Source organism: Cynocephalus volans, chromosome 4 (genome assembly GCF_027409185.1).
Source record: "Cynocephalus volans isolate mCynVol1 chromosome 4, mCynVol1.pri, whole genome shotgun sequence".
NCBI lineage: Eukaryota > Metazoa > Chordata > Mammalia > Dermoptera > Cynocephalidae > Cynocephalus > Cynocephalus volans.
Genome location: NC_084463.1, coordinates 25,158,320 through 25,302,498, shown reverse-complemented (window position 1 = coordinate 25,302,498; position 144,179 = coordinate 25,158,320).

Below are 144,179 nucleotides of genomic sequence, written 5' to 3'. Positions count from 1 at the left end.
TACTTATGGTCCTACAATCCAATCACCTCTTCAAGGCCCCACCTTTCAATTACCATAATAGGATTTCCCACCCTCTTAACACTTGCACAGTGGGGACCAAGCCTCCCACACATTAAACTTGGGGGAGACACAATTCAATCCATAATATAGGATTTTGTTAGAAAGAGGGATGTGTGTCTGCTACAATGCTGCAGCAAATGAGGAATGAAACCAATAAAGACGACACAGGATCTTGATATAGGGGAAATGAACCAGGAAACCAGGACGAACTAGGCACAAGACTTAAAGGGCAAGCTCTAGATTGGAGCAGAAGGACAGGGGAGCCTAGGCAGGAGAATTCCATGTAAAAAAAAGAATGTGATGGATTTTTTGATACAAAAATTTTAATTATGATAAAGGCAAAAACTGGCATCTAGAAATTCCTAGGAATTCCAGGAAAAGCATAAGATGTTACAAGAAAGAATTATCATTGTAAAAACACTGCTTAATTCTTCTGTGTACAATACTGACGTAGTCACAATAGCAGAGATACTGTTGGCTGACTTTCAACTTCTAGAATCAACCCAGTGGTAAAAGTTGCTTATAGAAATAAATTTAACTGTCTTCAATTTTGAGAGTGTAAAATAAGTGTACATGGGAAAAATTAGGAGATAGAAGGAGAGGGGAGAAGAGCTGAGAGCTGAAGAACAGGGATGCTAATGTCCTTATCTTATACAGTGGCCAGATAGCATCAAAGATACTGTCTCTAGTTGGTAAAACAAGAAATAAAAGTATAATAATAAGTAATTATAAAAAGGTAAAGAGTGAAGAACACATTTTTTATGTACTAAGAGACTGGATGCAGAATGAGGAAGGGTCAGATTATGTGAACTAAATCCTAATCTATCCTAGTGGAAGTTCAGATGATAAAGTATAAAATGAAGACATAAAGAAGTAGAGGCAACCATATGTATCATCTAGAGAAAAAACAACCAAAAAAGTTAAAAGCGTTTGCTCTGGAGGAGATGAGGGTATGAGGGAAGGGGGCAGAGGCCTTTTATATATAATCCCTTTTTATTATTTCTTATTTTAACCATGTGCACACACATCATTTGCTAATTGAAAATGCACTGTAAAAAATGATTTATTTTTACTTTCTGTCATTATAACATAGATACATTTTGTCTTATGCATTTTCCACTCTCAGCTGCATCATAAACATTTGCCTTGATATAGTACATAGCCTTTATGGTGATTCACTTAAATGGCTATATAATATTTTGCAATGTTTCTCTGGCAGTCCCGATCCATTCATATTCCTTCTCCCATCTTCCCTGTGTCTATGAATAACCGAAAGAAGTGGTTAAATCTTGGGGAAGCAGTCTATGGCCAAAGAATAAAGTTTTTCTTTTTTTCCTCTGAAACGTAATAAATCTTGACCTGGACCTCATTAGCCTCATGCATTAAGCAAGTTCAAAGCGCCAGGCAGAGCTGTGTAGAGGTCCTTGCTTATTGTGGCAGCCCTTGGGTGGTGCACACACACCCTGAGACCTACAAGGCCACAGACTGCTCCATCCCAGCCTGGACAGCATCAAGCCAAGGCCGCCCTTCGCATTGAAACTGTCCTCAAGTTCTTTCAAAATGGGGGCTACCAGAAAGACGAGGCTTCATTTGCAAAGCAAGAACATGGTTTTAATTATCCTTTAGATCCATAAAAAAGCAAGGGGGAGTGGGGATAGATTTATGGCTTTAAATTCTCTTCTTTGCCGTTTATAAAACAGTATTTATCAGGTGTGGGGCACATGGCAGCTCTGAGGAGTGCCAGACAGGGATCAAAAGCAAAGTATAAAAACCTTCCCCTTTCAACATACCTAATCTCCTTCTTCTATCTATAAATGGCCACATTTACCTCCCAGCTCACAGGCGAGATTCATTTTGGCACTCTGCTGTCAGAGGTATCGGGAGTGAGTGAGAGGCTGGCTTCTGTGTGCCAGGTCCATCCTGCCTCCTCTTTGATGCTTCCTGCAGAAGAACAGAACTGTGGCCAGCAGCACTGAGCCGGGTGCTCTGCCCTGCCATTGTGTTGGAGAGTGTCACTTTCATAGCATCCCTTCCAGTAAAGCATCGGATGGGGACGTGGCTGGAGAAATAGCAATCGGCCATTCATTCATTCAGTGCTGTTTAGTTACCTCCCACATGCTCCACGCACTGCCAGGTTGTTGTCGATTCCGATGAAGTCCAAGATATGATTTCTTGCCTCAGAAAGTGTCAAAGTCATCAAGCAAATATTATACATAATAGATTAATAGATTATTAAAACAATTTTTGGTGTTATTGAGTTTTGGAAAAGAGTTTTTCATTACTGGGGCTTTGGATTGACTTGGGTTTTGCTAAGAACATGTGATGTGAGCTAAGCCTTGAAGGATGGGTTACAGACTAAACGTCTGCGCCCACCTCACCCCTCCCAATTTCTAAGTTGAAGTGGAACCTTCAGTGTGACTGAATTTGGAGATGGGCCTCTAATGATGTAGTTAAGATTAGATGAGGTCATAAAGGTGAGGAAAGACACCACAGATCTCTTTCTCTCTCTCTCTCTGTCTCTCTCTCTCTTCCTGCCAGGTGAGTGAGAAGGTGGCTGTCTACAAGCCAGGAGAAGAGCCCTCATCAGCAACTGAATTTGTGGCATCTTTATCTTGGTTTTCCTGTCTCCAGAATGGTGAGAAAATAAAATTCTGTTGTTTAAGCCCCCCAGTCTGTGGTATTTTGTTATGGCAGCCAGAGCTAGCTAACACAGGTGGTAGGATTTCAACAGGAAGAAAAGAGAAACTTGAAGATGGGGAAACACATGAGCAAAAGCCACATAAGCATGGCAGGCACGAGGAGCAGCAGAGTGGAGAGCGTTTTGTTGGAAATATCCATTTTTCCTGAATGATTAACATGACCCTAGAAGAGGCAGATTCGGGAAGCCTAAGTACATTTGCTTTTAGAAAACAAAGCAACCTTTTCTTGATTTTCCTGCTGTCATTTCTAAGAGACATTTTGCATTTCCTCTTTATGCAAATCAGGGATGCACCTTCCCTGAATTAGAATATCACATGGTAAAATCTTAGAGGTGAAGAAACCCTGAGGTTATCTAGAATGCAAGATCCATAAAAGTAGGAATTTTTGTTGGTTTTATTTGCTGCTGAATCCTCAGAGTCTAGCACAGTGCCTGGTACTCAGAGCTCAATGTGCACTTGTTGAATAAATAATTGAATGTAAGCCAGGCCTCCCATACAATTCAGGAACATCTGGCTTCTGCACTGAGACTCAGTTTCTAGTCTTGACTTTGACTCTTATTAGCTTGGAGGGCAGCATCACTTATAACTCAGTTTTCTCATCTTTAGGAGGAAGATATTAAAATGTATTTTACTTACCTTACAAAATTGTGAGGATCAGTTTCCACTCAGTGTATTTTAGTTTATTTAATTACTTTGTACCAGACTCTGAGATCATCAAGTGGATTGTCTTCAAGGGACTTAGGGTCTAGTAGAGAAGGAAGAAACAAACAAGCAAAAAATCAATTGCAGATCCATGTGATGGCTGCTGAGACAGTGGCATTTTTGCCCTGCTAGGAATGCTCTCTACACAGCAGACAGAGCGATCTTTTAAAAATCTAAATCTGATCATGTACTTCCACTGCTCAAAGTACTTCACTGATTCCCCTTTATCATTAGAATAAAATCCCAAATTCCCTCCTTGATTTTGTATGCTCTGCCTACTCAGATTATGTTTCCCACCATGGCCTGTTATACATGTGAAGACACTGAGCGTTCTTTTGCCTCGGGCCTTTTTGCTTGCTGTTAACACTACCTGACATTCTCTTCCTACAGGTATTTGTGATTCTAGAATAGCAACCCTTTTCTATTCCATCTCCTCACATATCACAGTGTAAGTTCCTCCATTCTAAAGTCTGCTTCATTCACTTCTGTATCCCCAGTACCCAGAATATGCCTGACACATAGTAGGTGTTTCATAAATATCTGTCAATGAATGATTGAAACTCCACTGTATTGGAGTTTCAGGTGGAAGTGTCAATAAATGCATGTAACTGGACCATAAGCATTTTTTAATACAGAAAATCAGTTAAATTAATAAAGAGCTATAATTTCAGCTTCTGTTAAGATGACTCAGGTCATGAGAATTCACTGTGTCAGAGGCAGTGAATTCCACCTTTAGGAAGAGCTCATGATTTTTGAAAATTGTCTTCAGCTTACCACTCAAGAACAAAAAAAAATAAACCACCTGAATACAAAATGGGCAAAGGACATGAATAGACATTTCTCTACAGAAGATCTACAGATGGCCAATGTGCACATGAAGAGTTGCTCAACATCACTGATCATTAGAGAGATGCAAAGCAAAACCACAGTGACATACCACTGCACATCGTTAGAATAACTACCATCAGAAAACCAGAAAATAACAAATGCTGGTGAGGATTTAGAGAAACTGAACACTTGCACTCTGTTAGTGGACATGTAAAATGGTGCAGCTGCTACGGAAAAGAGTCTGGTGATCCCTCAAAAAATTAAACATAGAATTAACACAGGATTCAGCAATTCCACTTCTGGGTATATATCCAAAAGAATGAAAAGCAGAGGCTCGAACAGATATGTGCATACCCTTGCTCACAGAAGCACTATTCATGACAGCAAAAGGTGGAAGCAACCCATGTGCTCCTCAAGGGATGAGTGGGTCAACAAAATGTGGTATAGATGAGGGGTCTTCAAAACGTTCATGGAAAGGTTAATGTTATCTTTTGATTCTATTTTTCTATGAACTTTTCAAAGTGCCCTCATACATTAACAGTAGAATATTATTCCTAAAAAGGAAGGAAATTCAGATACATGCTACAATGTGGAATTTATGCTAAGTGAAATAAGCCAGTCACAAAAGGACAAATATTGTATGATTCCAATTACATGAGGTACCTAGAGCAGTTGAATTCATAGAAACAGAAAGTAGAATGGCAGTTTGCAGAGGCCAGGAGAAATGGAGAGTTACTGTTTAACAGATTCAGAGTTTCAGTTTGAGAAGATAAGTACGTTCTGGACGTGGACAGTGATGATGGTTGCACTGCAATGTGAATGTACTTAATGCCACCAAATGGACTTTAAATTTTTTTTAAGTTGATAAATTTAATGTTATGTCTATTTTACCATAATTTAAAAAATTGCATTCATCCTAAATAAGCCAACCAGAAAAAATTTTACCTTAAAGACCTGTTTTACTCCTATCTACAGAAAGAAGCTCTTAAGATATTAACTGAAACATTTAAAGGCAGTCATCAATGATCAGATCAGAAGGTTCCAAGTCATCTTTTTTCCAGACTAATTTCTCACACTCAAGAGCCTATAATCTTTCCTATATGACCTGATTTTCTAGTTGCCCTTCTCTGTCTATAATGCAATTTGAGAATGTCAGAGAACCCAGAACTGCTAGCAATGTCCGATGGACAGCAAGTGACTTTCTCTGCGTTTGTTTCATGGAAATGTTAATGAACCTTGAGATGTTGTGAGATATTTTCCTCTGCAAACAACCATTCTACTTTCTGTTTCTATGAATTTGACTACTCTAGGTACCTCATATAATTAGAATCATACAATGTTTTGTAGTCAAAATGAGCTAAACAGTTTTTTGTGTGTTTATGTTATTGTTTTTGCAGGATTTTCCAGAGCATTAAGAGGCCCATGGCATTGTCAGTTTCCAAGAGCAGGCGAGAGTAAGTTCAGGGTTCTCAAATATTTTTGATCACAGCCTTCTTTTTCATCTCAACACAGTTTTCTGTAGAACATCACTTAGGAATTTTTCACTAGTGTAATTTTTACTCTGTTGTGTTTGCCAAGTTCCAAAAGTTCATGAGTTTTTATGTGTGTGCTCCAATCACAAGAATCGCTTCTGGATTTAGACTATGGGCCTTTTCAGTGCTTGGAAAGAATTTCCCTGAAATGTCCTCTGAGAAAGTCAATGTGATTTCTTTTGGTATTGTACAGAACATATGCTCTGCACACATAAGAGATGCTGCCACCAAAAATAAACTCTGTGCCTAGCTGCAAGACTCAAAATTGAGTTAGATCATCTCACTTGAGTGCCACAAATCATATTTTGAAATTTTCCAAGGCTCTGAAACATACAGCTTTTATATACAGCTCCACATTTCTTATTCAAAATCCCAAATTGCCAGATGTGTCTTATATTTTTGGATTTTGTGAATCTTAGAATTGTAATATAACACCTATATCATTACATTACACCCCAACAGGGTTTGGAGACACACCCTCTAAACAAATGCATCAGTATCTGTTTAATATTCATACTTAATAGGGTAAATAAAGACTACAAAACTTACATTAGTCTACATAGGTTTCGTTGCCAAAGGAGTTTTAGTGACTCACTAAAAGTAACTTTTGGTTTCAGAGTTTTTGGATTTTGGAATGGCAGATAAAAGATTACTGTCATTTAGTGAAAGCAAGGCTGGGTTAATGCGAATAGACTTTTACCAACACCAGGACTTCATATTTCTCAATATTCTGATGTTTAGAGGAAGAGTGGAAAAGTTCCCACAGAGAGAATCCTTAAGGGAAGAGGAAAAGGGTAATTTCTTTTAAATCTGCCCTCCCGGGCCCCTCCTGCTTCATATCTCTAATGTATTCTTGGAAAAAACTAAGTCATTTATTCTAATTCTCCACCTTCTGCTGAAGAAGGTGAAAACCTCTAAGTTAATGGAAAAATAAAACAGAGTGGTGAACACGGTACCTGAGACCACACAGCAAAGGTAGGATGGCAGACTCCTAGCAGAGCTTTCAAAAGTCGGTATGATTTCATCTGTGTAGTGGGATAGCCATGAATCAGAAGTTAGAAGGTGTGACTGTGTTACTAACTGTATTAGCCCATTTCTGTTGCTCATAACAAAATACACAGAACTGGGTGATTTATAAAGGAAATGAAATTAATTGCTGACAGTTTCTGAGGCTGGGAAATCCAAACTCCAGGGAACACAGGTGGTGAAGGCCTTGGTGGTGGCCACAGTGATGCAAGGTCTCAAGTTGCAAAGCGGTGGAGCAGAGAGAGACTAAGCTCCTCATTCACTTTCCTTTTCAAGCTCTCCAAACCATGCCCCTGACCACCATTTTTAATCCATTCACTACTGCACAGTTCTACAGTCTAATCACCTCTTCAAGGCCCCACCTTTCAATGACCGTAATAGGATCTCCTACCCTCAGCAGTTGCAGTGGGGACTAAGCCTGAATGAGGTTGGGGGGACATTCAATCCACAGCACTAACTTCCTATGTGACCTTTGGTAAATCCTGTACCCGTGATGTTTCAGTCTCCTTGTTTATAAAGGGAGAATTGGACAACCATTTTAGAGTCCTAATTTAGAATCTCTAATCAAAACAACCTTACCCACTAATGGGTTAACTGCAGGTAACGTAGGTGTGGGCTAAGAAACCAACAAACGCCTAACTGGCCGCCTCCAGCTCCTGGAGGACATTCTTTGAAAAAAGAATGCTACCCTGAAAGACACACATGGAAGTTAATTTCCTCCATCCTTCTGGATATTTTACTCTACTTATAACATATTGAACGATATATTAAATGTCTCCAATAAGGATTTCATTTAGATTTAATAAGTCAGAATTGCAAACGTTAATGAAATGCCGATAGAGTGATTAACAACATATGCTTTGAAGTTCCTCAAATATGTAACCCCCAGAAAAATTTTATAAGAAAAATGTCCAGACATGGAACTTTACCCTGCAGTTTGTTTATTTATTTATTTATTTCAGAGTCGAAATATCTCTCAGATACTCAGTTCTGAACAAACAGAAAAACAGCAAGAGAAGGAAAAGAAAAAAGGGCTGAATTTCAGTTACACAGATCCCAGCAAGAAGCCAAAATAAACTCTTTAAATAATGTCCCTTCTCCACAGCTCCCAGCGGCAGGTTTGGTAAGAAGTAGTTTGAAAACAGAGCCATGCGTCCCCCCTTTCCCCAATTCCTACTCTTTGCCCTTCCCTGCCTCTGTTGATTTTGTAACTTCTTCCACATTAATTTAAGATTCCTGTAATTTGCTCTCTTTTTCCCCTTCCCTGGGAGCCACCTAAGAACATAAACATTGGGACAGAAGCTGCCTGCTAACTTTGCAGCATCCTAATTTAAGGAAAATAGCACAGAACCATCACCTAGGCGTTAACTGGTCCAAGCTCCCCTTTATCAATAGAATCTACAGAAAAGCAGAGATCTGTTTGTTGTCACAGCTAGTTTGTAACAAAGCTCCGACCAATCACAGGTCCAAAACCAGTACCAGTTTTCCCCAGTCCCCCGTGCTGCCTCCATCCCAAATTGAAATAAGATAGTTTCCTTCATACTCACCATTGCAACAAATTCCACGTTATGGCATAAGGTTAGACAGCTCCAATCATTAGGTGAGCTTCATGGAGTTGGGTCCTTACTAGGTCAGCACCTGAGAAAAATTAAGAGGAGAATTGAAAATCGTATCCAGCTGGGCGTTAGCATGTGTTAAACAGGGTTTTGATGTTAAAGGGTTTTAAGTGCGTGACTGGTACACCTCAGGGCAAGGCCCAATCTTCCCTGAGAATCTGTTCTTGCTTTTCTTTTCTTTCCCGTTTAATCTATCCCAGTCTGTTTTCAGTTCTCTTTCTCACTTTGCAAAGTGCCAGACAAATGACTGGTATCCTCTAGGAACCTCTTTTTTCTTTGGTTTCTGAACTCATACTCTCTTGAGAATATCTCAGGGTAAATCTTGCTCAAAACACATTTAATAAAATTTTAGAAATATAATTAAAATGACAAACAGAAAGGACATTGTTGGGGGGGAGGGGGGGAGGGAGAAGGGAGGGAGGTTTTGGTGATGGGGAGCAATAATCAGCCACAATGTATATCGACAAAATAAAATTAAAAAAAAAAAAAAAGATATCTTTTATATAACTTTAACAGCTCTTGATCTTCCATGTTCTAATTCTCTTCTAGAATGCGTATATTAATAACCTCTTATTGTTCCTTTAAAATTCTTTTTACTCTTTAACAACATATCTTCTGAACTATGGACTGTCTCAAAGTATTAGAATTATTAATCCAAACTTGCTGATATTCAACTGTTTTTGAATTACAAAGAGGGTCATTTCATTTGATTCAACTTAATATATGATAAAACAATCTGGAATATACAAAGTCTCATGTTAGCAAAGATTATTTTTTCTTAAAATATAAAACCATGTAGTAAAATCATAATCTTTATTGAACACTGTAATGTAGAAATTTAAATATTTTTAAGAATAAATTTTGCTTAAATGATTTTTTTGTTTGCTTATAACAGGAGAATCATACATCTCAGTTTGCCCATGATAGTCTCCAGGTTTTGTCTGTTGCCCAGCATTCTCTCCAATTTAGCATTTGCTCTGGATTTTTCACTCTTTAACAAAATATTAATATTAATTATTGCATTAAAATAATAGTACCACTTTGTTAGGTTGGGTTTGGTAGATATCTACTTTGTTGTGATCTCTTCTAGTCTGTGTGGGATCCATGTGTAGTGGACAGAGGTCTCAGCTTAACATGTAGTTAAATTACTCTTTACAGACACAACTGATTAATGCTCTTTTTTCAAGGGAAGAAATGCCAGGTGTTCACTGATAAAATGAAATGTATTCAGACACAAGCAGTGTGGGATGTTCACTTCCTTCTGGTCTTGTGTGCTGCTGGGAGAGGCATTTGGAGTTGCTGCCCTAGTGGCCACTTGGCTTGACAGCAGGTTGTGTCATGGCCTTGCACGGCTCCTGCCATGGCCTGAGAGGTGTGCAAAGCTATCGGGCCTCCAGTAAGCAGGATGAATGGCAAAATGGGAAATTCTGCTAGCTGTACATGAACTAGAAGCTGAATAGTCCTGCATGAAGAATGGAGCGAGTAGTGTGAATGCTTTTGCTGCTGCGATTTTGTCACTTAGGGTATGATATGTGTGGAAAATAGGATAATTTAGCTAGGCTCCCTCTGCTCAGGTCTGGTTGGGGGGTCAAGCAGCACATTCTTAATTCTCTGTAAACAAGTTGTGTGTGGGTGGAGTTAGTGCCCATGTGCACCAATGTATCTTTTTAGTTAATTGCTTTTGTGTGTTCTTCAGTTTGTGAAGCAGAGCTGGCTGCAGAGCTCACATCTAAAAATAGAACAATTTACTCTGCTGGCAGCTGCTCAGTTTCAGTTTTTCTTTGGACTTTGCCTGTAGCAGTTGAGTTTTTGAGTTTCTCCTGTGGGCTGCTTGGCTCATAGTGTTGTGAGTGCTGAATAAAGACTGTTGTTTCTTCAACCAAGGCTCCAAGGACCTTTTTGCTGGTTACCTAGCTCATAGACCTGCATGTGAAGGTTTTGTGAACGGGCTCGAGGGGTCTGTGAGCTTCAGACCTTAGCCATAGCTCAACAAAAAGCATCAACATCTACTGCAAAATCAGTAGTTATTTTAAGAAGACTGTGCCTGAAGACAATGATTTAATATCTGTAGTTCTAGAAGGTGTGTTTACATATACTGTTGTGAAGCTTGACTTTTCATGTACATTTAAAAAATGGCTGTTGTCTGAATTAATTTCTTTATTTTTAAATTCCAAGTGTTCTTGTGGATATAATACAAAAACTTAAGTAATAACTGTTACTGGGTCTGCCCCATTTATAGAAAAAAGTATTGACTAGCAGTTAAGTGTTGCCAGTTTATGTCAGTGTATTCAGTCAAAGTTTTCATCCGAACAGCAGAAGACAGAAGAGTGATTTGAGAGATGATTTTCTCAATTCTCCCAAAGATGGCACATACCTGGCACATAACTAATACCATTCTTGGTACATGCAGAAGTTTATCCATTACATACAATGAATGCTTTAGAGCATTAGAGCGTAATTCTCTCAAAGAACCCTGGTTGAAAAACACTGAGTCACTTGTTTGAAATTGAAAGTTCGTAAAAGTAATCCCCCAAATCGTTTAGTTTTTCACCCATTTATAGAATCAAAGTAAAGTTTTGGAAGTTCATGTTTTCAAAGTGAAATTTCTGAAATTATTTTGAATGATATTGTAAGTTCAGTTAAAGGGTTCAACATTGAGACAAAATGATATGTTTTGTGATAACACAAATGTGAAATTTGAAGGAGCACGCTGTCGTACTATGATCAGTATCCTTACTACGTGAAGAAACCTATGGAATAGAAATGTATATGGAATTAGTGATGAATGCTTTATTTAAATTGTGGCCATCCAAACAAGCCATAATATCCTACAGTCAAAATAAAAGCTATCTCTGACAATATTTACAACAATTTTTACAAATATAGTTAATTAAAATTTTTTTGTTACGAAGCTGATTTTGAACATAAAAATCTATCAATAAAAAGAAGTATGTGCTTTTCTCCCTGTCATCAATTAAATTTTACAAATGTTTACCTTATATGTAAATCAACCTACCTGTCCTAGAAAGTTCTTAAACATTTTTTTTTTTGGAAATAAGTTCTTTAAATTTTAATTCCATTTTGGTTTAAATCTTTGAATCAATGATTGGCACACCACAAAACTAGCTTTTGAAACTCTCAGAAAAATGCAATTACTAAAAACAAAACTTGCAAGCAGAAAGATTTTGAAAATAAGTATAGGTACAGAAGAACTGACCTTGAATATAAGGCAGGGGCACAACTGATCAAACGAGACTGAGATCTCAAACAGAAGCTTTAATTCTGAAATTTAATAGGAACTTGAAACATACCAACATTTGGGAAGATTCTTTTAATGAAAATTTTATTTTTAATTAGATGCATGTATAGTTTCTACCATAATGAAGTTGAGATGACTTGTAACTGTGCAGCATCTATGTTTTGTGAAACACTTAAAAAATTGTAAATAGAGAGATCTCATTTGAAGAATTTGGTCCTATAAAATTATTTGTTGAAAAATGTTTATTGGATGGAAACCAAAAGGCAGAAACTTTGAAGATATTTGGGCTGAACTACTTTCACATTTCCTTACAAAGAATTAAAGTTAAGAATATCCCCTATGCAGCAGAATTTGCTCTGACCTCACTTGAGCATCTACAGTGTTATCTCAATAAAAAGTGATATGGTCTAAAAGAAGGATCAATAGACAATGACAGCAATTTCAAATATGTTGAACAAAAATTGAACTAAAATCCAAAAGACTATGAACGATAAATGCTGGCGAGGCTGCGGAGAAAAAGGAACTCTCATACATTGTTGGTGGGACTGCAAAATGGTGCAGCCTCTATGGAAAATGGTATGGCGGTTCCTCAAACAATTGCAGATAGATCTACCATACGACCCAGCTATCCCACTGTTGGGAATATACCCAGAGGAATGGAAATCATCAAGTCGAAGGTATACCAGTTTCCCAATGTTCATCGCAGCCCTCTTTACAATAGCCAAGAGTTGGAACCAGCCCAAATGCCCATCATCGGATGAGTGGATACGGAAAATGTGGTACATCTACACAATGGAATACTACTCAGCTATAAAAACGAATGAAATACTGCCATTTGCAACAACATGGATGGACCTAGAGAGAATTATATTAAGTGAAACAAGTCAGGCACAGAAAGAGAAATACCACATGTTCTCACTTATTGGTGGGAGCTAAAAATTAATATATAAATTCACACACACACATACACACACACACATACACACACACACACACACACAAACCGGGGGGGGGGAAGAAGATATAACAACCACAATTATTTGAAGTTGATACGACAAGCAAACAGAAAGGACATTGTTGGGGGGGAGGGGGGAGGGGGGGGAGGGAGAAGGGAGGGAGGTTTTGGTGATGGGGAGCAATAATCAGCCACAATGTATATCGACAAAATAAAATTAAAAAAAAAAATTAAAAATAGCAAAATATATATTCTTCAAAAATACCCATGACACAGTTTTAGAGCAGCTACAACTAAGAAACTAATTAAAGTATATAAATGTATGCCAGGTATAGTAATTACACTGCTTATGTTTTTTAGTGTTCAGAAAATTAATGTAAAGAACTCTAAAATTTTTGTTTTCATGGGCACAAATATATATTTTAATCTTTTTGAGAGATTTTAACTAAAATAAAAGTCCCCCCACCACCCAACTTTGTTGGCAAGAAAAAATGAAAGGTGAGCAAGGACAGAGACGTATAAGAATATAGGAATTTGAGAATAAATGTGTTCTAGAGTAGTCACATGGTTAAGATGGTATTTTAGAAGCACATTAGGAAAAGAAAATACAAAAATCAAGGACATTAAGAAAAAGGGAGAAAACCTTTATTGCAGTAGGAAAATAGGGAAGAAAGGGAATGAGGGTGGGTTTTGAAAAGCTATGTTTATTTTGAGAACATTTCACCCTACGAGAGCCAAAGTGTGATGTGTTAGCATTCATGAACTAAAACTAACTGAAAAGGAAATTTGTCAATACAGTGGTAATGCAGAAAGGAAAGAATGGATTGTTGTAAGAAATATTACATATAAATATTTTTAATAAGAACGATACAACATCCTGTGGATACAGCACCTCCAGCATCAGCTTTCAGCAGCAGCTGGAGCAACAACAGCCAAAGGCCCTTGTGTTTTTAAAATGAGGTTATTGGTATAAATGTGTGTTGGAAATCAGGGCACAATTACCATTCAAAGATTTATTATTATATTAAGAGCATTTGAATCGACTGTATTTATGTGCATATAAAATAATGTCTTAAAGGGAATGTAGTCTTCCATTTCCCGCATGTGGGGCACACCCCTTGTAGACATTAGTTTTCTGACATCTTTACATCCTAACTATCTACAGATATGTGGGAAAAATAAACAAAGATATAGGTACATAAGATTTTAAAAAAGAGTTTTAACCTCTTGTAGGCCTGGAGGACATGGAAAGGGTGGCACATGTCTCTTCTAAACCACACTTCCAGATTATGAAGATGCGTGAGAGAGGAGAAACAGTTTTGGCAAATAAATATGTTAAGAATCTCACAACTTTCTTGGCTTCTTTTATTTTTAAAATAATTGTTTCCAGGAAGTTGTGAAACTCCAATATGTTGCAGAGAAGACTTTCAGAATTAGACTTAGAAGACATGAATTTATTTTTATTTTTTTGCACTAGATAGTGACCTCGGACAAAGCAATTTACCCCTGGGTATCAGTTTCTTCACCTCTCAGAAAAAGAGTTTTTGCTAGGTGATAGGTGAGATTCTTTCTGGCACATGATTTTAAAACCTGTGTAGCCATAACGTGACCCATCTATCCCGATGGGAAGAGGCAAGCGGTAGAGCCGATGAGAGCAAAGGAACTGTCCAGGGTGCTTAGAAACACATGGGCCCATTTATTCTCTGGAGTTATGACCAGAAGCCACAATATGATTCCATCTGTTATTCATCCAGGATGTTTACTATGTTAAATACCTAGTAAGCTATTCTGTCAGTATCAAGTGGATGTAATTCAATTAGAGATCAATTTCTTTTTGCGTAGGGTAGAAATTACATATTTGGAATCATCTCTGTTTTGTCCCCAACTTGCTGTTGGTTTTTGAACCAGTCACTTCATTCATTCATTATTTGGAGCAGGATATCATACTAATTTTCATGGCATTGCTGCAACAGAGATTTTCCAGGAGTCATTGTAGGGGTTGTGAGGATGTGTACCTCATATCCTATTTCTTGTCAAAGAGGTAGGCTGGAGAGAAAGACTTTGAAAAACACACATTTGGCCACGGTATTAAAATAAAGGTAAAGGAAGAAGGGAGAGGAAAACACATAAGACAGATAATGGCAGTTCATTATAATTAAGCAATTGTAGTTGCTGGATCACCCTGCACTGAAAGGGGTTGTTGGGGTATGTGTGGGTTAGGTGAGCTTGTCATAAACTACCAGGCAGGGCTGGGGTGGGTGCAATGAGAATGTGATGCTGATGAATCTTAGTGACGATGCAGACCTACTGGGTGAAAAGTGAGCAGGTGCAAACTACTGAGGCTGAGATACTTCTTCCACATCTATGTCCTGAAAATACTCTTGTGTCTGTTGTTTCTACCTGGATCTTCTTTCATCTCATGTCATCCAGATGTTGCCTTCCTTTTTTGTTCTATGCTGAATTTGAAGCCACGGTTTGCATCCCATGGATTTTGGGCCATTGAATTGTTATGAGAATGAGTGGCTTCTTTCCCAGTCAACCCTCTCATGGACCCCAGGCCTGAGCTGCCTTTTCACTTCTGAACACACGAGATGGCAGCCACAGAGTCAGTCAGGTAACTGTCGCAGCACCAAAAGCCTTTAACTAATTCTTCTTCATGTCTGCCCTGTAACTGATACACCATTTACAGGATTCCATGGGGTGCTAGGCTTGGAGATATATCGAAGAAATTGATATTATATTAAACTCTGAGTTGCTGTTTCTTTTTAATGATCAAGGCTTCATTTATTGGCCAGTATTCTCTACCTGACTGTCTTCTCATGAAATGTGTTTTCTCCCAAGATGCTTGTACAAACAAATGTTGAGTAGGCATAGTCCCAATGCACCAGTGATATGCCTAGATGTATGCCCAGACATACCTGAATTCCAGTAGTTGGTATAACTTAAGTTCAGGTTCAGGGTGTCTCCCTATATGTAATAAGTGTTCTTTTTCAAAATAGAGTAAATTGTGTGTAGCCAGAAGTCTTTCAAGTTGTTAAATTTGCTGGTGTAAATTTCCAGGCTAAGGGCTGTGGACTAGGGATCTGAAATTGTAGGTTCAAAGTGACAGTAGGTATCTTAAGTGTGATGCCCAAAATGACATGTTAGCGTCATTGAGGTAATGCTGCAGCGGCACAAAAGACCCCATGGAGGGGTTAGGTAAGAACTAGACACTGTCAGGGTCCCTGCTTATCAGAGAAGAACTTTGGTGTGAGCAGAGGATTTGAAGAATGTGCAAGATAACGAGACAGAAGCCCAGCCACATGGACTTAGGAAATGGAGACAATTAATAGGAATTAGCACTATGGCCACATGGGTACAGGTACCAGGACTTTTCCCAGGTACACTGGATGCCAGGCTCCGGGAGGGCTGGGGAGAGGGCAGGTAAAGGAAGGCTTAGAGATTCTGGAAGTGACTGATGGGAGTATCCATGATTCTGTTTGCTTAGGCTGAGAACAAATGTGAGGGGACATTTTAAAGAAAGATACCTAGCTCTTTTTCAGCATATTGAGCTTAAGTTTTTTATAATACAGTCGGAGGAGGCCATATAGTAGGTGGTCAAAAACGTGGGTTTGGATTTTGCATGAGAAGACAGACTCAGGATTATATAACACTCTACACACATTTTGATTTTCCTTCTACCTTCATGTCTCTTGGTGTTTTTTCTCCCCTTATTTAAACTACTTCTATATTTATCCATTGTTTCTAGGGATTTGTAGCTGAAAAGTTTCAGATAATCAGTTTGCCATATTGTTGGCATTAAGGGACACTTAATAATACTATTAGATAAATAAATGAAGCAAAACTGTACATAATGACTACATGTGATGGGAAGATTAAGATAAAACCTTCAACAAAATGGTCAGATAGAAAAGTCAAAATAAATGGAAGGGCGGTAGGATGGGTTGGGCCAAAGGGTAAGGGAGGGTGTGGGACGGCAGAAGTGGTCATCTCTGCAGGGGCTCACGGAGGGTGAGCAAGAGGAGATCTGAGGAGGGGAGCAGTATTTGGAGATTGTTGAGTTACTTTTTTTTTTTAACTTCTCAATATACATTGTAGTTGATTTTTGTCACCCTTCACCTATTCCTCTTTCCCCCGCTCTCTCTCTCCCCTCCCCCCCCTACATCATAGCTGTTCACTTGTCTTAACAAGTTCAAGGAACGTTGGGTTACTTTTAAGAAAGCAGTTTCCATATGTGATAGGACCTTACAGGGAAAGCGTCGGAGAATGAGAAACGTGGCTGGGAAGGGAAGGTGGTAGGCAAAGCGGTGGCTGGAGTGGACAGTGAATTTGAAAAGTTTCTTTAAGCTACAGGAGAGCATCAATTTGAAGTGTTATTCATACCCCCCACTAGGTCTTCTCTAGAGTTTCAAAATAAACCCAACTTTGTTTCTTAACCAATTCCTCTAATTATACTATTGTTAAAAGTTTGGGGTGTTACATGTCAAAACCCCCCGACTTGTTAGGTCATAGACTAGAAAATGACAGTGGTCTGAAACCACTAAAGCTTTATACCACTTAAAAATACAATCACTTTCTATCCCCCCCGCGTAACTTAAAAATGATTATAATAACGTCAGAGACTGTGGTCAATGGAGCTATATAAATTTGAACAATCAAAATTTTAATGTTAAAACCCATAAAACATTGAAATGGCAAAGCCCTAACAAGATGACTGTGTGCAAGAGGGTTTGGAGGAACGCTCACACGCTCCTAGGAATCTTTGAAAGACCACGGACTATTTATTCTGGGAGATGTCATAGCTTGATTTTGTCCAGGAATATTTAGTTCTACTCTCTGAATGCATTAAACTCAGCTCTTTTTCTCAAAGAAGCAGTTGAAGGAAGTGGTAGAAATGATGACAGAGGAGCAGAAATAGAAGAGGAGAAAGGGTGAGAAGGTGAGTGTGGAGCAGGAGGGCGGTGGCTGTGTCACACTGTCGATGTCATTTGTCTACTCCTGGATTCTCAGAGTTGGTGGTTTATTAAATAAAGTCCTTTGTAATCACACTGCCAACCTCCTCACTAAAAATAGGACTGGGCTGCTTGGAACTTCTCGTAAACCTCGTCCGAATTGGCGTCAGAAGGCTCTGCTGTCCTTTGACAGTGTGAGGCGTGGGCCTCCCCGGCATTGACCTTTGTCCTCATGCATTTGGGCTGTGGGGCCAGTGCATTCACTCCCTGGCGCCCTCTTGTCCTTGTCGGCCTGGCACAGCCCGTCCCTGGTGGACTGGGGTGGCACCGCCCTGGTGAACGACGAGCAAGTGTCATGAGGGCTTCCCAGCCTCCCACATGGTTTCCAAATGTCCAGGGGCATAAAGCTGCTTGTGGGAGTCTGCTCCTTGCTAGGATGAAATTAATTAGGGAACAGGATAAACATGCACATTGCTTTGCGATAAGTGGAGGGCAGCCAATTTAGGACAGGCTTTTAGCCTGCCTCACAGAAATTGCTTCCCCCGAGGGCCCGTGTAAACACACTCATGCGCACGTGCTTGCGAAAACATCCCTCCAGCCCAAACGGAGCCAACCGAGGGCAAGGAAGGCATATAGACATATTCCTTTCTTCCAAGTCTCCAACTCTATCATACCCCTAAAAAACGTAGGTCTTACTATTACCTGTGCTTACAAGTTGACTAACAGTATTTTGACTTGGCAAACACATTTCTGCCAGGAATGTTGACTGGAGAAAATATTTAAATGATCTTCCATATGGAAAAATAGAGTCAGAGAGTGTGTGACTTGTTTCAAGATTACTCAGTACTGGTGCTAATGTTTTTAGGGGGCATGGACATTTTTGAGAGTCTGATGAAAGCTATGACAGCTTTCATGACTGATGAAGGCTCCCCAGTAAAAACAATGCACGCACACTCAGAGAAAGAGAGAGACAGAGATGATACAGAGCTACAGAGACACAGAGATACAGAGAAAGTGATGGAGAAAGAGAGAGAGAGAACTTTGGATGCTATCAGGGGGATTGCTTTTTCTCTGGAGCTCACTTATAGAACCCTGTGTGGATTCAGGATAAGAAATCCTGGTCTAGCATATCATGAAAACTACCATGTGGGTTAGTAAAATCTGAAAATTTGGTGAGGGTTCTCTAAGTACCAGGAATTTTGCTTGGTATTTGATGGACATTATCTCTAATTTTCATAACAATCCTACAAATTAGGTACCATTACCTCTCTTTTACAGATGATAATCTTGAGGCTGCCAGGTAAATTAACTTGGCAGGAAAACAGTGTTTCCTAGTGGTTAGGGGCCTGCATTTGGATGTCAGATTACTTGGATTCAAATCCTGTTTTTTCCATTCATCATTTAGAAGATTCCAGGCAACTTTCTCATCCCCTTGGGTTTCAGCTTCCTCAGCCATCAGTGGGGATAATGATGGAGCTTATTTCACAGGTTCTTATGAAGATTAAATAAGCCAAGTGGTTAGGACATTGACTGGCCTATGGCGAGCACTAGAGAAATTTGGTTGTAATGGCAGTTGTGGTTAAAGTTCACAAAGCTGGCAAGCAGAGGAACTAAGAATCAAACCAAGTTCTGTCTGGCTGGAGCCAGTATACTTCCCGCCACATCATGCATGTTTCCAAAACGTGTTTTACATTTGTCCTTTGGCAGATCATGTAATGTATCCACACGTCAGTTTCCACATCCATAAGACATAGACAATAATAGTAATAATAAAACACCTCCCTGCTTTGTTAGGAGAATTATATAAGCCAACAGTGAGTACATTTGGGTGAATGTAAGATGAGCTGTGCCAATATCTGTTATTAATGATGAATGGATAAATCTAACTCAAAGCAAAGGGTTTTGTGTATTTCACTTCTATATTTATTTTCACGGAATTAAATTTTTATCACGCGTGCTGAACTCCAAATTATCTTGGATAACACAAGTCATTGGCGGATGGTCACAATTCTGAAACAAGAATTCTGCCATTCTGGTGACGCTTAAAGTAGGATATAAGGTAGAATTTAACCACCCCCCTGGACTTTCAATAACATTTGGCTAAGGTAGGAAGAAAAGAAAACCACAAGATATTTTTATTAAAACAAATGTTTGGGAATCACACTTATGTTTATCCAAAAAATTGAGAGAACACAGTATTAGCCAACAAGTTCATTATGTTGGCACAGAAACTTATACTTTTTTAAACATCAAGTTCATTGTCCTTAGCTGGAATGCATGATTTCGGTTACTTTTCCAAAGGTCAGTTTATGCGAGGGAGTAATATTTCTGCAATGCTAAAAATCAGAGGCCAAAAGGGGAAAGAGGACAGGGCCTGTGGAATAGATTATATGCCTGTCTGGGATCCCTTAGGGAAAGCTGGAAACCAGAGCTTAGCCATCCTAAAGTGGAGACTTCCACGCCGGAATGGAACTATGATGTTGCAAGAGACCCATTTAATCAAACCTAGTTTCATCTTGTTCACAGAGTCTAATTCCCTAAATATCAATGCTGGTCTTCTCTCTGCCAGTGCATGTCCATCCACTCCTTCAAGCAGTAATTCATGGTATATTGTCAATTGACCTAGTGCCTAACATGAGCCAGGCAGAGGACTCACGTGTATACTACTCCAAGTTGAAAGACATGGTTTCTGCACTCAAGCTGTCCAGCCCGGTGGAACAGACAGGCCTACCAAAAACCCATCTCAGGACCTACAGTGTGGTAGGTGCTCAATAAATATCTGGTGAAGGAATGAATTCATGCCAATGAAAGAACACGGTGCTGTGGGAGACACACCACTAGGACGTTATCTGTTCTTGGGGCAGGTGGTGGTCAGGGAAGAATTCCCTAGGGAGGTGCCGTAAGAGCAATTTTGACAGAAATGTAGGCATATTCCAGGTGAGAAGTGTGTGGGGAGAACACAGAAGTGTGATACTGAAGGGTCCCACGGGCAGCCCCACTGTATTCAGGGTCATGTGTGAGCGAGCCAGGAAAGGTGGCTGGCAGGACACACAGAGGAGAAAGTGACTGCTTTCATATATCTGTGCTGCCATGGGGTCGCAGGTGGTTTCACCTAATTGACTCTCTCTTTCTTTTGTCCCTTGGCACTTCACATCCACAGAAAGTGATCGACGTTCTGCCCATATGAACAGAGCGTTGGTACAGAGCCCAGGTGATCTATGTGGACCACGGTCTCCTCTTGGGCATTAAAGTGGTCCCGCCCCAACCCACGTGGAGCTCACACCATCCTTCAGCATGTCTGCATCCTTCCTTGCGAAGCTGCCTTCTTCCATAAATGGCTAAGGGCAGGAAGGCCACGTGGGCAAGGCTGGTGTTGTCACAGCAGCTGGGGCTAGTCAAGGGGCAGGGCGAGGGGTCCTAACCTTCAATTCACCTGAACTGAAGAGAGGTGGCTGCTTGAACTGCCATCCTAAAGAAATGAATATCTGAACATGGCATGAATGATAAAAGGATCTGAGACACAGAGCTGAGCCATCAGGACCTACAGGAGGTCTGAAGTAGATGTAGGGAGAGGATGGCAAGCCAGGAGGAATTTCCTGGGCCGGTTTCAGATGCTTGTGATGCCTTTTGAACAACTGTCTGTGGCCTCCTACAGGGACATGCTGAGGTCAGTGAAAGGGAACATTGCATACTACATGGTTAGAACCCCTGTGGGCTTTCATGCTGTGGCATCCTGTGTATGCTTGTTAAGTTTATGATTGGTTTTTAATGCCTGTAATGCTAACCGGATTGCAAATTGCACAACAGCAGGCATCGTGGCTGCTGCTGCTCTGATGCCACCTTTTCAGTACTTAGCTTAGTAGGTGTTCAGTGAATATTATGAAATGAATCAGTGAATGGGTGTGTGGTTGGCCTCCCTCCCCTTTCTGGCCATGTAAGGTATATAATTAGTAGTTCTATTGAGATGGATAGGACGGGTGAAATCTTGATGAAAACTTGGGTCCATGGAGCTCTATCCCTGAAGGAAGGAATAGGACAGGCTCTTCTCTTGACAGGACCTGCTGCCTCTGAAGTTGTGCCTGAGGGGCCTGGAGAGAATCTTGCTTGCTCTTCTACCAGAGAACAGGATCCCCCCAGAGCTTCCTCTCTCCCACAGGCCAGGACTGGGTATTTTGTGTAGCAGACATTCAGGAAATGCTTATTGAATTGACTTTTTAACGTGCCATATAAGAAAACAAAAGGTAAGACATTTCAGATTTTTCTGAAATGAAGGAAGAAATCTGGATAAAGATCATAAGAATGAAGAAAGATTCTTTACAAGAACAAATTTAGATTTGGAAGTCAGTCCTACCTTCCTCTCACATATGGGGATCCCAAGACCTAGTGGGTGGAATGCCTTGCATGTCCATGGTCGTGGAGCGATTATGTGAATGCACAAGACTTGAACCGAGCTCTCTGAGCTCCTCTCCCACTCTCCTGTCCCTTTTTCAGGAGAGAGAAGGCAAGCATACATGATCTAAGCTGGAAAACAGGCCAAGGTGGGGAAGGCAGCTGAATAAGGAGCCCAGAGTGCACCTTATTAGCCGTGATTTCCTCTTCGCTTTGAAGTTCTCCCCAAGGCTTGGAGAGTTTTCCTTTATTCATATACATGCAGCTCTGTGACTCCAGACAGCTTTCCAGCTACACACACACATATCTGTAATTCCTACAGACAGCTTTGATGGATATCCATGAGACCACATGTTCCCCCATTCATGCTTTTTCTTTTTCTTAAATATTTATAAAGGTTCACAAGCAGAAATAAAAGTCTCTCAGATTCAGAGCCAACTAAAAATAGCACTTCTATTCCTTGCCAGGCAATCTGGCATCAATCAAGGCCATCGGAAAGATGCTAGGGAGGAAAGAAGAGGAACTGATAACCTTTTATCCAGTTTTTTTGGTCATCTCTCTCTGTTATTAATAAGTTAGCAAGATTGGCAGCTTGAGATGTAACCCAGATGTTTCTGGATTCCTGCTGCTGAAGATAGCTGCTTCTTCATGGGTTCTCTGATTAAACGTGTCCGTGAGGAAAGAGGGCTTTGAACTAGCTAATTGCCGGGGAGCTCTGGTTGTTGGGCAAAGGGAAGGATGGGTGGAATCTTGGGGATGTTGTGGGAACTTCTAGATAACTTCTAGATAACTTGTAGATGTTGTGAGCTCTCTAGATAACCACCATTTCTGTTGGTGGAAATTCGACTTAGCTTTAGGCTATGTGCATGTGGCTGTCATTGATGAATCCAAGTGACAATTCATGTCTCTGCTGGATCTGAAGTGAAGCTGCAGAGGGGCACAGATGCCAACAGACAAGGGAACCAGCAACGAGGACTTCTGAAACGTGAGGAATGCACCTGTGGATTTTTGAATAGGAACTTCATGTACATTTGGATAAATTAATATAATCTTATTTTATGAAACATTTCTAGGGTTGTTTAAGGACATGTAGAAAGGAAAAGGGAAACTGAACGACTTTGAATTTATTAGTGGTTAAAAGGCCTCGCATGGCCCAGGCAAGACAGCCACAGCGTGAAAAGCCCTAAGACCTTGCCAATTCCTGGTGCCAGGTTGCCCATGCCTCTCTGGTGGACTTGGGCCAAATTACTTTCTCTTGGACTTCCCTTTCTTAGGTTGTGATATAAACAGTCCCTATGGACAGGGCAAGAAACTCAATAAAACATAAAGCGAAATACATAAACTGAGACAGTTCCTGAAAATTACAAGCCCAAATAAGTCAACCGTAAAATAACTGTGGGCCCAGGAGATGAGAAGAAAATGAAGCTTGAGCAAATTATAGGTCATTTAAATGTGAGCTAGCAGGGACATGTGGCTGCAGAAAGAGTGTGGCACTCTCTGTCATGGTAGTGCAATTTAAAAGACAGTTGAAGAAAAGACTTATAGTCACAGTTCCCTTGTACTGGACAGCTTCCTTGTCCCTCCACTTTTATTTTATTTTATTTATTTTTAATTTTTAATTTTTATTTTTTTTAATTTTGTTTTGTCGATATACATTGTGGTTGATTATTGTTGCCCCTTACCAAAACCTCCCTCCCTCCTCCCTCTCCTCCCCACCCTCCAACAATGTCCTTTCTGTTTGCTTGTCGTATCAACTTCAAGTAATTGTGGTTGTTATATCTTCTTCCCCCCGCCCCCCCGTTTTTTTGTTTTTTTTTTTTTGTGTGTGTGTGTGTGTGTGAATTTATATATTAATTTTTAGCTCCCACCAATAAGTGAGAACCTGTGGTATTTCTCTTTCTGTGCCTGACTTGTTTCACTTAATATAATTCTCTCAAGGTCCATCCATGTTGTTGCAAATGGCAGTATTTCATTCGTTTTTATAGCTGAGTAGTATTCCATTGTGTAGATGTACCACATTTTCCGTATCCACTCATCTGATGATGGGCATTTGGGCTGGTTCCAACTCTTGGCTATTGTAAAGAGTGCTGCAATGAACATTGGGGAGCAGGTATACCTTCGACTTGATGATTTCCATTCCTCTGGGTATATTCTCAGCAGTGGGATAGCTGGGTCATATGATAGATTTATCTGCAATTGTTTGAGGAACCTCCATACCATTTTCCATAGAGGCTGCTCCATTTTGAATATTGTCAATTTTAGGAGAATCCGCTCATCATGGGGAACATCGGGGCATAGAAGAAAAAGTGGTGGGTTGGGAGTCAGAATGCCAAGGCTTCGGGGCCATTGATTTCAGACCAACCACCTGCGTGATTTGTCTTAATTATTTCACATCTTTGAATCTCAGTTTCTCATAGAGTGAGGGGGCTCATTCCAGGTGGTTTCTAAGGTTCTTTTCAGCTTAAGATTCTATGCATCTGAGCCCCACCCCAGACATTGTTGATAGTCTGGGGGGAGGAAGGGACTGTGGAATTTTTGCCTTGAATCTGAAAATAGATTTTTCCACTGTTTTGGCTAATGTTAAACATCTCTCTCAAATTGAGGTCCAGTGGTTGACCCATTGTAGGGGTCAGGGTGAGAGAGTGAGGTGGTAGGGTACCTTTTACCCCATCAGGAGTATTTTATCACTGACATTGTTTAGAATTGATCGTTCATGGTGATAATAAAAAGCAGACTAAGTTTTCATCAGTTTCTGTATTGTTTTTAAATTCCTGGAGACAATGCAATACCATATTGCCTGCAATGGGAGGGCAACTCTCATCTCCCAGGACATGAATGCCCCATTGGGGTTCTTTGGCTTGAAAGCCCCCAAATACTAATCCTGGAGTGAAGAATGCACAGATGTGCCTCCAGCCCTAGTGTCTCCCATGCCAGTTATCTATAAGAGGAAGAGTTTCAGATGGAACCTACAAGGCTTTTGAAACACTCTAAAATTTGGAATACTTTTCTTAGTTCAACTTCTTGATGTATGCTAAATTAAGTGAGGTATTAAGTAGCTCAGAGGGTGGTATAGTATGGGGAACAAGCTCCAGGTCAGAGAGAAGGAAATAGACTTCACCAGCCACTTTATTTTTCATATTCCATAACTGTAAATAACACTCAAAATAGCCTGTGCTTTTTGCAGGCTAGAGATGTTTCTGAGTAGTAATTAATCAAAGGTTAGCCATTGTTTTCTAAAATATTCTTTTAGGGTCCCAGAAATTTTAGCTGTACCCCCAGTTCAATCAGGGATTTTGGAGCTTAGAGGTATGGTAATGTGTGGGCCTTTAAGCCAAGCTTTGTCCGAGCTATCTGACTACAGCTATGACTCCTGTCAGGACTGCTCCTCAAACTTGTGGAATGGCCATCCTCAGTTACATTTAAGGGGGGCATTAATAAAGCCAATTGATGACACAATTTTCAGGCTTAGATATGACTTTGGACAACTCACTTTCCTCTATTGGCCTCAATTTCTTCATCTTCAAAGTGAAACATTGCATTCAAGAATAGTTTTATTTTTTCAACACTAACATTTAATGCTTCAATTCCCTAGGCTCTGGCTCTCTGGAGGCTGCCTGGTATCTATGAAAGTGGGCACTGGCTGCCCAGGACTGCAATGAGCCACCTTGCGGAAATGCCAGTGAGAGAGAGGTCAGGGTATGAGGGAGGCTTCACGCTTCCCAGCCCTTCATTCAGATTTTATATTAATACTTCTCACAATTCCTTAATGGTGATGCCAACCAGAATTATCTAGGAAAAGTTCAGTTTTCCACTGGGGGGGGCTTGTAATTGTCTGGAACAAACAAATTTGGCTCTGTAGGCCAAATCTAGTCTGCCCTCTCTTATAAAGATTTATTGGCATACAAACACACCAATTTGTTTATTTATGGTCTGTGTTTCTTTCTAGCCACAATGACAGAGGTGAGTTAGTTGACAGAGACCAAAAGACCCACAAAGTCCAAAATTTTGCTATCTGATGTTTTACAGAAAAAAATTGCCAATCTCTGGTCTAAAATCATAGTTAAGTAGGGATTATAGAAGTTCTCTAGTCAATCCTCCTCTCCCCTGCCTTACTCCCCTTGGGGTGGGGGCATTTAGGCCCTACTGAATGCCTTCTGGACATGGAGCTCACAGTTTCTCAAAGCAGGCAGTTATTTCTTTATTGCCTCATTCCAGTTTTAAGAATGTATTTTGTCTTTCATGTATAGTTGTCCCTTAGTATCTTTGGGGAATGGGTTCCAGGACCTCCTGTGAATACCAAAATCTGTGATGTTCAGGTCCCTGATATAGAATTGTGTAGTATTTGCATATAACCTATGCACATCTTCCCGTATACTTTAAATCATCTCTAGATTACTTTTAATACCTCACACAGTGTAAATGCCATATAAATAGTTGTTATTCTGTATTATTTTATTTGCATTATTTTTTATTGTTATTTTTTAATTGTTTTTATGATTTTGAATATTTTCAATCCCTGGTTGGTTGAGTCTGCACATGCAGAACTCACTGATAGGAAGGGTCAACTGAATTTGTAATTGACCTGACTTCTGGAGCCACAGAATATAAGTTTGATCCCTCGTCAAGCTTGCTGTATCATGATTGTTTGGATATTTGGGTCTTTCTGAATTAAAGCTTTGTGATTCATTAGCTATGCTGCCTAGTCTTGCCCCCGGCCTGCCTGGGCTTTGGTCACTAAAGCCGGCTGAGGCACCCTGAGTCTTCTTTAAGAACTGAAGGATAGCTGGAGCAGTTTGGGAAGGATAGGCAGGGGGCACCAGTGCTATTCTTTCCCACTAGAGTCAGAGAATTGAGACTGGGCACCTCCTGTAGGGAAGGGAGGCTGAGATTCTCACCATATGGTCATGAAGTCCAGGCATCAATTAAATGGTTTTGCTGGAAAAAGACCAAGGCTTAGAAGTTGGGAAAATCAGTTGAGACAAGAGAACACAAGCCAAAAACTATGGTATGACATCTAGGGACAGAAGGCAGAGATTCCTCTGTCCCTGGTATATATAGCTGATGGAAGCCCAGGAGTTGAGATTCAAAGGAAAGATGCGTAAGTGGAAGTTGAGTCAGCAGACTCTGGAGCCCTTGGCCTGGGATCTGATTTCACCTCTCACCCTGACCTGAGGTGATTCCTCACTATAAAGGTGAGAATGAAATTACCTATCCCTTAGGGATGTTGTGAGGGTTAAATGCTGGCCAGTATCATTTTTATGCCTGGAGCTGTCTGATGATGTGTCAGGTACCACTTGTCTCTTTCCACATTTACTAGGATCTATAAACAATTACAGATGGCACAGTCCTCAGAACCACACATTTAGGAGTGCAAGTGAAATTTTCTTTACTTCTGGGTAAGTGAATTGAACTTAGCTCTTTTACCACTTTGCCCAGTGGATTTAATCACTTTTCACATGTCTTGGGTTGAATGTCCCCCCAAAACTTAAATCTCTACTGTAACTTTTGAGGGGGATAAATCCTATTATGGTAATTGAAAGATGGAGCCTTGAAGAGGTGATTAGATTGTAGGACCATGCAGTAGTGAATGGATTAATGACGGTGGTCAGGGGCGTGGTTCTGAGGGCTTTAAAAGAGCACATGGAGGATTAGTCTCTCACCGCTCTGCTATCTTCTGCCATGTGAGACCCCTGGGTCACTGTCACCAGCATCAAGACCATCACCACATGTGTACCCTGGACTTTGGACTTCCCAGCCTCTGAAACTGTAAGCAATAAATTTTGTTTTCTTTATAAATTATCCATTTCCAGGTATTTGGTTATGAGCAACAGAAATTGACTAATACACCACATAAACTCAGTCATATTAGGATTTAGACACTCTCTGTTTGGGCTCTTTCCTGTCCTTCATTTCTCCTCTCTGGAGTAATCTAAGTTTGAGAGAGGGAACAAGTTGTTTCGACCTTGGGGATAAGTGTCTTGAAGGCTGGTTTCTGTTGAGAAGCACCAACTCTTTACTTGCTCCGGTCTCTGCTGAACCCTCCCTGCTACTATACCTTGTTGATTACCCCGCACTCATTTGCCTCTGCAGTGAGACTTCTCCAAAGCCACCAGTGACTCTAGAGCCACTTCTATTCCAGATGAAAGTGAATAGATACTCTCCACTCCTCGTTCTCCACTGAAGTGCATCGGATTATGGAAAATTGTCTTCGAACCCTTTTGTCCAACACTCAGTGATGGCTCCTTTACAGCTTCGGTGCCAATACTGGGCTAGTGTTTGAGTCTTGCGGGTCCCCAAGCCTATCACATTGGGAAAGCAGGTAATCATCCCTTCTCCCTCCACTATCTCTGGCAGGTGGATTTGGAGTTTCCCCCAGGGATTCTCTGGTGCCTAAATTTTTCCCTCGGCATTGTTGCAAAATGTGGGGATCCTTTTTGTAAATTGACAAGTATTAAAATGCTAGCCACATTCCTATAATTTTCTTCTTATTACCTGTGGCCAGACTTTTATTTTATTTTGGGTGGAAAAAATGTTTTTTTTTTCCACCCAATGCATTCTTTTCCATTTTTTTCTCCCTCTCTCTCAGAACCTTGGTTTATGTGTTTGAAAGCCTTGACTTTCCAGACTTTTATCGCTGATATGGGTTTTAAAGGCAGATTTTCAAATTCGATGTGTTTAATTTGACTCACGGTTAATAGCTGAGTCAACTGCTCTCGTAAGAGTAGAACACAAAGGAAGTTATTGCTACTGGTAGGACACTAAGAAAGACGATGAAATTGGAGAAGGGTAGTGTGCACAAAAGAAAGCAGTGAGGAACACCCCTACTGAATAGCTCAGAGTTTTACTTAGTTTTATAATCTATAGAATCCTTCTGTCATTGATTCATTTCTTTCACCCTGTATACAGTCATTGGGGAGCAGAGAGAGGAGAAAAAAAAAAAAACCTTCATAAATGGATTTGCAGTGGGTAAGATATGAAAGCTTGAAAATGAACTAAAGTCAGAACCAGGCAAGTGACTGTACTAATAATTTATCTCATCCCTATTGTGTGCATTTGTTTTGTCTGCAGAAGCATTTATTCCTTTAGCTTCCACTGAACTGGCTGGAAGGAAGAGGAAAAGATATCTACTTCTTTTTTTTTTTCAGCATTTAATTTGTCCAGAAATTCAGAAGATGAATGCCTTTCATTGCCATGAATGCTTTAAAAAGGGAATAGACAAGAGATTCCTAATTATGCCCACTTCTTATTTTCTTTTTCCTTTTTGTTTTGGATAGAAAGCACATGGTTGAGTGCTTATTTTCATGGTCTTTTCTATTTATTTCCCGATATTAAAATAGGACTATACTTAAACTATAAGATTATCCTGAGATTTAAAAGAAGAAATATGAGCAGAAAGTAAAAGAACATACAAGCATAAGATAGATGAACAATGTTAATGGAAGACAAATACTTCTGCTATTATTAATGGGGCTGATAATGAAAAGAACGTGGTATACACTAAAATATATCGGGAAATCCCACAATGCTACCTACTGTTACCTAATGGATTAATTCTAGCTCATACAACTTTTCCGTGTTTGGTGTTATCTATCAGCATTAACATAAATTATTTTTACTTCTGTGTAAAAATAGGTTTCTGTTGTCTTCTCCTTGCCGTAGATGGGAAGAGCTGGTTACCAGTCCTCACAGGAGCAAATGTTTTGTCTTGAAGAACGGTAAAATTTCTATCCCTTTTTCTTCCTCTCCCTTAGATTCCTAGGTAATCAAATAATGTCAGTTTCTTCATACATCTGAAGGACTCACGGTCATGGTCATTTCTGAATACAAAGCAGTTGATGCTTCCTAGTGCTGTGGACATTCATCCATTCAATATGCAGTTGTCCAGCACTTTAGCTGTGCCAGGCAGGTATCAAAGGAGATGTGAAGATGCATAAAAAGTAATTCTGATCTTCAAGGTTCTTTCATATCTGACAAAGAAAAACATAAAAACAACTTAACCTATTCTAGGACATGACATAGAAAATACTAAGCAGAGTTGCAAACAAGCACTGGGAAATATCTAGCTAGAAATATTGAGAATGTTTAATGAAGGGATAAGACAGGAGACTGTACCTGAGTATAACTTTTTATAGGTAGAGATGGTTCCAAAGGCAATCCTTATTCTAGGCCTGGAACAATGTGATATGTGAATATTTTATTGTGTGTGAGATAGGTTCAGTGAACTTTTCCTGTGAAGAGCCAGATAGTAAATATTTTAGGCTTGTAGGCTGCAGAGTATGTCTTAAGTATCATCCCTGCTCTTGTAGTGTGACAAAAGCAGTAGACAATATGTAAATAAATGTGTGGCTGTGTTGCAATACAATTTTTTTTTTTTTACAAAAGTACCAGATTTGGCCCATGGGCTATAATTTGCCAACCTGTGGTCTGGAGAATTGAGAGCAATATACCTGGGGTGAACTGAAAATCGGCTGATTCATGGAGAGTATTGAAATCTGGGTTAAGGACCTTGAATATTTTTCTATGGTAATGAGGGACCACTGGAGCATCCCCAAGACATGAACTATCAAAAACCAAAACTTTTCAGGTGATGTTGAGTATGAATGGAAATGGAGAGAGAACACCAATTGATGAGGTTATTATAAGTACATTCTATTACAGGTTAACACATTTTTAACTCAAGTAATAGAGTATAATAAAGGCTCTTCCCAGCAGTTTTGTCATAGCTCCCTTGTATCAGTTAGATCTCAGCAGGAAACAGAAGGAGCATTTAAATTGGGTAATGCGAGAAGAGTTTAGCAGACAGACTACTTACAACGACGTAGGCCTAGTGTGAGAAACCATAAGACATGGGGCAGGAATACCCTCAGCTTCCTAAGAGCTGGTTGTTGGAGTCCCTGAAGGGATGAGGGGTGGGAGCAGTTTCTAAAACCCAGAAAGAAAGACAGTTGAAGTGGAAAATGGTAGAACCCCAGTCACATTCCTGGGGATATCATAGGAATAAAAAGGATCATTATGTTGACTTCACTCCCCTCTCTTACAGGTGGTTCCTGCAGGAGCACGGCAAGAGGAAGTCAAGGGGCAGGTGTGCATTCGACGCAGTGTGTCTGGACCAGCCTCCTGGGGCACAGAGTAGGATGGAGAAAGAGAAAGAGTGATCATGGAAAAAAAAACCCCAAAATATACATTCCCACGATGTGCTGGTGCTGGGATTTACTGTTCTTGAAAAGCAGTGTGGCAGAGATATTTACAGCTTCTCAGATATTTATATGCTCCCAGCTCCCATGTGCCAGGTGACTAGTTCTGACAAATGGGCTGTAAGTGCAAGTGGCATATATCACTTCTGGGTTGAAGCATTTAAGGAACAGCACTTAACCCTGTAGCTTTCACTTGATTTGCTGTGGCAACCTGAAGGCCAGTTGTGTTGTAGAAGAATACTGGAGAAGTAGATTGCAGCCTGCGCTACCTCAGAGAAGAGAGTTTTCCTGGAGAGCTGCCACACCGGCCGCAGACTTTGCACAAGTGAAAAATAAAACTTTGTTGCAGTTGTGATGCCACTGGCATTTTGAGGGTTAATCTCTTCCTGAAGCAAAACCTAATCATCCTAACTAATACAGCTAGGAAACTTCCAGCCTCAAGCATCGAACTCTCAAAAATGTAATTGGCTGGTAGCATTTTGCTGAAGAAGAGTTTGCTGGCATAGGAGGCTGTGTGATGCAGTTAAGAAAGAACACCAATCCCTGCTTGCTAGCTGGACCTCCTCCTTCTGCAGGACTGGGGTAGAGTTTTATTGGTCCTGGCATCCTTATCACCCAACTTTTTGGATTATATTATTTCTAAATGTGCTCATTCCTCAAGTTTCACTCCCTCAGATGTGCCTTGCAAATGTTAATAGGATCACTATCTCTTGAAGGATAGAAGTCAGTTGAATTGCTTAATGTGACCTGGAGCTGAGGGTACCAATTGGGAATTATACAGTCTCCCTATGACCTGTGGGAAGAGGTTGGACTTTGCAGTCAGCTTGCCTGTGTTTGAGTTTCACTCCAGTCACTTATTAGCTATGTGACCTTATGCATATTACTTAACTGAGCCTTGCTTGTTTTTCATCTGTCAAATAACAATGCCTACTGAGAAGGGCTCTTGTAGGTATTTTTAAAAGATATGTGGTCCCAACACAGAGAGGTGACAAATGGTTGAGTTGATGGATATACTAAGCACCCTCATAAGATCATTGCACACAGTACAAACATACCCAGGTATCATATTGTACTCCATAAATTTATACAGTTATCATGGGTCAATTAATTTTTAAAAAATTAAAAAGAGAGAAAAAAAGAGAAATAGAGAATAGAATAGTGGTTACCAGAGGCAGAGAAAGGGGAGGGGGCTGGAAAAGGCTGGTGGACCGGTCCAAAGTAACGAAGTTACAGTGAGATAGGAGGAATAGGTTCTGGTGCTCTAGGGTGACAATAGCTAATGATATTGTATTGTCAATTTCAAGATAGCCAGAAAAGAGGCTCTCAAATGTTATAACCACAAAGAAATGATAAATGTTTAGGTGATAGGTATACTAACTATTCTGATTGGATCATTATACAATGTCTGCATGTATTGAAACAACAAACTCTACACCACAAACATGTACAATGAAAAAAATAAAACATAAAAAAAAAGATGTGCACTAAGAAAATAGTATGGTGGCTGCTTGATATATAGCAGGAACTAAATGGTTGAAAATTTTTCTTATATTTGGCCTGCAAGAATTCAGCTAAGTTGTGGCTGACAGTGCCTGAGTTAGCCAGAACATAGTCAACGGTCTTTACTCATCTGGTTATTTTGGCTGGGCTTAATTCTCACAGAACTTTGTAGGGTTTTTGTGAAGATCAAAATAGATATCTTTCCTCTATAAGACCCTTTATAGAGGATCTATGAAGAATAATGTTCAATTAAAAATGCAGAATATTGTTTTGGTGAGGCAGTTTGGAATAGTGGATTAGGGATTAGTCCAAGAGTCAAAAGATGTGGTTACTGGCCCTATCTCTTATCATTTTTAAACATGTAATCATTGTCGAATCAGTTATTTTCACCATTTCATAGTATCCTCATTATTAAAGTGGGACCTTAATACCTTGCCTACACTCACAGAATTATTGTGAGACTCAAAGAGAATAATACGTATGAAAGGACATGGAAGGCTATTCCTTAAGTACAAATCATTACAACTATTTCCATGTCTAGCAGTGTCTTGTGTTTGACTAAACGCTACTAAATGAATATGATGGATGAATAAATAAAAACCAAATCAAAAGGAAATGGGAAAGAGACTTAGATTACAGCCAGTTTCTCCTGCGGATGGAGAAGTGAACACTGGGGTTGACTAGCCTAGAATGTTGAAGTCCTACTAACATGGCTGGACAGTGACTTAGTGCTGCAAAAGTTCCACACTAGAAAGAACTTTGAAAGCCAACTAATTCAATTTGCCCTATCTATCCATAAGGAAATGGTATAAATGAGAAAAATGGCTTATAGATAGTGGCAAAGTTCAAGTCCCCTTTGTCTTCTAAATTTAAGATAAGTGTTATTTGCATTACCAGGCGGCATCCTTCTGGGCTTGACCAGGTCCCCTTTGGCCCTGGGATTGTGCAGATTCTGTGGAAATACTTGTTAGCACACACGTGAATAAGATCTTATTGATGACCTTTGCTTTAGATCTATAAACTCTACACTCATTAACTTACACCCATTCTTCTCCCAAATAAGTCCTGAGAGTATTTATAGTTGTGTTCTGAAAATTTAAGAGTGACAGGTACATTCTTCCAGCCTCTCAGGCTCCACACATACTTCCAAGGTCTCGAGGCTGCTCTTCCATTGAATAGAGGCTTTCGCAAGTTGAAGTAAGCCTCCTCCATGTGGTCTACGGTTTCCAGGCATAGGTAGAGATTTAAGTACATGGATGATTTCACATTCTGCCACAGCTCTGTCATAAATGCACTTTCCACAGTGAACTGGTCTCGCAGTAAGATCCTGAGATAACAACAACAGGGTTTGCCTCTGCCTGAGAACAACCTTTGGCCGATAAGGCTGAAACTTCCATGCTAATAAAAGTTGCTGAATTTCTAAGAGCATCACTCTTGTTGGCAGGTTGGCTGCAAAGCTATAGCCTTGTGACTCACTACTCTCAATTGTCTATTTATGAGAATATATGTGGGTGTAGGCATGTGATCATTTGGAGGTAGAACACGAATTGGTCAGGTAATGCTCTTTCATGCCACGGGTGCTTCCTTACCGTAAATTGGAAGCAATCCAACTTTGGATTTTGTCATAGCTCTGGGGTATTTGCTATGGAGAAAACAAATTATGTGGTGTGTGTTCCTTACATCCTCTAGTCCTGAAGAACAACAGCAAGATTCAAGATTCTCTTTACCTTGGGTGAGATAATTGGTTGCTAGCTCAAACAAGATTTTATGACTTGATTGTAAGGATCTTCACCCCAAAGTGTGGACTGAACCTGGATCTACAATACAAAATGCAAGTTGAAAGAATTTCAAACATCCTCATGGAAAAACAAATTCAGTTTCATTTACTCATAATTATGGGTCCCTTTAACGAAAACATATTTTAAGTTGAAAACATAGAAACAGTTATTTTTAATCATATAATTGTAATAGCATCCTAAATACATCCAAAACCCTTCTCAGGGTAAAAATTCCCCTTTGGTTTTATTAGTTTTGGTGTGATAGATGTGTATGTGTGTGTTTGTTTTCTAGAGCAGACTTAGAACTGAACGTGGGTCCACTGATGGATGAAATTGATCAGATATAAAGAAAGGAGAATGGGGCAAGGTATTTCAGGCTGACTCCATGCTTCTGGTTTGTGGTGTCCCTCACACCTAGTAGAGAGGTGGGGGAGCGGCTTTGCAGAAGTGTGGATATGGACATGCTGGTTAGCATTTTGGCTACTAAATGCACAGACTGGAGGTGGCTTATTAGGTGCCCCCTTGCCCATCTCAGGATCATTTTATGAAAACACAATAATCTTAATCCCACTTTCACCTTTTAACCTAACTACCAAATATTATTATTATTATCTCCACCCCTTTAATCTAGCTATTTATTGGAGCTGAGGATAATGAGGGGCAGGTCTTTCCCCCCCATATCCTGTGCTCTTAGGATGAGGTAGCTGTGGATTTTATTTCCCAATATAGCTCCTCAACGGCTGGGTCATCTTAGTTAAGGCTTTTAAACTCACTTTGGGTCTGAAAAATAAGACCCGTGAAACTAAACTCTACCTGAGTGTTAAGTTGTAAGAAATAGCAAGTTTCAACATTTCCCCTGACAGATAAGTCAGAGGCGAGGCAATTTCATCACATACCACCCAGGGAAATGGGAATGTGAAGACAATAACAGAAGAGGGAGAAAGTATTAAGAGAAATAGTGAATTAAATCCTTTTTTTCTTTTTTTTTAACTTTTAAATATTCAAAAGTTTAGTTAGAGTGTTAGGTGAGGGGGCAAGTCAATGTCTTTGACAGGGGCCAGCAAGCTATAAAGAACCAGAGTGCAGTAAATGTCTTTTGATGAGAAAAATCAAGTTCAGGTGTCTGTGGTGAGCCTGTCTGTCTCCTTGTGTATCTCCTTAGATATCTTTCAGTCTGTGCAGTGCCACCAGAGACAAACTACCACACAGTCATCATGTTGCCCAAACGTGTCTTAGAGGGCTGACCTGAAATCAAAATGGAAATTATTCCACTGCTCAGTGCATGCTCTTAGTCACTATTGAGTATTGATCCATTTCCAGTGTACACATAAAATTCCTTCCTGATCACCTATGATTTGGGCAGAGTTGGCTGGAGCCCTAACTGAGTATACACCCTCTTTCATCTGTCAACCAGGCAAAGCAATTCTTAGAAACAATTCCTGGAGTAAATGGGATTTTTAAAAAAAATATTAAACGTCATCTAATAGTTACTTTGCAGTTTAGAACAGCAGCTAAAATTCTTCTGCAGAGTCTGAAAAGATGTTTGCTTGAAGAGTTGAAGCTGGTGAAGATGGGAAGCACCGTATGTCCCATTTTGAAAGGCTTGATATTTTGGAGTTGAAAATTGCTGAGGGCTTAGAGAAGAACATACACGAAGTCCATCAACATTAAATTCTGTGGCTGTGTGGCCTAGAAGTTCCCACAACTCGGAAGCTTGAAGTCATCATCAGAAGGGAAAATTCTAATTCCATTTTGGATGCCCCGGATACCCTTGCTAACAAAAACATATTAGCTTCATTTATCCACCAGTATGTTGTACAGAGTAGAATTTAGAGCTCATGAAACTGTCCAAACCGACATTTTTCTAATTTTCTCTGAATCCACAAGGCTTTATTCCTTCCACAGGTGTATATCGTACACCTATTCTGTATGAGGCTGTGGCCTGAGGCATTGGATACACATCAGGGGTATGTGACACCTTCAGGGAACTTAGAGCCTGCATTATTTTCCTTTCTATAATAATAAAAAAAAATTTGCTACAATTTCTGTTTCATGTCAATTTCATCTCCACCAACGGCCACCATTGTGTGGATGACGTTTACATCACTTTTAGTACCTTTGAAATCGATCTTAATCTGCAGTCTAAGATGTTCAATTCTCTGCTTTACACACTTGTACGTATCTGAAGCTCATGCTCTCTGGGACTATCCACATAAACCGTCCCCTGTCTTCCCCCAACCAGATCCTCCTCATAACTTTTCTCTCTCTCTTAATGGCACAATTTGCCAGCTCCCTGGTTGGGCACCATCCCCCTCCATGTACAGTACGCCAACCAGTCCTTTGATTTAACTTTCCCTAGATGTCCCCATCGTTTCTCCTCCATGCTCATTGCCATCTCATTCTGTCTTAACCCATCATTATCTGTTGCTTGCTCTCTGATAATCACACAGCTGGGCCTCTGTGTCCCCTCTCCCTTCCATCTTAATCACGATGTGCACTGCAGAGTAATCTTTCTGCATCATTCTCTTACTCAAATACCTTCATTGACTCCCTTTTGTCCACAAGTAATCCCTAAACTAAATAATCTTCATTTTCTGGACCTAACCCACAGTTTTGTCTTTATCACCCTAAGTTCTACTCATGCATGTGTCACAATTATCAATCCAGAAAATCACTCTCTATAAAGGTGCTTCTTGCATCCCATTGGGTTATGTCTGGACGTGCTCCTGTCAGCAATGTTTTCTCTTTTGGCTTTATCTCCTTCATATTCCAGTTTCAGTGTGGGGTTCTTCATGAAAGCCCGTGATAGCCACCAATAGTAACCATGACTTAATGATGCGGGTCTCAGCTGTCCCCGCAGTATTCTTACGGGGGATGTCTTCCATGCATTTGGAGCTGGCAAGGACTTTGAGGCTACTTTCAGGCTGTTCTGTGTTTCTCCTCATTTCTCACACAGGGTCTAGCTCAGTAGCTTCCTAGGATAGTTGGTGAATTAACAGACAAAAGTAAGAAAGAATGAATGAATTAAAGGGCAATAATAAGTGGAGTGTTATAAGATAATAAGTGACTATGAAGTCAGAACGGCTGTGCCTCATGATAGCTGTGTGACTTTAGGCATGTTCCTTAACCTTTCTGTGCTTTGTATCATCACCCATGAAATGAGGATAGTACAAGGGCTGTCTCATGAGGCTGTTGTGAGTGGTAATTATCTTATTCATGTAAAATGCTGTGGAGTGGCCTCAGTGGGCGCTGGCCACCACTACCGCCACAGCTCTGAACAGTGTGCAGGCAGAGCTCTGTGGACGCTGGAGTGACTGAAAGGCGCTGCCCGAGCAACTAGGCAGGAGCCTGGGTCACGAACGCTGGCCCAGAGCAGAGGACATAGCGGGTCGAGGAGACCGTTGACTTCCTCAAGATCTCCTCAGAGTCGGTCATCAATATGGTGCTCTCCACTGTCAACAGTAAATATGCTACTTCTTTTCTTTAACTAACTAGAACAACAACAATTTTTCAGGATCGTTTGCTACAGGGCATTTTTCTCTTGTGCCTGGCCTACATTTTCGGGGAGGGACAAGAAGGCTGATGTCACGGCTGCCTTCTTTGCCTCCTGGCCTCCTGCTGCCAACATCTCCGCTTTCAGCCTTGCTCAGGCTCAGCCCAGGAAACACCTGCAAGGGCGTTTCACAGAGCCACGTTCTCGGCACCAGGCGGGCGCCTGCCCAGCCACCTCCTCCAGACTGCGTGGGGAGGCCAAGGGAAGAGACCTTGGGGCTGGGCTTGTCACCTGCGGCAGAGGGCTCAAATGACGTGATCCTATTGTCTAAACGACAGCCGTCTGTTGTTTTGTTCTCTTTAGTAAAATAAATAAAGCCTCCCATTTCTATGGTAATGCCTGAGCCGCCAGAGTGAGGCTTGATGGTCCCACCTGGACTCTGCACTGGGCTCTCCACCGAGTGGGGTTATGGAGCGAGGGGGAGACTAATTATTTGCACAGCTCCCACCTAATGAATAGCTTTGCACAGAGAACTTCCTGGAGTTGGCTGGGGGAATACTCCACCCATGTAGCTTGATTACAGAGGCTATTTTGAAATGCATTTCTGTGACTCCAAGAGGAGAAGGCCACTTGATGGATCAGGTTGTCCCTGTAAGGCCAAGCATGGCTCACTCACCTTACCCCTGAATGCTAGGAACATCCTTAGCGCAGAAGAGAGGGTGTCTGAGTGCTGCTCTCACAGTGCTGCGTTTCCTGCACTTACCCTTGTTTCCTGCTTCTCTTCCAACTTTTGTCATTCCTCGGTGAATAGCTTCAGCTCAGGTGGGAGGTGAAGAAAGATTTCAGAAGGTTTCTTGTTCAGGAAACAGATCCTCTTTCTGTTTCCACCTTCCTGTATGTATAAACCTCAGAGGGCAGGTGTTCTCCTGGTGGCCTTAGAAGCCACTGGTTTTCCTTTTGGGAACTGAAGGGTAAAACAAAGCTCTGTCTTCTGAGATGTTTTATTTTAGCTGTGCTCATGCACTATGCCAAGTACACTGAACCGTATTTCTTAAAGGGGGTAAATGGAAGTATGGATTGGTCAATAGATGATTTGTAATTGGGGATGAGAAAAATGAGGTCTGAGCTGCTAGAGCTAGAAGTTATTTATAAATGTGTGCCCAGGCACCTAACTTCACTTTCTTCTCAGTTTACATCTTCTCTCAGTCTGTGTCTTTGATATGGAAATGTGCACATTGATCCCTGCTGGAGGACCCTGGGGCCTCGGGGACCCCACAGCTCAGGGAGACAGTCTCAGGTTGAAAGTGGGAGAGCGGAATTCATCTGGTCTCTGTTTCCACTTCCTTCCTTCACACTTCTGTCTGAAGTTTTGTTTCTCTTCTGGTGTTCTCTTTCCTATCTCACATTCTTTCCAGTGCTTAGGGAAATCTCTTTCCATTTCCAAAAGCAAAATAAACAAAGCCACGATGCAGGCTGCCCTGCCCCTAAAAATACATAATGGGGGTAAAATGCAGAAATCCTAAAACTAAAGTGTGATTTGGGAGAGGGGTACTTGATGCCCTGCCCATGAATAATGATAGGTAGATTCTGTCTGCTCTCTGAATGGCTTTTAGATGAACCAAAAGAAGATACTGGACAGGATTTCAGGCAACAGAGCCAAGACCAGAAACATGACCACCACGATTACCAGGGACTCGCACTGCATTTCCTTAGAGTTTGAGATATCACATGTCTGAATTTTGAGGCTTTTAAATAATGAGACTAAAGGTTGTTTTTCAAAGTACAGTATTCATTTTGGGAGACCACATACTTAGTCCAACTGTGAGATTCTAAGTCTTTCTGTAATTCCTCCTTGGAAAAACTGCAGGCAAGTATAGCCATGGTGCCCCTGTGGTCTACATATGGTTTAAAGCCCTACGAAAATACTTGATTTTTTTTAAAAAATGACTGGCCCCAAAATTTAAAAATAAAGCTATAAATAAAAATTAATAAGTGTTTAATTTATCAGTTATTATGGCGAATATTCTATAGCAATTCAAAAGAAATTATCTTTTTTTCTTTTTTCTGGCTTTATGGAGGTATAATTGACAAGTAAAGGTTGAATATAATTACCATGTCCAGTGTAATGTTTTGATGTATGTATACATTGTGAAATGATTACTTCAAATCAGGTAATTAAACTATCCATCATATCACATAGTTATCTTTTTATTTATTTGTGTTTTTGTGGTGAGAACACTTAAGATCTACTCTCTTAAATTCAAGTATACAATGTCATTATAGTTGCCATGCTGTACATTAGATCCCAGAAATTATTCATCTTATAACTTAAAGTTTGTACCCTTTGGCCAGCATCTCCCGATTTCCTCTTCACCCCAGCCCCTGGCAACCACCATTTTAATTCTACTCTCTGTTTCTATGAATTTGACATTTTTAGATCCACATATAAGTGAGAATCTAAAAGTATAAGTGAGATCATAGTATCTGTCTTTGTGTGACTTATTTCACTTAGCATAATTCCCTCAAGTTTCATATACATTGTTGCAAATGGCAGGATTTCCTTCTTTTTTAATGGCTGAATAATATTCCATTGTATATACATAACATGATTTTTTTATTCATTCATCCATCAATGAACAGATAGGTTGATTCCATATCTTGGCTATTGTGAATAGCACTGCAGTGAACATGGAAGTGCAGATATCTCTTCAAGATACTGATTTTGTTTTCTTCAGATACATACCCAGAAGTAGGATTTCTGGGTCATATATTAGCTCTATATGTAATTTTTTGAGGAACCTCCATACTGTTTCCATAGTGGCTGTACTAATTTACATTCCCACCAACAGTGGACAAAGGTTCTCTTTTTTCCGCATCCTCTCCAACACTTATCTCTTGCCTTTTTGATGACAGCCATCCTAACAGGTGTGAGGTGATATCTCATTATGGTTTTAATTTATATTTCCCAGATGATTAGTGAAGTTGAGTACCTTTTCATATACTCAACTGTTGGCCATTTGTAGAGATTATCTATAAGCCGTCATTATGTAAGATACAGATACAATATCATATGCTTAATGTAATATGATGTTGGGCGTCCAAAAGTTAGAATGGTTAAGTTCTAGTCTAGGAGGGTTATAAATTGGCTGTGCTGCTGATCTAACTTATGAGCCACCATTACTTGTATTGTAGAGGGATAGAATGACAGAGTGGTTGAAGATGGTTCTGGATTCAGACCTGGGTTTTTTGTTTGTTTGTTTGTTTGTTTTGTCTTCTTCGTGACCGGTACTCAGCCAGTGAGCACACCGGCCATTCCTATATAGGATCCGAACCCGCGGCGGGAGTGTTGCTGCGCTCCCAGCGCCGCACTCTCCTGAGTACGCCACGGGGTCGGCTCAGACCTGAGTTTTAATTCAGAATCGTTACATGACCAGGAGGCAAGTTCTTTACATCTCAGAGCTTCTTTTTCTCACCAATGAAGTAGGACTAAAATAATTATAGTTACTTCACAGGATTTTTCTAAAAGGAGAAACCTGGCACATAGAAAGCACTCAGTAAATTTTTGATCACATTTATTGATCATCTATTGACCAAAAAATGTTTGTCCTACACAATTGTTCTTAGTATTCTTCATACTGGACTCTACATGAGATTTAGATGGTCTCCAGAAATCAAATTCACACCTGAAAGAATAGAAATGAACTACTAGTAAGGATTTTGGAACAGTATGCTTTAGGCGTGGAAGGAAATTCCAAGTTATTAGGTTTCGAACTATCCTGTGTAATGTGAATACCACTGAGTCAGATACAGAATCTCTCTTTAAGAGGAACCTTCTCACTTGGCTAATTTATTTGGGCATCTATAGTTTACAAAATGAAAGTCCATGTAGGAAATAAGCTACATTTCTCTCTGCATGGAAATGCTGTTTGGAATAACAGGTATTTCTGTAGAGTCTAAATACCTTCCTGAAGTCCCCCACCGACCATGCTTTCTCACACCTGCATCTTTACACCCAATTCATAGTCTTCCTGGACTCTTCCAGGACTGATCTCTATCATTCTTTGCCTGACTCAAAGATAGTGATAAAAAGCAGAGTGTCTTTTGATATTTAGTTCCATGTTACATGTAATGTATGCATATGACACATGGCAAGTAAGCAGCAAGTATTAGTTATTTTAAGGGTGCCTATCCTGCTTTTCTCAATTTTCTGTTTATTTGTCTGATTTCCCATCTTTCTGTGAACAAATTAAAGTCAGGGGTTATACATTTATCTTCATTCTTGGAGACCAAGCACAGTGTCTAGGACAGAATCAATGCTCATTAAATATGTGTTGAATGAATGAATGGATGGATGAATGAATCAGTTAACAAGCAGCTTAAATCTCAGAAAATTCTAAGACTTATACAAGATTCTTTCATTTTTCTAAACTTATACAACTAACTAATCAATAGCCAATAATAGATTATTAAACAGCAGGTTTTGCAGATTTTACTTTTAGGATCCTCTAATCTGAACTCCCCAGCTCCATTATGCCCTCTTCAATGCCACGTCTGAGTTGAAGCTCTGTTCTTCGATCATGAAGTGTGTTGGTTAGATCACGGAGTGAGGATTCAGTTCTGGGCTCAAATCTTGGCTCTTCCCCTTAGTTTCTGTATGACCTTGGGAAAGTAACATAATGAAATGGTCAGTTTACAGCATTTCTCAGTATCTTGAAATTATCCTATGTATTTATCAACTGTCTTCTCTTATCAGCTTGTAAGCTGCTCAAGGACAGGGACTCTGTCCCTCCTGCAGGTCACTGTGTCCACAGCGCCTGGAACAGTGCCTGGAAACTAGTAGCTGCTCATTAGCATCTGTTGTCAGAAGTGCTCACGCAGACTGTACAAAGTGATGAGTTCAATGTCTGATACCAATTGGGCATTCAACCAATGGAAGCACTTTTCCGGACTGTTCCACAGCCTCCTAACCAGCAGTCTCACCTCCCTCCAGCTCACTTTTCACTTGAGAACCAGAGTATTTCTTCACTGCAAGCATAATCCTGTCATTCCCTTTATTCATGTCTTTAATGGCTGTCCGGTACCTGCAGGATGGAAGAGCATGGCATGGCATTCAAGGCCTCTTGTGGTCTGGGCTCTACCCCAAGTGCCATGCTCACCTCCTGTCCAGTTATGCTACATTTCACATGGCTCTCTGAGCAGCCCAAGACCCCACTTTCCTCTGCTCTTTTGCACAGATTCTTGCCTCTGTCTGCTATGCCTGCCCATTTATTAGCCTACATCCCCAGAGTTTGTTATCGTTAAAAACTCAGCTCTCATATTATCTCCTCTGTGAAGACAATTTGGTATACTTCTCATCCATCCCTAGAAAGTTTAGTCTCTTTGTGCACATCTCTATTTTATGTGTGTGTCTTATGACCTTGAGAAAGTATTTTAATCACTCTGTACTATTTTCATTGTGTCTATTATCCCCACCAAACTGTAGGCTTTAATGTAATTATTTTTCAGATGAATATCCTGGCACTTAACATAGTGCCTGGCATAAAGTATATTATGAATAAGTGTAGACTGAACCTTGATATACCTCTTTGTTGACTGAAGGAATAAATGGATGAATGAATAAATGAATACTCTTATATGTCAGGAACTGCACCTGCCTAGTTTGAGCTAAATGGTGTTTGCTCAACTCACAAGTCTGTGCACATTTATGGGCTTAACGAGGGCTATTTGATCACAATGCTGTCTTTTTTCCATGTTCCTTTTCTCCTTTGTAGTATTTATTTCTGTGGCTCCATGACTCTAGCTTTATGTAGAATAGGTTATAGTGAAGGCCAGAGCTGGTCTACCCTCTCTCCCCCTGCCTGCAAGTAGGGATGCATCTGTTTGGGTGGGGAGCTCATTCCTGGCATTTTATTCTATTGAAGCTAATGTGGGAAAAGGGATGCCCTCATCGCTGTTGCTCATACATCCAACCTCCCGCTTCTAACCCAGGGTGTTCCCTCCCAGCCATGGTGACATATTATATTGAAGGGATCACTTGGATGGGGAGGAGAGTCAGGTGCAGGCTCCAGCCAGCCACTTGAGCCTTCTGGGGCTGTGTGTCCTTATTTACAAAAGGGGGGTTTGTCTGCCCCCTATAGCTTGACATTCTAGAGTTACATGATGAGGAAGACGCTGATAAGGATGATGGCGTAGGTGGTGGTAGCCTGAGGACAGGTCAGCGGTGAGTTCAGGTCCTCTGGGCAAGCTCTTGCCCCCTGCAGCATCAAATCAAAGAGGGCACATTTTGCTAATGTGCTTTATCTTGCCCATCAGCTCTGGGAACTAATTCCACCGGGTGATCACAGTTACTGGGTCTCCTCATCTAAGGAGACGCCACCCCAGGAGCAGCTGGCCCCTGACCTGCTGCTGGCCTGTGCATTACTCACCCTGTCACCAGCCCTGGGCTGGCCCACTGCCTGCTGGGAGCCCACAGTGTGGAACAGCAGCTGGGCCAGGAGTGAAACGGGATGCTCGCTGGGAGAGGGGCAGGGGTGGAGACTGTCGGACAGGGAGGACGGAGCAGCTCAGCCAGACACACATGCATGCTCAGTTTGTGCACATGGAGACGGGGTTGCATCAGGGACAGAGAGTGGCCAGAAGGACCCCAGGAGAAGAGGTTTTGGCTGTCGGTACCCTAACGCTAGGAAAAGATCATGGCTTTGCCAAAGCAAACAGTCAAGGCATGAGGGCAGCCTTGGCCGAGGTGGCAGTGGCTCCAGTCTCCTTTTGCCTGCATTTCCCATTCCAGGCAGAGCTCTGACTGCAATGATAAACAAGGGGCAGCCAAAATCCCTGTTCGCGACAGGCTGCATAGTGCGAGAGATCAAACATCACAAGCAGCCTGGGCTGGTGCCTGATTTAGCAGGGAGCCCATCCCAGTGGAGGGAGCCTGGAAAGTTCTTTAACAGCTGTGAGTCTCGAGGGCTAAACAATGAGACCTTTCCCACGGGGTTTGTGCTTTGGGGGGATATAACCCCTGTATCCCATCGTGTTCCCGGGAGAGTGAATGAATCACAGAAGGAGGAGATGGGAAACAGGGCAAACTAGAACACCGAGGGAAGAAAGGACGCAGGCAACTTCAAGACAGTGTATGACCAACGCTATAGACTCTAGTGTTTTAGGTAGAAACTGGGCTTTGCAACTGGCTTATGACCTTGAGAAAGTTTTTTAATCACTCTGATTGAGGCTTGGTTCTCTCATCTTGTGTGTGGAAAATGAAAGGTGCTTCCTATCAAATTAAGTTTGAAAACAAATAACTGAAAAATTGAAAGATGACAGTCACAAATGCACAAAGCCACTACTCTTTCCATCCACTAATGTGTATGATTTAATCATACACATTATCCTGCAAAAGGAGACAATCCTTCAGTGGAGAGCAAGGCAGGGTCAAGGAAAAAAAGAAAGTAAATCCTAGAAAACACAGAAATGCTGTATTTCTGTAAAGGACATGTCTGCCTTCCCTGGTGTTTGTCAACAAGGGCAGGACGTTTTTGTGTGAAGTTAGGACAGTCCTTGGGCTCCAAACTCCAGAGATCCCAGGGGCTAAAATGGAGACTGCAATGGTCAGCAATCCCACATACTGAGACCCATAGGGAGCGAGGCCGCATGTCTCCCCAAGTGCAACATCTTCGGCTTTGACTCAGAACTCCAGGAGTTGAGGTTCCAGCCCACCCGCTCTTTGGGCTGTTTTACTGTAGGCCATCTGCTAGACTGGAATTTAATTTCTCTCCCTGCAGCCCACACCGGGATAAATCAGAGCTGCTTGAGAAGTGGCCAGAGAGATGCTTGCAGAGTGCGGTAAACAGGACACAGAGGAAGTCAGGAGCTGGACTGGGTTGTTAACAAGTCCCCCTCCCATCGTCAGGAAACATGGGGAGCTGAGGGCCACACAGCACACAATGATGCTGCAGGAAGTGGCCTTTATAAATACGCAGGGGTCAGGGCCAGGCCCGGCAAACAATAGGGGAACAGTGTGGTGGCAGTGGGTGTGGAGCAGGGCAGCCGAGATGATTCCATCGGTGACAAGAACCGGCGGGTGCTGGGGGTGTTGGAGGGGGTCTGGGATTGTGAATCAAACAGTGCAGATGGCCGGTGATTCAGTAGCCACAGTGGGGCCACAGGGTCTGTAAATAGTCCTTAGTATGTCCCATTGTTCCTTCAAGAACCTCCCCCTGGCCTCTACGTGTCAAAAACCTCTCTTTGCTCCCCTTACTGGAAGCTGGGCAAGTGTTTAGAGGATGCCATTCCTGGCCACTGGTGGGAGTGGCTGCTGGCTGCTTTCTCTGCCTTGCCTTCCCCTGTGTAAGCAAACAAGCACTGAATGAAGTTCGAGGAGCCTGGCATGGAAGGGACGGAAGACCTGCAGGCAACAGGCAATGCTCACAGAGCTGAACTCCTATCCAGTCTCCCTGGTCCATTAGGGGTGCAGATAGGGAGGGATAAATTGGAGTATCACCCCTCATTTACCACTTTGGGAGATGCATCTTTGTATCCAGAATTCAACCTTGCAAATGAGATCCAACATTTGCAGTGCTATGGGAAAGCCAATAAACCAGAGCAGGATCCCTTGTCACTTGTCCAGCATGAATTATTACTTGCCGGTCAGGCAGGTGAGTGAGTAGCTATTTGTAAGGAGGCCAAAAGGACATAGATTATTTTTGTGTGTGTACAGAATAATTTCTAGTCCTTTCTATGATTAGCTGTGAATGGAACAGACCGCTTAACTTTTTTAGGCTTAATTTCCCCTCACCACATGGGGTTTGCCATTGAGGATCTATGAGTTGCTGAACTTATGGAAACAAAAAGATTTTAGATAAATTCTCTTTTTTTTTTCAACTTTTCTCAGCCATTATCTGTAGAGTATAGGAAGTTCATTGTTTATCCTCACATACAGACTGGTTAGGGAGCTAGTGCATGTTCCATTTGTTCTTGGAGCATGTGTGTTTGCATGAAAACCCAAGAAGGATAAAGGACAGACATTTTCACCAAAAGCCATTTTTAATCTTAACAATAGATTTATAAGTAAGAGTAATTTCTATGTACAAAGATATGTATGACATATGGATAGACCTCACACAGAAATTATGAACTCACCAGACGGGATGTTCTGAGTGTCAGTATTCTGTTTTACAGCACTTCATCATAAATATGATTAAATATTTAATTGATTAATCAATTACTTAGTGGTCATCCCTTTCTTTAAAATGTGAACTTTCTGAAGGCAGGTTCTGTGTCTTTCCTGCTGATGTGGTTTCCCCAGTACTCAGCATGTACCTCCCATGGAATTGGCCTTGGCATTCAGCATGCAGAGGAAAGCATGCTCTCTATAAACTCCTTTTCTATGTCCATCTCTGCAAGGAGCCAGCTGGATGCTGGGACCTGGGGTGCGTGTGTATTGCAGGAGCCTAAGCACAGTCTTCCACGTCTGGAAATGGCTTCACCATGCTGTGTCTTAGGGCTGCCTTCTAAGACTGTAGGGCTTGCTATATGCCATGCGCATCTCCCTGATGGCAAAAGAGCTATTCCTTATACAACTCATGGCATGTATAATAACTCATGTTCTCTAAATTGGAGTTCCTTTGAGTGAAATAAAAGATGTATAAAATCCAAGTGGAAATTAAGCCCCTTCATATCTATTTTAATACTTATTATTTAAGACACACATTTAAAAGACACAGGTTTTGACTTTTAATGAGAAAAGAGTAATCAAAACATACATTTGGAGCTTACTACTGGTACCCTAACACTAACCTTAACTTTGATATACTGCTGGTGAAATTATGAACAGGCGTATGCTTCCTAGCAAGCAATTTTATATTAAGGTAGATCAAAAGCCTTAAATATTCACATTCTTCAACTCACCAATTTTATTTTGGGACTCTTTCATGAAAATGTGAACAAAAATGAAAGAAGTCTGTCATAGCTTTATAGAAATAACTTAAGTAGAAGATAAGTTTTCTAATAACAAAGGTGTTTAACTAAATTACTGATAAAAACAAATGATAGAATATTATGATGGCGCAGATTAAGTTAATTAAACTAATGGCATCATTAAAATTACTTTTATGTATAATTTGTATCAGTGACTACTATTTGTCAAAAGGGAAAAATGCAGGATACAAAATTGCATATAGAATATATCCTCAACTATGAAAAATGCATATAAATCTAAAAATGACTGGAAACAATGTAAAATATTACTGGGTGATTTTTGGGGGGATGTTGGAATGGTAGCTTTCTATTTTTTTCTTGATAGATATATAATCCTAATAATATTCTGTAGAGCTGGGACTGGATCTGGAGCTCACAGACCTCTCGAGCCGGTTATCCAGACTGGGTCACAAACCCTTCACATGCAGGTCTATGAACTAGGTAACAGGAAAAAGGTCCTTGGAGCCTTGGTTGAAGAAGGAGTAGTCTTTATTCAGCACACACACCTCTAAGAGTTAGGCAGTCCAAAGACAAACTCAGAAACTCAACTGCTTCAGGCAATGTCCAAAGAAAAACTGAGCAGCTGCCAGCAAAGCAAACATGCTCTATTTTTAGACACAAGCTCTCTATCGGCCAGCGCCAGTGGCTGCTTCACAAACACTGAAGGACACACAATAGCTGCAAACTAAAAAGATACATTGGCCCATACGCACTAACTCCACCCACACACAACTTGTTTAGGAGAAATGTGCTGCACCACCCCCAACTGGATTGAGGCCAAGGGGCCTGACCAAACTATTCTATTTTCTTCACATATACCTATATTTTATAATCAGTAAAAGAAAAGCTATTTAAAAGTTTGCTACGTGTAAGTTTAGTTTTGAAATTTCAAATTATATTCCTATATCAATCTTTGGATGGAATAAAGACATAGGAGTAAGTCTTTTCAAGAAGAAAAGAAGGGAGAGAGAGAAGTGACATCACGTAGGAAGAAATATTCTTTAAGTGTTGGAAAAGAGTCAGAAATATAATATACAGACATTTTAAATACTCGTTTTTTTCCCCCTGGCTTCTGACAAACCATTAAAGGGAAAAGAAGACAGTGTCTATACAGCAACTTTTGGTGAAGTGCTCATGGTCACGAAGGCTAAGCATTGTAATGATTTTTGATGTTAGAAGGATATTGCGTAGAGGTCTGTTTTCAAGAAAGAGTGAGTTAAGGAAACTACAAAGGGACACCATGAGGATGATGCTGGTGAACTAAGGATGAGTTAAGAAATAAGAGCCAACTTTATTGGGTACACACTATATGCCAGGCATTGTTCTTAATGTTTGGTGTGTGTTAATTCATTTAATTCTTGCAGCAAACCCATCATTTAGATGATATTGCTATCATCATTTTATAAACTAGTAAACTGAGGTGTACAATGTTAAGTAAGTTGCCCAAGTTTGCAGGACTAATGGAGAAGTCAGGAATTGGGTCAGGAAATCTAGTTTAGGGCCTTTGCTTTCACATTACAATGTAATCCCTCATTGATAAGGGTTCTGCACTGTTAGAATGGCATTTTATTGTACTTAGGTGTTTGCATTCCTGTAGCCATGTAAGGTGGACTCATTTAGTAGGACAACAAATTGTACTATAATAGAAAATAATATCATAAAAGGAAATAACTATATTTACCTTAAGACCTAAAGTCTCACTTAATAAATATTTATTGAGGATGTCTTGGAAGTAGAGGCAGAAGATTTACTCTAAAAGACAGACAAGTGAATGATATGCTGAAGGACTTTAATGAACTTACACAGCACTGAGGTACTTGCATGGGCATTTAAGAAAAGACACTTTGACAGGCTGTACATGGCTAGGAGACTACAGGAAGAGATATACGTAAGTAACATAGTGTAGAGCTAGAGCTGGGTCTGGAGCTCACAGACCCCTCGAGCCCGTTCACAAACCCTTCACACGCAGGTCTATGAGCTAGGCAACTGGCAAAGAGGTCCTTGGAGCCTAGGTTGAAGTAGGAACAGTCTTTATTCAGTACACACACATTTAATACTTAGGCAGTCCACAGAGAATCAACTGCTACCGGCAAAGTCCAAAGAGAAACTGAGCAGCTGCCAGCAGAGTAAACATGCTCTTTTTTTTTTTTTTTTTTTGACCGGTAAGGGGATCACAACCCAGCACAGTGTGGTCCGCACCATGCTCAGCCAGTGAGCGCACTGGCCATCCCTATATAGGATCTGAACCCAGGGCCTCCGGTGCTACCAGCGCCACACTCTCCCGAGTGAGCCATGGGGCGGCCCTAAACATGCTCTATTTTTAAACGCGTGCTCTGCTGCCTTCTCTGCTTCACAAACTGAAGAACACACAATAGCAATTAACTAAAAAGATACATGAGTGCCCATGTGCACTAACTCCACCCACACACAACTTGTTTACAAAGAAATGAGGATGTGCTGCTTGACCCTCACCCTGACCTGAGTGGAGGGAGCCTGACCAAATTATCCTCTTCTCCCCACACATAGCAATCAAGGTCAGATGTATTAAGAGTTTAAAATATAATGTCACCTGGGCCGACTCCATGGCGCACTCAGGAGAGTGTGGTGCTGGTAGCACCGAGGCCCCGGGTTCAGATCCTATATAGGGATGGCCGGTGCGCTCACTGGCTGAGCGTGGTGCAGAAGACACCAAGCCAAGGGTTGCGATCCCCTTACCGGTCACAAAAAGACAAAAATAAATAAATATATATATATGTGTGTGTATGTGTATATATATATATATATATATATATATATATGTATGTATATAATGTCATCTGAATTGGATGAAAAAGATCAAAATTCATTACTATTTTAGTTTGGGTACCATTAATAGAGTGTGTAGGAATGTGGCAGGGACTGAGCAGTGCTCTGGGGTTGGTATTATCAGGATGCAGGATCCTTTACCACATCCAGACCTGATGGCCAGCAGGAAGGGACAGTCATTAGAACCCAGAGAAAAAGCTGTGTGGAAAGGGATACTTGACAGGACCCGGCCTTGTGTCCAGGTGGCAGCCAGTCCATGGTGACCACACGAGCAGGGTGTCGGAGAACAAATACAGCACCCTCACTCTCCTGCCTCCTCCAGGCTCCTGCCAGGGCTCGCCAAAGGCAAGACCGGCTGGCAGCGGAGGGCAAGGGAGCTCGGCTGTGTGCACCAGCCAGCCTCCTGGGGCATGTGTGCGGGAGGGAGGGGTGGTGGAGCTGGAGGGCGCCCTGGAAGACGTCTGCCGTGGTAACTGCTTGCCGGTGGTCCTGAGACGGGTGGAATCCACCACGAGTTCCATTATTTCTAGGTCCTGAGAGAGGGAATACGGGAAGATGTGCAAAATGAGGAAAGACAGGATGTGTTCTCTCTGGAACACATTTCTGAAGAGCATGCGACAAATTCAGGTACAACTTCTAATAGGTAGTTTTACGTATTTATGGCAAGAGGACGGAGATATGGAAAACTGGAAGCTACCATCAGTTTATAAAACCGCAGTGGTCGGTGAGTCAACGGGACGATGTGTAGAGCGACTGGCAGAGATGACCGAGGCAGGGCATCTCCACTTTGTAAAGATGTGATAAAAACCAAGCCACCCAGAAGTTGCCCAGGGGGCTCTGACTCCATTTAGACCGTGGTCTTATATTCCTACGTGCCAGGAGTCTTGGGTTTGTATGTGGTTTGTATGGACTCCCACAGGTCCATGGGGAGATGCAGAGTGAATAGAATTTTAAGCTGAGAACTTAAAGAGCTGGACTTGTCTGCTGGGCCTCAGAATAGAACCTCAACCAATGACCTTTCCTTCTAAAGCCTTCCTTACCTTTCTTTCTGGGGTAGCGTTATTTGACCACATCCTACCTCACAGGGTGTTTTTAAGGATAAATGAGATAACGTCTGTAAAGCCCCTGGAGAGGAAGCCCCGATGTAGATAAGCACACCCTCTAGTATTTTTAGCCGGGGAGTGCTGGACGTGCAGGATGTGCCATTTAGCAATTCCTGGAGCCTTGAAAAGGAAAGAGAAAGGGGTGGTGGGGGCAGGGAATCAGTGGCAGACAACAAATGCTGTTTTTCGAGAAATCCCTCCCACCCTAAGTGTAAGAATCCACGTCAAAGGAAACTAATACCATGTGTAGATAAAACAGGAAGGTGACAGGTTTGCTTTTGCAACCAAGCCAGGGTGATGCCAAGGGCTGGTCCCCGCTGCGTGTTCCTTGGCTCTAAGGGGCGGGGTCCAATTGCTGCCTACTCCACTGATAATGAAGCCAGGGTTAAGTGACTCTCTGTCCTGTACAGAATGGCAGGAAACATCTTCATCACCCGTGACTCCTCGAGAGCACAGTGGCAGGGAGTAGGGGGAGCATTTCCTGTCAAGATTCCAGAAAGGGTGCTCACCTCCGCAGAGCAGGGGTGCTGGCTGCTGACACGACACAAGCGAGGCTGCAGAAGGACGATAGGGCCCCGACCACCCTTCAGTCCATATCTGCTTCATAAGCACAAAGCCTTTCAGAAAGTCATAACAGGAACCTTGGAACGATAACATACTTGGACAAAGGTCTTACACGAGTTCATACAACTGATTCATCAATGTTCTTTCTCTCCCTTCCCATTCTGTAGTGAGAATGCTCCACTCTCATCCCCATGCTCCATGGTCTCCTTGTACTTGGGAAGGCAACGAAGTTTGAGTGCCTACTCTACTCCAGGCTCTGAGTTAAACATTTTGGGTCCATCATGTCATTTAACTCCCTCTACATAACAGCGATTTAGCTATTTTGGTGCACTTTTACACATAAGTAAATTGAGGCAAATATCTAAGGCTGAAAAGTGAGATCTGGGTTCAAATTCTGTCTCTCCCTTATACAAGCAGCATGGCATTTGAGGAGTAATACAAACTTCCCAAGATCAATTTCTTTATAAGTTGGAGGAAATAACCTTCATCACAGGATTACTATGAAAGTTAAATGAGGTAGAGCAGACAAAATTTGAACCAAGTTTTGTGTTAGTCTATTGTCTTTCAGCTCCTATTCTGTTAAACTCAGAAACCAAAAATAGTACAGAGTAAAATTAGGATGTTTTGTCCCAAGCATTCAAATTGATTCAGAGTAAAATTAATGAGAAAATGTACTTTTATTTTCATCTTGCTCATCTTGTCAGTTTTTATTTTCTTAAAGCAGATAGAGTATGCCCTCTGTAGACACCTACAGAGATATCTAGACCTGCCTTTTAGATTGTGTAAGATGAGTTCTTTGTAAAACAGTGACAGACAGAACATATTTTGGGGGAACTGTTGACAAAGTTCATATCACATCCCCCAGGTCTCTCATGGGGTGTGGTTTAGCATCATACCAGCAATCACTTGTAAAGATGAAGGATTGGGAAACACAATTTCTTTAGAAGATGGAAAAGTTTTAATCACACGAAGTCATAAAATATTAGCTTTACCAAGGCCCCAGTTCTCTTAATAAGGAATGAGGAAATTGGCCACCAGTTCAATCCAGCCCACATTCTCACAGCCACTGGGGGTAGAACTAGGATTAGAGCCCAACTCTCCTTGCCCAAGGCTTTTCCTACTTTATCACACTCTCCTGTTTGCATTTTATGTCTTCTATATCTTCCCTTAGCTGGTCCTCCCCCTTTTCAGGGTATTTTCCCCTAAAACAATGGAAAGGGTCTGTAATAGTGCATTCTCATGGAAAATGTACATAAAATATTTGCATCATGAATGAACAACTGCACACCTAGAAGCATTTTACTGAAATGCTCTCTCAAATCTCTGGCTAGCTCTCCCTGTTACAAAAATTCGGATTTGAATTAGTTCAGATAATGTAGACAGCAATTCACTTGGTGTTATAGGATGAAAAAAGAAATGCCCTCTCTCTCTTTTTTTTAATATTCCAGCTTTTCCTGTAGTCTCAGGTTGTCCCTCATTTAGGGAATATTAAATATTGCAGTTGCTCTCAAGTGCAAGTAATCACACCCCCAATGATAAGTCTCTGGCAGTGAAAGCTTCTTACCAATGGAGAATTAGACAAAGTGACAGGGTTAATTCCCAACAGGACAAAAAGGTGTTGGTGGTGTGAAGCTATTGCTGCTCTGGGAGACACATCAATTATTTCCCTGACAGTCTGACAGGCAGTGGAGAAAGGGCTTCATCTGTGCCTAGAATATTACCTCCTCTCATCATTTATCCAGGCCTTTGATGCTCTTCATGATGCGAATGTGGAGGAAGTCAGGTGTTTTCTTCAAACCCGAGTTTGGCAATTCCATTTATGTGATGTTTTGAAAATGGTTGGGCAGAATGAGCTCCTGACTGAAGAGGAAAGACTAACGCATTAGCATGCCCAGCGTAACTTGAGGAGCAGAGGGAATTATCAGTCTATGGAGTGAAGAGGTTAAATGAGTATTATCATCTTCTCACTAAAATGACAATTCTGGTGTCAGGTTTCATTTTGGTGACGGATGTCACTGTGGGAAGGGGCAGCAGCATGCCCACAGCCCCTCAGGCAGCTGCCTGTGAGGTAGCTGTGCAGAAGGACATGGAGGGGACAGGAATGAGCTAGAGAGAAAATTGTACTCTGTGTTCTCTAGGAATGGTCTCTGCTCACGCAAGGGTGTCTGAGAGTTCTGTGTTGCATTCCAGAACAACTTCTGCCATATAAATTTATGTCAATACAAATTTATGTCATCTCCCACTATGAAACCATTGAGCAAAGCCAACCTGAGGTTCAGAATGCTTACATTTTTTTGTTTTTATTTTTTTCAAATTTATTTATTTTTAATTGACATAGACAATTGTATCTGTTGTGTGCAACATGATATTTTGAAGTATATATACTTTCTGGAATGGCTAAATATAGCTAATTAACAAATGCATTACCTCACATAGTTATTGTTGTGATGAGAATGCTTAACATCCACTCTCTTAGCATTTTTCAATAATATGATGTATCATCAGAACTCCTCATGCCACCTTGGTTGATTCCTCCCACAGATTCTTTGAGTATTAATACTAGATGTAAAATTGTTACCCAAATTCCAAACAACTGTGGACTGCTAAATTTTTGTTGTTGTTATTAGAGAAGGGACAGTTAAGTCTTAACACAGCCAACTTTGTAATTGATACTCAATAAATTCATGTTGAATGAAAGAATGATAATTGAACATAATGTAGAATTTGATTCTTTCCTTAAGACCTTGCTATTCAAATGTGCCCCGCAGATCACCAGCGTTGATCGGCATTATCTGCAAAATTGTTACCAAAAAGTTTGGCCAAATCTCAGGCCCACCCAGACCAAAAGAATGAGAATCATTATTTTAGTAAAATCCTTAAGTGATTTGCATGTGTGTTAAAGTTTGAGAAGCTCTGCTCTAAGACACTGTGCCCATAGTTGGATGGTTTCCACCAGGTGAATGACAATGTCTTTTGTGTCTGCTAAGCTTAATTATAAAGAATCTCATAGATCTGGATAACTGAAAGAAGCAAATACATAGCGCAAAGCCTGTTGATATCCTCTTCTAGAAAAGAAAATGTAGCTTTTAAAATAACTTGGTGATACATCTCTTATTTCTCCTTTCAAATATTATTATTTACACATCAACATGTCTGAGTCCCTTACAAGGCTTGGAGCTCCTAGAAATTAAGGTCATATTTCAATCTCTGATATTTATCCCTACAATTTTACACATAATAACCACTTTTAAAATGCTTATTGAATAGACTCAAGCTTGTAGGTAAAAATAAATATTCTCTCACATAAAATTGCTCACTGTCTCTTGAGAACGCTGATTATAATTTGTAATTATGTATTTCAGTGCTTATTAATTTCATGTCTACTTCCCCTACTAGATAATACCATCTGAGAGCAAAGCAAAGTTTGTCTCATTCACTCTTGTATTTGCAAAATTGATGAAAAACGTACACATGGCAGCTGTGGTGCAAAGCTAGGTGTTTCAAATGCTTACTTTTTAAACTTTTATTTATTTATTTGCAGCTGGCGGGTACAGGGATGGAACCCTGAACCTTGGTGTTATCAGTACCGTACTCTAACCAACTGAGCTAACTGGCCAGCCCCTTCATGTGCTTACTTAACCAGGTCATGATTTGCTTTTCCACCTGAGAAAAATTTTCTTTATCTTATACAAGAATAATAATTGTAACAATTATAAACAATTGTCAGTTTCCACTTGCTCCACTGCTTAGCAGATGGAAAACATCTATTGCCTGCAAAAGGGCCTTAATGTGGATTTCTAACCTTCTGAAATTTCTGAAAGAAATTGTTTCAGTTCTGTGAAGCAGAAATTCTGTTTCAAGCCCCAAGAACTATCAGGGTTTTGTTTTGTTTTGTTTTGTTTTCTCTCTCTCAGAACTGTCGCCTTCCAAGCCAGGCATGCAGCGTCCACACAGCTGCAGGGGAGCCTTGGTCCTGCAACCCTCTCGCTGTCCCCAAATAATCCACCTCCACTTTTCGCTTCTTTGTTGGCACACGAGCACTTCCTCTGGCCCTGGGGGCTTTTGGTTTAAACCGTTTGGGGCGTGTGTGCATGTGTGCATGTTCTCTGCGTTTTGTGGTGTTTCTCTAGCAGCCTTTACCATTCTGTGGGTGTTTTCTCTATCTGAAATGGAACCACTGAGTCTACAACAGCGCGGCTGTTTGTGCAGGTCTCTGCAGAAATGGCTTCAAGTGTTACCTTGCCTGCTCCACTTCGGGGCAACCACAATGATGAACAGGCACGAACCCTCGACGCCTGCACAGCACCTCCCTTCCAGGCCCGATAACATCAAGGGCACCGCGCGGCCGCCACGCCGCGTGCTCACACAGAGGTGGCGCCTGTCGCCGGCTGCGGCGCCGCGGCGCCGGCCCGGTGCCCGCTCCCAGGAGGGTGACAGGCACGGCTGACTTTCCAGAGGGCTCTGTGGGTTGCATTTCGGACACAGAAATGGCCTAGAACAACTTCCTTTCTAGGGCCTAGGTTTCCTCCTCAGTCTTGTCACTGTGGTTGCTCATTTCAATCCCTGGTTATTTCTCCCCTCCTAGTGACGATCATAAGAAACAGTTTACGAGGAGTAAGCATTTACACCGAGCCAAGGCCTTTACACGTATTCCCTCCGAGCCACTTCTCTGCCCTGAAGTCGGTCCTGTCTCTGCTTCTGGCTCAGGAGGGAGTCAGGCAGCCCTGAGCATCTGCACCAACGGGAGGAGACCCCTGCCGACCCCAGCCCTGCCAGGCGGCGGTGCACAGGGTGGGATTTCTGATAGGCTTGTCAAATTCTTATTTTTCCTTGTGACTCAGAAGAGAAAAGCAACCCTTGATTGGGACAGGATTAGATAGTAACTGTGTTGTGGGTGGCAATTATCTGGGTCTAGTCTCTATTACACAAGTTGCACCCGGTCAGCTCTAACTGACATTGCCAGATAGTGTACACTCGACATTAGGGATCGGAGAAGCCCTAACACGAGGAGCCAGTGGAGATCATTTGCATTTAGGAGGTGAGATCTCGTGTTGGTCTGGTGTGGTAGGTGGTTCAGGGAACTTTGGTTCAGTTGAACGGAGGCGGTAGGAGGCCGGGATTGTTTTTTACAGATGAGGAAATTGAGGCAAGAAGCAAATTGACTGGATCAGAGATATACAGTGAGTCAGTGACACAACTAGTAACAAAAGAAAAGTGCCATGGCAAGAGAATTGTTTTTTGGGTTCTTTTTCCCTCATGGCTCTATAAAGGCAGATGTTCACAAGAAGAGCTACTGAATTCTTTGCAGAAAGATGCTGAAAGATAAAAATTATCAAGAAGCAAGCAGAGGAAAGTAAAATAGAGAAAAACCGTTATTGAATGTCTGCCATTTTTCAGATTCCTTAACTTTTAATGACATATCGCTAACTTTGTTTTATAGGTGGAGAATGTAAGGCTCTGAGAGGTTGAGGAACTTGCCCCCAGGTCTCTTAGGCACATAAGTAGTGGAGATGAAGTGAAAACACACCATGCGCGACTTTCTCATCCACACTGCCTCTATATGTCTGACATGCAAAAAGACAGACAAAGCTCTAACTCAGGCTTCTGAGAGCTCTCACCCGTCTCAGGGTCTGGCTGTTCATGTTCCCAACCTGTGTGTTGAGCCCTCTTTCCAGAGTCTGCTCAGGCTGGGAAGCCATAGCCATTGCCTGCAAGAGGTGTGCTGAGACTGTGCAACCATCAGCACAGCCGCCCACTTCTTCCCAGGCTGGGCCTCTCTTTAGCCACAGATGGTTGGCCTAAGATGAACTTTTTTTTGTTGTTTTCTTTTTTTGGTTTGGTCCTCAGAGTCAAAGAAATAGGGCACTCTTGAGATGACCCTGTTAGTAACTGTGAAAGCACTTTCTGCCTATCCTCTGAGTGCCAAAGACACCCAACACTTAACACAGCAGCCTCAGCGTCAACAAGAATGAAATCAAGGGTCCACAAACTAGGCAGAATGATCTTCTCATTCCAAAAGAGGCAACAGGAGCAAGGGCAAAATTCTGGTAAGCTTACAGTATTGGTTACAAGATTTCTATACACTAGAGCCAGGGAGGGGCATTTGGAGATCTTTCAGGAAGCCCTTGTGCTTAGATATCACTGCGTTGTTTGCGAGGCTCTCTTTGCCCCCACTCTCCTTTGACCTTTCTGGGTCAGCTCTCAGTTGGCCTGTCTCCCTTTTTCTGGGCTGGGCTAATGATGCTAACTCTGGCCTGCTCAAAGTGGCTTTGGGGCACAGTTTATCACCTCTGAGTCAATAACATCCAAACTTTATTAAGTACTCTCCCTTCCAATCCTGAGTACCAAGCATGGTGTCTCCAAACTTCAGAATCCCAGAGTTCCAAAGAATGGAGCAGGTGACTCAATGACATGACATTCTCCAGGAGAGAAAGGATCAGAAATTACTGGTCAGGAGAAAAACCCTCCCCCATCTCCTCCGAGCACCTAACTTGTTCTCGCCATGGTTTCCTTTTCTTTAATGCACAATTAGCAATAGCAGAGGAACCCTTCACACACACACATCAAAGAACATGCTGGCTGTCTCTCAGATGCTGCTGGTGCCTCTTTCCTCTCAACACTCCTCCCTTTCAGAGGACTTGGAAAAGTTGACTAAGTTATATGATCTTCTTCCTCTCAGAAGCTTAGTTTGATCCGGCTAGTGCCAGATCTTTATTCAAAAAATTTCAGTTGCCAAAATTGGAAGCTTTACTCCAAAGAATAGTGGCCATTTTTGGTCCAGATGATCTTATTTTATTCAACCACAGACTGTCAAAGCTGGGGATGCCCTGAGAGTCTTCCTCTCCCAGCTTTGCCATTTCACCAATGGTAAGCAGAAGCACTGAGAAGTGAAGAGCTTTGGCTTTTGTGGTGGAAGCTGGCTCACTCACTGGCTTCCCACCTCCCGGCCTGCCTTGCCCCCGACCTGATGTTACAGCAGCCTGTGTCTTTCTTTTCATTGAGTGTAGCGTTGGGACAAGAAGGCCTGAAAGCTTAATGCACTTGTCACCTTTTCCTGCTTGTTGTTCTTGTATTCAGTTACAAATCTGGCTCTGACCCTTGTTGAAAGGGGTCACTGAAAGTGGGTAAGGAAAGAAAGAAAGAAAGAAGCTTGGTCATGACCCAATCAGTCCATGGTTACTAGGTTTCTCAGGAATGGAGCCTTTTTTACAAGCTGGAGAGGTAGAAGTGAAGGGAAAGCAGGAGCCACGGAGAGAGGATCCAGGGAGGGGCTGGGCAGCCGGCAACACCATTAGTTCCAGGGTCACATACAATCCCAGTGGCCCGTGCTGAGCCCAAACGCCTCCTCAGACAAAGTGGTAAAACGACATCTGCACACAGACTTGATGACCTGGGAATTCGCGCGTAGATTTTATTCCAGACTAAAAGAGGGAGGAAGAAAGAAGATAATTTGAAAAATAGTTATTAGGAATGTCTTCAAGAAACACTGGTTCTTAAATTTTAGAACTTATTAAAAATGAAACATCTGGCCTACCTCCCAACTCCAGAGATTCTTATACGGTCTAGCGTGGAGGCCAGAAATATGTTTTTTCTTGTTGGTAGTAGTGGTTTTTTTTTTTTTTTGTCTGTTGGTTTTCTTTATTAATACACTTTTTTGGAAATAACTTTAAATTTACAAGAAAAGTGGCAAAGACAGTACTGAGAATTTGGTATATCCTTCACTTTTATCCTATGTCCCCTAATGTTAATTTCTTTTTAAAAAAAATCATGGTAAAATATACATAACACAAAATTTACTGTTTTGACCATTTTTAAGTGTATGGTTCAGTGACATTAAATATATTCACATTGTTATGCAACCACCATCATCATCCATTTCCAGAACTTTTTTATCTTCCTGAACTGAAACTCTGTACCATTAAACAATAGCTCTCCATTCTTTCCTCCTCCCATTCCCTGGAAGCCTTCATTGTATTTTCTGTCTCTATGGATTTGACGACTGCAGGAACCTCGTATGTGTGGAATCAAGCAATATTTGTCCTTTTATGTCTGGCTGGCTTCACTTGTCAATGTCTTCAAGGTTCCTTCATGTGATAGCATATATTCGAATTTTATTCCTTCTTAAGGCTGAATAATCTTCCATTGCATGCATATGCACCATTTTGTTTATTTACTCATGTGTCAATGGACATTTGGATTGTCCTCACCTATGGACTATCGTGAATAATGTTGCTATGAACATGAGTGTGCAAATGTGTTTGAATATCTGTACACAGAAGTCTAGTATTTATTTCTTTCATAACCATGGTACATTATTATTCACTAAGCTACAGACTTTATTCAGATTTCACCAATTTTTCCATTAAGATATAATCTTATAATATATAATCCAGGAGATCCTGGTTTGTGGGTCAAGGTTCTAGAGATGCTGATTTCTTTCTTTTTTTGTTTTAATGACTGATTTGTTCCAGGAAGCAGTGTTGGATGTTGGAGCAGAAGTTGGCCTTAGATTGAGGCCTGTACACTGACTCTGGAACAGATTTGAAGGCAGCCTGTGGCCATTCATTGCCTTTCACTGGGCCTAATTTTCTCCATCTTTCGAAGAGGAAGGATGAATAATGGCAAGGGTGGCTTGAGAACTATAAGGAGTGTTGTAGAGAGAAGAAGCACTAGGATGTAAAGTTGTTTTCTAGGTAAGAACTTTCCAGACAGCTGCTGACTAGGGAGAAATTGGCCAATGTTCTGAAATCTCAGAAGCAGACTCGGCAAAAGAGAAAATCTTTTAAAGGTATGTGAACTGAAGGTTTTCCGTGTCTCTTTCTTGTCTGTCATTGTCAGAACACAGGTCCATTCAAACAGGTGAAATCTGCCTTCCATTGTCATTGAGGACAGAACCAGAAGAAATGTACTTCGGGTGCATGCAGCAGGTGGGATGTATGTTAGACTTGAGGAAGCACTTCCTAATATGACAGTGGGTGACCCAAATCTTTAATGTTCTGGTTTTGCTTTCCAGAGTGAATAAATCTACTGTTGTTTCCCAAGTAACTGGTGCTAGTTTTAGTTCTTCATTTACTCAACACACATTTATTAAGAACCAAGCATATGCCTGGACTCTACTAGGCAATGAAAATGCAGAGGTAGGTCAATAGGACCTCCATGCAGCGTGGTGAAAGAAACAGACAGGTGCCCATGTAAGCACACCTGGGAGCAATGACTATTTTCATTTGCAAATTATTTTTGCATGAACTAAATGTGGTTTTGATTAAATGTCAAGAGTTCTCAGACTCTTTTCCAGCAGTGTCAGGTCCTTATAAAGCAGCATGGGAGTATTTTTCTGTAGGAACCAGGCACAACATAGCGCTACAGGACTGAGCCCCTGAAGACAAGCATTGAGATTAATCGTAGGAAGAAGAGTTACAGGTCTCAAAACATGTAAAACAGCATTATTGCTTTTGCCCAAGGCATGTGGTATTCTTCAAGCACCCTTTCAATTCAGTCTTCTCCTGAGAAAGATTTGGGAGCAAATATAAAATGAACCCATGGGGACATCTTTATGACGTGCTTTGGAGGCAGCTCAGGAATGTGCCTTTCATGGTGGAAGGATGTGAAACCAAAAACGGGCAGCCCAAGATGCTCCGAGGAAGTGATAAAACAAGGAAGCAAGGGGAATTCACAGAGAGGGGAGGACCTGGGCTGAAATCTGGTTTGGATTCTATTAATCTCAGTGACTTGGGAAAAGCCCTAGAGAGGGGGAGGCGGTTGTAACCTCAGCATCAACATCTTTATATCTTTTTGGAGAGGTGTCAATTCCTGGGGACCCCCTTGTGGCAACCCTGACTCAGAAGGAAACTCACCAGCTACTACAGCACATCATCACATACCACTTCCTGAACGGCTTTGGGTTTTCCTTAGAAGGCTCTTGTTCATATACAGGTCCTGCCAGGAACAGACTGAGGACCAACAGCTGAGCTGGTCAGTGTGAAAGTGTGCCCTTCTTTATAATAAATACACACACACCACAGGTAGACGTAGAAGTAGGAAAAAACAAAAAAGATCTTTAAAGAGGGAGAGAAATAATGAATCAGTCAATTACCCAGGTCAGCCATTCCCAATGCTGTGTGCTCTGGGATAAAATGTACTATCAAAGGCAGAATTGTGTAGTCAAGTACGTTTAGGAAAGGTTGAATAAAATAAATTCATCATTTATTGTCAGTTCTCTTAGAATCATTAATATGCTAATGGAATTGTAAATCCCTTTTCTAACATTTGCAGCCAGTGAACACTTTTTGAAAAGCATCTTGTGGGAGAGATCTGCAGGGCACCCTTTGGGAAACACTGACCTAGGCTGATGTAGTCAGCTTCTTTAAACATTAGCACTGTCTGGGCTTCCTGGCAGGCAAGGAAATTAAAGAAACATGATGGGTTTTAGTTTTTTCATCAGATAAAAACCTATCTTTTTTTTTTTTTTTTTAGATTCTAAGTTATAAATAAATTTTTGCATCGGTTATATAATACATGGAGGTCATTGAACCACAAAATGAATTATCTCTTTAGCAATGGCTTCATTGTAAATGTATAGAATTTTTATTTATCTATTTACCTTTACTTTTCAAGTGTTGAAAACAAGCCAAGGACCTACCCCGTAAACTTAATTTAGATAGACAGTTTACACTGGGTGAAGGGGAGTGGGCCTTTGCTTTCTGATAATCCTGTTTGATGAAAATCATTAAATTTAGAAAAACTTAACCCCCTTTTCCTTGAATATTAATTCATATTTTTACGACTGGATAGGAGTTGAAATTCTCTAACTTGAATTTCGAGTCTGTGGCAAGATCCAGAAGCTGCTTCCTGACTGAAGGAATTTCCACCAGCTTTTGATACTGGATATGCATACAACAAAGCTTGGACGTTCTATCACACATTTGAGAAGGCTGACCTCATCTTTCACCTACGTAAAAAGCCTTTCATCCCCTGCAGAAATGGGTCCCAGGGGAATCCTGCAGGCAGGATCAAGACTTCTCAAGAAGTAATTCTGGATTTGCTCAAATGCTCAAGAGGGATGCTTGAGCAAGATCATATGATCTAGCCAGGCTGACTCACTGAGTAAAACCATGTCACTAGAGTTAAGGAAGAGAGCTGTCGGTCCTTTTTTGATGGCAGAGAGTTTCAAAGAAAATAAAGAAATGCGGAAAATGTCCATTGCAGCTATCTTATCTCCTCGATCTCATTTCTCCTTATTAACACAAGCAGATTTGGGGGCAGTTGTAGTGAAAGTCCTGATAAGGGAGAAGTGATAGCTTTCAAACTAATCTAGTGTATCTGTCATAAGATGATGATAAACGAGAGGCCTGACTATTAAGTAATCAGTAATATTGATCCTTAACTGGAGATATAGCATTAATTTCTCCCTGACTATTTCTCCCATCACTTCATCTCACACACACACTCACACACACACACACATTAACCAGTTGGGTCTCCTTTCGGTTTTTTTTTTTTTTTAACTTTTATTTTGTCGATATACATTGTTCCCCATCACCAAAACCTCCCCCCCGCCAACAATGTCCTTTCTGTTTGCTTGTCGTATCAACTTCAAGTAATTGTGGTTGTTATATCTTCTTCCCCCCCCGTTTTTTTTTTTTTTGTGTGTGTGTGTGTGTGTGTGTGAATTTATATATTAATTTTTAGCTCCCACCAATAAGTGAGAACATGTGGTATTATTTCTCTCTCTGTGCCTGACTCGTTTCACTTAATATAATTCTCTCAAGGTCCATCCATGTTGTTGCAAATGGCAGTATTTCATTCGTTTTTATAGCTGAGAAGTATTCCATTGTGTAGTTGTACCACATTTTCCGTATCCACTCATCCGATGATGGACATTTGGGCTGGTTCCAACTCTTGGCTAATGCACCTAATGCACCCAGTGTTTCTCTTTATCAGAGAATTTACCACATGATGTTGTAATTTGCTTATGTGTCATCTTCACTAAACTATGAACTCCTTAAAGATAGGTTCAACATATTATCATCTTAAAATCCTACTAACCACTACAAAAAACATTTATCAAATGTGTTGAGTGTGTCACCTCAAGACAAGTCCCATGGCCACTCATTTATGATACGCTTACTGGTGAATTTGAACAGCTGTTTCCTTCTTTGATTTAACCTATTCTTTTCAATGAGTGGTCCATCAGAAAATAAGCTTTTAACTCCAGAATATAAAATAGGAATACTACCTGTAAAGAAACTACATGAATTATTTTAGAAGAAATATAACTTTGAAACATAACAAGAGGAATATAGACTTTGACATAGACCACATCAGTCCCATTCATGAATTCAGTCAGGCTTGAGGTAATCAGAATAGTGATTACATGCCAGGTAATAGGCAAATACATAGTCCTTCCAACATCACTTGAACTTAGGGTCCCCAGTTCAGTCCTTTCTACCAAAACTCCTTTGTTCCGTGTGTGTGTGTGGTGGGGGGGGAGGATGAAAAGCTTCATATAAAAGGGAATTCATTTTCTAAAATCTTCATTCCTTATATGCAAATAATATGAATTCCTTCAAAGAGAATCAAGAGATGGGGCTCCTTACATTTTGATCTGCATCCCTAACATTTCCTCAGAAAAGTGTTTTCAGGCATTGGAAAATTATACGTTCTAGAGCAAGCTATCTCCAAGAGAAATATAATGCAACCCACATTTGTAATTTTAAATTTCTAGTAGACTCCTTGAAAAAGTAAAAAGAAATAGGTAAATTTTATTTTAATAATATATTTTACTTAACCCAATATATCCAAAATATTTCATCTCAATACACAATCAATTTAAAATTGTTCATATCTTGCATTCGTTTTTTATACTAATAACTTGAAATTCAGTGTGTATTTTATTCTAATAGCACATCTCAATTTGGACTAGCCACATTTCAGAGCTCACTAGCCACATGTGGTCAGTGACTATTGCTGGTCTAGAAAACCCATATCAGAAAAAGGTATTTAGGGCCGAGCCCATGGCGCACTCGGGAGAGTGCGGTGCTGGGAGCGCGGTGACACTCCCACCGCGGGTTTGGATCCTATATGGGAATGGCCGGTGCACTCACTGGCTGAGTGCCGGTCACGAAAAAGACAAAAAAAAAAAAAAAAAGAAAAAGGTATTTATTTTCTTATGGCATGTATGGTTTTGTTGAGAAGATATTAGCATCAGAGTTGCTGGGTCTAGTAGTGCTGAGTTGAGCTATAGTATTTGATAACAAATATTTATTGAGTTCTTAATGTGTTCTAACTTTGTTCTAGGCACTGGGAATATAGTTGTAAACAAAAGAATTAAAATTTCCTCCCTTATGGAGTTATAACATTCTACTATGGGAGACAGACAATAAACTAGGCAAACAAATTTAATGGAGTGTATGTGAAATGGTGATAAGTGCTAAGATAAAAAATTAAGGAGGGATGAAGAGGAACAGAGAATATGAGGCAGGAATTTAAGTGTTAGCAATAGTTGCCAGTTGTCTTTTTACAGAGAAGCTGATGTTTGGTTAAATATCCTCACATTGGCAATATTCCATGAAAGGTATAGTCTTGTTAACTGTGATTTTTATATGTAAAGAAGATTGATGAAATGTTTAAATTAATATGATCTTATTTTAGATATAAAAGTGTCATATATGTGTGTAAAGGCTGACCATGTGCTAAGCATTGTTGTGTAAAACAAATACAGTCCCTGCGATCCTGGGGATGGCCTCCTAGAGGGAGAGTATTAATTAAATATTTGCGATGATACATATGTAATTACATGTGGAGATCAGCACTGTGAATTCCTATAACAAAAGGCCAATGCAGACCTCAGCCAGACCGAATGGATAAGTGAGTGAACTGAATCAAAACCGAAGTGGGTAGGGAAGAGCATCCAGGAGGAGGGAACAAATGCTCTTGGTCGCACTGTGAAGAAACAAAATGCAGCTTGTCTGCTGGCGTGAAGAGAGAGCGCCACCAAAATGAAGTTGAGACTTAGGCTGGAACCTACTGGGGGGACTTGTAGGCCATGTTGAATTTGGTTTTTATCCTTAGAGCACTGGGAAGCCATTTAAGGTGGTTTGTTTCTTTTCAACATTTGAGACTTTGCAAAAGGAAACTTGATAAGATTTTTGTGTTGAAATAATCCCTCTGGCCTCAGTATGGTGAGTGGATGGGAGGGCTGGCCGGAGACCAACAGGCAGGCTCCTGAAGTGGTCCTCAGTTCAAGATGAGAACATCTAACCGACTCCTAGTGAGAGAAACTGGGCTTTTAGATACTGTCTGTCACTGTCAGGTGAGGTTGAGGAGGAGCAGTCTAAAGGCCTGAGCCCTCAGAAAAGAGATTATTCAATGACTTCACAGGACAGGGCCTTTGGAAATGAAAATGTTAAGGAGACACAGATGGGGTGACATTCTAATCAGGGACAGTTTCAAGACAGTGTGAAAGGGAGTTTTGGCGGCTTAGGATATATTATATTGAGCAATTCAGAATCCTCACCTTAGCCTTCTGTATCGATTAACTTGCTTTGCAGACTTCAATTCTGCTTACAATGGCTTCCTCCTTTTTTTGTGAAAGTGAGTAGAGTCATCTACTGGTTATTCCACTTTCAAATAATTCCTCTGGGTCCAACATTACCAAGATTCAAGACTGGCCCCCAACTTGTTAAGGTTCCTTGAAAGTTATGGTTGGTCAACATAGTTTCTGTATTTTGTTTGTACAGCTCACATTCAGTGGTACAACGTAATCCATTCTAAAAATCTTAAAAAGAAATGATCTAATATTTTTCTAAGAGCCCAACAGATAGCACAGAGGACAGAGATATAAAAGACTTTAATATTAGAAGAGTTCTTTTATATTAAGAGACTTTTATATTAGAAGTTTTCCTTGATTTAAAATGAGCATAAAATGATGCAACCAAGTTCCTCATAACTTGACTATAGATTGTCTCTTATACAAGAAATCTTATTCGGAAGATTAATGGCCAAAATTTCTAACTAGGGCTAAACTCTATTTCAAGTATGTCGTCATGTGTAACTTCACAATAAACTTGTATCATTATTGTCATCACCATTTTAGAAAGGAGCAAACTGAGACATAAAGTTATCAGGTATCTTGCCCCCAGTCATGGGTATTATAAGAGCTAGAGCTGGGATTCAAACCTTGGCAGCGTGAGACAGAAGCACATGTGCTGCTGGCCCCCTTTCTCCTAGATTAGTGTTGTTTTTCCTGTTTCCCCAGTAAACACAAGGTGAGTTTCCACACTGAGGCTCAGAAGTGAGTGTGCCTTTTCAATTAAAATGCTGTTGGGTGGATGCCCTGGGCAACTTGTCCATACTTCTACTATAGTTGTTCAGTGTACATAAGTTCTACTTTCCTAGTTGCCCCTGGACTGAGCCCTGGGAGAAGCGACCTCACTTGCTCATTGGCTCCCTTTGGTGACAACCCGTCCCGAACCTCACATGCAATGCAAACAGTATACACGCCAAGAGCAGGTGCACTTAGGGTATTTCCCTGTGTTCTTGTAGACTTTCTTAGTACAAAGACAATCATCCCTGTAAAGAGCATTCCTCACTGAGTCCCATAAACTCTTTTTGTTTCACCCGCTTGTTAGTTTTCACAAGCTAAATGTACACAGTGTACCTCTGAGCTATCTTTCAATCAAAATGATTCCAGGCCATCTACTTTATTTGAAAATCTAGGCTCATATGATGCTCGTTTCAATACATGAAAAGGAAGAATCACTATGAAAATCCTGGATGGTGTACATGGTGATAGAAAAGAAAACACTGGATTAAGCCAACCAGGATAATGAACTGAAAAAGCGGCTTGGGCAGAAAGAGACCCACCGAAAGTAGAAATACAGGAGACTGCCAGGGACCTCATTTTGCCCCTCCCTTTCCTTAGGAGGGACTTTAATTAAACTAGGTGGAATAATTAAATATTTATTTATTTATTTATTTATTTATTTATTCATTCATTCATTCATTCATTTATTTATTATGTTTTGAACTATCATACCCTGTTTATCTTTTCAATGTGTATAGATAAACATTTCCCCAAAGGATTTAAAACTTCAACATTTAAAAGTCTTAAGCATCATGTTTTATTTTATATTTATTTATTTTACTATATTTTATTTTAACACGTACTTGTACATTTCTGTGGGGTGTGGTGGGTTGTTTCAATACATGCATCTATTGCACAATGATACACTTAGGGTAGATAGCATAGTTTTGTACCCATTAGTCCACCACTTAAAAGGCTTAAATAGTATCAGAAAATCCCCAAAGAGTATGTAGGCCAAGACAGACCAAGTTATAGCCCCCTTTTTTATAATAGCATTATCATAAGGGAGGCTGCAGACCAATGAGATCAAAGCCAGGGGAGGTATTTCTGACCTCACCAGATAGCTGGGATTGAACTTCTAACCTCAGTCTGCCCAGGAGATGAAAGTCACTGCAGCTGTTCCAGAGCCAGAGCCAAGTGCCAGCTCTGAGTCCAAAGAGTGATGGGGTCATTTTCTGCTGGGGCTGCCACCTCCTTTTTCTAAACACTCATTAAACAGAGTTGTTTGGTGAACCATCCATCCATCACTAGAGATAGGGAGATTAAGCAAGTGTCCGCCAGAGGGTTGGTCTTTCTCATGGGGGTGCCCAGCTACACTCTCCTGTCCCCCTCTCACTGTGGCTCCTCATCCTCTTGCCCTCGTGGACTTCCCTGGTTGGTTTCTCTGCAGTGCTGGCCATACTGGGCAGGTCTCCTCAGCACTGGTTCCTCTAGATGAGGCATCCTTCAGCTTCAGCCCACACTGGCAAAGTGGGAGGCCACTTGGGATGTGCACGGGTGAGGCCCCAGCTCTTTCCCATGCTCACACCATTACTGTCACTCTCTGTCCTTCTTGTCCTACTCTTTATTTCAGTGGCATTTTTATTTCTTTGTCCCTTGCTGGGTATTGCTCTGGGGCATTGAGGACCCTTTTGGTTTCTCCTAATGAAGGAGCATGGAATTGGAAAGAAGGCGAAGGTGCCCAGGGGCAAACTTCCAGGGGACAGCTGAGACCAGGAAGAAGGTGTCCTGTCCCTCACTGCTTCCTTCTCTCACCTCAGGCTTTCAGCCTGATAGATGGAAAATTGCTCTTTGGAAGAACAGTGGCACCTGATTCACTTTATTCACAAAAATATATCTGAAGAGCCCCAGTTGATTGTGACAATGGCTAAAAGAAATTCCAAGTTCCAAGGGACCAAACTGAGAAAAGCCGATGGCAGTTTTCACAGGGACTCTGGACAGCATATCGAAAGACCTGTTAAGGCAAAGTGAAGGGAAGAGAAAACTGTTTACGTAAAGAGTGTGGCAATTAATCGCTCTGGGACTTCATTCGAAACCAGTATTTAGTCTAACACACTTCATTCTGTCAGCTCCTCTGTCTGTAGGCTTTTCTTCCACCAGCTAATGGCTTGGTCTATCCAGTGTCTCTCAGTGCAGGGGATGGGGGGGATTTATGCCCCGAGAGCAGTGGGGGTGGGGGCAGGGGCAGATTGTTGAAAGAGATAAGGCTGGGGTGTCAGAAGCACAAGGAAGATTCTAGAAATACTCCCCAGTTTCTTTAGTCATTCTCACTTTGCAGGATTTGTAAACCAAGCCCATAAGAACTATTATGGGATGTGTGTAACAGAAAGACCCTGAAGCTTCAATTCCTACTCAAGTCTGCAGACACAAGCTGTGTCTGTGACTTGAGACCCCCCACCTCTGGGCCTTGGTTTCTTTGGCTCCCCAGACAGGCAAGGGCAAGTGATAACAGCTTGTGTTGTGGGGGTTAGTATTGCATTCCAGGGAGGTGAGCCAGACCTGCCCATCAGCGTCTCTGGTCTGCAGTGCAGTTCCTTCCTGATCCCTCTGTCTCTGCGTTCATTCGTTCACTCACTTATCCATTCAACAAATATTTACTGATTGCCTGCTCTGTGCCAAGCACTAGTTTGGGTTCTTTGGCTAGAGCAGTAAATAAAACAAAGTCCCATCCCTCAATGAGCTTAAGTTTTGTAAGCACACCTGCCACCTACATAGCAACTTTCATCTAGATTTGTCAACACCCTTGTGGATGTACTTTGCAGATGGTTTTGCCCTACCAACAGCAATTCTTCCCAAGCATTGAAAACTCTTTGCTGAAAGCCCAACTCTTCCCTTGCTCCGATTCCATCTCTCTCCAGTCTCTTCCCGTTACCGCTCCCAGCAGCATCTTCATGGATGAGATAATTGCTCCCTCATTCTGTCAGATAGTTCTCCCTTCTGTACCTTTCTTCCTGCTCTTGATCTATACTTATAACTGGCTAACTCTTTTCATGTCATTTAATTTTTAATATTCTGTCTACTCAGTTCCACTAAAAACTTTCCAAATGCAAGGTCTAAGTCTTTTCATTCTTATCTATTATTCCTGAGCAACTAGTGTAGTTGAGTTTTATTACAGAGTCAGACTCCAGCCTTCGCTCCTTTGCATTACGTTAGTTATTTGGCGCTCTGCTGTTCTGCTTGCACGGCGATCCTAGTGCACAGCCAGGCCTCACTGCTTGCTATTCTGCCTGCTTATCTGATGCTGTCTGTTGATAATGCTGAACATCTGTCTTATTCACCACTCTGTCACCTGCAGACAACAGAGTACCTGGCACAATAATAATAGGAACGTAATGCATTTTTTTTTTTTTATTACAAATGAGTTGATTGACTGGCTTGCTCAGCAGTAAAAATCCAAGCAATCTGCAGTGTGACCACCCTTCAGGAACATTGTGTAACATACAAGAACTCCAGGGTCTGCCTGCAGAGTTCTAGAAATACCTATTGCCTGGCCTGGAGAAGCTGGATTTGAAGAAAAGACTACTACTATGCCAAAGAATGATGTTAAATATTAGAGATTCAGATGCCATTTTTTACCCTCCAGAATGATTATGTTTTGGCTGAAGGGCACACAACTGTATATTTTTATTATTTGGCTCATAAAAATCAGAGAGAGAGAGAGAGAGAGAGAGAAGAAAGGAGAGAAAAAGAAAGAAAACTTTTTTAAAGCATAATCCTACTACTGACTTGTCTTTCCATTTATTATTCTTTCAAGAAAAAATATATAGTGAAATCAGAAGTGACCTGGTAAAAGTCCTAAATGTATATGGTAGGCAGAGTAATTGTCTCCCAAAGATGTTCATGTCCTAATCCCTGGTAACCTTACACAAACAGGTTACCTTACATTAAGTAAAAAGGGACTTACTCACAAGGGTCCTTAAAACAGGGAGGCAGAAGTATCAGAGAAGGAGAGAGGAAGAGACAGACAGTGGAGATGCTACACTGTTGGCTTTGAAGATTAAAAGAGAAGCCATAAAAGTCAAGGATGCAAAGGAATGCAGGAAGCTTCTAAAACCTAGAAAGAAAGGGAGATGGGTTCTCCTCAGGAGCCATCAGCAGGAAGACAGCCACACAGACCAATTGATTTTAGGATCTCTATCCTCCAGAATTACAAGATATTAGATTTGTTTAATTTTAATCACAGATTTTTGATAATTTGTTACAGCAGAAACAGGAAACTAATAAATACAAGGTACCAGGATCCAATAAAGCTAGAAAGCTCTGCAATAACCTTAGGGTCTGGGACACACATATACAATGCAAACTGTATACACGATGACAGCTGTCAATAACTAAGGGTGGAAGATTGGGTTACTTGAGGACGGAACCCTGTTGTGTGAGGCATACACTGAGGTGCTGATTTTTCTAAACATCTGTAGAAGGAAATTTTCCTCCCGAGGCAGAAGAGCTTGTAACTCCATCTTAATTTTGGCTACATAAACCTAGTCTTAAAAAACTAAAATGGGAGTGGCCTTACCATTTATGGATATGGAAGAGAACACAGGTGCATATTTTACACCCAACATGAGAATAAAGGGAGGTGCAGAATGGGGTCTGTGAACAGTTTTCTTTGGGATGAGACATGGTATTTCTCAAAGTCCTATTTGTTTCTAAAATCTTCCTTTCTCAGCTGCCACAGTGTTTGGGTGAAAACAGCATCTCCCAGTCCCCTTAATTTTGGTATCATTTACAGAGATATTCCAAATATAAAACAATTTATTCTGTTTAAATTGACTCAAGATATATAGACATCCTTTAAATAATGGAGAGCAATTTTCTTTATACAAGACACCACATGATTCCTATCAACAGGTCTTCAAAACATTATTTGATTTGCAAAATATCCAGAACACAAGCTATCCAGCAGGAGCAACTCCATCCCAAACCCAGCGGGAAGCCCTTAACCTCACTTACAAGGGATGCACCAGCCAGATTGCAGAATCGTGTCTAATTGACCCGGTTTCCTTGCAGCTCACATTCAACCGTTTTTAGCTCAATCCCCTTTCTAGCCTCCCAGCCTCCTATCAGGCAGCACTGACAGGCACTGTCTAGGATTTCTGAACCGACCTTACTTTCTCTCTTCATCATTAGTGGGTCAGAGTTCTTACGCATCCATATTGCTTTTGCACGTGAATTGCATTAATTGTCTTTACCTGCTTGCTTATATGTTTTTGCCTTTGTGTCATACGCTGTTCTATGGCAGAGACTGTATCTTGTCCTCTGTTGTATCCTAAATCACAGAAATAAGACAAAATAAGTTCTAAAGTCTGAAATACCTGGTTATGCTACTTTCTAGTCTACTATGTTATTATGTATTATATCTGTGATCATTTCCAGATTATTTTATGTAGCAATTAATGGATCAGTCACACAGTCATTAAAATGTAAACACCTGGAGGGCAGGAACCATCTAATTATTTTTCTTCAAAGAGAGGTCAAGAGCATCACAGGCTCTTAGACTTGGAAGGAGAGTGCTGCTTCATCAAGTAATAGATTCCTCCTCATTGGAGGTCATTACCTCTCATTGGAGAGGTTGCTGGGGTACTTGTCTAGATGTTATGCAGAGTACTTATGCATAGGGGTGGATGTTATATTAAGTTACCTCTACACCCCTTCCAACATTATAATTCTATGACCTTAGTCATTCAAGTGGTGCCCTCAGAGAAGGCCTATCCAGCCAGGCCTTTGGCTGTAAATTACAGCAAAAGCATGCAAGATCTGATGTGTAATCTTCCCCACGCTTTTCTCTCCAAATTCATCTCTTTCATTTCTGCCTTTCCTGCCCTGTGTCTGATCATGCTGAAAAATTCACAGCTCTCTTCATATACTCTGATACCTCTTACCTTTAGGCTAGGTCTTTGCCAAGAATGCAAACCCTTGCTCTGTCTTACTAGGCTGCCCTTATCTGCTTCTTTCAGGCTTCATCTTAGACACCACGTTTTCTATGAAGCTTTTCTTCATTCTGTGAGACCCGACTGGGGGCCCCTGCTCTAAGTTCCTATTTACCCTGAGCTCTACACCACTGCATTTTCACTTACTATGCATTTATGTCTGTGCATTAGACTGTAAGCTCTCTATATCCCCAGTAACCAGCCTACTGCCTAGCATAGAGTAGATGCTCAAAATGCATTTGTTGAATTTGTGCTTAAATAACTGAAATTTAACTAGTGAATGATTGAATCAAAATGTATCAATTTAGGGTTTAAACCCATTTGTCAGTTGTCATGGTTATATACCAGTAACACTGCAATTGTTTAAAAGATATGGGGGGTGGGAGACCGGAGATGAAATTGACAACATTTGTGTGCTAAGGAACTGTTTTCTGTTTCTGTTCACATTGGCTTCGTCATCCAGTCTTGAGTTCAGCCTTCCACTCCACAGGCTGGAGTCTGGAGGAGAAGTGTCAGTGCAACAGCATCGTCCCCTTTTCTACGAGGAAACCACCGTACAGGAAGTTGTCATAGTGTAAGGAATGTATCCAGTCTCACAGCACTAAATCCTCATAGGGTCAGTGTGGGCAGCTTTCTGCATGGCATAGTTTTTCCAGTTTTTCAGCAACTAATCATCTTTTCTGCCAGCCTGATATTGTAAAATAAAACCTCTGCAACTAAAATCACTCATTTTCACTTAGGGCTGTATCTCCAGAAATTCACTTTTTTACACCCAAAGCAGATACCTGAAATGGATGTCACAATTAATGATAATGAACATGGATGATTGGACAGGATGAGTCCCCATCTCTAGAGAAATGTGCCCTGAGAGGAAGGACCACAGGAAGACTCTCAATGAGGAATATGATACCAGGAAATATTGGGGCCTGAAGTACTGAGGGCAGGTAGAGGTGAAAGGCCCCGGTGCAAAACTCTGTTGTGTGAAGTAGCTCAAAGTTTCAGGTGCCTGTTTGGAAAGAAAAGGGGTAACATGCGTGAGAAGGAGGCAGCTTCTCAACTTTGCAATGGCATGTTCCAGCTTACCCCTAAAATGGGTCTTCAAGGGTAGGACACGTTTTTCTTGGTATGTACAAGATATCACAAGATATCTTGGTTTCTCTGTTTTCTTGTGAAGGTGTAAAGCTCTCTTTCTTCAGGGTGTGTCTCGTTGCCACAAGTTAGAAGTGTAACATTGTGACTGCACCTTTGAAAATAAAGTGAGCTTTGTGGCTACTTATCTTCCATGATTCTGCTTAAATAAAACCAAAACATACAGATTCGACGTTATGCAGAACAGGCCTGAATCAAGTAACAAAATATTTATTGGCAGAGTTTATTCGTGTAGTGTGGTCACACAGTTTGTTTTCCACAAGCATGTGAGAAACTCTGCAAAACCCCATTCTGTGAAATGTTTTATTTCTGCTACTGGGGAAGTTTCTTTTTGCTGGTTGTAATTGGAGGGACTCTCTATGAATATTTTCCCTTTAGAGCAAAAATAATGAGGACATGTCAAGTCCTCGTAATTAATAAACACCAGCAATTGAAGATGGGACTTGATAGAGAAAATCTCCCTTCCCTGGGAACTTCCAGGTTTATTACCTTAGCTGTTAGCTTTGCTTAGTAAAACCCAATAGTTCCTGCAACTTATCTGTTTGGTCATCTTATGCCAACCTAGAGTTGAAAGTTTGAGAAAGACCTAATTTTCCAGGTGCTCCCCTCATGTTCAGTTTCACTTGCAAGTGTAGACTCAAAACGATGGTTCTCATCAATCATTTGTCTTTCTACAGAACCTACTGGAAGACCAAGAAATGTTGCTTCTGAGAAAAAAAGAGTCTTCATGCAAGGAGCGAAGAATAGGCTTTTTATATTTTACACTGACCACAACACACAGTTGAGAAAACTTGAATAACTCTAGCTACATTTTGAAAGGTGCTTCAAAGCACATAAAGTACTTTCACATGGATTTTCTCATTTGATTCCTCTAAACATGTAAAGTTGTGCTTACTCCATTTCAGAAATGAGAGAGCAGAGGCCTGTAAAAGTGAAGCAGCATGCATGAGGCCACGCAGTGCACAGAGAGCTGAGCTGAGACCAAGACTCGACTGCAGATTGTCTACCTTTAACTCTCAGCAGCAAGAGAGTGGACTGGCCTTCCAAGTGCTTCTTATGATGCATTTTGGGACTCCCAGCGAAAACAAAAATCAAATAAAAAACACAAAACACTAAAGACCAAACCATCCTCAAACCCAAACACCAAGAAAAAAAATGGAAAAAAATTCTTTTTCCTTAGGAGAAGCAAGTACAGATGGGCACCTGCTTGATTTCCCACGGTATGAACCCTCTACTCTGACGGTCCCCGTGGTCTCCTTCAAACCAAGGCTCTGGGGCACTAATTAATCAGACTGTGGTCTGGGAATTTATCTGTTCTCCATCACTACTTCTGCTGATTGCTGATTTAAAGATGTGAATCCACTCGATTATCTAACAGTTAGGCAGAAGTGAATCCAAGTTTCAATGACACAGAGATGAGAGCCCAAGACAATACCTAAGAGTATGACTGGCAATTAATTAGACAGATAGCATCTTATATTTGGAAAGGACCTTACAGGTCTCATCTAATCTCCCTCCCAGCACAGGAATCCTTCCACAGCAAGCCTGACAAATAGTGGCCGGGCACGGGCTCCTGAGATGGGAATTCTCTTTGTCCTGAGGCAGCTATTTCTCTGTTGTAAGATGGGCTCTTGTTGTTACATTGTCTTGCCTCCATGGAATCAAATCGTTTCCCGGTTTAAGCTGTAAGTCCACCTTTCTGACCTAGTTAGGCCCTCTGGAACCTCAGAGATTATGGTCACGTGTGCATTCACATGTTATTTTCCCAATATTTGAGCTTAGCTCTTTTGATTTTCTTTACATATTTCTTCTCTAGCAAAATATACCCAGCTTCTCCAACTCTTTCCATATTCACTGATTTTCAGGATTTTCTCTAAATAGTCACTTGTCTGAATACTGTTTCATTTTTCCTTCCTTCCTTCCTTCCTTCCTTCCTTCCTTCCTTCCTTCCTTCCTTCCTTCCTTCCTTCCTTTTTCCTTTTCTTTTTCTTTTTGTTTTAGTGAAATGAACATAGCTGAACAGGGTCTATTTTTCCTGCTTAATCTGACCAAATATTAATATACTTTCAGTACTTTTACCGGTCATGAGCTGTATCAGTGCAACTATATATAAATGGTGGTCAGTGATCAGTATCAGTTTGCTAAGCTCTGCAATGCACTGGAGTTTACCAAGAGAACTGTTTTTCTTCATGTAATTTACCTCAGCAGCCACACAACCAGCAAGAGGACCAGAACTAACTAGCCACAACTAACACACATTGTCACTTAGAACCAGTTTTTGCTTCTGTAAGCTTTTTGTCTATCTAGTATTGCATCTCTTAAAATACAGAGAAAAAACCAGGTAAGAGACTAGTTTACCAGCGACTTTGACAAATAGCCTCTGAGAGAGGCAGAGTGACATTTGGAAAGTTGGTAAAAGCCGCCAGAGTCAAAGCAAGTTCTTAAAAAAAACTGTGGCTATGCTATGCTCAACCAGGCCACACCTGTTTTCAGAAACCACCGAGTGTTCTGCAGATAAACAGAGATGCCAGGTCTGACAGTATCTAAGGCAACAAGATACCAATCATCATCGCACATATAAGAGATAGAAAGAGACATTGATGACAAACAGTAAGCCTGTTTTTCTCATCAACAGAGTAACAACAGTTTGAGTCAACTCTGCCTCAAAAGTCCATCCCAGGTCCAGCCTGAAACCCTAAACACTAACTGTAGTGGAGGGGATCCTGTGGTGAAAATGATACTTACAGGATCAGTAACTGCCCACCCCTTAAATAGTAATCCTGAGATCTAACGTGGACTTCAAAATGGGCTTCTAGGAGGAAGTGGACAAGATACAGCGGTTCTTCTCTGTGGACCAATTTCTTCACCTGCAAAATAGAACAAAGTGCTTATATGGCCAGAGGGTGCACACTTGGGCATAAACCAGTGAACTTGGATGACACAGGAGATAATTTATCTAATTTAGTTCCCTAATGAGTAGGTTAGATTTTAGTTAAGAAATCACCATCATGGGAAAATACAAACACGTCCTTGCTTTCTGAGCATCTGTTTCTATTAAAGATGTACAATATCATGTTTTCCCCTTTTGAGATATTTCCAACTTGTGATATTTTAACAAGAATAAAGCAAATGAGCTTTTCGTGAGAAGTTGGCAGAAGTGCAGGATGGATCCAGGGAGAGGAAAGGGTGCTTGTCCACTGCATTGGGATGACTAATGCCTATGTTTCTTGCTCCTTGGACTTCTAGCTCCTCCACATTAGGGGCTTGGTTCCCCTCACTGGTGTCATTTGCACTCTTCCTGGTGTCATGTGCTGCACCTGTTGATAGTCAAGAAATAGTTGTTGAATCACCATGTTGCTTTGAGGAAGTGCATTTCTAAGACACTGCAGCTAAAGTGAAATCACATGGCTCAGGAAATGGGAAAACCTACTGATGTAATGTACCTTAAAAAATAAAAAAGAATCATAAATGCCAATGACAGGTATTGGTTTATGAAACTTAATCATGAATGGAAACAGAAGAAATAAATGATCTAGCTGGCCAAAAAACAACTCTCTTTGTCAAAAGGCCTGGTTGGGATAAGAATCATTAAAGGAAATGAGTGAGACACACAGAATGCTCAGAATTAATTATGGGGGTAAATATAACCAGCATATAACCATCAACTTCAAAGATTACAGGAGAGACATCAAAATAAAATTCTAAGTTTCAATCTTCAAGGATTCATCTCATATTTTATTTTCAAAAGCTTCTATAATGCAAACAAGTATAGAGACAAAACCAAAAATCACACATGGTCTTTCAACCAAGAAATAACTGTTTCAATATTCTATATATGTATCCTTTGACCTCATCTTTTTCTACATATATCACCACACACACCACACATGTATACACACACATACATTTTTGTTTTTAAAAAATGGGCTAACATTGTACATGTTGTTTTGTAACCTGCTATTTACTGGACAGTGTACAGGCCATGTTTCTAGGTTATTTAAATATTCTCTATTTTTCATGGCTATATATTATTTCACTATATTTCTGTATCATACATTTCATATATTAATGAACATTTAGGCAGACTCAAAAGATGTTTTTATGTGTGTAATTCCTGGAATATGCTTGTTAAGGCTTCTCTTAATATTGTCCTCAGGGAAGTTCATGGAAATTTATTTTCCTGTTAACTGTACATAGATGGGCCTTTTATCATCTTTTAATTTAAGAGGAAATAGGCCTAAAGCTGAAAATGACATGACACATATCTTCCTAATAATTTAAGAATCTTTGCTATCAAAAAATAAGAAGTATTTAGGGGAAGCAACTTACTCATCAGAATCTACATTAATTAGATTCCCAATGTTTATTGTTTAACACTATAACATTTTTTTTTAAATATACGATTTAGAATCAGATTATAGGTAGAGGCTGGTTAATGGATACAAAAGCACAGCTAGACAGGAGAAATAAGTTCTAATGGTCTACAGTAGTGCTAGGCATCTGAAATTAATAATTTAGTGTATGTTCTCACTTGGCTAGAAGACAGAAGCTCAAATACTCTCATCACAAAGAAAGGATAAATTTGGGGGATGATGAATATGCTAATTACCCTGATTTAATCATCACACATTGTGTACATGTATTAAAATATAACTTCATATCCCATAAATATGTACAATCAGCACATATCAATTAAAAATAACTAATAAATAAATACCTAAAATAAAATTTAAAAAGTACTATCCCAAGATATATTTTAAGTCATTAAGAGTTAAAGGATCATTATAACTTTTGGGAAAAAACATTCTCAAGAGTATGTACTTTTATTTAAAAATTATTATTTAAGATTATTGAAAAATTATTTAAAAATCCAGAGGCTCTGAACGAAAGCATCAAAATGCAAGACAATCTCCAAATAGTGACGTCTGTCCTGTAACTGGGCCCTCCATCTGGATTTCCTCTGCAGTTATCTTTTTTCAAATGCTTCCCAGAAGCATTCTGCTCACATTTCATACCTGAGACACTGTCCTGGCTTCTTGCTTAATGCTACTCTTCTCTTTTCCTGTGAAAGCCACGGTGATGGCTCAGCTGGGGGAACACAGAATTAGTGAGGGCAAAGCTGCTGCAGTAGAAAATAAAACACTCCTTCATTGACCCAGATCATCTGTCTGTCACCCCCAAACAGTGAACGGGGAAGAAAAGATGGGGGCTGGATGGCTCACGACAGCTTGTCATCACAACGAGAAAAACTACTTCACACAGAAGCCTAACTTCATTGGGTCAGTGGTGTCATCTTGACAGGCGAAACAGCCAATTCCCCACTCGACAGCTTTCCCACAGGTCTTTCCACGCAAACCCTTTGCAATATGATAACCACGCCATAGCTTATGGCTGGCAGCCCTATTGGGACAGACACACAGCAATTCCTACTTTAAAACCTCCCTATTGGTAAAGGAGGGGTACTTACACTTACTTAATGAATGTTTCATTTCTTTAACTAGTGATATTAAGGTCAGAGTGAAATAGTAACACCCAACTCTTGAGGATTGACTGTCCAGGTCTGAACCCTGGTTCCTCTGTTTACTAGCTGTGTGAGCTTGACAAGTCTTTTAACCTCTCTGTGCCTCAGTTTCCTCATTTGTCAAAAGTGGATAAAGATAGCACTGCCCCCTAGTGTTGTCATGAGGATTAAATCAGCAAATATGTGTAAGCGATCAGAACAGAGCCCGCCAGGTGCTGGCTGCTTAATGAATGCTAGCTGTTATTGTCACTGGTGTTCCTCAGCTCTGACCACTGTTTGGACACATGGCATGCTTCTGGCTTTGTGAAGGATTGTCGTGACACACTCAGTGCTGTTTCACTACAGCGCATGCAAGAGCTAGTGTAGGAATATTTACTGAAAGCTGTAATTCTAAACCCTGAAGGGCCCTGAGGCATTAGCAGAGACTGTGGGAAATTTGTAGGGGACACCAGAGAGTCGTTGCTTTCACTTACACGATTATTGCTACACCAGTCTTTTCCCACCCATTGGTACAAAACAAATCCACAGGATAATAAGAAACATGCATGGCAGTTGGGTCAAGAAAGTGGAGCAGAGCAGAAATCAGCAACAGACCAGTCTGCGCTGTTAATACCCAGGGTTGCCAGGCCCTCCCCTGCCTTCTGGGTCTAAAGAAGCAGGCCACAAGCACATGAACATATGTGCACACACAGTTCTCACAGCCATTAAAGGAGCCCCCTTCCTGACCAGGGCAAGCCATTTTCTTGGATCAGATGCGGTGATTTAATTCCAAGCTCTGGATGAGGCATGAAGAGAGATGCCTTCAAGGCAGGGACTGGACTATGGTCTTGTCTGGAATATGGAAACCTGCCTGCCCCTCCCTCCATTTTCACTAGTACACTTAAGCCAGGGCATGAGACAGAACAGTTGGTTAATTTAGTCATCTACCCAGCTAGATGCATATCATTCCTTTCTCAGCCCACATGCCGTGTACTGTATTAACCAACCGATCCCTTGTGACCATTCCAAATATGTTTAAGAACATATCACTCCTATATTTATGGTGACTGTAGTAAATCAATTGGAAAGAATCCCATTAAGTTAGATAGTACAGTTGGGAATTCAACTCTGTTCCCTTAAGCGTTTGTCAGGTACTGTTTCTTCTCACCTATGTTTAACTTCCTTCCTGATACTAAATGAGACAAATTATTGCTCCATTTTCAGCTGATCTGATTGCCAGAGTAGTCAGGGTGATGTTGAAGTGCATGTGAAAGGCTAGCATTTCCAGAAGGAAAAGAAATGATAGTCTGCACCCTCAAACTTAATTTGGACTTCATCAGAGCAAGCCTGACCACCCAGGAAAGCTCCTTTCCCCTGGGCCAAATTCTCATTTCTAATTTACAGATGACAAGAGTCTCCATAAGCATTGGGTCTAGAGAGAACAAGTCTTGGGTTGTTGTTCTAGCTCTGTACTTACTTAACTCTGCACTTGGGCAGATAACCTCTTGGAGATTATCTGCTCATCTTTACACTGGGGATCCTGACAGCACCCACCTAGTGTTTGTGAAAGCATTTTGTGGACAGGAAGTGTGAAACAAACACTAAGAGTTCTTATTGTTAATATTTTTCATTAGGACGTAGAGATGCAAAAGACTACAGTGTAGGCTAGAACATTCTTATCTATTCATGGTTAGAGTTCTGAAGATGATGCTAGATGATATGAGGATACTTCAAAAAGTTCATGGAAAAATAGGTTTGAAAGATAATACAAAACTTTCCATGAACTTTTTGAAGTATCCTCATATATAACCAAGCTAAGAACTTTCCATTGCAGGAAACGTAGTATTATTAGGTTAAAACACAAAAGACAAATTAGAGTATTAATTTTTTTTGAAAAGGTAAAATATCCCTTTCCACAAAAGGACATTTTTAGAGTTAAAAGCTCTAACATTCTCATTTGCCCATTGTCAGGAGAGAACATCTTCAGTTTTAGGCCCTTTGTTACCCTAATTGTCCCTCCTCAGTGGAAAGTGAACTGGAGATATTTGCAACCCAGTGCATTTCCTAAGGGCCTTTGTTCTTTACAATGCTGCTTCACTAGTCTCAGGAAACTTCAAGTTTTCTCAAATTTCCAGTTGTAAATAAAAGATGTATTGGATTATCTTCTTTTTTGATGTTGGACTGCTTAAAATAATAAGGCATTATCTCAGCACCGCCCTTCCTTGTTTCTTTGTTCTGAATATAGAACTCAAGGATTCCTCCAGGTGTTAATTAATCTTCAGTACTCTCTGGAGATGTATGCAAATGCCAAAGAATTGGGAAATTGAGGTACAAATGTTTAAACAATCAGTATAGAGACTTATCCAAGGTCATCAAGTGGGTAAAAGGAAAAAATGGAACCTGTGGCCAACTGATCTGGCCCCGGAGATCCCCCAGGAGAACCATCCCTGCATAAATACTTGCATGGCCAACATTTGCAAGAGCAGATGTTTTATCAGGCCGAGGACATAACAAGGTCCACCCTCACTATCTATTTCTATCTGCTTTTATTATGCTTTGGGGCTCTAGCATGATAAGACCTCCCATATGGTACTTGTATTAACATTAAATAATGGCCATTGTGTTGTGTATACTATCACCATAGAAATATTTACTTAGTTGAACACAGACACCGGTCAAGCATGGTGATTGAAAACAAGCTGATCATAAAAACCATTCATGCTCACATCTATTTATAAAATCTGTTTCACTTGTGCCAGTTAAGTATAGGCTTTGTTCTAAACAAACACATGCAAACCTTCTGCACACCCAGAACATGAAAGGCACGCCTCCTCCCTCTGCAGAAAGCCAGGCCGTGGGGCGTGGTCACCCAGCAGGCAGGCGTCTGGGGCTCGGCCAGGCTCCTGTGAGGCTGGAGCTGGGCCTGCTGCTGACCCTCACCTCCTGGGCTCCTCTGTTTCCTGCCCGTACCAACACCCTCTCTGTGGGCTCTCAGGCCTCCAGTTCTCAAACTTGGAAGTGTTCAAAAGCAGCCGGGGTGTTTCTAGTAACTGCAGATTCTACAGCTCCATACCAGAGATCCTCTTTGAGGTGCTGTGGTGTGGGGCCCATGACATGGCATCCTCAGGAAACACAGCGGTGGTTCTGGTCTTGGGGGGGGTCCACATTCTCCACTTGAGGTCTCTCCCAGGACTCCTTGCCTCCTGCCACTCCCTGCACACAGCAGCTGCTGTGGAGCTATCGCTGGCATTACTGAGGGAGGCCTTCTGATCCCCCTGCATTTTATTTCAATGGGTGTCAGTGATTTTCATCAATGTGTATTCTTTAAGCTATGCACAGCAAGGTGCATGAGAGCCTGGGCTTTGGAGTTAAATATGTTGAGCCTTTCTCTGCAACTTACTAATAATGTGGCCTTGTGAAAACTATGTAACTCCTTCAGGCCCCATTTTTATTCACCTGTAAATGGGGATAATAATAGCACTTGCCTCATTGAGTTGGTGTGCAGACAATGGTGACTATGTGCCATACATACTGCAGAAATAAACTGAGTTGCACTGGGTAGTCCTTTCAAATCAAGGTGTTAAGAAATGCCACAGGAGGGCCTGTGGTGTAGTGGAAAAGACAGGGATGACCTGAATTTAAAACCCAGCTCTGCTACCAAAGGCCTGAGTGACTCTGGGCAAGTTCCTCTTCCCTGGAAGAAGTCTATATAATGTTATTTGTGAAATGAGGGGAGAGGTCTAGAGCAGTGATTTCCAGACACTATGAGCAGGAAGATCCCTACTGAATATCAATGAAATAACAGAATAGAGGATAGTATTTATACTCTTGGTTGTTCATTGACACTCAATGACAAAAGTACCTTGTATATTTTGTCATTTGAAAACTAATCTTTATTTATCCCAGCCCCATTTAAATTTACTTGGGAAATAATTGTGCTAGTTTTGTATGAGAGACATTATTTCTGAAACAAAGTTAGGCAAGCTGTGTAATAACTCTGCAGCTCCCAGCAGTTACAGACTCTTAGAGTGGAAGCCGCTGGTCCAGACCATTGGTTTTTTACAGATAAGGTGGATGTGGACACCCTCAGGTGTTCCTAAATAGGCGTTCCTCTTTCTCTTTGCTCATTCCTGGTCTTCAGCTATGAAAGACCTGCAAGGCAGCTCGGTTTATCCAATAAATAGAACATCTACTGTAGGCAGACACTGTTCTAGGCACTTGGGGTATGTCAGGCAACAAAACTCCATGCCTTTGGGGGCTTTTTTTCTGGTGACCACATGTTTCTAAGGTCTCAGTTTAGAAGTCATGGGTCTGTCTTACCGCATAGGAAGTCCTTTCTCTCTGATGCTAAGATTCCTGGGAAGACTCAGGATAAAAAAGTGAAGCTTGCCTTTGCCTACCTGCTCTTCTCTCTTGGCTCCTTTCCCCCCTTTTTGGTTGCTTCTTTTTCCTCCCTATGCCACATTTACAGGACCAGGAGCTGAGTATGTGACTGTGAACAACTGTCTTTCTCCTTCCAGGCTTTAGTTTCTTCAATTAAAGACGAGCAGTTAGATCAGACCTGCAAGTCCCCTTCCAGCTCTGTAACTGCATCTAAGTAACACAGCAGAAATAATAGTACCCCATTTAGCCTAACTATCTCATCCACCCTCCCCCATATACCTGAATAAACACTTTGTGGTGTCTTAGAAACAAGCCAAGCAGTGGTAGTTAACCTTGAAGCTGTGTTTGTTGGGCAGAGCCTAGCACTACTTCTCTCTCTCTAAATGTCAGTGTTTCAGTCCCTACAACAGACACTCAAAAATGCTTTTTTCTGTAGGCTTAACCAAAGAGATCTTTGGAGAATGATAGGGATGGAGGCCAAGGTATTGGCAAGAAAGACTTCTGAGATACATGTGGTTAGATGAAAGGCAGAGAAAAAATGCCCCTGACTCCCAGCACCGCTTGGACTGTCCAGCCCTTGTCCTACTTGCCTGGCATCCACGTGTGGGTGGGCACATGTTCCTGGCACGTATGTGGTAGATACTCAAGAAACATTTGTTGAATGAGTGAGCAGACTCTACTCCTATTCTTTTTTTTTTTTTTTTTCTTTTTTCCTGTTTGGTTCTGCCCACCACTGATCAGTGGACTCTACTTTGGGAAGGAAAACACACTACATTGGGTATATTAATCTGCAAAAAAAGATTGCAAGTGGGTTGAGGTCAACCACGTCTCCCAGCTGAATGATTTGTGCCAGGTCATTCCGTGCTCTGCTTCCTGTTGCTCAAAGTTCCTACACTCAGCCCTGCTCAACATCTGGCAAATCAGCTAAGGACTCTGTTGCAGAGGGTCTTCTAAGGGAAATAGAACTTTAGCAAGGAAGCAGCAAGAGAAACTTCAGACTGGCAGTAATACTCCTAATATACCCTGGTCTGTTGGGGGTTGCTCTGGGGAGCACAGGCCAAGCCCAGGCTGACTTTAGCTAGCCAGCAGGATGCGTGCCTGACCTGCTCCCATGGGCCCTGCACCTTGCACTTGCCAGGGAGTCTCCCCGAACTGATTCGCATACAAGAGGAATCTGAGCTATAAACCCATGGAGCAGGTCCGGTGAATTCAAAGTGGTTACATTAAGGATTGGGGTTCTGTTTATTGACAGGGTTATGGCCTCTCCTGGTTATGACCCCCAAGGGACCCCGGCATGGAAACGGGATTTGTAATGTAACACTAACAATAACACACTAGAGACAGCCGTGACAGGGCCCGTTTCTCCTACACGCCGCAGCTGGTTCCCCAGGATGAAGACAGAGCACGAGCAGGTGGGGTGGGCATGGGAGCAGGAGACAAAGGAGCAGGATGGAGTCAGTGTGACTGGAGCTCCAGAGCTGCCTCAGTGGTCCCTGTAGTCGGGGAGCTCACTCCCTACCTGCATGAGGCTTCATGGTACCCATGTCACTGTCACATCTGGAGGAGCCACACCCTCCTGCCTACCTCCCAACCTGGGCACAGGGACCCTCTCTGCATACAGTTGGCTCCTGTCCCTCAGCAACCTGCTCTCAATCCGCAGCACCCTCATCTTTTGTTTGTGAATTATTTATTTCCTCTCTCTGGGATTGGGGATGTTATGAGGCAGGATAGGGAGAGAATGGAAAATCGAAGTCTCAGACTTTCCTCAGAGATTTTTAAGTCTATTGGCAGCCTGGCCAAAACCGGAACAGGGCATTTTCTTCAGTTCCTACCCTCGCCTTTGGGGGAGGATTTGGGGGGACTGTGAGATATTTTCAGTGGGGCATAAGGGGTCCCAAAAATCACTGCATTGGGAACCCCCTTTTGCAGCATTTCATCAGCCTGGCCCACCTGAAATGAGGACGCCTGTGAGCACGCAGGATCTGATGCGAGAATGTGGTCTGGTACAGGGTTTGGAAGAGCTGCCCCAATCACTGCCGCTTTCTCTGTCAGGCCTGCACTCCACTTCCTGCTCGTCTCACAGGCAAGAAGCACCAGCGAGTGGAGATTCTAGAACAGCCTGGCATTCTTTCCATGGTGATTTCCAGGGGAAATGGCTAAGAACCTTTTTCTCCATCATGCACTCTGGGAGGGTCAATTTCCTTGAACCGAGGCATCATGAAGAACAGTCAGCCGTCCGTCGGTAGTCTCAAAGGAGGCCTTCCCTTCCTGGAACCCTCCAGCACCTCAATTTCCAGCAAGCTTTCTTTTCTGATGCCAGCATTTATCCAATCCCAGGGTCCCTGAGGTCCTCCGAGGGACAGCTCCTCTTTGACCCCACAGTGTTGTCCTTTGAGTTTGCACTTTTGATGGAGAAGCCAACTAATTCAATGCTGTATTTGAAGGATTTAAAAAATTCTGGAGCGGGGGGTCCTGAAATTGCCTAAATGCATTTAGCACTGCATTCATACAGAGAAGCTGTAATGGTGGCCTGACCATTCGTCATCAGTAGCTGGACATATGCAGGCTTCACAGACAAAATGAGGGCCCTTCATAAGTAATCAATTTGCCATCTGACCAATTTCCTGTACTCACTGATCAGAATTCAAAATGAATAAGAATTTGTTGGGCCTTCTCTTGGTTGCTAAGTGAAGACTTGAGACACAGAATGGTAGAATTTGTTGGGCCTTCTCTTGGTTGCTAAGTGAAGACTTGAGACACACATTTTATGTCCTTGATTGTCTAGACGTGTAGGTGAGGAGGTAGTTGAAAATGAAATGTGATTTTTTCCCCCTGATTTCTTCTTCAAAATACACACACACCCACCTCAGCATTCAGTTCCCACCCTGTGCATGGGCTTTCCTGGATGACCACAGCTTACAGAAGTATGTTCTGTCTATGCATGTTTGACCTTCATGAAACACTGCCCTGTATCATGCTTAGCACTGTGGCACTTGATCGTGGTTCATTAGGTGATGTTTGTGCCTTATTTCCCTTAAACAAGTATATGGCCCTTGTGGCAGAAGCTTTGGAAATGCTCCCGTCCTGCGCTGGCACGGTTCTCAGCAGGTTGGGCCATTTGTGCCTCTTGCCAGCACAAAGACAAGTGTGATGGCCACACAAGAGTATCACGATGGCCTGAAGGTCAGTGTCAGTTCTGAGCCTGTGATCAGGGATTTTCTTAACGACAGCCAGAGAAGAGAGTCCCAGATTACTTGCAAGTAATTTAGATATTATTTGCCTGATCTTTGCATGAAACCTACATGATGATGGTCTCACATTTGGATCATTTTCTGTTCTCTCTTTCTGTCTCTTTCATCTCTCTCTTTCTCTCTCTCCCCCCTCCTACCTTTTTGTAAAAGTAGAGACAAAAGTTACAGGAAGTCTCATTTGTCAGAGTTCAAAGTCTTTGCTGAACATTTGACATTTGACAGTGTGTCCCCCTCCCCTTCCTCCGCACTCTCATCTCGCTTGCATGGGCACAAGCCTCAGAGAGATAACCATATCAGGCAGAATAAATGAAGCTTGTTTCCTTCTAAATTTGCTTCCTCCTACACAGCATGGCTGTGCACACTGGGGCTGGCATGCACTTTACCCCAGACCTCTCTCTGTTGCCTTTAAGGGGGAGGTAGTGGGCTAGACATAGTAAAGAACTTCGTAGTTTGCCAGAAGGAAATCATGGACCTTTTAAGCCAGAAAAGACCTTAAAGAAAGTCTTCCCTACCTATCTCATTTTAGAGAAAGGAAACTGGAACCTGGAGGCTTCAATGAATTTTCTGAAGTCAGAGTTAGATATGAACAGAGCCAGCCCTAGAGCTCAAAATTCTAATATCCAGTCTGATATTTTTTCTGCCCTCACACAAAGCTCCAGAAATTATACATTTAGCAATAATACTGGAAGTCCAGAGAGTGAAGTTATTCCAGTATCCAAGCAGACTCAATACTCCCATAAATGCATGAGGGAAACACAGAAAAGGCTTACCCTCCAGCAACCTGCCTTGGAGGAGGCCTGGGGAAGCTGCTTCCTAGATGACTTGGGGTCTGTGTGAGGAAAGCAGCTGGGTTCCCATTCCCTCTCTGGTGCTATCCAGGATTGAATGCTGCAGACTGTCCCCTCGTCTCCTAGCAGCCCCAGCTACTGAAGGCCAGTGAAGCTGTACTCTCCATCACAGGGCGGTGTGGCGACAGAGAAGAAAGGAAAGCTGGAGTCATAGAGACAGGGCTGGGTGCCTGAGGTGGAAGAGTACACAGCTGCCTACTTTGTACAAGTTGGGGATATCCAAACATATTATTTAAAATACCCTCCAGCAGGACAGAAATTCCACTATAGAAGCTCCTTTCTTTAGGTCTTTAGGGGATTTTAAACTGGAATCTAAAGAAAAATAAAAATGCCTCTAAAAACGGAAACACTATACTAGAAGTTGGAAGCTTGAATAGAGATGAAACCTGAAGAAGGAAAGAACCCCCCAAATCTTGACTTTCTCCTCCTTCCGCCTTCTAGCAGATGCAGGTGGACATGCATTCTCCCGCACTCTCCCGAAGATGGCAGAGGTGGGTGGGGTCTCATTGGTCTGCCACCATCTGGTTGAAGCAAATTTCTCATCCAAAGCTGAAGCCCTACACCTCCCGTGCCAACTGTGGGAGGGCACCACAGGTGCTTCCCTGCTCAACTGTTGGTCCTCACCTCTGGTGCTCAGCAGGGTCATAGCTCCAGCCAGCCTTCTGCTTCCACAGGGATCAGTGGGTCTGGCCTGCTAACCCTAGCCCCAACCCAGTCCTCATGGACACTGCAGCCCTCCCTTGCAAACTCTGCTGGTGCTCTTGGAATGCATTTCAGTCCCTCACGCCCAGCCTCCAGTGTCCCCCAGGCAAGAGAGCCTCTCGCTCACTGGCTCACCACTCTGCCTGTGTGCTTCCCAGCCGACCAGGGTGATTTTTCAGAAAACTATTTTTAGAAACAGTAACCTCAGAATAAACACGGCACACCAGATGCTGGTGTTTTTCTGGGGCAAATGAGCTGAGGACCATTTGTTTAAAGAGAAAGGTGAAACAGCCAACCTTGCTGTTCTGGCCTGGGGATAGTTTGCAGATTGCTGGGTTTTACTCCCTCTAGCGTCATGATTTTAGAAGACATGGCACTGTCTTGACCCAGACTGTCATTATTTTGGACAGAATTTTTGAGAGAACTCAATTTTGCTTCACATTTAGGCTTCTAGTGTGGTGGAAATTAAGGATAGATTTAATCTTAATATTGTCAGCACAAAAATGTGTTAAGAATAATAGGGAAATTTCTCTGCATCATTTTCTTATCCTTGGAAGCATCAATAATTAAATAAAACTGTACTTTCAGTAAGAGGTTATAGCAAAATTGCCAAATATCTTTGGTCAAATAAAATCTATTTCCTAAACAGAATCTGTATGTAATAGAAGACACTGTTAGGGTAAATTTTGCCTTCTATTACAAGCAGATTTTGTTTAGGGAACAGACTTTATTAAATCAAAGATATCCAGGAGGTTTACAAAACAAAAACACAGCTTTCTGATTGTAAGAATTTACAGACCAGAAGGACATTACTAAGAGCCACCAAAGGGTGTCCCTCTTTGAAAGTTTGATCATAATTTTTAGTGAATTTGGTAAAGCTTCAAAAAAAAAAAAAAAAAAAAAAGGACAAAAGTAAATGATGTTTTGTAGCTAGACCTTCTCAATTCTAGGATTCTGCAATGCAGTTCCATAAGAGTCCTGTGAGTGGAAGACACCTAGAAGTGAAATGTAATTGTCCTGAAGACCATCGTCCTCTGATCAGAAAAGTTTATCAGTGTGGAAAGTAGCCACTGGATAATTACATAGTCACACTATACATGACTGGATTTCTCCTAAAATCTGCCTATGGCTTACTAACATCTGTATACAGAGTAAGACCAAGACAGCTGTGGGGGACAAGAGGAAAAGGCGTGTGCAGTCATCGATCAGTTAACTGTGCTCATATCACTCAGCCCACTTTGAGTCAGACTCTTTAAATTACGGAATTGCAGTCATTCATTCAGCAGAAAGCATTCCATTCACAAACAGTTCAGCTGAACCAACAATTGATTCATTATGAGTTCTTTTGCTGAAGGGCTGGTTGCTTTTCCAGAGTAACAGCTTCCTCTCTGACTGCCCTTTTCTCTGTATTCATATTCACCACATTTGCATATTTTTGCTCATAGCTTATTCAACTTCTAGCAACTGCTGGTGGGGAGACTGGACTGCCCGTTTCCCCATGGTCTGTGAAGTCAAATGACACCTTTTGTTCTCTAAAGTGGATAGTCACAAAGAGCATGTTGGTGCTGATTTTCCTCCATGCATTGGTCTTTTTCTTTTCTTTCTTTCTTTCTTTCTTTCTTTCTTTCTTTTTTTTTTTTTTTTTGATGCTATAGAAAGAAAGGCATACATGCTATCTGATGATGGGGGCAAAATCATCTCTAGTTGAGAACCACTAATTTAAGCTGATTTAAGGAGAGGTGTTGAAAGAGAGAGATTCCACCCACCACCCTACACCTCCCCCTACGCTCCCCCCCCGCCAGTCTATATTTTCAACAATTACAGAGGACCTAGATTGTGGAGTAGACTGTTGGGATCAGTAAAGAAAAAAAATTAAATTCCTGCTCTCCAGTAACTTGCATTCTAGCATATGTGCGGGAAGAAGACAGATAGTAAACACATAAACAAGTATGTAAGAGGATTCCTAATAGGGATAAACACTACAAAGGCAATAAAACAAAGTAGTGAGCCAGGCAGTAACTGGGTTTGACAATAATTCCAGGAGTCATGCAGGGTTCTCTGTGCAGGATCTTACATTTAGCTTGATCATGAATTGCAGTAAAAGAGACATTGCCATTGATGGGGGCGGGGGTGTGTGTGTGATGAGAATGAGATTAACACAGTCAAGGACATGATTTTAGAAGTTTTCTCTGACAGTGGTCTCTATGTAAGATATTTGTAAAAGAGCAAAACCATGGAAGCCCAGAAATTGGTTAGGAAGTTGTTTGCTGCAATTATTAAGAAAAAAAGATAATATAAGCCTGAACTAGGTGGTGGCAGTGGGAATGGAAAGGAGGGACTAATGAGAAAAAATGCAGATGAGGAATTTACAGCAGAGTTTACCTGATTTTTAGATTTAACAGATCATTAAACATAAAAAAAATCTTGTGTAATTTTGCCATAAGAACATTAAAACAAATTAAACACTGCTACCAACTCTGCTTTATGAAAACAAGACAGCATTAACACATGAAAAGGCACACAGAACGTATTCTTGGAACAAGGGGAGGTTACCTAGGCTGATAAGTTTCAGTTTTATATATAAGTCATCGGACTGTCATTTCTCTCATCGCTTTACGGACCAATAACCCTTATATACAGGTCTGATATTATTCTAAGCCTGGCATTTCAAAACCTGTGGATTCCAGGCTTCCTTAAAAATATGATGGGCCATGAGGATGGAAGTCAAAGTGGTGTAAGAGATCACTACGAAGTTTTGTGCTTGGATGAACAAGTATTTGAAAAAATCATTAACAAAATGTTACGAAGATGAGGAGGTAGCTTTGAATTCAGGGCAGTAAGTCTGGATTGAAATCATGAACTAAAGATGCTTGAGGAGTATCCCTGGTAAGATATCTGGTGAGCAATTGTACGCATAGTATTGAGGTTAAGGATAAGTATCAGGATGACCAAGATAGATTTTGGAATTGTTCAAATGATAATAATTGAAGCTTCAGGAGTGGAGATGATCTCCAAGGGAGAAAGTGGAAATAGAGTGGATTAAAGCCAGAACAGTGGAGAAAATTATCAAGGAAGGGGCCGAGCCCGTGGCGCACTCAGTAGAGTGCTGCGCTGGGAGCGCGGCAACACTCCCGCCGCGGGTTCGGATCCTATATAGGAATGACCGGTGCAGTCACTGGCTGAGTGCCGGTCACGAAAAAAAAAAAAAAAAAAATTATCAAGCAAGAATTAGGTAGAACTCAAATAACAGAGGAACCCCCAAATAGTCCAGGGGTTTAATCAAACAGAGCAGCCAGGAGTTCATGAACAAATTGGTAGTAAGAAAATGGAGGCCAGAACTATAAATATCCTCTTTCTGGATCATTGTAAAAGGAAGAACAAAGGTATTCCATATGTTATTAAGATAAAGGGAAAATGGTTTTTTTGAATATTAAGATCTAGACACATTGGTAGGGAGGGAAGGAATTCATGATACATGAGAAAAAATTACCGATGCAACAAAATTTCAAGGGAACCTGGGTGAGGATGTGGAGGAATTAATTCTGAAGATAAAGGGAACCACTCTGTTCCGTAGAGAAGAAGAAAGGATTGCATGGAGGAATATGCGGAGGTATCAAGGCGACAAGAGTAGGCACAAGGGAAGAGAAAAGATGAGAAGGAAGCCTTCCAGATGACTCCAAATATTGGCTGTAAGAAATGAGCCAGGAATTGTGAAGACCGAAAGCATTTTGCTGTAGCCTCTGTGGAAATTTGGTAAGGAGTAAACAAGAGCTGAAAACGCATAGTTAAGAAGGAGCAAGGGATCAACTGGCTTTAGGTCCCATGAGCTTATTATGGATCGAATCAGTAGCTACTCTTGGCTGCTGGGAAGTAGGAAAAGAGAAAGCAGGGGTCAGAAATTAGCACTAGATAACAAAGAAAGTCAAGGATATGAGGAGTCCAGAGTTTTAGAGAGAGTCACGTTGACAATGGGAAATCAGGGGGATGTTGAGGGGCAGCAGGTCACAATGAGTGTTCAAGGAATTTCAGCGAGGAGCATTGTCGTGGCTTTATTGTGATCAGGGAGAGGAGACCTGAGAGTAAGATGAATGCCACAAAGGTTTTTACTCACCAACTCTGTGCCTAACCAATATGATCATAATGGTTAATAAGACATGCAAGGTCCCTTGTCCTCATGCAGTCATCTCTAGTAGCAAGGGTAGAAGACAGGGAGAGACAGATGATAAAGAAAAAAGAAGTAGGGAAAATATCTGTGGTGATGATGATACAAGGAGACCCATGTGATTGCAGAGTGGCTGTGGTTACCTTACCTGAGCAGGCAAGAAAGGCCTCCGAAGTAAGAGTATTCAAGCCAAGAGTGATGTTATAATTTGTGAATACGACATGGAATAACTGAATCCAGCTAGATCCAAATGACTACATAGAGGCAGGCATGTCACAAGAGTTCACAAGAAATGCCTGTGCTCTAGGAATGGGGAATGACAGGGAGAGAGGCATCAAGGATACCTTTGAAATTTTTGGCTGGAACTACTGTTGGCTCTTTCTATTGAGATGAGGAAGACTGCAGAGGACTGGGTTTTGAAGGGGATAAGGACTGGTAGAAAATGAAGAATTTTGTTTTGCCACTTGAAGTTGAAGATTTCAAATGGCCATTCAGAAGACGGCCCAAAGCACGAAGAAAGTGTGGATGAAGGCCAAAAGGGTTTTCAGGTCAAGCAGTATTAAGAATAAAGAACCTCAGGTTGCAGCATGGGACATAAACATCCTTGTTCAATATCCTGAGGTTGTTACACATGAGGGCAGGATATCGGTGGAAGAAAAAACCCTTGAACTGAAATTGCAGAGAACAAGGGCTGGTTGTCCTGATGCCATCCGAAAAGCTAGCAGGGATGGATGGTTGGGAAAAAGATAATGAAGGTAGATTACATCTAGATAGTCTTGAGAAAGTAGTTGATGGAGATTAAATATATTTACTTGATAGCAATTAAATAATACTTTTGCAATTGGGCAAAGATTCTCATTTACATAGAATACCTTAAAGAATAAAGTGTAGGCAGTGAGAGACCCCACAACAGATGAGAGTATTACTGTCCCTTCAACGTAGCAATCAACTGAGGCAGAGTATTAAGAGGTACATTCAGGATTTGCAACCAGAGAGTATAACAGAGAAGGACCTGGGAAGATCCAGCTTTGAGCTTGTAATTCTTACATGTTCAACCTAAGGTTTCTTCTTTTCTGTACCTGCTTGTGTGTGTGTTTGTGTGTGTGTGTTCCCAGCACGGTTTTTGGCTACTATTTCTCTAAGTAAACATGTGATTCTAATGAAATTTGCTGAATTTCAAGCAGCCACACGTGTATGAAAGCTGCCCAAGTTGGATATTTGTGGAATGCTGATTTTCCATACATATCAACATTTGGTAATTATCATCAGAACTATTCATGCAAGTTTAAAAGTGGAAATAAAATTAAGAGAGATTCAACAGGGACCTCAGATGACCTACTGGGTAACCCTTCAAGGTAATCAGTCCTTTCAATGAATGCAAAACCATCATACCCTGTGTGGCTAGGGTTCTTCTCAGCTCAGCTGCTCCTGGAAGTCTTAACAGAAACATCTGTAGTTTCCTCTTAAAACTCCACACATAGGCTGGGGTGGCACCTCACTAACTGATGAACTGTAAGAAAATTGTAATAAGTATGTTTCTAAATTGACCTAAATCTGTGTGTGTATTCTTTTCTAATTTTGTAAGTTTCTTAAGACCTGCCCCTTCCTAGGTTTTGTTTTTCTTTAAAAAAATCTCTCTCAAAGCCTTAGCATACAGGTTTGAATAATAATACCACTAGCATGGTATGTTAGTTATTGACCACTGTGTAACAAATTTCCCCCAAAACTTAGCTGCTAAAAACAAAACAAAAAACTCACTTATTTTCTGTAGGTCCCCGTGCATCAGGAATCCGGAAGTGGCTTGGTCACATGGTTATGACATAGGGTCTGTCAAAAGGCTGCAACCAAAGTGTCGGCCGGGGCTGCAGTCACCTCAAGGCTCACCTTGATGGAGTCCACTTCTAAGATCACACACATACCCATAGCGGAATACAGAGTTTGTTCCTGTGAGCCCCAGGTCACATATTTTTGTCAACTGATCAATGCATAACCTTGTTTTATGTGTGTTTCTGTTTAAAGACATCTTACTTAAAATATATTGTTAATTCTTTAAAATTGAGCTCACGACCAATAGCCATAACTCATGCCTGAAAGAAGCTCATCTAACACGTGCATTTCTCCATAAGGCTCATCACTGCCTTCTCACACTCAGGAACACTAGGAAGCACTTCAACACACACTGGGGGCCATTTCAAACAGAAATCACTAACAAAAAGCACAAAAATGCAAACCTTATGAAACTAGATACACTGTGGCAGGGACATTTGTTTGCAGTACGAGCTGAACCACGGATGCTGGGCGACTCAAATTTCTCACTGCTCTGTGCATGTACACGAATGACTGTGGAACTGCCTTCAGTGTTGATTTTGGGGTCATAGATAAATTATAGCGAGATATCAGGCAGGGATTATAAAATAACTATGATTAGCATATTAAAGAAAAATAGAGGATGAACTAGGAAGTTTCAGCAGGGAACTTGAATCTATAAGAATCAAGTAAAAATTCTAGAACCGAAAGATATCATAACTGAAATTAAGAATTCAATTGATGGGTTTGATGGAAAACTAGACACAGCAAAACAAAAGCTTTGTGAGCTGAAAGACAGAATAGCAGAAAGTATGCAGATTGGACACCAGCAAGAATATTGGATGGGAGTGAAAAGAGTGTAGAGACACGTGGGGCATGCTAAAAAAAAAAAAAAAAAAAAAAAAAAAAGACCTGTATTCAGTCTCAGAAGGAGAAGAGGGAGAGTCTGAGACAAAGGCAGTATTTACAGAATTAATGGCAGAGAATTTTCCCAAACTGACTAAAGACATCAAACCGTAGATTCAAGAAACTTAGCAAACCTTACTCACAATATTTTAGATACATGTTATTAAAACTTCTGTAAAGCAGATATCAAGAGAAAATTTTAAAGTGGAGAGATTGCAGAGTGTACATTCCCTTCAAAGGAGCAACAATAAAAATACTGGCTAACACACCAAAGGAACAATAAAACCCATACTATCTTTAAAGTGCTGAAAGGGAAAAAATGCTATTTTGGAATTCTGTACTTAGTAAACATATATTTTAAAACTAAATGTGCACAAGATCCTTTTAAGACATGCAAATAAAATAAATAAATACGTTTCTCTTCAGATAAACATTCAAATACCCTAAGTGGGCACAGAAATCACCACACACAAACCTAAATGGAATATGCATACAGGAACAATGCGGACTCAGAAATAATCCCATAGATAAATGCATAAGGAGGTCATAAGATCAGCCTGGCTCTAAATAACACCCAGGGAAAGGCCGGCCCGTGGCTCACTCGGTAGAGTGCGGTGCTGATAAATAACACCCAGGAGCCTCAGAATAATCTAGGAGATGGGAGGAAACCTCAAGAATGACTGAGGCTGATTTTCTGCCTATCTAAAGGGATGGAACTTCGGAGTTAAAATAGTGTTATGTTATTTATATGAAAAGGCCTTTCAACTTTTTAAAGGGTTTTAAGCCCTTTAAGCATATTAGGATGTCATGTTGGACAGTTTTCTTTTGCTTTATTGGTGTTTGATTTTTTTAAAATTTTACTTTGCGTTTGTGCCCCTAGCCTCCCCAGAATAAAAACACTATTGGCTGTGAGGCATTTACTAAAAAGATCCTTCACAGTCCAGATCACTCTTTCTTGAAATCAAGATTTTTACCATTGTTTGTTTAAAAGTTAAAAAATGCCTGAGTTGTCTCTAATAAGCCCATGTTTTCCAGGTTATCTCGGTCTTTTAAAATCCTAAGTATGTGCCATTTGGCATATTAGTTATTCCTCTGAACTGTGAGTGATCTGCCGCTTTCATACACATATCTGTTATGTTTTCTGATAGTTATTTCTGATTTCTGATAAACTTGTAAAATTACCAAAAGGACAAGATTATGGAAAGCTCCGTGACAAACCATTTAACATCCACACACACTTTCTGCATGATCTAATGTTGCCACATAAACAAAAAGCATTTGGGTGTGAATCCACACAAATGGATTATCAACTAGTCTACATTGACCTTAGCCAGTGGAAGAGTGTACTTTGTTTCTGGAAATGAAGATTAAGTGCTTCAAATATATAAAATCTACATACATTAATTCAGAGATGCAATATTATTCCCACGATACCCAGCTAAATGATTTTTCAAGTTAAAAAGTAATTTATTTAAAAATAATTTGATAAAATTATTAAGTGGATTTTTTAAAGAAAGGAATGCTCAGAATTTACTAACTCTATCAGATACCAAAATATATCTAAGGCAGTAATAATTAAAATAGTATAGAACTGGTGAAAACACAAGCGTGTGTATAACTTCAGGTGAGGTGGTTTTATAAGTAAATACACTGAGATTCTCTCTTTTCTCCTCCAAGATTATTGCATTAATAAATTATTAAGATAACAAAACATAAAATGTTATCTTACTCAGAAACAAAATAAACATATGTACAGTCTAAAAAAAATGGTATGAATGAATATGAGCAAGGCAAGCCAGTGATAAACAAAAGACCATTAAAAGCAGTCAGAGAAAAAGGCAAATTACCTTCAGGACAACAATGACCACTGAGGTCTCATCAGGAGCAATGCAAGGTAAAAGCCAGTGATTCAAATCTTTCATGTGCTGGAAGAAAAACACTGTCACCAACAATTCTATATCAAGCAAAAATATCACTCAAAAGTAAAGGTAAAATAAATATGTCTTCAAACCAAAAAAAAAAAAAAAAATGCCGAGAAAACTTATCATCAGCAGACTTGGACTACAAGGATTATTAGAGGAAGTTTTTCACGCTGATGGGAAATGATGATAAATGGAAACACAGATTTGCACGAAGGGATGAAGAGTGCCAGAGAAAGTCTACAGTGCAGATTTAAACACTGCTCAAATTGACCAGGATGCGTGACTCACCCAGGAACACCCTCAGCTCTGCGCTGTTGTACTGGAAAGAGAGGAGACTGAAAGTGGCAAGGGGGCTTGCTGAATCCTGCTTGATTCCAAGAAGGAAAATCTCACATGAATGCAAGGTCTTTTGCTCCATTTTTTTGTCCATGCTTGGAGCATACTGGGATTCCTGACATTGTTAGATTGTATGAATTTTGACAATTTAATGGATATGAAATCATATGTAATTATGGTTTATTTTACAATTCTAATGGTTCTAATGAGTGATATCCATTCAAATATTCGTTAGCCATTTGTTTCTATTTCTGAGAAATGCTAGTTTGTCTCTTTTGCTCATTTTTCTGTTAGTCTGTGCCTTAGGTTGAATGTCCCCCCAAAACTTAATTCCCACTGTAACTGTTGAGGGTGGGAAGTCCTATCATGATAATTGAAAAATGGGGTCTTGAAGAGGGGAATAGGTTGTAGGACTGTGTCACAGTGAATAGATTTAAAATGGTGGTCAGTGTTGTGTTTCAGAAGGCTTTAAAAGGAGAGTGAATGAGGAGGATAGATTTTCTCCCTCTGCTCCTCCATTTCCTGCCATGTGAGACCCCTGGGTCATTGTCACTATCACCATGACCCTCACCAGGTTTGTTCCCTGGCCTTTGGACTTCCTAGCCTTGGAAACTGTAAGCAATAAATTTTGTTTTCTTTATAAAATACCCAGTTCCATATATTTTGTTATAAGCAACAGGAATGGACTAATACAGTTGTGGGGAAAATAGAATAATTTAGTCAGGCTCCCTCTACCTAGGTCTGGGTAGGGGTCCAGCAGCACATTTCTTGTAAACAAGTTGTGTGTGGGTGGAGTTAGTGCGCATGTGCACCAATGTATCTTTCTATTTAATTGCTATTGTGTGTTCTTGAGTTTGTGAAGCAGAGCTGGCCAGCAGAGCTCCTGTCTAAAAATAGAACATGTTTACTCTGCTGGCAGTTGCTCAGTTTTTCTTTGGACTTAGCTGGTAGCAGTTGAGTTTCTGAGTTTCTGCTTTGGACTGCCTAGGTATTAGTGTTGTGTGTGCTGAATAAAGACTATTCCTTCTTCAAGCAAGGCTCCAAGGACCTTTTGGCTGGTCCTTGCTCATAGACCTGTGTGTGATGGGTTTGTAAATGGGCTCGAGGGGTCTGTGAGCACCAGAGACCCCGCCCTAGCTTTACAACAGCCTACTAATCTTTTTTTCTGGATGATTCCTAGGAATTCTCTTATTAGGTTGAACCATAAGATATTGCCTGCTATTTTTGCCATAAGAAATACTCCACTGTTCTTTATGGACAAAAGTGATAATTTCAATTGGTTCAATTATCCTATATTGGAAAATAGTCTCTTTTTCATTATATATGTTAAAAAATTTTCTCCCAGTTTATGGCTTGTCTTTTCACTGTACTCATGGCTTATTTGATTCATGTGCTTTAAATTTTAATGTAGCCAAATGTATTAATATTATCTTGTAGGTTTGTAGATATGTGTCTAGTTTAAGAAACTCTCCAATGCTATGATCATAATGATATTTCCTGATATTTTTATCCCAAAAGATTTTAAGCTCTGACTCAAATTTAAGCCCTTAAACAACATGGAATATATTTTAATGTATGGTGAAAAGTGGGTATCTAATTTCACAATTCCTTTATGAAAAAGCAACTATCTTATCCTCATTTATTAAATTGTCCAAACTTTTCTCACTGATCTGTAATATTATTTTGGTTATTTTCAAATATTTATATATGTGTGGGTCTGTTCTCAGTCCCAGTCTGTTCCATTGTCTATTCCTAAGCAAATTATCTTAATTACTGTCTTTCTATCTGGCTTTATATCTTGATATATGGAAGGGCAATGTCTCCAATCATGTTTTTTCTTAAGAAATGTGTTTGTTATTATTGACATTTGGTCTTCCAAATAATTTAAAAATTATTTTTCAAATTCCACACAATACCTATTGGTGTTTGTATAGGACTACATTGGCTCTGTTGATAATTTGGGGAAGAAGTAAATTTACAATACTGATTCAAAAGAATGTAACAAAAACATGAGATATTAGTTCTAATGATTTACTTAAAAATCCTTTGCCATTCTGTTGTGTGCCTGTTGAACTGACAACACATTGATCATTATGAAAATCTCTCTTCATGTCTGGTAATGTCTTATTTTAAAGTCTGCTTTTAAAGCTTTTTGTAGTGTTTGAGTGATATATATTTTTTCACCCTTTTTACTTGAAACATACTTAAGTCTATCTCTTTTTTATGCCAAATAGTTTGTTTTAGTGTATCTTTTTTTATTCCAACCTGTTTTATTGCCTTTCAAAGCAAGGTTTAGTCCATTTACATTTACTGCAATCACTGGTATGGTTTGATTTAAATATTCCATCTTTTTTCCTTCTTTTTTTCCTTTGTTCTTTCCTTTCTGATTTTGTGTGTTTGTGTGCATGTGTGTGGAATTAATCAGTTATTATAATTGCATTTAAAATCCTACATTTTAATTTTGGTTAATTTTATATTATTTAGTTATTCTAAAGATTACAATATTTATCCTTAATGCATTACAGTCTACTTGAAATTAGAATTTTACCAATTGTAAAGCTAGGGCTAGGGTCTGAACCTCACAGACCCCTTGAGCCTGTTCACAAACCCTTCACATGCAGGTCTATGAGCTAGGTAACTGGACAAAATGGACCTTGGAGCCTTTGTTGAAGAAAGAATAGTCTTTATTCAGCACACACACATATATGAGCTAAACAGCATGCACAGAGAAACTCAGAAACTCAACTGCTACTGGCAAAGTCCAAAGAAAAACTGAAACTGAGCAGCAGCCAGCAGAGTAAATATGCTCTATTGTTAGACTTGAGCTCTCTGGCCAGCCTGCTTCACAAACTGCAGAACACACAAAAGCAATTAATTAGAAAGATACATTGGCGCACATGCACACTAACTCCACCCACACACAACTTGTTTACAAAAAACATGCTGCTCAACATCCCAGCCAGGCCTAAGCCCAGGGAGCCTGACTAAATTATTCTATTTTCCCCACACCAATATAAGTATTATATTAGTATTGTTTATGAAAAGAATGTGTTGTATAACCTTACAACAAAGTGATTCCATTTACTGTTCTCCCACTGTTTTTTTTCTCTCTCTCTCTCTCTTTTTTTTTTATTATTATTTTTTTAAATTTATTTTTATTTTTATTTTTTAAATTTTATTTTGTTGATATACATTTTGGCTGATTATTGCTCCCCATCACCAAAACCTCCCTCCTTTCTCCCTCCCCCCCCACTCTTTTTACTATTTTTGTCATTTATCTTACTTTTACCTTTGTTATAAATCCTAAAACATATTGCTGTTGTTTTAAACTGTCAATATTTTTAATAACTTAAAATGGTATTTTATATTTTCTGACATATTTATTATTGTAAATGCTTGTTATTTGTTTCTAAATTTCTCTTCTGTCTGAGATAAAATATTACTTCACCCCATTCTTTCTCTCCTCTTCTTCAGGGATTCCAGTTACATTTGTCCAATAACAGTGTCACACTCTGTCCTTTTGGTTGGTTTTAGATACATTTTCTGTTATCAGTGCTTCAGTTTGTATTATTTCCTGCAGCCTGAAAAACTCCCTTTTGTACTTCTTGTCATAGAAGTCTTCTAGAATTAAATTCTTTCAGGTTTGTTTTTTTGAAAAGGTCTTTACTTTTCCACTTTGTTTCTAAAGGATATTTTCATAAGCTTTAGAATTCTAGCTTGGCTTTTTTTTTTTTTTTGTAATTTAAATATGCAATTTTATTTCTCCTAAATTCCTTGGTCTTCGTTGATTTCTTAGCTGTTCTTTTATTATTCCTCTGTGAGGAAGTAGTGGCTACTTCTAAGGTCGCTTTTCATTGTGGGTTTTTTATTTTTTCTCTTGGTAGTTTGATCATGTGCCTAGGTACTTTTTAATTTACATTTGACCTCTTGAAGTTCACTGAGATCGTTTCCATTTTTTTTTTTACATCATTTGGGAAAAATTTTTAGCCATTATTTCATTAAATTTTACTTTATCTCACTTTTTCTATCCTCTTGTTCTGGAATTCCAATGACATTATTATCAGATCATTAATAGTGTCACACTGTTCCTTTTTTGTTGATTTTAGATATATTTTTAGTTGTCTCTGCTTCAGTTTGTATAATTTCTATTTGTTTACATTAGACTTCCCTGATTTTTGTTTATGGTGAGAGATAAAGGTCTATTTATTTCTCAAAAGAAAATGTACAAATGGCAACATGTATATAAAAAAATTCCCTACATCACTAATCACCAGGGAAATGCAAATCAAAACCACAATGAGCCATCACCTCACTCCTGTTACAATGGCTATTATCAAAAAAGCAAAAGATAACAAGTATTGGCAAGGATGTGGAAAATGGGAACTCTTACACACTGTTGATAGAAATATAAATTAATTACAGCCATTATGGAAAACAGTATGAAAGTTTCTTAAAAAATTAAAAATACAGCTACCATATGATTCAGCAATCCCACTACTGGGTATGTAGCCAAAGGATGTGAAATCGGTATGTTAAAGAGACATCTGAATAACTATGTTTATTGAAGCACTAGTCCCAAGAGACAAGATAAGGAATAAATCTAAGTGTCCATCAACAGCTGAATGGATAAAGAAATGTGGTATATATACACAATGGAGTACTATTCAGTCATAAAAAAGAATGAAATCCTGTTATTTGGGACAACATGAATAAACCTGGAGGACACTGTGTTAAGTGAAATTAGCCAAGCACAGGAAGACAAATACCACATGTTCTCACTCATATGTGGGATCTAAAAAAAAAGTTGAGCTCATAGAAGTAAAGAGTAGAATGGTGGTTACCAAAGGCTGAAGTGCTTAAGAGGGAGTGGGGGGTGGTCAAAGGATATATAATTACAGTTTGGTAGGAGAAATAAGCTTAAAAAATCTATTTTACAGCATGATATCTCTAGTTAATTATAGTTAAGGAGTATTCTCAAAAAATGCAAAAATAGTGGGTGTTACACTTTCTTATTGCAAAAATGATAACTATGTGAGGTAATGCATTTGTTAATTAGCCATACTTAACTATTCCAGAATATGCGTATATACTTCAAAATATCATGTCATGAATATAATTTTAGCTGTCAAATTAAAAAAAAATGACACCATTGTCAGTTCTGTTTACCTATGAGGAGAGTACTGGATGGGATTGGGATGATTTAGTGATGATTTTCATGTTTTATTGTATACTCGTGACTTCAACCTTTTGCAATAAGAATTTGCTGTTTAATAACTGAGTGATGTAAAATTATCAAAAGATAGAGAAAACAGCAAAATGGAGTTAAATACTCATCAATATCTATCAAATTTTCAATAAAAAATTAATTTTGAAAATAACTGAAGAAATTTCAAAAAAATAAACGAACTTAAAATTATTTAAAACTTAAAAACTTATGAAAACTTAAAAGAAAGGCAAAAAGACTATAGTATGTCAAACAGATGTGAAAAAATGATGTATAACATAACATACAATGTAAAATACCAAACTTACAGTAAGAAAAAGAAACTTTAAAACTGAATTAATGCAGAATTGATAAAGAAATATGAGTATTATAAATACTCAAGAGAAATTGTAATTAAATTTATAATCGGACAATTTTAGCTTCCACCAAACTAAATAAACACCTATAACATCTCTGATTTCCATCGTGTATCTATTAAGATTTCTGTAAAATCTAATGAGAATTATAATTCTCAGTGCTGTCAAGATAAACATAAAATGGTGCTGATGTAAAAATACATTGTTGTCACATTAGAATTCAGTTGTGTAGCATCTATCAAAATCCATGTAGTGTTTATAACTTTTGATCTCTAATCCCATTTTTGGGAATGTGTCTAAATAAACGTTTCTAAGAAATTAAGAGAAAAACTGTGTACATTATGTATTTATTACAGAGTTATTTATAAAGCTAAAAAGAAGAGTTCAATAATAAATGAGTGACCACCTAAATTAGCACATATCTATATAATTGAATATTACATATTCCTTTAAAATTATGTCCATAAAATCTAAAAGCACAAAAACAAAAATACCCCTAATGTTAATATACTGGTAAACTAAAAAACATCATTTAAAACTGTTGACCTTCTACCTGCAAATGAGAAATATGTATACATTTGTGTAGGTAGGACGGTGGAAAAATGGAAGTACTTATTTTTCTAGGATGATAGGCTTATGGATATATGTTTTTTCTCTCTTTTACAATGTCTCTAGCACTTTGGGTATTCACAGTCATAATGGGAGAACTGTCATTCATGCACAGCTTTTATGCTGTGTGATTGACATTAAGTCCATTGTTTCAGAAATCCATTTTTTCTCTTTTGAAAATAGGGTACATTTCTGTCGCTAACCTTTTAAGAACTTTCTAATTCTCGGTAGTTTTCATAAGATTTCAGGTTGTATTTCAGCAATCACACCTCCAGGGGCTACCTATTCTCTGGGAAGAAATTACTCCAGGTACGAATTTACTAAAAGTGGCTACTTGCTCCTCAACGCTCTTCTTTCTAAATTTAAATTTCTTAGCCCTCTTACTGATTTCTGAAGTATGTTTTTCAGTTTAAGCACCCATCTTCTGAAAGCAAAAGAGAAGTAAAGTGTTATTTATGGAGTTTTGTCTTTTTTCTCCCGTCTGATAACATTATACGATTACTACCAAGTTACCTTCGACATTCATCTGCCTGTTCCAAAAATAGCTTGCAAAGCCCTTTTTGTTTTCTTTGGCCTTAACCTCCTAGATTCTATTGTTATCACTTTCTGACATGCTACCATCCAGGAGTTTGCACCCCTTCTGTCACTGTTGGTGTGTATATTTTTTAAACCCAAATGTCTTAAAAAGTGCACATTGGTTATTCTCTCCTCTTTTTAATCATCCTTAGATCAAGTCACTTAAAGAGAGCTTTTAAACATGTTTGACATCTTTTTTTAAAGAATAAAATTGTAGGCTTTGATATCAGAGCTCCTTTTTTTTTTTTTTTGTTCCTAACGTTTTTGGGAGGAGAAGCAGTAGAGAAAGAACAGAATGGGGAAAAATGACTATTTTTAATTTAAAATAATTTCCTTAAGACATGCCAGTGAGCAGTAACATAGATTTAGTTGTATAACAAAAATAATTAGAAAAGCAAAGGCTTTCATTATCAACTATTTTTTTTTATGACTCTGAAATAGCAGTGCACAAGTTATATACAGGTGGCACAAATGCACTGAGATCATGATACTACAGACCTCTGTGACTTGTTTCCAGGCCACTTATTTCTAAGTCCCTTGTAACTCCTAAATAATTTTCTAATGCAGTGAAACTGTGTTATTTTGGTGATGCTTGCCAAACTTCCTCTATAGCATGTGTCCACAAATCAGACTGATTAGTTTAAAAGGGAAAAGATACAGTGACTTTTTTTTAAAATTTCAAAATGCTTAATATTCTAAAAAAAATAAAACTTTTGGGCACTGAGAATGCCCATTTTCTTAGTCCATTCAAAGAGTAATAAATGAATAAAATAATTTTTTGTCTGCTTGCAAAATCTTGATCTTTCTTCAATAAATGCTCAGTTCAAACCAATAGATTTGTCTGAGTATAAACATTACTTTCTAATTTTGAGGTTTAGAGAGCTCACTCCCAAGGAATATTTTCCAACATTTTCTGCTCCTAATATTAATATATTGAATCTTACACTCACATACTAATGTGTATTTCTGAATATGAAATGTTTTTATTGGCGAGATACCATAAGTTTAGTCACCATATACCATAAGATCCAAAATTTAAATGTAACACGAGTTGAACATAAAACCTGAGGTAGAATTAAGTGGTTTAGTGCTACGTCTTTTGATGAAAATGTGATCAGTCCCTCTGCCAAGACTCCCAGCCTAAATTCAGCTTCTCTGGTGATCAGATAGATTGCTTTCCCCCCTTTCAAGATGTTTTATGTGAAAGTCACCAGTTAATGGAAGCTCATGGCCAAAGAGATGACAGGTGATGGTATAGCATCCTGAGAGTTAAACACAGATGTGCACACACAGTTGAGAAAAGGATATACATACACACACACACATACACACACGCGCGCGTAGACACACACACTTCTCTGTATAGTTATACAGCTCTAATTATTAAAAATATTTAAATCCCAATGCTTAGATGCTTTTTCTCGTCTCTACCAAAGCAACTGAAGAATAATCATCTCTAATTAAAATTGTGTAAGCCACCATCCGTAGGACACCAATAGGCCCTAATTTTCATGGTGGTCCAAGGAAAAAAGAAGAGGAAAAACTATTCGCTCTTTACCAAACATTCACGTGCTACCTCCTTTATCTCATTACCTCAAGGGATTGATGGGGATCCTCACACCCATCAAAGGAAATGCGGAGTAGAAGGAGGAAGGGAGGAGAAAACTGAACTCATGTCTGTTTATGTACTTTGTGAGTTTCACTAAGATGAAGAAAGGCTATGAAGGCTGCTGAAGTGAAAAGAGAAAAAAGGCAGACCAGTGAACGCTAGCAGACCCTCTGTTTTCCTAGCTCTGTGCATACCTAACGACCTCCTTGCTGCAGTGTTGCATGGCATGTTTATATCTGCGGTGGCAACAAGCTGGTCCCAGAATTAATCATCAGGCTGACTCAAGTGGGTGATCGCCCCAGTGGTCTGGTAATTGTTGCTTCCAGGTGATTAATTTTCCTACAATGTTTCTTAATCCCTTCATTGTTCCTAACCTCCAAGGTTGGGTTTACATTACATGACACAGAGTTGCCAACACCTCAATTGTAAGGGCCCCATCAAAAGTTTATTGTTAAATTTTTCTTCATTCTTTTGGTTCGAGACACATAAAAGTCACCAACAGACTTGTAATATTGGAAAATGAGGCTTCAGGAACTGATCCACTTCAATTTAATATTTTTAGAGAAGACAAAAGTCTGTCCCAGATTGGCAGGGTAGTTGACTGAATATAACTAAAGGTGAGAGTTTAACGCAAGGAGGACATGGGGGGGTGGGGGTGGGGAAGGGAGATAACTTTAGAACTTAGTACTATAGGGTAAAAGAAATATCTTTCTTTCTCATTGCTAGGTTCAAGACTGAGGCCCCTATAACAAAGTCCAGATTAACAAGAGAAAAGCATACAAATTTATTTAATTTTTATGTGACAGGAGCCTTCAGAAATGAAGACCCAAAGAAACAAGGAAACCTGTGTATTTTTATGCTAAGTTTGATGAAGAGTGGAGAATCATGAAAAAATCTAATTGGAGGATGAATAACTATGACCTAATGGTAATAAACTGGGAGGAATTTAGCAAGGCCAGTTTGTTCTGATTCTTCTCTTTGTCCCTGTGTCTTCAGAGATAAAGATGTTTATTTCCCCTGGGTATGTATAGGGAGGGTACCACTTCGGTGAGGGTTGTAAGACCTGATTCAGGGGAGGAGGGCAAAGGGAAGGTACAAGTGTCTTTCCAGTTTCTGCTGTTTTCTCAAATGCCAAAGTGCCGTACATTGGGGTAACATGTCCTGAATCTCAACAGTACCCGGCCTGGGGAGAGTAGAGCTGAGTCCAGGGTACTACCTATAAGAAATTTGGGGCAGTCAACAAAAAACATGAAATCATCATGAAACAAGTTTTCGTTGAATTGTAAGGAACATAAAACACCATCTGCTCTAGCTCCACCTTTTCCGAATGAAAAACAGTTAAGGCCCAGGAAAATCAAGTTCAGTTGATGAACACTTATGTTGGTAAAGCCAGGACAAGATTTCAATTCTCTTGACTCTAAAGTCTGGCGTTCTTTGTCCTATGCCACATGCATGCCTTCTCCTCAGCAGATGTCCAATGATCTAAACCTTATTCTGTGAATCTTTGTCAAAATGCAAAGGCCATCAAAGAGTTGTTCAATAGTCATGGTTGTAGTCTTTATCTTCCAACCCATTTGCATCAGTTTAGAACCCAGAAGAGGCCCATAGGGGGAAGGTAGCAGTGGAAGTCAATCTGCAGAGTCATTTTGGTAGATAAAGATCTAGGCTTAGTTTTAGCTGAGTTCATTTGCTTAGAGTAGTAATTTTTCTGCTTAAACATTGTCTAAGTGTGTTTGGGCTGTTATAATAGAAATACCGTAGACTGAGTAATTTATAAACAGCATAAATTTATTCCTCACAGTTCTGGAGGCTGGAAAGTCCAAGATCAAGGTACCAGCAGATTTGGTGTCTGCTTAAGGCCTGTTTCTCATAGTTGGTGCCCACTTTCTATGTGTTTCATATTCTGGGAGAGATGAATAAACTTCCTCAGGCCTCTTTTGTAAAGGAACTAATCCCACTCATGAGAGTGAGGCCCTTATGACCTAATCACCTCCCAAAGTCTTCATCTTTTAATACCAACTCATTGGAGATTTGGATTCAACATAAATTTTGGGGGAACACAAGCATTCAGACCATAGCAAATGTAATGCTATTTTTGTTTGTTTGTTTGTTTTTTGAGATGGGAGTACTTCTTTTGGTTCATTGAAGAATTGGTTTTTGCATATTACCTAAGATGCCTAAAAATGTTATTGGAACAAGAAAGGAAAAAGGATGCCCATGTGTCGTTATTAAAGTGCAGGTTCTGTGTTCTCGCATTTCCCATTGCTGGCTCTAAAGCCAGCACTCACTGCGCTCGGGGGTGTATTTCATAATGCAACAGGCTATGTTTTAAACTTTGGGTTCTTGTTTTCTGGGGGATCTTACATATTGGATTCTTATGTGTCTGTGAGAGTTGTTGAGAAACAAGTAATCCCCCTGAGGTCTGTCACTTTGTAGAATGCTAACAATGTTTTCCCATAACTTCACAGTTTGATATTTCTGTTGCTGTCATGACAGCAGTGAAAAATCAGGAAGATCAGAAAATAAGAAACTGTCTTTGATTGTATTGTGTATTTTTTGTTTTAATTATAAAAGCAATACAAGTTCATTGTAGAAGGGGAAAAAAAAAAAAACCCCACACAACTGACAGAACAAAGGGTACAAAGTAAAAGAATGTCTACCAGGTCCTTCCAGGGGCTCCCACCACCCAATTTTAAGTATAAATGAGATCATACTATACATTTTATATTTCCACCTAATCCCTCCCTCCTACTTTTTAACATGTTCTGGCCATTTTTCCATTTCCATACATGTACATCTATCTCATTGTTAACAGCTATGCAATTGTTCCATTGTATATTTGTATCATAAATTCAACGATATTTTTAGCCACTTGCTATTTAAGAAATCTGTTTTCCTCCAATTTTTCTCAATTATTAAAAATACTTTAGCAAATGTTCTTTCATGAGTCTTCACTGATTGAAGTAGGTATAGAGTAATCACAAATGTGACAGAAAGCAACAGTGATCTAAAGCAATGATCTTTTTAACTCGTTCAAAGTGAGAAGTGAAATGTAAAAAAAAGTCTGAAAAACACTTGAGCAACTTGTTCCAAAAACAAACTTTACATTCAGATTTTAAAATGGGATAAACTGTGTAGATGCGAGAGAAATCAGACATGTCTCTTCCCTACTAGAGAAATGAGCCAATTTAAGCAGAGAAGAAAACGATAGAAATAATGAATTGCTAAGCAACAGAGATCCTGTTTACATGCAAATATTGGTAGTAATAACAAAAGAAACAGCGTGCAGGAATAACACAGGAAATATGATCTGAAAGCAAAATTGCCTATAATAAAATATTTGGGTTTTGTTTTGGAGTGGTTTGGTTTTGCACAAGTCAACAGCTATTTACGTTGACACCATCTGAGTTAATCTGCCCCAAAGCTAACCTGACATTTAGCAATCTGCCATCTGTCTAGGAAGGAAGTTTCTTCTGACAAAGACAAAGACCAAAAAGGTGTTTGTGTATCAGTTTATCTCTTCAAAGGACCTTAATGAGAAGGCTAACTGTGTACTTCAGGCCTTTCTTATTAACTCTTAAAATGTGAGGAACGTTGGAGCATAAATATTTCTACTAGGATGTGAGTTCTTTAAACGATGTTGCTTTATTCTTTTTACTAGGATGGACTTTTAACCCTCCAGTGGAATGCACAGAAGCTAAATCACTTATCCTAAGTAAATTTTTTTTAAAGACCATTTTTTAGAACAATTTTAGGCTCACAGCAAAAGTGAGAGGAAGGTACAGAAATTTCCCATATAGCCCCTGTCCCTCCACAGGCAAAGCCTCCCCATTATCAACATCCCCTGCCAGGTGAATACATTTGTTACAATTGATGAACCTACATCGACACAGCATTATTACCCAAAGTCCACAGTTTACATTAGTGTTCACTCTTGGTGCTGCACACTTTATGGGTTTGGACAAATGTATAATGACATGTATCCATCATTATGATATTACACAGAATATACATTGCTGCCCTACAAATTATATACTGCTGCCCTATAACTCCCCTGTGCTCCACCTTTCATCTCTCCCTCCTCCTTAACCCCTGGAATTTTCCGTCCCCACTCATTCCTCCCTCCTCCCCCCTAAACCCTGGCAACTGCTGATCTTTTTGCTATTTCCATAGTTTTCCCTTTTCTAGGATGTTATATGGTTGGAATCACATAGTGTGCAGCCTTCACAGATTGGTTTCTTTCACTTATTTAATAAAGTTTCCCTCGTATCTTTTTGCAATTTGATACATCATTTATTTTTAGTGGTGAATAATATTCCATTATCTGGATGTACAACAATTTATTTTTTTATTGAAACATAATTGATTATACATATTTCTGGGGTACAGAGTTGAATATCAATTCCTGTGTACAATACGTGGTGATCAAATCAGGATAATTAGTATATTCATCATTGCACAATGTGATCCTTTACCAATTTCTCCCTAACCTCCCTCCCATTCCCCCTTTCCTACCTTTGGCAAACTCAGTTCTGTTCTCTCCTTTTGAAAATTCAATGTATTATTGTGATTTTTGTATCTTTCTTTCTTTTTAAAAAAATTTGTTTATTTTTTAGCTCCCACTTATGAAGGAGGACATGCAGTGTTTCTCTTTCTGTGCCTGGCTTACTTTGCTTAACATAATATTCTCCAAGTTCATCTGTGTTGATGCAAATGGCAGAATTTCATTCTTTTTTATGGCTGAGTAATATTCCATTGTGTACGTATACCACGTTTTCCTTATCCAGTAGTCTGTTGATGGACATTTAGGCGGGTTCCAACTCTTGGTTTTGTAAATAGAGCTGTGATGAACATGCGAGTGCAGGTATTCCTTTGACATGATGATTTCTATTCTTTTGGGTATACACCCAGAAGGGGGATTGTTGGATCATATGATAGTTCTATCTGTAGTTGTTTGAGGAGACTCCATAATATTTTACATAATGGCTGCACTAATTTACAGCACCACCAACAGTGTAGGAGAGTTCTCTTTTATCAGCATCCTCACCAGTGTTTGTTATTCTCTATTTAATAATAGCCAGTCTAACTGGGGTGGGATGATATCTGAATGTGGTTTTGATTTGCATTTTCCTGATGCTGAGTGATGCTGAGCATTTTTTCATGTGTTCGTTGGCTATTTGTGTGTCTTCCTTTGAGAAATGCTGATTTGGCTCCTTTGCCCATTTTTATATCAGGTTACTTGTTTATTTTACTGTTAAATTGTTTGAGGTCCTTGTATATTCTAGATGTCAATCCCTTGTCAGATGCATAGCTTGCAAATATTTTCTCCCACTCTGTAGGTTGTCTTTTCACTCTGTTGTTTCCTTTGCTGTGCAGAAGCATTTTAGTTTGATATAATCCCATTTGTTTATTTTTTCTTTTGTTGTCTGTGCTTTTGGGGTCTTATTCATACAGTCTTTGGCCAGTCCTAAACCCTGAAGTGTTTCTTCTATATTTTCTTTCAGGAGTTTTATAGTTTCAGATCTTATGTTTAAGCCTTTAATCCACTGAGTTGATTTTGGTATATGGTGAGAGGTACAGGTCTAGTTTCATTCTTCTATAGATGGATGTCCAGTTTTCCCAGCACCATTTATTGAAGAGTATGTATGTTCTTGGTGGCTTTGTTGAAGAGCAGTTGGCTGTAAGTATGTGGGTTGATTTCTGGGTTCTCTAGTCTGTTCCTTTGGTCTGAGTGTCTGTTTTTACATCAGTACCATGCTGTTTTGGTTACTACAGCTTTGTAGTATAATTTGAAATGCCTATGACTTTATTTATTTGCTCAGGGTTGCTTTGGCTATTCAGGGTCTTTTGTTGTTCTATCTGAATGTTAGGATTACAGCAATTTATTTGTCCATTCACCTAGGGAAGGGCATCTTGATTGCTTTCAAGTGTTAGTAATTATGAATAAAGCTGCTATAAACATCTGTGTTCATGTTTTTGTGTAGATATGAGTTTTCAGCTCCTTTGGGTAAATACCAAGGAGTGCAGTTGCTGGATAGTATGGTAAGAGTTTATTTAGTTTTTTTAAACTGTCTTCCAAGTTGGCTGTATCATTTTGTACTCCCACCAGCAAGGAATGAGAGTTTCTGCTGCTCTACGTGCCTGTCAGCATTTGGTGTTGTCTGTGTTCTGGATTTTGGCCATGTTAATAGGTATGCAATGGTATCCCATTGAAGTTTTAATTATTTGTGTTTCTCTGATGACATAGGATGTGGGGCATCTTTTCATAAGCTTATTTTCTATCTAGGTATCTTCTTTGATGAGGTGTCTATTAAGGTATTTGGCCCATGTTTTAATCAGGTTGTTTTCTTGTTGAGTTTTTAGAATTCTCCCCCTCTCTCTCTTTTTATAACAATGCTTTATTAGGTGTGTTGTTTGCAAATATTTACTTTCACTCTGTGGCTTGTTTTTTCATTTCTCAATAGAGTCTTTTGAAGAGCAAAATTTTTGAGTTTAATGAAGGCCAGCTTATCAATTCTTTGTTTCATGGATTGTGCCTTTGGTGTCATATCTAGAGTCATCACCAAACCCAAGGTCATCTAGATTTTCTCCTATGTTATCTTCTAGAAATTTCATAGTTTTGCATTTTATATCTGTGATTCATTTTGTATTAGTTTTTGTAAAGGGTGTAAGGTCTGTGTCTAGATTTAGTTTATTTTATCTTTTCGCATTTGGATGTTCAGTTATTTTAGTACCACTTGTTAAGAAAATACTATCTAATTCTAGGATCTCTATTCTGTTTCATTGAATTGTTTGTCTATTCTTTTGATAATACCACAACATCTTGATTACTGTTGCTTTATAGTAAGTCTAAAGTTGTTTTTCTCCAATATTCTGGGTATTCTGGGTCTTTGGCATCTCCATATAAACTTTAGAATCAGTTTGTTGATATTCACAAAATAACTTGCTGGGAATTTGATTGGGATTACATTGTGTGATGGTTAATTTCATGTGTCAACTTGGCTAGGTTAACACATGAAATTACCAGATATCTGGTAAAATGATATTTTGGAGTGCACCTGTGAGGGTGTTTCCTGAAGAGACTAGCATTTGAATTAGTGGACTGAGCTGAGTAAAGATCTGCCCTCACCAATGTGAAAAAGCATCATCCAGTTCATTGAGGGCTTAGACAGAAAAAAAAGGGTGAATTCTTTCTCTCCTTTAGAAGGGACATCTATAATCTCCTGCCCTCAGACATTGGAGCTTCTGGTTCTCAGGTCTTTGGGTTTTGGAACTTATACCAGCACCTCCCTCTCCTGCCCCTAGTTCTAAGGCCTTTGCATTCAGCCTGAATTACACCACTCAGCTTGCAGACGGCATATCGTGAGACTTCTTAGTTTGTGTAATCAAGTGAGCCAATTCCCATAATAAATCTCCTTTCATACACATGCACGCATACACACACACACATTTGTAAAAATGAACTTCAAAAAGTTCTTGGAAAGTAGAATTGAAGATAATATGGCTCTTTTATGAACTTTTTGAGATGCCCTCATATATACAATCATGCATTGCTTAACGATGGGGTTGCATCGTTAGGCAATTTTGTTGTTATGTGAACACAATAGAATATACTCATACAAACTTAGATGGTATAGTCTACTACATACCTGGGCTATATGAAATAGCCTATTGCTCCTATGTGAGTGATGTGTTGTGCTATGATATTATGATGGCTCTAATGTTACTAGGTAATAGGGATTTTTCAGCTCTATTATAATTTTAAGGGACCACTATCATATATGCAGTTACTGATTGACCAAAATACATCATTATGTGGCACATGACTCTGTATGTGTGTGTACACACACACACACACACCCCTACCTCTAAGATCAGGAACAAGACAAGGATGTCTGCTTTCAACACTTACTTTATTGTACTGGAGTTCTAGCTAGGGAAATTAAGCAAGAAATTAAGCAAGAAAAAGGCATTCAAATTTGAAAGAAAAAAGTAAAACTACCTGTATTTATGGAATGCATAATCTTGTATAAAGAAAATCATAAGGAACCAGCTAATAACTATTAGAACTAACAAATTTGTTCAGCAAGTTTGCAGGATACAAAGCCGATATACAAAAATCAGTTGTATTTCTCTATACTTGTATGAGCGGTAAATAAAATAAAATTAATTGAAAAAAATTCCTTTCACAATAGCATCAAAAAGGAAAAAGTCTTTAGGAATACTTTTAACAAAAGGAGTGTAAAACTTTATTCTAAAAACTATAAAACATTGTTAAAAAATTAAAAACAAATGGGAAAATATACCATGTTCATAGATTGGAAGACTGAATTGTTAAAATGGTATTAATCCCTAAAGTAAGCTACAGAATTAACATAATTCTTATCAGAATCCCATCTGACTTTTTTATAGGAATTGACAAGCTGATTCTGAAATGCATATGGAATTTCAGAAAAGTCAAAACAATCCTGTAAAAGAAGAATAAACTAGGAGGGCTCTCATTTCCTGATTTCAAGACTTAGTGTAGTACAACGGTAATTAAGACAGTACTGTCACCAAGATAGACATATATATTATTAGAATAGAATTGAAAGTCTGGAAATAAACCCATACAACTTTGGTCAACTGACTTTCAACAAGGGTGCCAAGACCATTCAAAGCTAAAAGAATAGTATTTTCATAAATGTTTCTGGGACAATTGAGTAGCCACATGCAAAAGCATCAAATTGGACCCTTATTCACATCATATACAAAAATTAACTCTGGACATTAAATCAAAGACCTAAATGTAAAAGCAAAAATTTAAAAAAACCTTTAGAAGAAAATATAGGGGTACACCTTGATGACTTTTGATTTGGAAAGGATTCTTAAGTATGAGACTAAAAGCATTAGCAATAACAAGAAAAAATAGATAAATTAGACTCGATTAAAGCTAAAAATGTGTACTTCAAAGGACATCACCAAAAAAGTGAAAAGACAACCCACAGAATAGAAGAAGATATTTGCAAATCATACATCTGATAAGGGACTTTATCTCGAATACAGAAAAAAACTCTTATGACTCAATAATGAAATGACAAATAACCCAATTAAAAATGGGTAAAGGATTTGAATAGACATTTCTCTAAGGAAGACATACTAATGGCTAATAAGCACATGCCGAGATGCTCAACATGATTAGTCACGAGGGAAATGCAAATCACAATCAAGGTAAATCAATCAGTTATTTTACACCCATTAGGATGGCTAGCATACAAATATCAGACATTTGTATTGGTGGGGCTGTGGAAAAATCAAAACCTTTATTCACTGCAAGTGGGAATGTAAAATGTTACAGCCACTTAGGGAAACAGTTTGGCAGTTTCTCAAATGATTAAACACAAAGCTACCACGTGCCCTATCAATTCCACTCCTACCTGTATACCCAAGAGAAACAAAAGCATATGTTTCCACACAGAAACTCATACATGAATGTTTATAGCAGCATTACTCACAATAGCTAAAAGGAGGAATAATCCAAACATTCATCAACAGAAAAATGTATGAACAAATGTGGTTATTTCCGTTTAATGAAACATTATTTAGCAATAGGAAGGAATAAAATATTGATAGATATCATGTGATGGATGAACTTGAATACATTCTGCTAGGTAAAAAAGTCAATCAAAAGGACATATACTATATGATCCCACTCTTACGGAAAGTTCGGAATGGAAGAAATGTATAGAGACAAAGTAAATTTGTGGTTGCTTAGGGTTGGGGCGATATTTAAATGGTATGAAGTTTCTTTCTGAGGTGATGAAATGTTCTGAAATCAACTGTGGTGATGGTCGCATATATTTTTGAATATGCTGAAAATCTATCAAACTGTACATTTTAAATGGGTGGTTTTATAATATATATCATAGCTCAATACAGCTGAGAAAATAAAAGAAAATAGGAAATGGTGCAGCGGGGAGAGACTTGTAAGTTTAGCTAAGGCCTCATTAAAGAGGTGATCTTGGGAAAAAGGAAAAAGTCAGGGGGTGAGATATTTAGATATCTCTGATAAGAGTAGTCCAAGTTCAAGAATCCTGAAATATGAAGTAAAAGAGTCACCCTAATCTGTGTCTGTAAACCAACTTTTGTTTTACTTTTTATATTTGTTTAATGTGAAGTGTATCCAGTTAACAACAAACACTATCAGAGTGATGTTCATTCCCAGACTAGGAATAAATTGCATTGTTTTAGTTGCTAAGGAAACAACGAGACAAATGTACATATTAAATGTACTTTGCCCACTAAGGGGAAAGATGTTATTTAAATAAATGTAAGTGGACTTTTATTGGATGTCTCCTTAGCAACCATCTCTTACTTTCCCTTTCCCAGAGCCTCTAATTACTGTTTAGGAATCCATTTGATTCTGGGTAATTCAACTCTACCTCTAGATCCAGAGACATACCAAATGACCTAGGATAAGCCAACACTACTATCCATTTCCTGAACACAGGGATTGGTAACAGGGCAGAGATGTAATCTAAGTTGTTTTAAAAAGAGAAAATCTCTGGACATTTAATAGTAAAAATTAAACGAATGCTCAGTGTTATGCAGAGCTGAATGAAAAAAAAATTGTAACCCTGGGACTTGCTGACAGGTTCTTTAGACGTCAAGGACAGCCAGGCTTAGGGTAAAGCCAATAATGTTGAAGGCAGAACAAATCAGATCCTCATTAGCTGCTGAATCATGAGACACTTAAAGCCAGCAGTATCTTTGGAATTATACTTACGTGAATAATAAATTTGCTTTATACATAAGCCAGCTTTAATTGTCTTTTTCAATACTTGCAACCAGAAGAAGAGTAACTGTTACAGAATCTAGTAGCGGAAGCTGGGCATAATAATTAGCAGACACAGAAGTGTGAAATGGTTCCCAACAAGGAGTTAAGGTTGGAAGCAATAATAAGCCTTATATCCTAGGCTGGGAAGTATTTAATTCTTGTTATATAGAATTAAAGCAACTAGTTAAACTGTGGGCTATTGTTCCTTGGCCCTTAAACTTTGCTTTCTGAGACAGTAGCCCTGGGGCATTTAGTAGGAAAGCAGTACTACCTTGGAGCATGCTGGCTTCTTCTTGCAGAGTTTTGGATTTCTGTGACACCTGAAAACACAGAGGAAAGACAATACAGCCTTCTAATATGGAGACCTGCAGGTAGACAAATGTAAATTCTGTGCCCCAAAGTCAGAAAAATGAACCTAAGGTAAAAGTAATATTGAGAAGTGTGAGTCTTCAGGCCTCTCCCAAGAGCCTCCTGTTTGTATCACTTGTCTGATGAGGAGACAGCTCCCCTCACCAGGAAGGTGCAGTGAGGATGCAGTCTGGGGCAAGCAAGGCAAATGTTGCCAGTGCTGCCCCAAGATTGTGAAGGGCTGGGCAGAGCTCTGAGGCCCTTGCTGAGAGATATAAGTGATGTCAGAGGTAGGGTCTGGGGGGCTCAATAGTCAGCCTCAACTCACCCAGTCCTCTTACCAGATTGACTCCACCACAGGAAAGAATTCAAGGGCAGAGTCACAGTAGATGGAGAGAACTAGTTTAATGTGACAGATAAGAAATGCCGGTAGCATAGAGAGTGCTGCATGCTCCAGAGACTGAGAAAGGCCCACACCAAGTTTAACACAGAAGTAAGTTCAGTACAGACATCAAATCTAGCACAGAAGCAAGAAAAACATAAAGTTCAGTACAAAGTGCAGGATGGCTCAAGAGAATGAGTAGCTGCTTGTTGAAAGTAAGTTAGATACAAAGTAAAATATACACACCAGCAGCCAGCCAAGTGTGGGTTACCTCCAGTAGAGTGAGCCACAACTCTGCCTTCACCTGGGATTTGGCTTTTATAGTTTATGTAATGAATATGCAATTAAGGAGGTACTTCTCAGTTACATGCACCAGGCATATTCAAGAATATTCTGTGCTTTCTACTGAGCACTCTCAGTTACTGGATTGCATAAGGCAGCCCCCTGCGGTCTCATTTTCCACTGTTGGTGCTAAAAATAGGTCTAACTGGCAACAGTAACTTTCCTCCAGGCGAGAGCTCAGAGGAGGGGGCCTGAGACCTCAGGGAGTGGCTGGAAACTCAGAGTCAGGTCCTGAAACCAGAGCCCAGGGAATGAGCACCTCCTGTTTGAGAAGTAGTGGGTTTGTCTTGAAACTCAAAACTACGGATGTACAGTGCATGTGGCTTTGGCTATTGGCATATAGACCCAAACAGAAACTACTATGGTTGGAGGAAGTTGTAGGGTGATTAAGTCTAGAACTATACCATAGCAATACTGGCCAATACCCTTTTATTTCCATTTTCCTCATCTTTTGGCCAAGGATTTACATTCCAAGTATTAGAAATAATAGCTGGTTGACTTTCTCTTGACTGTAACTATGGAGGCTCATATTAAGGCCTTTTTAGAGAAAACCCTTCTTGCCCTTCCCTCCCCACTAAAATTGTCTCAGAGAAAAAGAATTATTACTAACTCATAACTCTGAAAAGATATTTAAGAATTTCACAAAAAGCATTATGTTGATTATTTTATTAAAAAATGTAAGAAGTATTTGTTGACCCACTGGACAGTGAGCTTCTGAAGACACAAGCTGTGCTTTGCTCATGGCCTCTGTCTCCATCCCATCCCTGTTATGCCAATTCCAGCATATAAAAGCAACCACACTAAGCTCATAAAATGTGTGCTCATAAAAACGAAACAGAGAAAGTTTCACAAATGATTGAGAATTGACTATTAGAAAGGAGAGAGAAAGGGATTAGCTTTTGTCAAACACCTGATCATCTAGATATACATCAAATTTTACAAAGAACAACCTTGAAGGGTAGATTCTGTCTTCCCCATTTTGCAGATGAAAAAACTGAGCCTCAGAGAAGTCAAGTAACTTACCCACCTTTACATTCCGAATGGCAGAGTTGGACTTTCAATACAAATTTATCCAGCTTCAAAGCAAAAAGGGTGGATCACACTACGGATACAGATACACTGAGATTCCAGTGGTCTATGAGGCCCATGCCTTGATATTACCTCTGAGATTAAGTACTCCTAAGCTTGTTGATGCTTCAAAAGTTATTCTTCTGTCCGACCTTTCCAAATTTATACAAAAATGTAATACAATTTTAACAAGAAGGCAGTTATTTTTCTCCCTGGGGAATGGATATTGGGGATAATCATACAAATTAATTCTAAAGGTCAAATGGGAGAGTAAATGTGTGAGAGCTGCCAAAAACATTTAAAAAAATCTACTGAGAGGAGTCTTTCTCAACTGTACAGTTAGTGATGGACAGGCCAGTAGTATGCAAACATTTTGGCACTGGAAGAGGCAAATAAATTATTGTAAAAGAACAGAGTCTAAAAATAGACCTAAAAGGACATAAGAAATTAATATGCAGTAAATGTGTCTCAAAATTGCTCGGAAAATATTTTGTGTGATATAATGTTGGAAATATTGGTTATAAATTCTGAAGACTATATTCTTAGGTTCCTATATTTAATGCTATGCACAAAAGATAAATTTCAGATGGTTTAAAATTTAAATGAAAAAATTCACAAATATCACGAAAAATATAGGATACTATTTATAATCTTGGGTGGGAGGCCAAAGGAGAACACATTTTTCCTCATATGACATATTTCTGTATCAGTGTATGTATGTATCTATCTACACATGCACACATATGCATATGTATGTTCTATATCTGTATAGACATGGTCTCTGACTTGCTATGTTTCAACTTAGTTTTTTGACTTTACAATGGTGCGAAAGCAACGTGTAATTTAGTAGAAACCTTACTTCAAATTTTGAATTCTGATTTTTTTTCTTTGCTAGCCATATGCAGTATGATACTCTCTGGTGACCCTGGGCAGTGAGCAAACTGCAGCTCCAGTCAGACACGCAGTCACAAAGGTGAGCAACTGATGCTGTGCTCCGAAGTGTACTGTATTCAATAAATGACATGAGATATTCAGCATTTTATTATAAAATAGGCCTCGTGTTAGATGATTTTGCCTGGCTGTAGGCTAATGTATGTGCTCTGAGCACGTTTAAAGTAGAAGAGGCTGAGCTATGAAGTTTGGTCGGTTAGGTGTATCAAATGCATTGACACTTTCAACTTAGGATGGGTTTATCAAGACTCAACACCATCGTACACTGAAGAGTATCTAGACACGTATTTGAGACTGGATTATTCATTGGTTATTTTGGGTGTGTGTGTACGAAGTATTTTTCAGGTAATTAAAGAAAGTTAAATATTTTTTAAATGAACAAAAATGATCAACAAAGTTCATTCTGAACAGACAACATGTCTCTATGTGCAATTATTAAAAGCGACTGAATGTGAAACCCTTTTTGGATTGAAGTGATATTTTCAACAAACTTACAAAGGACAAGGGATGGCAGTTTTGCTGCAGCATTTGAATTCTGTTTCTGGGGAGGCCAAGCGTGTCCCTGTTGTCCACTTTGTTCTGAATTGTTCCTCTGCCATCCTCACAGACTTAAGCGGTCCTGATGAGGAAGAACCTAACGTTAGGCTTCTCATCAGTTAAAACTCCCATGGCTACTTCTTTTCAAAATAACTTTCTGTAAAATTCACAATATTTCCTTCTGCTGTGCTCTCTCCCTTATTCTCTCCTCGCCTCTTCTCCGATGTGGCCCTTTAACATGTAAAACATTGTAGTTCTAAGCTCAAGCTGAGAATGTCAAATCTATTTCTAAGAAGTGTTGAAGTGGAATTAGGTGGATTGATAAGCCCTTTCTGAAAACTTCAATCTTGGGGTCTAGAGTGTGTTCATTCTGTCTGAAGGGAGCTCAGTTGCCACACCTTCCCTTCTGGTTTTGTGATTCCTTCACGTGGCTCAGCTCTCCTCCCATCTCTGTTCCTCTTGACCACTTCTGTCCCCAGCCCCGACATACACAGAGACATAATAGGATGATGGTACTAATGTGGCCATCACAGTCTAGACTTTCTGTTGTCCAGGACAGGCAGGAGTTAGTGATCAGAGTCCAGCAGATCAGATGATGCACAGAGAGAGAGAGAGAGAGGAAGGAAGAAGTCATGGGAGCAGTTAGCATGAGGACTCGTATTTGTATGTTGTGGACGAGGGAGATGGAGAATAAGAGGTATGGATGGCTCAGCAGACAGGCGATATTTTTGGGTCAGGATGCAGGCATTTCACACAAATGGGAAAGAAAAGATTTTCTGAAACAGAATGATTCATTTCGATTAGGATTTGATCTTTTGGGCTGAGAGCCAAAGGAGCCAATTTGTAGTGATTGCCTGAAGGGATAATGGGAGGTGGGGATGAAAGTGCTTTAATGATTCCTGCCATTTGGCATTACCGTTTTTCCTCCCAGTCCATCATCTCTTTATTTTCTCTTAGATGAACCACTCGAGCTACCTTATTTTCCAGTGTTTGTTGACTCCTTGAGGCTGGAACTGCCAAGTCAATCCGAAGTAAATGCGGGTGGATGAAAGAATAATTTAAAGTAGGGTTTTCTTAAGCTTTTCCTAAGTCAAGCAAACCATGTCCAAGTGACTATGGAATTTTCTTTCAGAAGAGGAAATCTGAGCAGCAAAGGGAAAATGTATGATGGTATAAAACTGGAAGGTTTCTTGCCAGCTTTTCTGATAAGTTCCTTTGATCCTTGGCTTTATTCTTCTCCCCTAAGACCTGCTATTCTAAAGGGCATGAGCTGATGCAGATATCTGCTCTATATGAGCACACCTTGCTGGCCCACAGGTTCAGGGCCTTTCGTGGACAGTGCTAAACACGTTTCTTTCTACCCCACACCCAGGGAATGTTTCCTATCATTTACTTCTTGGGAAGTCTTATACCCTGGTGGATATCATGTATCTTCAGAAATCCTCTGGAAAGACAATTCCATGTCCTACCGATAGTGCTTCATATTAGAACATTCTTCCACATGTAACCTTAATTCTACATATTTGGAGTGAGCCCATATCATCTCAATTTTGCTTTTTCTTTAGAGTATCTTCCCTTTCCTATTTATGCAAGGAAACATTATAAGGGAATGTCCAAATCCTAGACCTGAAATATCTTCCATCCATTGTGCCACACTGGCTCATTTCCAAGTAGCGTGTTAGGGATAAGAAGAACATAGTCACATCGCCTGGCCATTACACCTTTCTTGTAAAATCTAAGCTTCCCTGTTTAATGAGAAGGCAGCTGCTCATGTGAATATTGTTAGAAAAAAACAGTAAACTCTCTATATCCCTTTCTCACTTATACTATTAATTAAGCAAGACCAGGCCTTGATTTTAGGGCACTGGAGATTTTGTCCAGGTGCAAAATAAGTAAGTGACCCCTTCAAAGGAGAAGAGAAATACAGTACTCAAAGATGTCACAGTTTTGGGCATGCCAGTGGTGAAGAGCAGGAGGACTGGGAGGAAAAAGAGAAAACAGTACAATAAGTGTGTGAAAATAAGAGTGTGGATTTGACCTGAAGTCTCAGATAGTAAATTGAAAGATTGACTCCTGACATGATCTCTCTTTCTCACTCTTTTTCTGTTGAGATTAAATACTTGGATTTCACCAGTCATTATTTTTTTCCTGTTTGCTCCATGGTCTTTTCCTGTATCAGGAACACTCAAGCTACTTAAAGGAGAAGCCAACTAGATCAAAGTCCCTGGGGCACAGCTTAAAGACACTTTCTGGTACCTGTAGACCTTGGATCTCCAGAAAGATCTGGGATCTTTTACTGTGAGAGGGGGAGAGATTTAGAACTTTGCAACCATAAAAGTTATATTTGACTGAAGATATGGGCCAGTGAATACAACTTCCTCAGGAATATAAATATGTTAAATATGCAAAAGGATATTTGATCATCCATGACTGGGGGAGAGAGCTACTAAATGACTCAGTCAGGCCATACTGTTGACTTAATTCAAAATGGAGGAGGCTGGAAATATCAATGACAGCTCCCAACTAAATACTTATCAAGAAATTCTAACAAAAGAGGAATGTACCCTCATTCACTGACTGCCATCGCATTGACACGAAAGAGCACAGAGTTTGTAGTCCAAGAAATGAGAGCTGTGTGACCTTTCCAAAGTTATTAACCACTCTGAGACTTGATAACACGAATGAGAATGGAAATAATAATGGGTTGGATTATCGAAGGTATCTTTTGGTGCCCCAAAGTAGCAGAGTTCTGGGCGTCCAAGTATAAGGATGCTGGGAAGTTATGGAGCTGACGAAACATTTATCTGAGATGTGTGCCCTGGATGAGTTCCGTTTTCCTCTCCTGGTAGCCAGCCTTAACCTTAGGAGACAAAGTTGGGCTTTGGGCCTTTTTCTTCATTAACTGTCCCTCCAACCCCCATCTCACGCAGTTCCTGCAGATATCGAGACCAGCATGCTTTGGCCCACTGTAGCCTTCCATGCTCAGGAACCAAGAGACATTCAAACCTGGATTCAGCGGAGTTCTTCAACCTGCAATTTCCCCAAACATATACTGAATAGAGAATTTCTAAGACTAGTTTTCATGGGCTATTCATTCTGTTTCACACCCTCCCCTGCCATATACACCTTTTTTCATTTAAATTACGACTGAAGTCAGTTCCAAAGCACATAAGTACCAGTGATTTTGCTTTTCATACACCATGTTTCTATTGACTTTAAAACGAATCTGATCATCCAAAAAGCCACTAAAGCCAGCCCTGAGGAATAAAAAACTACGAGGCAACCCTAAACGGGGGAGGGCAGGCATCCATGGCTGCCGACTAGCACTTCCCCCAGATGTGACTGTATTAAAGCCATATTTCACTTTAATGGGGGAAGGACTGGAAGGGAGGTGGGGGAAGGTGGCCTCTCCTGCAGCATGGGACTCCATTTGGCCTAATAAAAGACCACTTTGCTATGAAGGCTCATTACAATTAAATTGTCTCTAAACAGTTGCTTGCTTGGTAAACTTCAAGAGTGGAACAGCTGGAGCATATGTAGGTGGGGAAGCTGAGGTCGGCCCCTGCTCCTGCAGGGATCTCAGGGACCTTTGTAAATCTAATTGCATGGGAGGTGCTGTTGAATGTCCTCGGCCCTTTTTCTCAGCAAAAAACCTGCCAAGGTACTGAATGTGCCCTAAGCACAGTATGACCTACCTTTTCTCCTTCTCATGCTATCCTTTTCTAGTTTAGTTTCAAGGTAATGTCAGTCTTTTAAAACAATTTGGGGATTGTTTCCTGCTTTTCTATTTCCTGAAACAATTCATAAAATAGAGATTATTATTTGACAGTTAGATTGACCTTGCTATAAAGCCTTAGTACTGTGACTTCGCTTATAGACTTTTATTTTTAAATGTACAATTTGATGTTTCGATAATGTGTACACCTGTGAAATCAGGACCATTTTCAAGATAGTGAAAGTATCCACAATCTCCCAAAATTTGCTCTTGTCTTTAGGTAATTTCTCTCTCTGGCTCCTTAAACTTTTACCCCAACCTGAGCCCCAGAAAACCATTGACCTGCTTTCTGTTACCATAGGTTGCATTTTACTTATAAACATTATGTTCCACTTTTATTCTTCGGTTCAAACAGCCAATTATCTTTTAAAGAGATATAAATAATAAAATATTTAATATGTTCACTTCTGTAATTAAGATGAATGGCATTTATTCCTTTGGATATATCTCTGTACCTAAGTGATAATATTTTTCATCTGCTTTAAAGACTTCCTGTAACACTCCTTGTAGTTTGGGTCATGTTGTGATGCATTATTTCAATTTTTGTATTTTCACTGGGTACAATATTCCAGGTTTAGAGATTTTTCTTTCAATACTTAAAAGATACATGTTTGAGGACATGTGAAATTGTTCCAGAGCTCAATGATGCTTTTTTTCATTTTTAAAATTATTTTTCCCTCTTTGTGAGGAATAATTGCTGTCTTCAAGTTCATATATCTCAGTATTTAATCTGTTAATCTTATTCAGTGTTTTTTTAAATCTCCAACATCGCAGTTTTCATCTCTAGAGGTATAATTCTGTTTTTAGTTCTCTCAAGTATCTACTTAATTTTTTGAACATATGAAGTACTATTATTTTTATTTGGTAATTTTAACATCTATGTCAGTTTTTTGGGTTAGATTTGATTCATTGATTTTTTTTTTTTTTCTATTTGGGTCATATTTACCTGCTTTTTTGTTGTTGTTGTCTGGTAATCATTGATTGGGTCCCAGATGTTGTGAAATTTACATTGCTGGGTGCTGGCTATTTTCTTTAAATACCCCTGATCTTTGTCCTGAGACTCAATGAAGATACATAAACAGTTTGATACTTTTGTTTCTTGCATCGAAGATTTGCTAGGTGGGATCCGAGCATCATTTATCCTAGGCCTAATTATGTTCCACTATTGAGGTAAGACCTTTCTGAGTCTTCTACTCAATGCCGTATAAATTATGAGGTTTTCCTCTCTGCCTGGTCGGGACAATCCGGGCAATATTTCTGTCCTGTGTGTATGCAGCTACTGCTCCCTTTAATCATTTTGGATGTTCTTTCCCCTGCCTTAAGTAGTTTCCTCACACATTTGCTGATAAGTGCTCTGTTGAATACACACAGATAATTCTCTGCTTGTCTCTGTTTTTTTCTCTCTGTGTGGCTCTCTCCTCTCTGGTACTCTGTCCTGGGAGGTCCAGCCATCTTGGTCACCCCAGATTTTCAGTTAACTCAGGGAGTTTTTCAGGCTTCATTGGGGTTGCTCTTTTATAAATTACATCCTGGACACTCTCAAAAGAGTAATGTGGGGAAATCTTAGGCCACACCTCATTTATTTCTTAGATCCCTCCTGAGGGGTCATGATCTTTGTTGTCTGATGTCCATTGTCTTGAAAATAATTGTTCCATGTATTTTGTCTTTTTTTCTTTTTGTTTGTATACTTCAGTGGCTAGGCAAATATGGTTTCTGTCAATCCTTCTTAGTTGAAAGTGGATTCTGCATGGATTCATCTTTTTAATTGCTTGTAAGTCTATTTTGCTTTGTCTGTTAAATTCTTCTTGAGTACTTTTTCATAATTTTTTAGTAACTTTGCATTACATTTGTATTCAAATTTATTACATAATAATGTTCTTAGCAGTCTTTTTAAATTTTGTGTGCTATTACATCAAGTAAAGTTTACTCTTAAGTTAATTACTTAAAAGTCCCATTTTATATTGAACAACCTTACCAAATTTTATACATTTTATTTTGTTAATTTTATTCTGTTGCTTTTGATGGGTTTTTTGTTTAACTTTTTATTAAGCATTATTTTTTCTTTGTTATTTTATTGCATTTTTTGGAAATTACTCATCTGCTGACTTTCCAAATTCTTGAGATAAAATTACTTTTAATATTTTTCTATTTCCTAATGTAGACAGTTAAGACTAATTTTTTCCTTATGAACTTTTTACTGTTTTCATTATAATTTCTTCCTAAATATTTTATTATTTCTAATATGATTTCTGTCCTGACCCATGAATTACTTTAAAATATTTTAAAATAACAAATACTGAAGGTAGGGGTAGAAATAGAGTTGTCTATCTTTATTGGATTTGATAACTTTATCTTATGATCTAAAAAATCTAAGCTTAAGAGTAAACATATTTTTGGGCAGTCCTCTTATATCCCACCAATTTTTTTGGTTCATTTAATCCATCAATTACCAATATAAATGTTTTTCCACTGTCTTCTCACCTCCATTGTTTTTGATAAGAAGTCAGCAGTTATTTGAATCATTTTTTTCCCCTGTATGCAATGTGTCATTTTCCTTCGGCTGCTTTCAAAATATTCTCATTATCTTTGGTTTATAGCACTTTGTGTATGACGTGTGAAGGTGTAATCATCTTCATTTTTAGCTTTTTCGGTTGGCTGAATTACTTGATTCTTTAGATTTCGGAATTTGTTTAAATTTGTGAACTTTTCAGCTATTATTTGTTCAAGTGATTTTTGTGCCATTCTCTCTTCTCATTCTCTGAGATTTCAGTTAATTATATTTTAGAAAATTTGCTATTGCCCCACAGGTCACTGAGGCATTTCCCCCTATTCTCTTTCTTTATGTTACTAAGATTGAATAATTTCTATTGATTTATCTGCATGATTCTGTGTCATGTTCATTATTTGGTTCAGACCATGAGTAATTTTTTTTGGGGGGGGGGATACTGTATTTTTTAATTATAAAATTTTCATTTACCTCTTTTTTTCCATAAGATTTTCTGTATTTTAATTCATTACAAGCATATTTTTCTTTATCTCACTTCATTGTATAGCTGCTTTAAATCTTTGTCTACTTATTTAAACATCTGTTTCATCTTGGGATTGGCTTCCAATAATTTCCTTGGAATAGATCTCATTTTCCTAATTCTTCGTATGTTGAGTAATTTGTTTCTGTCCAGGATATTCTGAATGTTATATTGTGATGTTGGTGGATTATGATATATTCCTTAAAAAGCTTTAAAATTTTTATTTAGCAAGCAATTAACTTGGTGGACCCAGACTGTCAGATTTGTCTCTTGGGAGTCAGCTCAAATAGCAGTTCAGTTATTTTCTCATAAGCTGAATTGCCTGCTGTCTTCCCTGCATGTACGTATTTATAGAATAAGCCAGAGCCTTGGCAGAGTTACATAGAATTTGGAGTTTTCCCTATCTGGGTCTTTCTTTTCTCTAATTTCCCCACTTTACAGTGGCCGTAGTTGCTCTTAACTGTCTGCTGTTCCTCGGGTCAGAAATACAGCAGGTTTTTCTGTGTTTCCCAATGTGCTGTACACACTGCAACTGCCTTTTAATGTAAGTGATACAAATAGAAAATCAGCCCCCATTCTGCTCTATTCTTCCAAATTTTGGCTCCCTTTCAGATTCTGCCCTTAGGTATATTTTTTCCTGTGCTTTACTCAGGTTTACACTCTTATAAGCAAGAGAGTGGTTCTGTTTGGCCATAGTGGAAGCAGATTTTATAACTCGATTTTTTAAAATCCTGCCTGAGCATCTTTGTCTTTTAAGTAGAAGGCATAATCAATTTACTGTCATAAATGATATATGTGGCACATATTTGTCACATAATTCAGCACTTTCTTTATACTTTCATTCTTCTTTTATTCTATTTGTTTTCTTCTTTTCCCCTTACTTTTGTCTATGACTTTGAAAGTAACATATTTCATTTCTATTTGTTTAGTCACTATCTTTAAATTTTTAATAAGCATAAAGCACTTAAAATTCTAAAGTTAATTAATATCTACACCTTCCTCCTAAAGAAAACAAAGATCTTGGTATACTTTAACACAGTTCTATATCCATTTCCCTGCCCATTCTGTTTTACATGCCCCAAATTTGTAATTTTTTATCATTATTAATTTTAAAAATCTTTTTGCTCATTTATATTTTTACATATTTTTACATTTTTCCCTCTTAATATTGCTTTTTTCTTCACATTATTTTGTTCTGAGTCCAATTTATTCTTGAAATTTACAGCACACACAGTTTCAGCAAAGTTATTTATTTTTAAACTTGTGTTTATTTTGCTCTAATTCTAGAATGATAGTATAGATAGGTATAAAATTTTACTTTGGCATTGCATTATATTTTTATCATTAAAAAATCTATCAGTTTATTTGTCGTTTCTTTAGGAATAAAACGCCTTTTGGGTTGCTTTTATAGTCTTTTACTTTTCTTACCTTGACATGTTTTTGAGTGAATTTATTTTTACCTTTACTTGTGATAAGATTCAGTTTTATTATACTTTTTGAACATTAATATTTAGGTATTTCTTTATTTATAAACACTTCTTGTCATTATATTTGTGAATGTTTCCTCTCCTTCTTTCTACTTTTTCCTGGAATTCCCGGAGGATATATCTTAGTACTTCACATACCAGCTTTCCTATTTATTATCCTCTTTTTTAACTTCTTTTAAGTTTTTCTTCTCTTTGTCTCCCATTGCTTTATTATGAGTGATTTATTTCTATTTCACATAGTTTATTAGTTCTATATCCCTATACATCTAATCTGCTTTTTCAGCCACTTATCAAATATTTTTTAATGACTATTTTTAATGTCTATAACTTCTAGTTGGTTTTTTGTCAAAGCTGAAAGGTTGATTTTTTAAAGTTTCTCAATATTTTCTTTTACTTGTTAGACTTTATTTCTTTAATGCAAACCCTCCTAACTAAATTAATAAATTTTTTGGTTATTAGTATTAATAAGATTTGTTTTGCTTTCTTAAAAATAAGAATCCTTTGTGGCCAGATTTTTTGAGGTACCCTTCTGTCGTGGTTTTAAATTTGCTTCTGATGGGCTGAAATGGGGATGGAGGAATGTAATGGGGCACCATCTGTTTGGGGTCAACATGGTGGGGAGAGTTGGAATAAAGAATGCTTCAAAGGATTCACTTAGAGGTGCTATCCACCCTAAGATTGAAGAGCTTTCAATTTTATTTAAAAATTAAGTCCTTCATACTCTTCCTGCTAAAGTTATAGAATCCCTCTGCTCCTGCTACTGAAAATGTAAACATCAATGACATAGTAAAAACAAGTTGTCATTCCCAAGATACCCAGTAACTGTATCCATCACTTGCACAGCATGTCTCAAGAGAATTAAATTATCTGTAACTTAAAGTTTCTAGTCTAGAGTCATAAAAATATTAATTTAAGTCTCCTTAAACAAAGTATTTAAATTTTGAGTGCTTGCATATAGAAACCATAAAAAATTCTGCAATTTATATTAAAAATTTTAGTACACAGGAAAAATTATTCTAGGCCACATAAGAAAAGAGTGATCAATGGTCAATTTAGAATAAGGAAAAGAAAAGAGAGGATTCAGAAGCTATAAGAAAAAGAAATTTCCATTAGTCATAGATCCTAAATTTGCTGTGATTGAATGCTAGTATCATAATCATACTGTATGTTCATTCATTTACTCATTCAGCCAGTAGTGTGAAGACCCTATATTCCAATAATTCTGCCAGGCTCTGGGGACACGGCAGTGATCAAAGCAGAAATGGCTGCTACTCTTTTAACTTTAAAAATTGCTTGTGTTGTTTTGCTTAAGTTAATTTTTTTATTAAATTAGATATGCTTATTACATCCTGTGGATTGAGTCATTATCAATTAATTATTTTTCTTCTGGATAATTTTAACAGAATTTACTCCAGGCATACTTCTGTTTCCAAAGTAAATTTTTCGCTCCTCCCTATGCCTCTGTTCACATTTCATTCCTCTTCCACAAACTTTATTCTCTTTCTTCAAGCCACACTGTCTTTTCTTTGGGTCCTTTGGTCCATTGCCCCAACATGACCCCGGCCTTTATATATGTCATTACCTCAGTCCTTATCTAGTTCACATGGTGAAATTCTAATCATACTTTAGGTATGTCTCCACATTACCTTTCATTTTTCCTTTATTACAATTACCATAGTTCACAAATAGATATTAATATTGTGATAATTCATAATGTTAAGATGCTTTCAATTGCAAGTAAGAGAAAAATATGACTCAAATCTTTGCTAAAATAATATGGAGGATTTTTTTTTTTTAGTTAGGTAGGTATAGCAAGCATTTCTTGCTCTTTCATTGTAGGGAGTATCTTGGTCAGCGAATCATGTTGTCCCAGTTCTGATCTCTGGGAAGATGGGTCTTGTTGAAGACCTACCTTGGCCACACTGAAAGGGACATTAGGAAGGACACAGCCTGACTGCTTTAATGCTTCACTTCTTGTTGATGTGAATTCAGGGATGTGTAAATTGCTAGGGGCCAAGAAATGACAGGTCAAGAAATCATGTCCAGGTTTGGGATTTCATTTACTGGGTGAGAACTTCAGTGGCTTTCAATAAAAGGCATTTGTTTTCTTGCCTGTGGTTCTGTAATAAACAAGCAGAGCTCTGTTTCACACTGCAGGCTTTTTGTTAGATTGTGGTCTGATTCACGTATCTTATTCTGAGTCCCTGGCTGAAAAGCGGTGGTTACCTTGGGCATGGTTTTCTTGTGGTATTTCAGGAGCTTCAGAGCCCAAACTACAGAATTGCATATAAGGCACTATTTAGTGTCCCATGCACTAGTATTTCATTGGTTATGGTAAGGCACATGGCCACCCCCAATACCAATAAAAACAGAAATATTTTGCCAATAGTGGAAGGGTACTGCTAAGTTACGTTGTAAAGGATATGCAAAATCGTGTTGCAGAGGGCCAATAATCCAATCAATCAAAGAGAGTGATGGTGAAAGCAATAGCCTTTCCTTTCTTCCTTTTGCCAGAACTTTCACCGATGATGAAGTTTGGAGGGACTATTTTTCTACACTTAAATTTTTCTCCCAGCTTTGAAGTTACTTTTCTCATACGATTTGAGTGAAAATCTCTTGGTTTATGTGTAGCCTTTTTGTCATGAAACTTATTTTCAATGATGCCAGTTGACTTCAAATTTAGTTTCCTTCTAACCTGGCCATTTTGCAGGGAAAGTGAACCCCATATTTCTGTATCAGAGTTCTAATAGCTACATGCCCATTTGCCACTATCGAAGGCTTCCTGGACAATTCCTTAAAGAAAGTGCCCGAAGCAGATATGATTTTTTTAAAAAGTTTATTGTCTGCAGTCAATGTTCCTCCTGCTTTATAAATTTCCTGTCAGGATAGAAAGTATAAAAAGTAGTAATGACACAGGATCTGTTTGGTGACATATGTGGTATCTGTACACTTTGGAAATGTCATGAAGATATGTTAGCCAGAAGTTGGTCTTTACAGGAGGCTTCGGGTTCTGCTGCATGTGCCATCTCTGTCTGTAGTGGCACCCTGTCTCCCATCTAGCTTTTTACTGGCAAACCAGTAGGACTGACTCATGCTCCTTATTACTATGGAAGTCACATATGCTTGTGAAAATTACAAACTTAAAGAGCTACTACTTGACTAATGAATGTCGTAGAAGGGGACATTGAGTTCACAGGGAATGGATCTCTTAGAGAAGAAAATCTGAAATTGTCTGACATTTCTATTAGGGCCAGGCAGTGTCTCCAGACAGAGAAAAATAATAATTTCAGCAAGAAAGTTCTGTGGAGACTTCATCAGTCACTGTTTGACTTTCTGTGATTCCCATACCCATCAGTATCTGCTTTAATCAAAAGATAATGTTATTTAGATTGCTTATTCATCCATTTATAAATTGTCCATCTATTCTTCAACTAAGCATATAGCATAGTTTTTTATATTGAATCTATATGAGCCTATAAAGGTTGCCCTGGACTTTTCGGAGACATTTTTCTCTTGGGAGTCAGAGAATAATGATGTGTAGGCACTGAGATGTCTCAGTGTTTAGAAAAAATGCTGAACGTTCTATTATCTCCTCCAAGAAGCTCTTCATATTTCTAGGTCATAAATAACAGAAATAATTTCTCCACAATCGAAAATATTTTTGTAGCTATAGTAAGTATGCTCATTCTTACTAAAGTGCAAATTACCCTTATACAGCATCTCAGGATATAGAATTTACTTCTCTGTATTTTTCTGTGAATGACTTCAGTCTGTGTATACGCAAATCTGAATCATTTTTGTTGTTAATCATTTGAGAGAAGGGTATTTTTTCCAGAAGGTGTTCTTGGGATAGCTAAGGGAAGCTGTGGTAAAATAAAACTGAGCATCAGAACTATACTTTAGTATGATTTTTAAATGTTGGTTGAAGAGGGCTGTGGTAGGTGGAGCGGAGGCTGACCAGCCAGGTTGGAAAGCTCTTCTGCATCACACATGCTATGGGATAAGGATATTAGGATATGAGTGAAGGCTACAGAATTCCATGCCCTGGGGAGGGTGTTTGAGAAACACATCTGAATACAAGTGACTATGTGGTCTAGGACCATGGGAACCTAAGATGAAAGAGGCAATAAAATCAGAAAGCCATAACACATACTGATGAAAGAAGAGATAGAGAGTGATATTTTGTAATGCATATAACTGAAACAGAGTGAAATAAATTTATAACTATCTTGTTGAATTTTCATAAGAGGAAGGTCTTAAAATTTCAAAGGAGATTATTAATAATTGGAGTATGTTAAAATAATGTTATATTTTTAAATTTAGTAGTGGTATTTACTGAATAACCCTTTGATTTATTTTAAGAAATTTTATTAAAATATATCATAAAGTTCCTTTACTGTATTTACTGAAACATTGTTAAAGATATTTCTCAATAGCTAATAAAGTATATTCCCTATGAGAACTTGTAGCTTCAGGGGAAATTTTTCTGTTAGCCATACCAAAACTAGCTCTGCTTTGTCTGTACAGCTGGTTTATTTTTCTTTATGGACATTCATTCAAAAAAACTTCCTTAGTGTGTACTATGTGTCAACTGATACAGCAGTGAAGAAAACAGCCAGAAATTCCTCATGAAGCTTATAGTTTGGTCGGGGAGATAAAGTAAGTAATAAACAACAAAAAATGATTAGCACATATAATATGCTAGATGATAAAAAGTGCTCTGGAGAAAAAAATATTAAAAGGGGACAGAAGATAGGGAAGAGATAATCCAAAGGAGTCATCACTGAGATAGTGACACTGACGCATGAGCTTAAGGATGGTGGCACTTATGTCACGACGCCCAGGATGTGAGAGAGGAAGCTGCGTGGACAACTGAAGGAAGAGCTTCCCTGTGAGCAAAGGCGAGTGCAAAAAAGCTGTCTCTTGCTGGAACAGAATGGCACAGACTGGGTGATTTATAAAGAAAAGGAACTTATTTCTTACAGCTTTGCAGGTTGTCAAGTCCAATATCAAGGTGCTGGCATCTGGCGAGGGCCTTTTGGCTGTGTCATAACATGGAGAGAGGGCAAGAGCGCAGCAGCTCAGGTCACTCTTCCTCTTCGTATAAAGACCCCGGTCCTGTCATGGGAAGCCCACCCCGATAACCTCATCTAATCCTAATCACCTCCAAAAGCTCCCCCCGCCCTTTCAAATACCATCAACATAAGAATTTGGGGATTAAGTTTCCAACACATGAAGCAATTTTGGGGACACATTCAAACTGTAGCAGCTGGGAACATGGATGAAAGATCCGAGGAACAGCAAGAGGTCAAGAGTGTCTGAAGCAGAAGCAGCAGGGGGGAGAGTGGCAAGACATGAGCACAGGCAGGTGTTGGTGCCAGAGCTCCCCGCATACCGGAGGCCCCAGTGATCTGAACAGGGAAAGTTGAACACCAGGAGATATTAAGTTAACAGAGGGTTGGAGTAACAGTGGACTGACTAGTCAGGGGCACAGAGAACTCTAAAGAACAGAGAAGTTGCAGATCCAGGTCGCAGCCCCTGCCTGTAGGGCTGGAACAGCACTCCCAAGGAAGGAACAAATCTGGAGAGGGAACTTCCTCCCAGGGCTGAGGTCTAGACCTCATGGATCAGTATTTCCAGTGTTTCTAGGATGCTCCTCTGTCTAATAAACTTCTACGATCAAAATAAAAAGGTGGCCTCCCCCAGCAGCGTTGAAAGGGCAGGCTCTGACTCTGAACTGCCCGCATTCTAAATTGCAGCTTCATTGCTTCCTAGTCTCAACTCCTGAGTGTCTCGAGCAGGATTCTTAACCTCTCCACACTTCTGTTACCTTATCTGTAAATGGGATGACAGTACTTAGTTACATAAAGTAATTGTTGTGAGAATGAATAAATAAATTCCCGAAAGCACTCAGAACAGTGTCTGTTGCCTAATCAGCATTTATTGTTAACTATTATTATTAACATTATTAGACAAATTTCACATTATTCTTATGCTTCACAAAAATGAACAGATTTTTATGTTCCTAACTATTAATTAGTTCTGATTTTTTGAGAAAACATCTCCCTCATTAAATCTTGATGCAAGGGCAAGTTCAATTTCATGCAGAGGTGATTGGAAACAGTCACCCCGTTCCCCAAGCAATTAGTGGGAGGGAGTACATGAGAGTCTTTTGGGATACCTGCATGTGAGCGCTCCCTTAAATTCTTTCCAGGCATGGGCTTCAAGAGTGATGGTTTCTACTTGCACCCACTGGGTTAGGAAGGAAAGAGATGGGTTGAGATGGTCTGGCCTTGTGTCATAGGGATGGGCTGGGGAATAATGTCTGCTCCAGAAAGAGGATGACTGTGCAGTCATGAACTCTGGGTTCAGCCTCCTAGAAAGACGAACACTGAGCCCAAGTGAATCAGCCCCTCTCCATGCCTTTCCAATCAGTGCCGAAAAAGTAAGCAGTTTATACATTCAAAGTAGCCCTAGAAGGCCCCCCTCACCAAGTATTCCTTGGAAGACAAGCACATTTCTCTAGCTCCTATGTCCTTGGCCATTTGTCTGCCATATGCTGTTAAGTGGGACACCTCCTTGCTTTCCTGGTGGCTTCAAGGACCACAGCTATGTTGGGAGATAGGGTATCTATATATCTGCCACCCATCAGCAAAGTGTTCTGTCACCTAAGTTTGCCCTACACGAAGCCCTCCCTGCCTGTGCACCTGACTGAGGTTTTCTATTGCTGGGGTATTTGAGTGTTCGGAAGTTATCCAGAAAGGGAGCTGAGAGTGGGGCCTAAGGAAACAGGAGTACGGCTAATACTGAAACCTCTCCTCCCTTCTGCTCCACGGAAATAATAAAAACGTCCACCTCTACTTAACACACACTGTGAGCCAGAGACTGTGCAATTCAATGTAATCAATATTAATGTCATGCCTGGTGAGTATTATTAACCCCTCTTTAAAATATGATTTTAATGATTACACAACAGGTCATGGCACTTCAGAAATTCCACCTACCTATTCCATTGCCATATTCTTTCTACTTATGACATGCTGCTTCCCTATGAAGACACGTAGGATGCATGTCATGACTCATGTTCTGGGTATGGTACAAAGAGATTAATGTGTAGAATTGCCAGTCATTATAGGGAGCCATGCAAGTAGGCATAAATCACATAGGGAAGATAAAGTTCATTTTATTAAGCGGATTGCCCAAGGTCAAATAGCTAGGAGTGATAGGTCTGACATTAGAACTCGGGTTATATTTTTTTTCCGCCCAAAGTGCATGCATTAAATTGCTGCTCTGTTACTCCAGTCAACAATTTTTTAAAAAAAATTCTCTCTGATCTCATCTTCTCCAGTCTTCCCATGGTCAGTAGCTATAACTCTAAGCACATTTAATTTCCCTGTAAAAAACTAATTTTCCTATCTTATAAGGCAGAGTTAATATGACCTTGTTTCCCAATATTTTTCCTTTTCATTAATCTGGGAGTTGTCTTTTTTGACATTGCTTACAAGACAAAACAAAACAAAAGAGATTATATGGAAGATTTTCATTTGAAGAGCTCATAAACTGCTACTCCTTCAAGGTCTTTTTGCCCTTAGTTAAGATACGTTTCCAAAGTCCTATGGGGTTTCAAAATGTTATATCCTTTATTACTGTCTAGCTACAACAAGGGCTACTGCAAGGCTAAGGCTGATGTCACGAATCCTGCTCACAGCACCAATTGTCTAGCTCTTAATCCTGTTCGTGATGCCAATTGTAAAGCTAGGCGACCACGCTAGTTGTCGTGGCTCTTTTACCTGCTGGTAATCCTTCACCAACTGGGCCAATGGTTGAGCTAGGGCTGGGTCTGGAGCTCCCAGACCCCTCAAGCCCATTCACAGATTGTGTCACAAACCCTTCACATGCCAGGCTGGGTCACCAGACACCTCCATGCCAGGCTGGGTCATCAGACCCCTTCACGCAGGTCTACAAGCTAGGCAACCAGCCACACGGCCCTTGGAAGCTGCAGGTCTGGAAAAACATGGCTGTGCAGGGTGGGCACCTGAGGCAGTAAAACACCAGCCAAAGTAGTGCTGTGTGGGTGCACACAAACAATGTTTACAGAATTGCCCCTATCTGGCCCTGAGGCGAGGGGAGCCTGGCCAAATTGTTCCATTTTCCCAACAATTATGAAAGACTAGATTCATTTTTATTAAGTCTGGGATATGTATGAGTTCTGGGATAAGATATGTAAAGCTCTAACAGGCCCTGGAGCTGGACAAATATTTTGTTTCTCATCTGAAAATCTTTGCACTCTTTACCCTCCTGATTAATGGTAGGTTAAAGTCAGCTGGGTCTAGGAGGAGGGCTGAGATTATTAATGGGTGAAATTACATCAGAAATTATATCAGAGATAGCTGAGAAAATGAGTAGATGCAGATGAAGTAGCATTATTTACAGAAACTCTACCTATAAGCTTCTTATTAGAGAGAAAGAAGCTTCCCTGAATCCAACCCAAGTTTCAACCAAAGGCTGCATCAAGATTGTAGAGGTCTCCTTAATAATACTTAGGATTCAAATATGATACTAACCTAAAATTAAGTTAACACCTTAAGAGTTGATGCCACATAAAATTCTTTCTGTAGTAGTGATACAGGAGCTGTTGTTTCAGAACATGAGTTTCTGGGATTGAGTTTCAGGACATGCCTCTGGGTTTCCAGACACTCCCTGAGGTCTCAGTCCCCCTACTTTGATCTCTCTTGAAGGAAAGTTACTGTTGCTAGGTAGACCTATTTTTAGTACCAATGCAGGGACAATGAGACCACAAGGGGGCTGGTTTATGCAATCCAGTAGCTAGGCGTGCTCAGTAGAGAGCACTTGAATATGTCTGGTGCACATAACAGGGAGTCACCCCCTTAATTGAATATTCATTAGGTAAATTATAAAAGCTGAATCCCAGCCAATGTAGGAGTTATTATTGCTCACTCACCTGGAGGCAACGTGCCCTTGGCTGGCTGAGGTGAGTATACTTTAATTTGTTACTAACTTACTTTCAGCAAACATGTGCTCATTCTCTGGAGCCACCCTGCACTTCCTACTGAGCTTTAAGTGTGTTTTTCCTGCTTTTGTGTTAGACTTGATGTCTGTAACTTCTGTGTTAAACTTGGTGTGGGCCCTGCTCAGTCTCTGGAGCATGCCACACTCTCTCTGTGGAACCTGCGTTTCTTATCTGTTATATTAAACTTGTTCTCACTGTCTACTGTGACTCTGCCCTTGAACTCTTTCCTGTGGTGGAGTCAAGAACCTGGTAAGAGGACTGGGTGGGCTGAGGCTGGGTGTCATGTCCCCCAGACCCTACCTTCAACATCAGTAGGCTTGTATGTAAAAGTAGGGGAAGTAGTAAATTTATTGGGTAATATTTAAAGTGCCAAAATCTCTCTTCTCTCAAAACCCACTGACTTTGTGTGAGAAACAAGCCAATCATATCCTGAGTGATATGAAACCAAATAAAAAATAGAGAAAGTTGATACACTGATTCTTCTTGTTAAATAAGTGATAGCTCTAGTTCTACTTAGCAAGTAGAGATCCTTCCTTGAACTCTCTTGTAGTAGAGTCTGGGACTGAAATGAAGACATCTGCTCCTGGACCACTTGCTTTACCTTCTTGACACCTCATTTTGTTGCTTGTCTCCCTCACTAGATCATAAATGCACCATTGCCCAGATGCCGCACATAATAGCTAACATTTATCAAACTCTGACTACATGCTAGCATTTTTTGGAGCACTTTTGGTGGATTAGTTTATTAAAGTCTCTTAAGACCCCTTTTGGGTAGCTGATATCATTATATCTATTTCACACGTGAGGAAATCATGACCTAGACAGGTTAAGTAACTTGCCAAGATCACATGACTACCAAGTGAATTTGAACAAGATTTCAACTTGGAAAGTCTGGTGCCAGAGGCCAAACTCTAATCCCTAAATCAAGCTATACTGTCTCAATAAATAGTTGTGAGTGAATGTCTACAGTCTATATTAATTCTTTATGTATATATATATTCTATGCACTACAGAATAGAATTCTATATCAATTCTATTTGCACTAATTTAACATATTTGTATATATTTATACTACTCATATAACGTCCAAATATTATATATATGGCTTATTTGGTATTAAGGCTATTAACATATTATATATTGTATCAATATTTGTTGAATAAATGTGTATATGTGTAAACATATATAAAACATGATATCTGAATTTATTATTCTGCAAATATTTGTCAGGGTGGTATATTAAATATTATTATATATAAGCTACTTAATAAATATTGATTTATAAGCTATAATACATGAATATTGTTAATGTTAATATTTCTTGAATAAATGAATGCATAATTTTTATGGCCGGCTTAGCTTAATGTGTTCTTTACTTTTCTCTTTTCTTTCCTTGCCCTGCACCTGTGACTCTGGTGTCAAATGATTCAGGGCATACACATTTGGGCTGTTTCTAAAGTGAAGAAATGGAAGCATCTACAGTCTCACTTACTACGAATAAACAACTTTTGGTTCCCCATTTTCTGAAAGAACAAATGCTCTTTACTATGGTAGCTTCCTATCTCTAGGGTTTCTTTTTTATGTTGACAAACCTTATTTTTCTAGGATCTTCTGAGCTCTGAAACTTTTTCGATTTATTCTTCTTACTCCTTAGCAGTAACCTGTAATCCCAGGTAATGGCTTCATAATTATAGTCTGTAGTGGATTGAATTATGTCCCCCCAAAACTTATTGAAGCTTGAATTGTGTCCCCCAGGTTTTATGTATTAGAAACTTAGCCCCCACTGTGACTGTTAAGAGGGTGGGAAATCCTATTATGGTCATTGAAAGGTGGAGCCTTGAAGAGGTGATTGGATTGTAGGACCATGCCATAGTGAATGGATTAAAAATAGTGGTCAGGGGCATAGTTCTGAGGGCTTTAAAAGAAGAGGAGAGTCTGTCTCTCTCTTTCTGTGCTCTCTCTGTTTCTATCATCTTGCAATGGGAGACCCCTGGGTCACTGTCACCACTACCAGATGGACTTTGGACTTCCCAGCCTCAGAAACTGTAAACAAATAAATTTCATTTTCTTATAAATTACCCAGTTCCTTGTATTTTGTTATAGCAACACAAAGCAGACTAATACATAGTCCAATACTCTTTTCTCAAGCCTTTCTACAGAAGATCACTTGTGTGTGCTGCCTGAAAAATGAACATGCTACATGCTACTAGTCTTTCCTGCTAAAAGACATAAGTATCACTTATTTTTAATTTTGGCAGTAAACTGAGAGACCAAAAAAAAAAAAAAAAAAAAAAAAAAATGACCAAATCTCCCCTACATTATTGTTTTAATGAGAAAATCTACAGTTGTGATCAGACAATAAATTGAAGACTGAAATAGGAGTCTGGGAACATCCATTCTGTTAATTCAGACTGTGGAATTCAGGCAACATTCCCAGATTGGAAATTGGACAGGAGATGACCGTTAGAACCAAGAATTAAGGAATTAAAAGTCCATGATTACATATTGCCTCATCTAGGAACCAGTGTAGACAGAGATCTTCAGTGAAATAACTCCAGCTTGACAGGGAAGGAGATTTTACATATAAATACACATACATATGTACATATATATATATATACACGTGCATATATAGTCCCTTGTTGGTCAAAGTTGTTTGTATTCATGCTGTTGCTTTAAGACCCCAGGCTTTAGTGAGAGCTTCCATTTTCCCAGAGCAGTTCAAATGAAAGTGGAATTAAAAACAGATGTTGCCTGTTATTGCACAAGAGCGAATGGGGCACAAGGAGGGGAAAGGAGGGGGAGGTGGCAGGGACCGCGTGAAGGGACCTTCAGCAGCCCCAAGACTCTCATCACTCGAGGGGGTCTGAACTCCGAATTCCGCCGGCCTCCACTCTGAAAATGAACTCCTAACAGAAAACACATGGGGCGACCAAGAGCTGGGGGAGGGCAGAAGAGGGAGGCCAGATGGGAGCGCGGTGAGGACAGTGAGGGAGCCAGCCAGCCGGTGTGACGGAGAAGTGCTCGAGGAGGTGATGGGAGCTGGAGATGAGGCATGCCTGCAATATCTAGAGCCCTGGGCAAATGGAATTCCCATTGTTTTTGCTCAGCTGAGAAGAACCAATGACATTCAGAAGTTCCAAGAGCAGAGAGAATCAAGCCAGATTTTTTTTCTTCCTCTTGCCTGGGAAACATCTCATCCAAACAGACCACTTGCTTTTGCAGATAGCAGTAGTCCTGATAAATCACATGCACTGGAGTCAGCACAGTCATCCCCATAGGGGCTGTGTCTGAGCAGAGGCATGCCCAGGAGCGCCTGGGCGGGGGAGGCCTGCACACACCACCTCCTAGGCCTTCCCATCCTGGGAACCAGAGCAAATTCGCTTCTGGCTCCTTAGACAGCTTATCAGGGATTTGACAGTTACCAGACTTGAATGAACCTTTCCACTTTTTTTTTTTTTTTTTGAACAGCTTAATCCTCCTTCCTCGGGAAGAGAGAGGAAGAAGTAGATGGCTATAGGACTGCAGTGAATCTAAGGGGGACGCATGCCATTTTTGGGTGCTCCTACATTGGGGTTGAAGAGTGCTGAGCTAGCATATGGGGGTGGGGGTGTGGGGTGTTATTTGGATCTTGATGTACCTGTTTGGCAAGACAGTTTTAAATATTCTTTGAGAGATGTATACTATATAATTTTAAAGCAATGATTTTCAGTGGCGGGGGGGAGAGGGGGGGCAGGGATTTTGACCCCTAGGAGACCTTGGCAATGTCCAAAGACATTTTTGGTTGTCATAACTGGGGAGGGGGTACTACTATCTTTTCATGGGTAGAAGCCAGAGATGCTGCTAAATATCCTATAATCCACAGGTCAGCACCCCACAACAATGAATTATCTGGCTGGAAATGTCAATCATGCCAATGTGGAGAAAACCAGATTATAACAAAATTCATAATCTTTGGGACAATTTGAGGACAAGGATGATATAGATATATAAAATTCAAGGATAATTCTTGAATATCATTTTAAGGCCATACCTTTAAAACCCTTCCCCTCTCCCCCCAAACAAAACCTTTATGACAAAAATAATAAAATAACAAAAATTGCTATTAATCATAGTGTGCTGGTATCAGGCACTATTCCAAGTATTTTACATGTTAATAAACTTCTTTTACACGACAAATTTAGAAGGTAGGTAAGATTATTTTCCTAATTTACAGAAACTGAGAAACAGAGAGGTTTAGCAATATGCCTAAGGCCACACAGCTAGGAAGCACAGGGCTAGCTTTATGGATGTTTAGCCTGTGCAGTCTCACAGGGCCCCATTTTCAGAAGGGCTTTATGTTTGGTTTAATGCTCTTCTGTTGCTGTCTTAAAATTCTCAATAATTGGATCTTTGAACTTGTGTTTTGTAGTTGAAGCCCAATGGGGAAAAAGTGTTGTGTGAGCAGAGGAAGTATGTGCCCTGCAGACATCTGCCATTCCTTGCTGCTCAGATCACATGTCGTGTTGATGATGTCCCGTGAACCCAGAATCCCAGTGGACCCACAGTGCATGGGAGTTCAGAGAGACTCAGAGCAAGTACAAGGTAAGTGTCATATCTATGACTAGGTGTAGGCACTGACAGCCTCAACAGGCCAGCAGTCTATGCCTTCTTTCTGTGTTTCATTGAACACAGAAAGAAGTGTCAGTAAGCCAGAGGTAGAGAGTGTTGGTGGAATGTGCACATATCAAGAAGCGAAATAAAAACAGTTGAGTTTGTTTTGCAGTTTCCACTGTTCTGGCAAGAACAAAACACTTTGTGTATATGAGCTATGGCATGTGAATTGTGTAATTTCAGTAATTCTGCATACAAGTTAAACACTCTTAGATTTGCATTTAAACCAGTATTGCACAATATAAAGTTGAATGGTAAATTTTTTGCTAATAATTTACAGTTTTAATTTTTCTTTACTTAGAATGACATTAAAAATCAAAACACCATAAAAAGAGGGAGGGACTATGGAAGAAAGAAAAAAGCTTCATATTTGAGTACCATAAATGGTACTTTCCCCCTGATTTTTGGACAAGAGACCCTGAATTTCCATTTTGAACTGGGCCCTGTAAATTACATAGCTGGCTCTGAGTGACAGAGTCATAATTTAAATTTTGGCAGAGAGGATCTAGAATCTTTGCTTTTATCTACAAGAATACCCATTTTCATTCTAGGTTCCAATGTGATAAAAATGAGCTAGACTTTAAGAGAAATTTCTCCATCTGTGACCAGATGACTTCCAGGGTGCAAACATCACCTGTCTGTTGGAGTGGTGACAGTGGGATCATTTCCTACGAATTGCAGTTGTTTGTTTCCGTGGTGGTGAGTC